The sequence below is a fragment of the Jaculus jaculus genome, chromosome 5 (assembly GCF_020740685.1).
Source record: "Jaculus jaculus isolate mJacJac1 chromosome 5, mJacJac1.mat.Y.cur, whole genome shotgun sequence".
In the NCBI taxonomy this organism is placed as follows: domain Eukaryota; kingdom Metazoa; phylum Chordata; class Mammalia; order Rodentia; family Dipodidae; genus Jaculus; species Jaculus jaculus.
In genome coordinates, this window is record NC_059106.1 from 50262629 (window position 1) to 50404605 (window position 141977).

A 141977-nucleotide genomic window follows, 5' to 3' on the forward strand; every position below is an offset into this window, starting at 1 on the left:
CTAACCAAAAGTGAGAGTAGCATGGATATTAAGAAAAGGGCTTACAGAGCAGTTTGGTGAGCATAGTATATGCATTTAGCCAGACAACAGCAGGTGTTACTCACTTAGGACTAAGAAAATGATTTTTATTTATTTATTTGAGACAGGGAGAGAGAGGAAGGTGCCAACAGAGAGAGGGAGGGAGGGAGAATGGGCATGCCAGGGCCTCTAGCCATTGCAAACTCCAGATGCATGTGCTACAAGGTGCATCTATCTGACTTTATGTGGGCCCTGGGGTATCAAGCCTACGTCCTTAGGCCTCGCAGGCAACCACCTTAACCCCTGAGCCATCTCTCCAGCCCAAGAAAATGATTTTTTTCAAGATATGGTTTCACTCTAGTGCAGGCTGACCTGGAATTCATTATGTAGTCTCAGGGTGGCCTTGAACTCATAGCAATTCTCCTACCTCTGCCTCCCAAATGCTAGGATTAGAGGCATATGCCACCATACCCGGCCAAGAAAATGATTTTAAAAATACCATATTTTATTCAGATATCACAGGGAAGAGTTGAGGAAAGGAAGGTAAAGTAGGCAGAAGGGAAATACACTATGTGGTCCAGGAGCTCATGGAAACTAACATGGATCTTGGATTAAAAACACAACATGGAAAGAAATTAAAAAAAAAAATCAAGTGCTTCTAAAAAGATGAGCGGCTGTAATAAAAATGTGTCCCTTCCCACTCTGGCACTGTTGTCAAGGCGGGAAAGGGAGGTCTTGCCAGTGCAAAGACTCAAGTGTTGCTGCCACAGTTCTGGAGAGTGAGTCTCCCCGTGGGTCAGAGAAGACATCCTTTAGCATTTGCACTAGCACACCTGGACACACCTACACACCTGAAGAGAGGTCTGATTGGGTGAGACTAGCAAACATTAAATCCCACAACTAAAAACAGGTGGGGCGAGCTGGGATAGGTGAGGTGAGGATATTAACACAGGATCATCCTAAGATCCCTCCCTTATGGGCCGTCCAATCCTGCCAGAAGCTACCTGCCTACTCTGGAACCCCCACATTTTCACTCTAGTCCAGACTGACCTGGAACTCATTTTGTAGCACAGGATGGCTTTAAACTCATGGCAATCCTCCAACCTCAGTCTCTCTCTTTCTGTGATTTTCAAGCTGGGTCTCACTCTAGGTCAGGCTGACCTGGAATGTAGTCTCAGGGTGGCCTTGAACCCCCAGCAATCCTCCTACCTTTGCCTCCACAGTGCTGGGATTAAAGGCATGTCCTTAGGTTTAGCAGGCAAGCACTTTAAGCTTGCTGTCTTTCCTGCCCTTTTTTTAGGTTTGCTGCTACAAATGAATCTAGATGCTTGTGTTCTTCTTGTCTGACTTACGTGGATGGTTTGGGAATTGAACCTGGCTAGCAGGTTTTGTAAGCAAGTGCCTTTAACCAATAAGCCATCTTCCCACTCCTTTTTAAAAATTTTTATTTTGGATCAGGGTCTCACAGTGGTGCAGAATTTATGATTCTCTACCTTTGCCTCCCAAGTGTTGATATTACGAGCTCACCTCATGATGCCTCTAATTTAAGAAAATATATTTTAATATTTATTTTTTTATTCAACATTTTTAATTATTTGAGAGAGGGACAGAGAAAGAAGCAGATAGAGAATGGGCACATCAGGGACTCCTGCCACTACAAACGAACTCCAGATGCATGTGCCACCTTCTGTATCTGGCTTATGTGGGTACTGGGGAACCAAGCCTCAAACCAGGGTCCTTAGGCTTCATAGGCAGGTGCTTAACTGCTAAGCCATCTTTCCAGCCCCTAAATTTATTTATTTTTACTTAAAGAGAGAGTGGGGCAGATAAGAGAGACAGAATGGGCGTGGCAGGGCCACTGCCAATGAACTCCAGATGTGTGCGCCACCTTATACATCTGGTTTATGTGGGTCCTGGGGAATAGAATCTGGGTCTTTTGGCTTTGCAGGCAAATGCCTTAACCACTAAGCCATTTCACCATCCCTAAGAAAATATTTTTATTTATGTCAGGGAGGAGTAGGGGGATCCACCAGGGTCTCTTACTGCTGCAACTGAATGCCAGGCTCATGTGCCACTTTACACACGTTTGGTGAATTGAACCTGGGCCTGCAGGCTTTGTGAAAAAGCACCGGTAAGGAGCTCACAGGTGATTAGGGTGGAGCTCTGTGTTCAGAATCTCAATCCCTGCTTGCATGGAGGCTCACTGCTGGGGCCAGCCTGGAGGGCAAAGGGGCACTGCCTGCTCCTGCTAGCTGTCATCCAGGTGTTGTCTTGCCAGCCTGGTGAGGCAGGCAGGTATAACTCTCATTTTACAGATGGGCAAAGGAACTTGTCCAAGTGAGCAGCAGTGCTAGGAACATACTCCGGCCCTGACTTAGCTCAATCTCCTCGCCCAGGCGTCAGGTCTGGGATTCTATCCATCTCTTCAAGGACAAGGAGTCCCAGCACCGTCACAGTCCTCAGCAGCATGGGGTTTTGTTAATAAGGTAGAATAACATTTATTTCTTAAAACTTTTATTATAGATGCTATATTCATGGAAAACCTGGGTGTTTGAAGGAATTCAAATTAGATATAAATTATGTTCAGCTCTGAGCTGGTCACAGCCATGTTCATTCAGCATGAACAGGGTTAAGCTGACACTCTCTTCTCCTTATAGGTCGCCATCATTTTCTTGATTTCGGCAATGGCTTTCCCTGGATTCAGACCCTGGAGAAAAGAGAACACAAGCATCAGATGTGACCAGGGGGGACCGGGACGGCAAAGCTCCTGGCCTGGCAGGTTCCGTGTCAGGGTGGGGATGCAGACGGATCCAACAAGACAAAGAGTGGAAGAGCTGCTCCTGCTGCAGCCTTGACACTGACACATGGCCAGCTCTCTGGCAGGAACCCTGCCACGTGCCACCTTCTCTGACTGCTTAAGACACACAGAATGGTGCTTCCTCTAAGTCCACAGGCCAAAGTCAATATTAGCCAGACACACATCTGTAAAGCTTCCAGGCCACTACCACTGTCTCAGTAAACCAACACTAGGACAGGAACACTGTCTTGCAACAGCATGTGGAAGAATTACCTTGTTAAACCCTTTGTAAACAAGTTCAACTGGTCTTGTATGGAGGCCCACATCCTATGTGTTAATGTGAAATGTTCCCCTAGCCTCATGTGTTTGTGACTAAGCCTCATCCTTCCTTGAACCTCAGCTGGTGGAGTTTTGCTGGAGGAGGCAGGCCTTGGGGTGTTAGAGCCCAGCCTCCTTGCTATACCCAGCTTACTTTCTATTTCCTTTATGCTGACGTGGAGATGAGACATAACTGTCTGCTCCTGCTATGCTTTCTTCACCATAATGTGACTTCCCCTTAAAGCTGTATGTTGGAAATAAACCCTTTCTTTCCATTAGCTGCTTCTGGATGGGTGTTCTGTCCTGGCAGTCAGCAAGTAACTGGCACACACATCTACCACACAGGAGCAATGATCCCAGCGAGTGCCAGCCTTGCAAGATCAGGAGGGAAATGAGCAAGTACATGGCAAGATTAGAATACTATCTGGTTAAGGAATGAGCCTCTCATTTTATTTTATTATTTATTTGTGTGTGTGTGTGGAGGTGAAAGGGTCTTTTGCTACTGCAAACAAATGCCAAAGGCTTGGAGCCACTTAAAAAAATTTTTTTTTCTTTTTCTTTTGGTTTTTCAAGGTAGGGTTTCACTCTAGTCCAGGCTGACTTGAAATTCACTACATAGACTCAGGGTGGCCTTGAACTCACAGTGATCCTCCTACCTCTGCCTTCCAAGTGCTAGGATTAAAGGCATGGACTATTATGTCCAGCTCTAAAGAAAAACTTAAAGAAAATATTTGAGAGGAAGAGAGAGAGAGCGGGGGGGGGGGGGGAGGAGGGAGGGAGAGACTGGGTGCTCCTGGGCCTCTAGTCACTGCAAACAAACTCCAGACACATGTGCCCCTTATGCAGCTGGCTTATGTGGGTCCTGGAGAATTGAACCTGGGTCCTTTGGCTTTGCAGGCAAGTGCCTTAACTGCTCAGCCATCTCTCCAGCCCCTGGAGCCACTTAAAACAAACAAATAAAAAACAACTTTTTTTTTTTTTTTTTTTGCCACTTTTTACATCTGTCTTTACATGGGTACTGGGGAATCAAACCCAGGCTTGCAGACTTTGCAAGAACAGCCTTTAACTGCTAAGCCATCTCTGTAGCCCAAGACCCTCTCATTTTAGAAGAGTAACTCTAACCTAGAAACTAAAGTGTGGTACAAAGAAAAGAAAAAAATCCTGAGAAGCCAGGCATGGTGGTGTATGCCTATAATTCCAGCACTAGGGAGGCTAAGGCAGAGGATCACCGTGAGGACAGCCTGGGCTACACAGTGAGTCCCATACAGTGTAGACTACAGTGTATGTGCTACAGTGAGTCCTGCCTGAAAACAAAACAAATCAAAAGCCTCAACAAATCAAATAATCAAGAGGGGGAAAAAAAAAGAGAGAAAGACCCCTGATAGAGCAGGGCATGGTGGTGTACACCTTTAATCTCAGCACTTGGGAGGCAGAGGTAGGACCGCCATGAGTTCAAGGCCACCTGAGACTACATAGTGAATTTTAGGTCAGCCTGGGCTAGAGTGAGACCCTACCTCAAAAAACAAAACAAAAGACCCCTGATATACCAATATAATTTACAAAATACATGAGGTGAGAAAGGCAGATGAGGGTGGTAACAACAAGGTGGGAAAGCACATCTACGTGCAGCACAGCTGATCTCCAGGGCAGGGTTCAGAGCCTGTGTGGAGACTGGCACGGTGCAACAGACACTCTTTCTGGGCCCAACCCAGTGCCCATAGCTACTAATTCTGCTGGATTTGCCCTCTGATTTCTGCAGTCAGGGTGGCTGCAGGTTCTAGCCTCTGGTGGCATTCTCATCCCCTGCCCTGTGTGTCCCCTACAAGTAAAGCCTGCCTTTGAGGGGGCCTTAGGGAGCCTGTTGCTAAGAACCAAATTAGCCTCCATGCTCCCTCTGAGATGACAAGCGTACTCTGGTCCCTCTCAAATGACCATGCCAGTCTGTACCTTGGGGCAGGTCCGTGTGCAGTTCATGATGGTGTGGCAGCGGTAGAGAGAGAAGGGGTCCTGCAGCTTGGCCAGGCGCTCCTCTGTGAAGTCATCTCTGGAGTCAATCATCCAGCGGTAGGCCTGGAAGAGCAGGCTGGTTAGCACACTCTTTAGCTCTTGCCCATCTTTCAGGAAGGTTCCCAGTTCTTTCATAACCCTGTTTCATGACCCCACCTGCCTTTGATCCACACTGTGCTTGGTACCACAGGGCTTAATGATATACTGGATGCTGCCTCCTCACTGTTCCACGTTGCTCAACAGCCTCCCACCCAGCTTATAATTAGTGAAGGTGGTATTGTAATAAACTTACCTTTTACCTGTCTCTGCTCATCCTTGACCCTCATTTTTGCTGAATAAATGGATGCTCTTTCTGTGTTTGTGTTTTTTTTTTTTTTTGAGGTAGGGTCTTACTCTAGCCCAGGATAACCTGGAATTCACTATGTCGTTTTAAGGTGGCCTCAAACTCACAGTGATTCTACTACCGCTGCCTCCTGAGTGCTGAGATTAAAGGTGTGTGCTACTACACCTGCCTTGTAAGCTTTTTTGATTCATTATTTGTTACAGACAAAGTTTAGCAATGTAGTTCAGGCTGGTCTGGAAACTCATGATCCTTCCGCCTTAGCCTCCCAAGTGCTAGGGATTACAGGTGTGTACTGCCTTGTCCACTTAAATTAATACTTTAACAGACCTACCTAGAGTTTGTCCCACTAACTGATCTTTTTTTCTGTTTTGGTTTTTTGAGGTAGGGTCTCACTCTAGCCCAGGCTGACCTGGAATTCACTATGTAGTCTCAGGGTGACCTCAAACTCATGGCGATCCTCCTATCTCTGCCTCCCAAGTTCTGGGATTAATGCCAGGCTTCTAATTGATCTTTAAATTAATACATATCCTTTGGCAGCCTGAGAACAGCCAGCTCAAAGCTGCTTACCTCCAGGGCTCTGTGCCTGCTCCAGCTCCGTTATTGAGACCCATACAGTTCTTAAAAACTTGGATCCTTGCCAGGTGTGGTAACATACATCTTTAATCCCAGCACTTGAGAGGATGAAGTAGGAGGATCACCGTGAGTTTGAGGCCAGCCTGATACTACATAATGAATTCGAGGTCAGCCTGGGCTACAGTGAGACCCTACCTCAAAAACAAAATATAACAAAACAAACAAACAAACAAACCTCAGATCCCAGGGAATGAACATCAAGTGTGAGTGCACCTGACTATTCTGTGTGCTTGTGGTGAGGGCCAGTACTGTTCTTGTGATCACACAGCCATTGTAAGTTCCTTTTTGTAAGAAAATAAGAAATGTGAAGTTGCCTTCCAAGTTGCTTACTGCCTCTGAAAAGCAATGAGCACAAATCTGCAAAGTGTAGGCTTTCTGGGAACAAAGGCATGCTCAGGGGCCAGGGAGGTGGCTCAGCCACTACAGTGCAAACACAAACATCCTACCTTGCTCCCCATAGCCATGTGCATCCACAATACCAGTGTGGGTCCCTGGGCTCGCTGGCCTGTCAGCCTAGCCACAACAGCGTATCTCACAAAAGGTGGATGGTTGGGCTGGAGAGATGGCTTAGCAGTTAAGACACTTGCCTGTGAAGCCTAAGGACCCAGCTTTGATTCCCCAGTACCCAAGTAAGTCAGACACAGACGGTGGCACATGTGTCTGTGCAGTGGCTAGAGGCCTTGGTGTACCCATTCTCTATCTGCCTCTTTCTTTCAAATAAAATCTTAAAAAATTTATTTACTTATTTATTTATTTATGTGTGTGTGTGTGAGAGAGAGAGAGAGAGAAAGAGAGAGAGAGAATGAGTGAGAATGAATGAGAGAATGGGCACCCCCTTGTGCATCTGGCTAATGTGGGTCCTGGGGAACTGAACCTGGGTCCTTTGGCTTTGCAGGCAAGCTCTTTAACTGTTAAGCCATCCCTCCAGCCCTCTTTCAAATAAATTTTTATTTGGTTTTTCGAGGTAGGGTCTAGCCCAGGCTGACCTGGAATTCACTATGGAGTCTCAGGATGGCCTCAAACTCACGGCAATCCTCCTAACTCTACTTCCTGAGTGCTGGGATTAAAGGAGTATGCCACTACACCAGGTTCAAATAAATTTTTAAAAAGGTTAATAGCGGGCTGGAGAGATGGCTTAGCAGTTAAGCGCTTGCCTGTGAAGCCTAAGGACCCTGGCTCAAGGCTCGACTCCCTAGGACCCATGTTAGCCAGATGCACAAGGGGGCGCACGCATCTGGAATTTGTCTGCAGTGGCTGGAAGCCCTGGAGCACCCATTCTCTCTCTCTCTCTCTGCCTCTTTCTCTGTCTGTCGCTCTCAAATAAATAAATAAAAATAAGCCAAAAAAATAATTTAAAAAAAAGGTTAATAGTACCTGAGGAAGGATACCTGATGCTGGGCTCTGCCCTGCATGTGCACACGTACTTGTATACACACAAAAACAGATACACACATATACACACACAACACGACACAGTTTCTCTGCACTGACTGACCAACCCCCTTCATCCCCCCTTTTTCTTTTTATTTTTTTCTGAGGTAGGGTCTCATTCTAGCCCAAGCTGGCCTGGAACAGCCCCCAAACCCAGACTTTCCTAGGCTTGCAATTAGCTTCTGCCATCCAGCTGGGTAGCTTCCCCTCAGCGTGCTTTCTCCGTGTGCACAGCATTAGTCTCTGACAGGATCCTCTGACGGCCACTGGCAAGGGCCAGGCTCAGCCATCAGGCTACGAATACTGTCCACACCTGCGAGGTACGAAAGGTGCCCCACCCCTGTGGTGGCCCCACACTACCTCTAAGGCAAAGCCCTGTGAACCCTGACTTCCCTGTGTGCCTGAGGAGGGCACCATGACTCAGCAGAGCTGGCCTGCTACAGTTTGTTGCTCTCTGGGACATCTGGCCACTGGAGTTTCCATTTCTTATAGAGCAACTAGGAACTAGGGAGCAGCTCACCTGCATGAGAACCGCAGGCCCCAGGTACTTGTCTCCGTTCCACCAGTAGCTGGGGCAGCTGGTGCTGCAGCAGGCGCAGAGGATGCACTCGTACAGCCCATCCTGTGCAGAGAGAGGAGTCAGGGGCCGGGGACCAGTGCATGGCAAAATGTCACCTGCCTATGAGTTTTCTCAGTGAAATCCCAGGGATGTTCTGTGGAGGTGTGTCAAACTTATAAAAAAGAAATGTAGTGGGCTGGAGAGATGGCTTAGCGGTTAAGGCATTTGCCTGCAAAGCCAAAGGATCCTGGTTCAATTCTCCAGGACCCACGTAAGCCAGATGCACAAGGGGGAGCATACGTCTGGAGTTCGTTTGCAGTGGCTGGATGCCCTCGTGCACCCATTCTCTCTCTTTCCCTACCTCTCTCTCTCAAATAAAAATTAAAAAAAAAAAAAAGAAATGTAAGGGAAAGGGAGAGTTGTGGGAGGAGATAATAATCAAGGTGTATGATTTATATGTATGAAAGGTGTCAATAAAAAGTGAAAAAAGGGGCTGGAGGGATGGCTCAGATATTAAGGCGTTTGTCTGCCTACAAAGCCAAAGGACCCAGGTTCTATTCCCCAGGACCCATGTTAGCCAGATGCACAAGGGGGCGCATGTGCCTAGAGTTCATTTGCAATGGCTGGAAACCCTGGCATGCCCATTCTCTCTCTCTCCCCCTCTTCTCTGTCAAATAAATAAATAAATAAATATAAATTAAAAAAAATTAAAGTAAAAAAAAAAAGGCCAGGTATGGTGGTACACTCCTTTAATCCCAGTACTCAGAAGGCAGAGGTAGGAAGATCGCTGTGAGTTCGAGGCCATCTTGAGACTTCGTAGTGAATTCCAGGTCAGCCTGGGCTACAGTGAGACCCTACCTCACAAACCCCAAAAAACAAAAATGAAATAAAATAAAATAAATAAAAGTATTTATAAAGTTGGACATGGTAGCACACACCTCTAATCCCAGCACTTGGAAGGCTGAGGAAGGAGGATCGCTGTGACTTTGTAGACTATTTAGTGCATTCCATGTCAGCCTGGGCTAGAGCAAGACATGATGACAAAAAAAAAAAAAAAAAGGGGTGGGTGGGTGGGGCTGGAGAAATGGCTTAGCAGCTAAGGGGCTTGTCTGCTAAGTCTAAGGACCCAGGTTCAACTCTCCAGTACCCATGTAAACCAGATGCATATGGCAGCACATGTATCTGGAGTTTGTGTGCAGTGGATGAAGGCTCTGACATGCCCATTCTCTCTCTTGTCTTTTTCTCTCTCTCTCAAATAAATAAAAATCAAGTACATTTACCCCCCAAAAAAGAGAAAGAAATGTAATAAATGGAATGTCAACATCTGCTGAAATGGAGCCCAGGAGCCTGGATCCAAGTATAGCAGATTTACCTTCAATAAACAGTAACTTGTCACTGATCTAAAACAGCAATCCATAGTCATGAAGTGACCTCCCACCCAGCATGCAGGCAGGGTGCAGAGGTTACTGAGGCCCCGTGGCAGTCTGCCCAGCTGGGTAGAGACCTTGCCTTCCCTGGGAACCTCAACAGCATCTTAAGCCACGCTCCACGTTTCATACGCCGGGCTTCACTGGTCAGCACAGAATTCTTGGGAGGTGAACACCAGTGCAGGCAAGGAAGGGAGATCCTGCCCAGGTGTACCCAGAAGAGCCGGGAAGTGACCCCATGTTCTGACACCGACACCCCTGTTCTCACACCTTCCATGTAGACTCAATCTGGCCAACCAGCTCTATCAAGATGGACTTTCTGACTTTGGAAACAACAGAAATGAATTAGAGCAGCAAACTAGACAGAGCCCATTGACACAGGAGGGGAAAGCTGACAGCCGTACCTGAGAGCTGGCTGTACTCAGCGTACAAAGGGCCTGGCTGGCCATGAAGAATTAGACACACTGTCCTTTGCCAGTGGCAGCGGGATGTTCTGATCATGCGTGAGGCTGTGTAGGGGACTTCTGAAGTACATTACAAGCTTCACCCAGCCTTGCCACATCAAACATAGTTGAAAGCACCATCTCAATGAATGCTCATGAAGAGAATTTAAAAGCTCAGTATGAAGCCAGATGTGGTGGCACATGCCTTTAAACCCATCACTTAGGAGGCAAAGGTAGGAGGATTGCCTTGAGGTTAAGGTTACCCTGAGACTATGTAGTGAATTCCATGTCAGCATCGGCTAGAGCGAGACCCTACCTTGAATAAATAACTAAATAAAATAAAAATAAAAACAAGAATATAGAGCAAGATTTCAAAAAAAAAAAAAAAAACAAAAAAATCTTGGGCTAGAGAGATGGCTTAGCAGTTAAGGTGCTTGCCTGCAAAGCCAAGGGACCTCAGTTTGATTCCCCAGGACCCACATTAGCCAAATGCACAAGTTGGCGCATGAATCTGGAGTTTATCTGCAGTGACTGGAAGTCCTGGTGTGCCCATTCTCTCTCTTAGCTTCTTTCCTACTCTCAAATAAATATTAAAAAAAAAAAAAATCTAGGGCTGGAGGGATGGCTTAGTGGTTAAGGTGTTTGCCTGCAAAGCCAAAGGACCCATGTTCGATTCCCCAGGACTCACATTAGCCAGATGCACAAGGTGGCACATGTGTCGAACTCATGGCAATCCTCCTATCTCTGCCTCCCGAGTGCTAGGATTAAAGGCGTGCGCCACCATGCCCGGCTAACGCTAATCTTTTATGGCAAAGAGGAAGTTTTATGTTCTCCAAGACCTAAAAGCAGAATCCAGTTATCCACTCACACAGCTAACATTCACTGGTCAGATGTCAATGCCAGAGTCCAGGGGACCAGAAGGGCACAAGGCATCTGTCCTTGAGGTGTGATTGGCCTATTAAGAGGAGGAAGTTAAGTAACCCTCTTGGGGCAGGTGCATTAAGTGGTGACTGTGAGGCAGCCTTAAGCTCTGGTCTCTGCCTCACTCCTTCCTCGTTAGTGCTGGAAGCGAGAGTGCCAATCACAGAGGGCTTCTCAGAGGAGGAAAAAATAAGAGACTGAAAACTTGAAGCAGATGCCTTCACTTTAAGATGTAGTACTTGAGCTGGGGATGTAGTGCAGTTGGCAGAGTGCCTGCCCTGCATGCCATCCGCCGACTGCTAAACTGGGTGTGGTGGTACACAACTATAATGTCAGCACTCAGAAGGTAGAGGCAAGAGAATCAGAAGTTCAATGTCATTATTGGCTACATAGTGAGTTGAAGGCCAATCTGGGTGCCACAAGACCCTGCCTTAAAAAAAGAAAAAAAAAAAAAGCCAGGTGTGGTGGTGCACGCCTTTAATGCCAGCATTTGGCAGGCAGAGGTAGGAGGATTGCCATGAGTTCAAGGCCACCTTGAGACTACATACATAGTAGGTCAGCTTGGGCTAGAGCAAGACCCTACCTTGAAAAAACTCAAACAAATAAAAACCAAAACAAGGGCTGGAGAGATGGCTTAGCGGTTAAGCGCTTGCCTGTGAAGCCTAAGGACCCCGGTTCGAGGCTCGGTTCCCCAGGTCCCACATTAGGCAGATGCACAAGGGGGCGCACGCGTCTGGAGTTCGTTTGCAGTGGCTGGAAGCCCTGGTGCGCCCATTCTCTCCCTCTCCCTCTATCTGTCTTTCTCTCTGTGTCCGTCGCTCTCAAATAAATAAATAAAAAATGAACAAAAAAATATTAAAAAAAAACCAAGAAAAAGTTCTCTGGGGGGGGGGAGGGAGGGTATTACCATGGGATATTTTTTATAATCATGGAAAATGTTAATAAAAATTGAGAAAAAAAAAGTTCTCTCGTGGCTGGCTGCTGAACTTTGAGGTCTAGCAAGCTTCCCTTGTCTTGGCCCATGGGCTCTCTACCCCTTTTTGCCCTCCACATGACAGGAGCTCTCTGAACTTCCTTCTCTCTCTCTTTTTCGAGGTAGGGTCTGTAGCTCAGGCTAATCTGGATCTCATTCTGTAGTCTCAGAGTGGCCTTGAACTCATGGCGGTCCTCCTACCTCTGCCTCCAGGGTGCTGGGATTAAAGGCGTGCGCCACCATAAACCTTAAAAAGATTCTGTAGCCCGACAGGATGAGCAGCTCCAATTACATTAGAGGTGTGAGGAGCAGCCAGGCTCTGCTTCCAGTCCCATCCCCGCCTTCCACTCCTTATAGAGGCAGCCAGCAGGTGGCTCTAGCTACCGGCTTCTGCAGACAGACATCTTATAGACTCTGTTCTGGCAACATGGAAGGACCCTACCCCTAAGGCAGTGTTCAACCTTACTAGCCAGCTCCTGAGTCAGCTTCAGGCCTTTATGGGCCTTGAGATGAGGGTGTCTAACCCTTTGGTCAGATGCTCTTTTTTTCTCCTTTCTTCAGTGCTGGGGACGGAACCCAGGGCCTGGGTATGCTAGACAGGCACTCTACCACTGAGCTGTATCCCTAGCCTGACAATTCATTTCTGTATCCCTCCCACCCAGGGTTAAATGCTCTTGGAAGTTCCTACCCAGAAACACTCCATGGTGTGCATTATCTCCTACTGTAAACTGTTCCCCTACCTCGCCCCCAGAAGCACCCTCTGCAATGGGCCCTCAACTCAAGTCAAGAAGAAGGAACTAATGACCAGTTTCTCGCGATCCTCTATGGACTGTAGGTACTGCTGCTTGCCTTCCTGGGATTCGTCCTTCTTTTTCAAGTAGGGCTCGATGGATTTGTATTGTGCATAGAAGTTGCTCAAGTCCTGAGGGGAGAGAGAGAAGGATCAGGCTCCATCACAGCACTTTAGCTCCCCTCTAGCTGTTTCAAGGCCATCCCCAATTCCACAATAGACAGAAAGCAGAGGGGAGGGAAGAGACATATGCAAAGGTCTTAAAAGGGGAAATGGCCATGTTAATTAAGCATGGGGGGGGGAGAGAGAGACCCCAGTCCTTTCTCTGTTGCCCTTAAAAACAGGTCAGAGAAGGAGGTCAAGCCACCTCAAGGTAGAGGGGAAATTAGAGCAAACTCAAGCTACTGTCACTTTCCCAGGTGGATTTTCCTTCCTTCCCTCCCACCCTCCCTTTCTCTCTTTCTTTTGAGGCAGGATCTCACTGTAGCTCCAGCTGACCTAGAACTCACTCTGTAGTCCCAGGCTGACCCTGAACTCATGACGATCCTCCTACCTCTGCCTCCTGGGTTCTGGGATCAAAAGCATGCGTCACCATGCGTGGAATGAACTTTTTTTTTTTTTTTGAGGTAGGGTCTCACTCTAGCCCAGGCTGACCTGGAATTCACTATGGAGTCTCAGGGTGGCCTTGAACTCACAGCGGTCCTCCTACCTCTGCCTCCCGATTGCTGGGATTAAAGGCATGAGCCTGGCTCCGTGGAATGAATTCTTTATAGTTATGGCCAAATACTTCATTTCTGGAGCTGTTCCAACTCTGAAATTCTAATGCTGTCATTCCCAAACAAACCTCTCTTACGGAGCTGTGGTAGGATTTTCTACGCATTTCACCTGCTTTTCCAATTCTCCAAACACACATGGGCCATGTAAGGCTATCCCAGACCTGAAGATTTTCCTAATGCTCTTGGTGACACTGTGGTTTCCCTGTTGTCATTAACACAGGGAGACCACCCCACCAAACCATTCTACAATCTGTCTACCAAAGTAGTTGACAACATTTCAAACCAGCCCACCTAAAGAATAGCTTCAAGACACGCATCCATACCACCCTGGCAACAAAGAGAAGAACTCACGGGAACAAGATCCTTGATCACATACATATGTGGGAGAGGGTAGATCTTGGAGACTTTGCTTAGGTCGGTGTCGATCCTCCGGGTGCAGGCTAGAGTGTTCCCCCCATTGATGTTCATCGCACAGGAGCCACAGATACCTGTGAGAGACCCAGGTGACCTCACTGCATGTCCTTTCTTCTGGGCACTGCTGTGTTCCGTGGGGAGCAGCACTGACTCAGAAATAATGCTCACTCCCTTCTCTCCTTTTCCCTAGTATGTGGATCCAACAACTGGAGCTCCAAACACCACTTTGTGCTGAGAATGGCTGTGTGGGTCAGAAGAGGCCTGGAGAGCTGCTGGTCCACTGATATTCTAGGTCCATGCTAGAGGCATTGTTCTGAGAATTTTAAAAGCTGGCTTTCCTTTTTTTTTTGTTTGAGGCAGGCCCAACAAATTTGCCTCTTATTTTATTTTTTATGAGAGAGGGAGAGAATTGGCATGCCAGGGCCTCCAGCCACTGAAATTGAACTCTAGATGCATGTGCCATCTTGTGCACATGTGCAACCTTGCGTGCTTGCCTCACTTTTTATATTTGGCTTACATGGGACATGGAAAGTCAAACATGGGTCCTCAGGCTCCGCAGGCAAACACCTTAAGCCGCTAAGTCATCTCTCCAGCCCAGCTTACTTTTAAAACATACTTATTTATTTAAGGGAGGGAGGGAGAGAGAGAGAGGGAGGGAGGGAGAAAGAGAGAGAGAATGGGCATGCCAGGGCCTGCAAACGAAGTCCAGATACATGCACCCCCTTGTGCATCTGACTTACAAGAGTCCTAGAGAATCGAACCAGGGTCCTTTGGCTTTGTAGGCAAGCACCTTAACCACTAAGCCATCTCTCCAGCCCCCAGGTTTCCTCTTCTTAAATGCAGTGTTACCTAACTAACATTCTGACAGGCTAATGGTACCCACAGCAAGCCAACATTGGGCTGGGCATCTCAAGGCTGAGGCCTGAACACGCTGACTGAGTTGTCTGTACTGCTTGCTCACAAGTAACATGTGGTGCCTGTTTTTAGTGCTCATTTCCAAGGATAAGCATGACTGATGTGAAAGTCAAGCAAAATGAATGAGCATCAGGTACTAGCCCAGAACCCTGACATGAGACATTTCATAGCTCAGACTTAATTCCTGTGACAACTCTGCTGGCTTTTCATTTTTTTAAACATTTTTTTTCAAGGTGGGGGGGGTCTCACTCTAGCACAGGTTGACTTGGAATTCACTATGTAGTCTCAGGGTGACCTCAAACTCATGATGAAATTTCTACCTCTGCCAGGATTAAAGGTGTGTGCTACCACACCAGGCACTTTTCACTTTTTGAATAATGATTTATTTCCTGAGACTGGGTCTCACATAGCCCAGGATGGCCTTGAACTCCCAGCTTGATCCTGCAGCTTCCATTTCCCAAGTGCTGCAATAACAACAGGTGTGCACCATTATACCTGACTTATGCAGAGCTGGGGACGAATCCAGGGCTTTGTGCAAGCTAGTCAAGCACTCTATTAACTGAGCTATATCCCCAGACCTGGAAGGTGACATTAAGGTTAGCCTTGGGAACTAAGCTACCAACCACCTTCTTTTTTTTTTTTTGAGGTAGGGTCTCACTGTAACTCAAGCTGACCTGGAATTCACTATGTAGTCTCAGGGTGGCCTCGAACTCACGGTGATCCTCCTACCTCTGCCTCCTGAGTGCTGGGTTTAAGGCATGCGCCACCACGCTTGGCTCTAAGCTACTTTCTTCCATGTTTGTTTTATTCCAGGATTTTCAAGATCAGAGACAACTTCACACAGGTCTGGTGACAGCCATTTTGGCTGGCTTCTGGATCTCAACTCACTGTGTGTCCTTGAAGAAGTTCCTTAATTCCTCAGGCCTCAGCCTCTTTCCCCATATACGTACCCACCTTATCACCTACCTATCTCACATAAACTGCTCACAGCACACTTGGCTCATAGAGAGGCTCCATGGCCATAATGCTAGTCAGTCAAGGGCACCTTGCATTATTTTTGCCTCTTGATTTTTTTTTTTTTTTTTAATCACTTTTAGGGCTGGAGAGATGGCTTAGTGGTTAAGTGTCTGCCTAGAAACCTAAGGTCCTGGTTCAAGGTTTGATTCCCCAGGACCCACGTTAAACAGATGCACAAGGGGATGCATGCGTCTGGAGTTCATTTGCAGTGGCTGGAGGCCCTGGCGCACCCATTCTCTCTCTGCCTTTTTCTCTCTCTGTCTGTAGCTCTCAAATAAATAAATAAAAATCAACAAAAGTAAATTAAAAACTAAACAAAACAAATTTAAAATCACTTTTATTTTTCCTCAAATTCATATTTCAAAAGTTCTATTCATATTACATCAGTATTAATAAGTACACACTTCTAAAATATAAGTACATTGCTACTAAAGGGGGAAATTTTCTTTTCCCTGTCTCAGCAGATCACATAGCACCAGCAGCTCAAGTCACCACACTACAGGGTGCTGTTCCAACAATCCAAAACATACCATGTACATGCAAAGCTGGGCATCAAGGTGACATGTGCACCACCCTGTGAACGCGCAGGTGTGAGCAGTCCTCAGCTCAAAACTCCCCACGGTTCCCTTTAGCAAGGAACTCAGCATTGTCCTTGGATGTTGTGCACAGCTAACAGGGACCATGTGACAGAAAGCTGACGGAGGGAAATCAGAATTGTTCCCAAGAATGATGGCACATGGCAAGGTCCCCCAGTGAGCAACAGCTATACTCCAGGTTGTCCCAATCCATCTGCATAGCTAAATTTCTCTGGAGAGTCAGCACCTGGGTCGGGGACTAACACAGGAAACTAGGGCTCACCTTCTCGGCATGATCTTCGGAAGGTCAGGGTAGAATCCATTTCATTCTTAATCTTGATTAAAGCGTCCAATACCATTGGGCCACATCTGACAAAGAAAAATCTCAGTGGTATTCACAGCTCAGCCTCCTCTCCTCACGGTAACCTGTCTGGGGTGTGGTGTATGACCTGTTCCTCACATCACATTGTTTTCTACAGTTCTTGTGTTTACATGTCTATAACATTTTTGACTACTACACAGTTCTGTTATTTTTTTAAATTTAATTTATTCATTTTAAATATTAATTTGCAGAAAGAGAGAGGAAGAGGAAGAGGGGGAGGAAGGGGGTAGGGATAATGGATGTACCAGGGCCTCTAGCCACTGCAAACAAACTTCAGATGCATGTGCCACTGTACATCTGGGAAATTGAACTTGGGTTGTTAGGCTTTGTAGGCAAGTGCCTTAACCACTGAGCAATCTTTCCAGCCGTTAAATTTATTTAAAAACAAACAAACAAACATAACATATTTTGGTTTTAGCTAGGTATGGTGGTATACACCTTTAATCCCAGCCTTTGGGAGGCAGAGGTAGGAGGGATCACCCTAAGTTTGAGGCCACACTGAGACTACATAGTGAATTCCAGGTCAGCCTGGGCTAAAGTGAGACTCTACCTCGAAAAACAAAAAGAAATATATATACTTGAAAGAGCAAGCATGGGTGCACCAGGACCTTTAGCCACTGCAAACTAACTCCAGATGCATGGGCCACTTTGTGCATCTGACTTTTTTTTTCCAGGTAGGGTCTCACTCTAGCTCAGGCTGACCTAGAATTGACTATGTAGTCCCAGGCTGGTCTTGAACTCACAGCAATCCTCCTTCCTCTGCCTCCCCAGAGCTGGATTAAAGGCATGCACCACCACGTCCAGCTATCTTTTGAAATCTGTTGAGATTCATTTTGTGGCCCAAAATCTTGGTAAACACACCACACACACTTGAAAAGAATGCATATTCCACTGTTTGGAGTGGGGCCTTAAGGGTACTAATTAGGCCAATGTTTTTGAGATCATCTTTTAAATTTGCTTATCATACATATCAAATGCTTTTGAAGAGGAGTTAAATCAAGTGTCATTCCAAGTGTCTGTGTTCCTTTAAGCCTGTCAAGCTTTGAAGCTCAGGCATTTGGTGCATTTATGACTGAGAGGTTTTCCTGGTAACAGGCCCCTTTATTATTTCTGTTAGTTCCATGATCTATTTTTCTTTGAAGTCAATCTCTTCTGGTATTAACAGGACTAGGATGGTCCTGTTTATTTTTTTTTTTGGCTTCTTCAAGGTAGGGTCTCACTCTAGCCCAGATGACCTGAAATTCACTATGTAATCTTAGGACAGTCTTGAACTCCCAGATCCTCCTACCTCTGACCCCAGAGTGCTGGGATTAAAGGCGTGTGCCACCATATCTGTCTGAGATACTTCTTTTGTTTGATTTTTAAAAAATATTTTATTTTACTTGGTTTTTTGAGGTAGGGTCTCACTGTAGCCCAGGCTGACCTGGAATTCAGTATGTAGTCTCAGGGTGGCCTAGAACTCATGGTGATCCTCCTATTCTGCCTAAGTGCTAGGATTTAAGGCATGTGCCACCACACCTGGCTAAAAATATCTTATTTATTTGAAAGAGAGAGAGAAAAAATTATATATATCTATATCTATCTATCTATCTTTCTTTCTTTCTTTCTTTCTTTCTTTCTTTCTTTCTTTCTTTCTTTCTTTCTTTCTTTCTTTCTTTCTTTAGAGGGGGGGAGAGGAAGAGAGAAGGAGGGAGAGAGAAGGGGGGGAGGGAGAGGGAGGGAAGGAGGGAGAGACAGAGACAGAGAGAATGGGTGTGCCAGGGCCTCTAACCACTGCAAATGAACTTCCGATGCATGGGCCACCTTGTGTATCTGGCTTACAGGGGTACCGGGAAACTGAACGTGGGTCCTTAGGTTTCACCGGCAAGCACCTTAACCACTAAGTCATCTCTCCAGCCCTTGTTTGAATTTTTGAGATAGGGTCTTACTCTGTAGCACATGTTATCCTTGAACTCATTACAATCTGCCTGCCTCAGCCTCTAGAGTACTAGGATTACAGGCATGAGCACCACAACCAGCTGCATACCTTTAGACTTGTTTTTCCTTTTTAAAACAATTTTATTTATTTATTTATTTTTAATTTATTTTTTTAAAATTTTTATTAGCATTTTCCATGATTATAAAAAAAATCCCATGTTAATTCCCTCCCTCCCCCCCACTTTCCCCTTTGAAATTCCATTCTCCATCATATTACCTCTCCATCACAATCACTGTACTTACATATATACAACATCAACCTATTAAGTACCCTCCTCGCTTTAGACTTGTTTTTTCTTTCAGTCTCTCTGTGCAACACATCAAGTATTTTCCTGTTTCTCTCCACCTATTTATTAAGATAGGGTCTTACTTACTATGTGCCTTAAACTGACCTTGAATTTGTGATCCTCCTGTCTTAGCCTCGTGTGTGTGTGTGTGTGTGTGTGTGTGTGTGTGTGTGTGTGTGTGTATTTGGTTTTCGAGGTAGTCGGAATTTCTAGTGCAGAATTTCTGACCTAAAATTCACTATGTAGTCTCAGGCTGGCCTCGAACTCACTGTGATCCTCCTTCCTCTGCCTCCCAAGTGCTGGGATTAAAGGCATGTGTAACCATGCCCGGCTTAAGCCATGTGTTAAGAAATATAATTTGAGGGCTGGAGAGATGGCTTAGCAGTTAAGGCACTTGCCTGCAAAGCCAAAGGACCCAAGTTTGATATCCCAGGACTCATATAAGCCAGATGCATAAGGTGGTACATGCATCTGGAGTTCATTTGCAGTGGCTGGAGGCCCTGGAGCACCCGTTCTCTCTCTCTTTCTTTCTTTCTGCTTTTTTCTCTCAAATAAATAAAACACATAATTTGAGTGGGTGGAGAGATGGCTTAGCACATAAGGCACTTGCATACAAAGCCTAAGGACCCAAGTTCGATTCCCTAGTATCCATGTAAGCCAGATGCACAAAGTAGCACACATATCTGGCATTTGTTTACAGTGGCAGGAGACTGGGAATGGCCCTGAGCACACAGCCAGTAGCTTTTTTTTTTGTTTTTTGTTTTTTGTTTTTGTTTTTTGAGGTAGGGTCTCACTCTGGTCCAGGCTGACCTGGAATTAACTCTGTAGTCTCAGGGTGGCCTTGAACTCCTGGCAATCCTCCTACCTCTGCCTCCCAAGTGCTGGGATTAAAGGCGTGCGCCACCACACCCGGCGCCAGTAGCTTTTGAGCTCAGCACCTGGAAGGCAGAAGTAGATGGATTGCTGAGTTTGAGGCCACTTTGAGACTACACAGTGAATTAGTGGATTCCAGGTCAGTCTGGACTAGAGTGAGATCCTATGTCAGAACACAAACACACCAAAAAAAGAAAAAAGAAAAGAAAATGGGGACCTTAGGTTTGCAATCCCAAAGAACTGAATTCCATCAATAGCATGAATGAGTAGAAAAGATTTCCCCTATTTTCTATAAAGATTGTAGCCTGCTGGCACCTTGATTTTAGTCTGACAAGTGTTGTGCCTTGTAACCAGGCATGGTTACGCATGCCTTTAATCCCAGCACCTGGGAAGCAGAGGCAGGAGTATTGCTGTGAGTTTGAGGCCACCCTGAGACTACACAGTGAATTCCAGGTCAGCCTGGGCTACAGTGAGACCCTACCTCAAAAACAGCAACAACAAAGACTTGTGCCTATCTTCTGCCCCACAGAACTGTAAGATATGTATTTATGTTGTTTAAGCCACTGAGGTTGTGATAATATGCTGAGAGCAACAAAAACCTAACACATAGGGCTGAGAGATGGCTCAATGTTTAAAGTGCTTGCTTGCAAAGTCTGATGGCCCAGGTTCAATTCCCCAGAACCCACATAAAGCCAGATGCACAAAGTGGAGCTGCATCTGGAATTCATTTATAATGAACAGCAAGAGGCCCTGGAACACTTACAGTCACTCTCTGTTTGCCTCTTTCTCTCTTTCTTCATAAATAAATATAATTTTTTTAAACTAACACATAGATTCAAATCATTTAAAATGTTTTAACCATATCCTGTTATCACTCCAGCCAAGTTCCTGGTGTTTCCTAGTATTACAGAATACAAAGGCCTAGGTATATATACTATAACCAAAACATGAGTATTTCAAAATTGGAAATAAGCAAAGTGACTTCAAATACTGTGCATATAGTCATTTTTACCAGCCAGTCATGAAAGTGCACATATGTAATTTCAGCATTTGGCAGATGGTTCTTGAATTCCAGGTCAGCCTGAGCTATAGAAGTGAGACCCTACCCTGAAAAACCAAAAAACAAATAAACAACCAAAAAAAAAAAAAGAAAAGAAAAAAAGAAAGCAAGTTTGAGGCCAACCTGGGCTATATGATTCCCTATGTCAACAATAAACAAAAACAAAATTCCAAAAGTCAATTCTATCGTGTTTCTAGAAATTTGTCACACTGTGATTTTGGAGAGCACAAGAAATTTTACAATGGTTGATTTCCTTGGTATTTTCTTCCTGAATCAGATACCTGATTTAAAAAAAAATTATTTTTTGCCAGGCGTGGTGGCACACGCCTTTAATCCCAGCACTTGGGAGGCAGAGGTAGGAGGATCGCCATGAGTCCAAGGCCACCCTGAGATGACAGAGTTAATTCCAGGTCAGCCTGGACCAGAGTGAGACCCTACCTCGAAAAACAAAACAAAACAAAAAAATATTTTTATTTAGTTATTGAGAGCGAGCCAGTGAGCGAGCAAGCAAGAGAATGAATATGAGCACACCAAGGCCTCCAGCCACTGTAAACGAACTCCAGATGCATGTGCCACCTTATGCATCTGGCTTACGTGGGTCCTGGGGGATCAAGCCTTGAACTAGGGTCCTTAGGCTTCACAGGTAAGCATTTAACAACTAAGCCATCTCTCCAGCACCAGATACCTGACTTTAAAAACAGGAACATCCCAGAACACCAGATGCTATCAGAATTTTATGTCTGCTAAAATGTGAAAAGCACATCTCTGAATCAAATAAAAAGCTCTCTTTTTCTTTCCTCTCTCTCTTTTGTGGTTTTTCAAGGTAGGGTCTTGCTTTAGCCTAGGATGACCTGATCTTCACTATGTAGTCTGAGGGTGGCCTCACACTTTCCTACCTCAGCTTCCTGAGTGTTGGGATCAAAGGCGTGGGTCACCATGCCTGGCTAAGAGCTCTTTTTTCGACCCAGAGCATAGCTCAGTGGCAAAGCTATGCTCGGCATGCTTGAGGCCCATGGTTCACACACACCACCAGCAGCAGCACCACAAGTAGCAGCATCAGGAACCGTAAGCACCAGCCACTCTTTGCCCTAATCAGGGGCTTGTAGTAGTTCACGAGACTTACTTATTCAGATCAATTTCATAAGTCTGCATGCGGGGTTTATCTCCAGCCTTATCTGGGTCCCATCGGTAGATGGCAAATTTTTTGATCCGGGGAGTGGTGGCGGCAGCTGTTTGTGCTCCTCGGCAGGTCTGAAAATTTAAAAAGCCCACGAAAAAGAGAGAAAAAATATATAAGAATGAAGAACAGTTTTTTCCATTTATCTGGCACAATGAAACACAATACTGGCTATAAGCACACAGTACTGACCCACAGCTTTCTTGGGAAAGGCAGTCACCCAACAAACACGAGGTACCTCTGATATACCAGACATGGTGTAAGGGCTGGGAAGATGGACAAATGGCTTAAAGTGCTTGCTGTGCGAACCTGATGACCACTGCTCTGATCCCCAACACCCACACAGGAAGCTGGACACAGAGCTGGGGAGATGGCTCAGTGGTTAAAGGCACCTACTTGCAAACTATGCTGGCCCAGGGTTCAGGTCCCTAGTACCCATGTAAAGCCAGATGCATAAAATGGCTCATGTCATATATGTTTGTGTGTGTATATGTATACATATGTATGCATATGTATGTGTATATAGATATATATATGTATGCATATATATACATACATGTGTGCACACAAACACACATATATAGATATATAAAATTTCAGTTTATTTATTTGAGAGAGTGAGAAAGTAAATCTGGGCACACCAGGGCTTCTTGCTGCTGCAACAAACTCCAGACATATGAGTCTCTGCTTCATTTCAGTCACATATATGAGTATGCTTCAGGTTTGTATGAAAATCTCAAAAACTGGGCTGGAGAGATGGCTTAGCGGTTAAGCAGTTGCCTGTGAAGCCTAAGGATCCCGGTTCGAGGCTCAATTCTCCAGGACCCATGTTAGCCAGATGCACAAGGGGGTGCACGTGTCTGGAGTTCGTTTGCAGTGGCTGGAAGCCCTGACGTGCCCATTCTCTCTCTCTCTCTGCCTATTTCTCTCTCTCTGTTGGTTGCTCTCAAATAAATAAACAGAATAAACAAAAAAAAATTAAAAAAAAAAAGGAGGATTGTCGTGAATTCAAGGCCACCAGGTCAGCCTGGGCTACAGTGAGACCCTACCTCGAAAAACAAAAAACGAAAATCTCAAAAACCCTCCCTCTCAAAGCCGGGCACAGTGGAGCACACCTTTAACCCCAGCACTTGGAAGGCAGAAGTAGGAGGATTGCCATGAGTTTGAGGCCACCCTGAGGCTCCACAGTGAATTCTAGGTCAGCCTGGTCTAGAGTGAGATCCTCCTACCTTGGAGGGGGAAAAAAAAAGAACCAATTAAAATCTATACTAAAACTTTCTAAAATATTTATTTATTTATTTGAAAGAGAAACCGAAAGAGGCAGGCAGAAAGAGAGCGAAAGAGAGTGACCACACTCTAGGACCTCCTGCCACTGCAAACTAACTCCAGATGCATATGCCACTTTGTGCATCTGGCTTTCGTGGGTAGGTTGGGAATTAAACCCAGACCATCAGGCTTTGCAAACAAGCACCTTTAACTGCTAATTTATCTCTCCTGCCCCTAAAACTTCTTAATAAACTCCAATTTTGCTTTAAAAAAAAAAAAGCTGGGTGTGATGGCCCACACCTTTAATGACAGCACTTGGGAAGTCAAGGTAAGAGGGTCACTGTGAGTTCCAGGCCACTCTGGGACTACAAAGTAAATTCCAGGTCAGCCTGAGTCAGAGTGAGACCCTACCTTGAAAAACAAAACAAAACAAACAAATAAAAGAAGGTATAGATAGGGAGGTGGGAGGAGGACATTCTTCTCCCTCTTACCTGTCCCAGCAATACATATTACAAATTCACACCAGAAACCAAGTTTTCCACAGCGTAAGACTAGAGAGTATTCCAGGCAGAGAAAACATTTCTAGGAAGCTTGTTGGAGGAGAGGAACATCAGACTTTATAACTCAAGCAAGGTAATCAGTAGCTGGACTGAAGAGGACTGAGGTCGTGGATTCTGGACCATGTACAAGGCAGCTGGCACTCCTCCAGCAAGCTTTTCAGGGCCAGTCCTGGAGCTACGCAGTTGTGGTGCTTGAATGTGATCTTTCGAGTGTATGGCCCCATAGACTCAGGGACTTTATTAAAACTGATCTTGCAACCTGAGCCTCTAGCAGGCAGATCCCAGCTACAGGGGGTGTGTCACTGGAGGCAGATCCAGTCCAGTCCTAAGATGTATGGAAAGCAGTTGGAACTCTGGCTGTTCATGCTTTTTGGTGTTTGCTGGCTGTGTGATGGTGTGTCTCTGGATCTATGGAAATGAGGCTACTTTTTTTTTTTTTAAAATGAGAAAGAGATTATTTATTTATTTATTTATTTGAGAGCGTCAGACACAGAGAGAAAGGCAGATAGAGGGAGAGAGAGAGAATGGGCGCGCCAGGGCTTCCAGCCTCTGCAAACGAACTCCAGATGCGTGTGCCCCCTTGTGCATCTGGCTAACGTGGGACCTGGGGAACCGAGCCTCGAACCGGGGTCCTTAGGCTTCACAGGCAAGCGCTTACCCGCTAAGCCATCTCTCCAGCCCAAATGAGGCTACTTTTTCCACCACTGATGGTGTTCCCCTGGAATCTGTTAAGTCTGAAACAAACCCTTTCCTTGTATAACTGTTTCTGGCTGGGTGTTTGTCCCAGCACTAAGAAACTGACTGCAACAGGAGCACAGTGGTGTGGAGGCGGGAAAGGCAAGGAGGCCTGAGGGAAGTTAGACCTGCGTAGAACACAAGACACAGCTTGTTTCTCACATGTGTCAGTGGCATTGCTTTAGATCCCAGCTCTGTCACCTACTAGCTGTGCGTTCTTCAGTAAATCACCTATCCTCCTCTCCACTGCAAACGGGAAGGGAGTGCCACTTTCTTCCTTACCAGTTGTGGCTCAAACTCCTGCTATAGCTGGAAACAATCTGCTTTTCAATATTGGCATCACTTTCAGGCTTCCTATTATTACCCCGTCTGGCAGGCAGGTAGCTAACTCCAAGCAATGCTAGGAATGATAAGATACACAGTGGGAAATGATAGCTCTTGCCTTACAAGAGTTCATAGTTGGGGTATGTTGCAGTCCGGTTCACATTGCTGGTAGAAATCACCCAACCAAGAGCAACTTCTGGGAAAAAGAGACTTACCTTGGCTTACAGGCTCGACGGGAAGCTCCACAATGGCAGGGGAAATGATGGCATGAACAGAGGGTGGACATCACCCCCTGGCCAACATAAGGTGGACAATAACAACAGGAGAGTGTGCCAAACACTGGCATGAGGAAGCTGGCTTTAACACCCATAAGCCCACCCCCAAGAATACACTCCCTCCAAGAGGCATTCATTCCCAAATCTCCATCAGTTGGGAACCTAGCATTCAGAACACCTAAGTTTATAGGGGACACCTGAGTCAAACCACCACAGGGTAGATAAGGCAAAACTGGCGACAGGTAACAGATCCCAGTTAAATACTTCTGGGCGGAACTATGGTGCAATGTGCACAGGAGATTCAGACCCCAACGAGCTCAGAGTAACACATCAAGCTCATCACCGGGCTCTTAGGTGGCTTTTGAATACAAATGCATATTTTTCTGTTGCCCTTAGGAGGGTGGGCAAAGGACTCTCCTCAGATAACAACACTGAACTAGCCTTTGCTACAATTCATTCTTGGAAGGGGGCCAGATACTTACAATTGTTCCCATGGGGAGGGCTCCTACAACTTAACTGCTACCTCAGCAACTTGGAAAGGGACTTACCAGTAAACAAGGTCATTACCAGTCACTAACTGAATGCTTAGAGGACATCAGTCTGAAGTTCTGGTAGGCAACCCCTCCCTTTTTTAATGTGTGTGTGATATGTGGTATATACACATGTGTGCAGATACACACATTCATACATATGCATGTGGTGGCCAGAGGAGAATGTCAGGTGTCCTTATTGTTCATCTATGTATTTCTCTTTCAACCAGGAACCCCAGTGATTTTCTAGTATCTGGGGTCCCTCAGGTTAGGGTTAGAGATGTGTAACACTATTCCCAGCTTTTTTTTTTTTTTTTTCCTTTCTTTTTAGTTTTTCAAGGTAGAGTCTTGCTCTAGCCCAGACTGACCTGGAATTCAGTATGTAGTTTCAGGGTACCCTCGAACTCATGAAGATCTTTCCTACCACTGTCTCCCAAGTGCTGGGATTAAAGGCATGCGCCACTATGACTGGCCCCAGCTTTTTTTTTTTTTAATATTTATTTGCAAGGAGAGAGAGAGAGAGAGAGAGAGAGAGAGGGAGGGAGAGGGAGAGAGGGAGGGAGAGGGAGAGGGAGAGGGAGAGGGAGAGGGAGAGGGAGAGGGAGAGGGAGAGGGAGAGGGAGAGGGAGAGGGAGAGAGGGAGGGAGAGGGAGAGAGGGAGGGAGAGAGGGAGGGAGAGAGGGAGGGAGAGGGAGGGAGGGAGGGAGAGGGAGGGAGGGAGGGAGGGAGAGAATGGTCATGCCAGAGCCTCCAGCCACTGCAAATGAACTCCAGATAAATGTACCACTTTGTATATCTGGCTTTATGTGGGTACTGGGGAACTGAACCCAGGTTGTTAGGCTTTGCAGGCAAGTGCCTTGACTGATGAGCCATCTCTCCAGCCCCATTCTCAGCTTTTTATGTGGGTCCTGTGGAGTCAAACTTGGCACCCTCATCCCTAAGCAGCAAGTGCTCTTAACCACTGAGCCATCTTCCTAGTCCCTGTTTTTTTTTGTTGGTTTTTCAAGGTAAAGTCTCGCTGTAGCCCAGGCTGACCTGGAATTCACTCTGTAATCTCAGGGTGGCCTCGAACTCATGGCGATCCTCCTAACTCTGCCTCCTGAGTGCTGGGATTAAAGGTGTGTGCCACCACGCCCAGCTCCCATTTTGTTTCTTTAAGACAGGGTCTCACTCAGGTAGCTCAGGATGACCTTGAGCTCTCTCTCTCTTTTTTTTTTTCCCTTCTTTTCTGTTCTTTCTCAGGCTGTCCTCAAAGTCACAGAGATCCTCCTATCTCAGCCTACCAAATGCTGAGATTAAAGGCGGGCACCATCATACTCAGCTCCCTAAACCCTTGATATGCTGCTTCTCTGCCTCCAGAGAGCAGGAGGCACCACCACATCCGATTCTGCAGCCCTCCTATTCATAAAGAGATCAGAGCGAATTATTTGTCCTGGATCACATCTGGGGAGGGGTATGAATATGAATGAATGAATTTGGGTGTGCCAGGTAGAAGAGAACAAGGTTTACAACACAGGCAACATTTATGTTGTGTTTCGTAGCCGTAGTAGGTACTTCAGATTTGACAGAGCCTCAGGTAAGTGTGGGAGGAGAAAGGAACTACTATTTCTCACATACTGATCATGTGCCAAGGTCACTAAGGAGTTTTCCCTGTATATTGTTAAACACCATGCCTTAAGACCTTCATAAAGTTGGTCCCATCAACATTACATCATGGATAATGGAGGGGGAAAAAAGACATAAAAATAGAAGAGGGGCTAGCTGGAAAGAAGTTCTTCAGTGGCAGGGGGACTAAGGAAGAGAGACAAAAGATGTAATGGGAGGGATCATTATCAAAATACATTCTGTTGCCTCTAATCCCAGCACTCAAGAGGCAGAGGTAGGAGGATTACTGTAAGTTCGAAGCAAGCCTGGAACTACAGAGTGAGTTCCAGATCCGCCTCGGTTAGAGTGAGAGCCTACTTTGAACCCCACCCCATATATATATATATATATATATATTACATGTATGAAAACTATCAATCCAAAATCTAAAAATAGTCAGGCGTGGTTTGTGCATGCCTTTAATCCCAGCACTCAGGAGGCAGTGGTAGGATATCACTGGAAGTTTGAGGCCACCCTATGACTACATAGTGAATTCTAGGTCAGCTTGGACTACAGTGAAACTCTGCCTAGGGGAAAAAAAAAGTTAAATTTAAAAACTGCCAGGGCTGGAGGGATGGTTTAGTAGTTAAGGCACTTGCCTGCAAAGCCAAAGACCAAAGTTTGATTCCCCAGGACCCATATAAGTCAGATGTACAAGGTGGTGCATGTGTCTCGAGTTTGTCTGCAGTGGCTGGAGGTCCTGACACACCTGTTCTGTCTTTAATAAATAAACACAAAATACGGGCTGAAGAGATGGCTTGGCAGTTAAGCGCTTGCCTGTGAAGCCTAAGTACCCTGGTTTGAGGCTCGATTCCCCAGGACCCACATTAGCCAGATGCACAAGGGGGCGCACACATCTGGAGTTCGTTTGCAGTGGCTGAAGGCCCTGGTGTGCCTATTTTCTCTCTCTCTCTGTCACTCTCAAATAAATAAACAAAAACAAACAAACAAACAACAACAACAAAAACCCCCTGCCAGATCTTCCAGTTCTTCGATACTGTATTTTGAACAAGTAAAAAACAACTTCTGGGGCTGGGGAGACGGCTCAGTGGCTAAGGGCACTTGCTTGCAAAACCTGATGGCTTAGATCCAATTCCCCAGTACCTATGTAAAGCCAAGTGCACGTAGTGGTGCACGAGTTTGAAGGTTATTTGCAGTGGCTCTGGCATGTCTATACTCTGTCTCTCTTTCTCTGCCCCTCTCCCCAAATAAAAATAATTTTTTGTTTGTTGTTTTCGAGGTAGGGTCTCACTCTAGCTCAGGCTGACCTGGAATTCACTATGTAGTCTCAAGGTGGCCTCGAACTCATGGCGATCCTCCTACCTCTGCCTCCCAAGTGCTGGGATTCAAGGCATGTGTCACCACACCTGGAAAATTAATTATTTTAAAAAAGAAAAAAATGATGGCTCAGAGGTAACGGTGTTTGCTTGCAAAGTCTGCCAGGGAGGGTTCAATTCCCCAGCTTCCCACGTAAAGCTGGACAGGCACTTGTTTGCAGCAAGAGACCTAGGCATGCCTACATACGTGTGCACAAATGCACACACACACAATATATTTTTTTTCCTTCTGGGGCCCCAGTTTTCAAATCTCTAAAAAGGAAGTCAGAGTTCCTGTTGCCCACCTTAACAAGGTGCTGTCCAGTCCAGAAGAGGAAACAGATTCGAAAAGGATTTGTAAAATCCTTACGTTCCTTATGTAAGCTGAGGGTTTTCCCTCTCCTTTAGAAATGTTCTCACTGAGAACACAGGGCAGCAGTGTGTAGTCCCCTCAGGATACAAGGTGTGGGGAAACTTATTAAATGCGTGACTACAGAGGATAAATAATACCTGCGCCAGGCTGTCATCGCATGCCAACTCCATGCTGTCACCGCTAGCTGCCCTTGGCAGGAGAATGCACGAGAGTAATTGAGGAACACGCCTTGGGGAAGCCAGTCTTTTCTGCAGGCCCCCAAGAACCTGGCCGGGATCATCTCCAGGGGTATTTTCCTCTTACCAACTCCGATCGGGTCCCTCCTCTTACCCTAGAGGCGTGACCTCACCCCCCGGCCCCCACCCCGTTCCAGTCCTTGACAGCTTTCCGTTCTCCCTTTCCCGCGGGGCGTGGAGTCCACACACCTGCCTTTGAATCCCGACTGCAAGAGTCACTCGAACGGTGTGACCTTGAGACATTCAAGTCCCCCCACTCTGAACATCTTTTCCCCGCCGCGCTGATCTTTCAAACCTCGACTCGGGCCTGACTCAGAAGCCTGACCGCTGACCGACGCGCCGAGTCCGCATCAAAGCCGAGACGCCCGACCCTGGCCCGAGGCCCCACGCTGGACCCCTTTCCCCTCTCCGCCCAGCAGCCGCCCGCAGCCTCCGTCACAGGCACGCCTCTCCACCGTCCCCGGCCCCGCGGCTCACCTGCAGGCACACTCCGCCCAGGACCGAAGCCGGAAAGCCGCGCCTCAAGGAGACCCCAACCACCGCCGCCATCTTGGCCGCTGACGTCAGCCCCGCCCCTTAACCCCGCCGGCGCTCGCCGCCCGCATCCCGTCGAACACCGCGGCGGGCTAGCATTCCTGGGGGCGGGGGTGGGGTGGGAGGGAGACCCGCTATCCGCTCAAGGGTCACAGAGTGGGAGGTAACTTCCGGTTTCTTAGAGAAGGCGGAGCCAGCGGCTGCGGGCGTGCGCAGTAGCCGACCATTAGGACGCATGCTCCTTGAGCCTCCCGCGGTTCTGAAATGACCTTCCTAGACGTCCGCGGGCCGGTCTGGAGGGCGGCCTGTAGGGGCGGAGCTAAGACCACGAAGGGGCGGGGCCTTTCCATTTCAATTCTGGCCCCTGCCTAGATAATTTACTTATTTATTTGAGAGAGAGGGGGAGAGAGTGAGAGAGAGAGAGAGAGAGAGAGAGAGAGAGAGAGAGGCAGATAGAGTGTGGTTGTGCCAGGGCTTCCAGCCACTACAAAAGAACTCCAGACACATGCACCAAATTGTGCATGAGGCTTTATGAGGGTCCTGGAATCGAACCTAAGTCCTTTGGCTTTGAAGGCAAGTGCTTTAACCACGAAGCCATTTCTTCAGCCCTCTTCTTCTTCTAATTCTTTTTTAAAAAATAATTTAATTTTATTTTGTTTGAGAGAGAGAATGGACGCACCAGGGCCTTCAGCTAATGTAAACAAACTCCAGATGCGTGCGCCACTAAGCCATTTCGCAGTCCCCCCTGACTTTTCTCTAACCAGGTTTTGGCACCGAGTCTAAAAGACCCTTCAGTCCCCGGTGAATTTGGACAGTTGGAGAGTGGACTGCAGTGATTACAATATGACTGGTAAAGCTGCCCATCGTTCGTTTATTCCTAAATGTCTATGGAGGCTGTGGATGACGGTTTTTGCCTACAGGCAAGTGTAGCACTTGGGAGGTGGAGGCAGAAGGATCGGGAGTTAAAGATCACCTTCAGCTACATAGTGTCAACAGCAGGAAACACAGTTCTCATCTCAAAGGGAATCAGAGAGAATTTATCCTGTAGCCATTATATGAGTGACCATGGCCTGGAACACAGAATTAGGTTACCCCAAGTTCCATGTTACAACACGGTTTCATGTCTGTCCCCAGCCTATCTAGGGTCTTGCTAATTCACTCTCTAGGCCTAGGCTAGCCTTGAATGCACAGAAATCCTCCTACCTACCTCAGCCTCCTGAGTGATGACATTAAGGGCATGTGCTACCAATCTTGGCCCTCATGACGTTTTTATAACAATAGGATAAAGAAAATCAAAAACCTTTCAAAGGCTGGAGAGATGGCTTAGCGGTTAAGACACTTGTCTACAAAGCCTAATGACCCAGGTTCGATTCCCTAGTATCCACCACGTAAAGCCAAATGCACAGATGTGTCTGGAGTTCATTTGCAGTGGCTAGAGGCCCTGGCATGCTCATTCTGTCTCACAAATAAATGAATGAATGAACAAATAAATAAGGATTTTAAAAAGTTTCAAATACATTGGTGGGAACATCAGGAAGGTGGGTTACAGCAAAGGAAGTCACTACTGTAGGCTTCAGATGCTGTCTGATGACATTCTTAGCTTTTGGGTTGGTGAAAGGCATCTGCACATTCCAAAGGGAACTACGTAATAGTCACATGGATGTTAAGTCACAGACAAAAGTGAGCAATAAATGGCCTTTTGTTTTGTTTTGTTTTGTTTTTTGAGATAGAGTCTCAACTCTCACTCTAGCCCAGGTTGACCTGGAATTCACTATGTAGTCTCAGGCTGGCCTCGAACTCACAATGATCTTCCTACTTCTCCCTGAGTGCTAGGATTAAAGGCATGAGCCACCATGTCCAGCTTCTAAATGGCCATTTTTATTTATTTATTTGAGACAGAGAGAGGGAGGAGAGGGGGGGGGGAGGGAGGGAATGGGCATGCCAGGGCCCCTTGCTGCTGCCAATGAATTCAAGACACATGTAATACTTGTGCATCTGACTTTATGTGGGTACTGGGGAGTCAAACTTGGGTTGTTAGGCTTTGCAGGCAAGCATGTTAACTGCTCAGCCATCTCTCCAGCCCAGGTTAGCTGCTGCTGCTTCCTCCTCCTCTTTTTTTTTTTTTTTTTTTAATATTTTAATTTTTTTTTTTATTTATTTATTTGAGAGCAACAGACACAGAGAGAAAGACAGATAGAGGGAGAGAGAGAGAATGGGCGCGCCAGGGCCTCCAGCCTCTGCAAACGAACTCCAGACACGTGCACCCCCTTGTGTATCTGGCTAACGTGGGACCTGGGGAACCGCGCCTCGAACCGGGGTCCTTAGGCTTCACAGGCAAGCGCTTAACCGCTAAGCCATCTCTCCAGCCCTTTTTTTTCTTTTTGAGGTAGGGTTTCACTCTATCACTCTAGCCCAGGCTGATCTGGAATTCACTATGTAGTCTCAGGCTGGCCTTGAACTCATGTAGATCCTCCTACCTCTGCCTCCGGAGTGCTGAGATCATGTGTGTGTGCCACCATTTAAAAACAATATTTTTAGGGCTGTAGAGATGGCTTAGCAGTTAAGGTACTTGCCTGTGAAGCCCAAGGACCCAGTTTGATTCTCGAGTACTCACATAAGTGAGATGCACGTGGTGGTGCATGTGTCTGGAGTTTGAGTGGCTAGAGGCCCTGTTATGCCCATTCTCCCCCCCTCTCTCTATTTCTCTATTTGTCTTTTTCTCTCTCTCAAATAAATAAAAATAAAATATTAAAAAAATTATTTAATGGGCAGGAGAAATGGCTTGGTGGCTAACGAGCTTGTCTGCAAAGCCTAAGGACTTAGGTTCAATTCTCCAGAACCCATGTAAGCCAGATACACGTGGTGGTGCGTGCATCTGTAGTTCGTTTGCAATGGTACAGGCCCTGGTGCACCCATTCTCTCATAAGTAAAAAACAATAATTTATTGTTTGCAGGCACAGAAAGAGTGAGAGGGAGCTGAAGCCTTTTTTTAATTGATTTGAGAAAGAGACAGAGAATGAACGTGGGTACACTAGGGCCTCCTGCCATTGCAAATGAACTTCAGTTGAATGTGCTACTCTGAGCATCTGGCTTTAGGAAGGTCCTGGGGAATTGAATCTGGGCCATCGGATTTTGCAAGCAAGCACCTTAACCACTGAGCCACCTCTCCAGCCCTTTCAGGGTCCTTTCATGTTGAAGGCTAGTGCCACCCTTAGTGGCAACTACCCTTTAACTTTGTCCAGGTCACCTTGAGAAAAGCAGTCTGCAGCTCACAAAAGTGAGATCTTGATTTATGGAACGGCTCACGGTGCCAGCGTGCCCACGTGCTCTGCAGTCACATCGTTCCTGGGCTTCATGGGGATTTGGGAAGCTCAATGATATGGAGCAATGATAAATTCTTGGGCAGTGCTACCTCCGCCCTGAGCTTGGGATTCCAGAAAGGCACAGCTGCTGAAGGATTTAGAGGTTCTAACTGTCTGCTCCTGACTTATCATCCCAAGGTGTCCTTGCCTGTGGTTTTTGATTAATTTGTTTGTTTCCATTCCTATAGAGTGATACACTGCCGTTCATCAGACATTTTAATGCTGGATGTTCTGTCTTTATAGCAAACCTCTCACCTCATCGCTTGCAAATGCGTTTACATAAACTCTCTTGTTTCGTCTTCCTGACAGCCCTGTTGAGTTAGGATAACTGCTCCCATTTTAGAGATGCTCCGTGTCCTTGATACCTAGGAAAGCCGGGCAACCTTGGATAGAAATTTTGCTTTAGGATCTTTTTTCCCTCAGGGCTAGAAATCAGATCTAGAAGCAAAACAAGTACCAGGCTGGGTGTGGTGGCATACACCTAGAATCCCAGCACCCAGGAGGCTGAGGCAGGAACATTGTGAGTTCTAGGCTAGCCTGGGCAGCACAGTGAAAATCAGTGTCAAAATACTTTTAAGTTATTTTTTGGGCACATGTGTGTACATGTTCATTTTTTGTGCTGGTGCACCTGTGTGTGCATGTGGAGGCCAGAGGTCAACATTGGGTGTCTTCCTCAGACTCCACCTCCATGCTTGGCTTTATTTTACCTTTTTTTTTTTTTTTTTTTAAGGTTTAGAAAAGAGACTTTATTAGACTAAGAGAAGGAAATGAGAAGAACATATAGAGAGCTCCTGCCATGGGGAGGACAGGTGGGGTAAAGAGCCCATGTGGGAGTAAGGGTCAGGGGGTTCTCAGGGGAGCTGAGACAAGGGGGAGACTCACCAGAACCTGGAGGTTCATGAGGGTGATTAGGACTCCAAGAGCTATTTTAACTCTCTCTCTCTCTCTCTCTCTTTTTTTTTTTTTTTTTTTTTTTTGGTTTTTCAAGGTAGGTCTCACTCTAGTCCAGGCTGACCTGGAATTCACTATGTAGTCTCAGGGTGGCCTCCAACTCACAGCAACCATTGTACCTCTGCCTCCTAAGTGCTGGGATTAAAGGCATATGCCACCACACCTGGCATTATTTTAACCTTTAAAAATTTTATTTATTTGCAAGAAGAGAGAGAGGGGGGCGGGGGAGAGGGAGAGAGGGAAGGAGGGAGGGAAGCTGGGTGTGGTGGCATATGTTTCCTTCAGGTGTAGTGTCTGGTTTTGAAGTTTGCCTTATTTATTTATTTATTTATTTGTGCATCTGGCCTTATGTGGGTACTGGGGAATCAAACCTGGCCTGACAGTATTTGCAAGCAAGCATGTTCAACTGCTGAGTCATCTCTTCAGCTACTAGCAATAGCTTGGGGGCTAGAGAGATGGCTTAGTGGTTATGGCATTTGCCTGCAAAGCCTAAGGACCCAGGTTCAACTCCCCAGGACCCATGAAAGTCAGATGCATAAGGTGGAACATGCACCTGGAATTCATTTGCAGTGGCTAGAGGCCCTGCCATGACCATTCTCTCTCTCTTCCTTTTTCTCTCAGATAAATAAAAATAAAATATAGTTTGATGCAACAATTTTCATAAATGCAAAATGTTCATGATGAGTAAAACGTCAAAGTCTGAAGTAATGGCAGCATTTTCCAAGAATTCTGGGAATCGCACCCAGGACCCTGTGCATGCTAGGTCAGTGCTCTCCCACTGGGCCACATCCTTAGTGCCTTTTGTAACACCTCACTTCTATCTTAGTCTTACTTCCCTCTCCGCTGGCTTCCCTACAGCACCGGAGAACTGTTAGGTTACACTGAGGGGTTGGATGCATTTTCAGTGCAGAAGGAAGTTAGAGAACCTAGGTGGACAGGGATGGAGAGGAAGGTCAAGGGGTGATCAGCAGCCCACCACCCAGGCCTGCACATGACCCAGTACCCTTGCCCACACAGCAGCCGATCTGGGAGAGGCTGAGACTGGTACTTATTTTTACTTCTGGCTCAATCTCCATCCCTGCGAGAAGAAAGAACTCCTAAGGCAAAATTCCTGCCCAAGCTTTATCTAGCTTTCCTAGTATCAAAGACTAGGAGTTTAAGATGAAAGTAGTTGTTCCAGTCCAGAAGGATGAGGGGAGACTTCCTTTTACAAGTGATGAGGCGAGGTTCCTCTTCCTGACTGCAGAGCGGTCCCTTCCATGGTTGGATCATCCCAGTAGGCCCATGGCTTCTGGGAGTGAAGACTGCTAGAGCTTCCAGGAACAACCCAGCTCTCTGGCTGGGTGGTTTTTCTTTTAGGACATAGTGTCACTAGGCACCGTGGGACTCCACAGAAAAGCTTAAATGCAAGCCACCAAATACAGGAGGCGGAGACGTGACTGTCAGAGTCAATGTTAGCCCATTTTGGTCCAGATGCTCAACCCTGCCTTGCCTCGTTTTCAGAGAAGTCCTGTAACCTCTGCTAGATTGCAGGGTGGCACATTTGTCCCTGGTTTGTTATGCTGACAACTGTGATGGTAGGGCTGCTGCTGATGGCAGCCAACATTTGGGGGACTTACTGGGTAGCATGCCCTATGCAGATCCTTGGGGCACATTTGCTTTGTAATCATTCCAACAAACCCACAAGGTGTGGTTCTTTTTTTTTTTTTTTTTAAATTATTTATTTATTTATTTGAGAGCGACAGACACAGAGAGAAAGACAGATAGAGGGAGAGAGTGAATGGGCGCGCCAGGGCTTCCAGCCTCTGCAAACGAACTCCAGATGCGTGCGCCCCCCTGTGCATCTGGCTAACGTGGGACCTGGGGAACCGAGCCTCGAACCGGGGTCCTTAGGCATCACAGGCAAGCGCTCAACCGCTAAGCCATCTCTCCAGCCCGAAGGTGTGGTTCTTTATGACTGAAGCTACGGAGCCTCAGAGAGGGTCAACAACTCACCCCAAGCTACACAGCTAGTTGGGTGACCATGTGGGGAGATGAAGACTGTGGGCTTGCATCCATCAAGGACACGCAATGGCTGCAGGCACTCTGGTCAGCCTGCAGGGGGTGCCCCTGCCTCAGCAGCGTGGCTCAGGGCTCCCTTGCAACCCTTTGCCAACCTGCCCTTCTGAAGGGTTTACCCAAACCCTCTTCCTTCATCCCTTGAAAACCCCACCATATAATTAGACTGCTGAAAATATTCTCTTTGAGTGGGATGGAGGCCATCCTAGCTACAGGCTTCTCCAGTTTCATGAGCAGTCTCCATGGAGCTCGGGACCAAAAAGTCACGGCCTCCTGGTTCTATTTGGGATGTGTCTCACACCACTGAGGTCAGCTCAGCTGCTAGGACTTAGCAAATGGCTCAGGGCCTCCTGGGGACTGTCACCCTGTTGGGGTCAATAGCACCAAGCACACATGAAAGTTTAGAGCCCCCACCCTGTTAACCTCCTTCACACTCCCACCTGCCTGACATAGCTCCAACCTTCTCTCAGATTAGTAGCTGATGTGACTGGGATGTGTGTGGCTGCGCACTTTGTAAACACAGTATATGGTACAAACACACACAAAAACTCCCTTTCCACTTGAATCTGAGTGTTGGCCATGTTTAAAAAAAATTTTTTTTTCAAGGTAGGGTTCCACTCTAGTCCAGGCTGAGCTGGAATTCACTATGTGGTCTCAGAATGGCCTCCAACTCATGGTGATCCTCCTACCTATGCCTCCCCAGTACTGGGATTAAAGGTGTGCACCACAATGCCCGACTTTTTAAAAAAAATATTTTACTTTAAAGGCCATGGCTGCACGTGGCTCCTTGACTGACTTGGTCCTCAATGAAAGTGAACAGTGGTGAGTTGGAGCAGGAGAAATGGAAGCTCTGCTGCACCCACACCGAATTTCCCACGCCTGTTTTATTTTTAAAAATTTGATTGGGGGGCTAGAGAGATGGCTCAGCAGTTAAAGGCACTTGCTTGCAAAGCCTGATGGCCTGGGTTTGACATAAAACTGGATGCATAAAGTGACATATGTGTCTGGAGTTGGTTTGCAGTGGCAAGAGGCCCTGGTACACCCATTCACTTTCTCTGTCTGCTTGTAAGTAAATAAAAAATATTTAATATTTTGGTGTGTGGTATGTGTGTGGTGGGGCATGTGTATGTACAGTGTACGCACGTATGTACAGGTGTGTGCACCATGCACACACATGCTGAGGACAAAGGAGAATGTAGGATGTCCTCTTCTATTGCTTTTCCACATTGTTTCCTTGAGACATAGTCTCTCATAGAACATGGAGCTGCTGGTTGTTTTTTTTTTTTTTTTTTTTGTTGTTTTGTTTTTTTCAAGGTAGGGTCTCACTCTAGCCCAGACTGACCTGGAATTCACTATGGAGTCTCAGGGTGGCCTCGAATTTACGGCAATCCTCCTACCTCTGCCTCCCGAGTGCTGGGATTAAAGGCATGCACCACCACACTTGGCGGAGCTGCTGTTTTTGATCAGACTGGCTGATCATTGAGTACCAACTATTCTCTTATCTTCACCCACCCTCCCAGCACTGGGGTTATAGGTATGCTTGGCTTTTTTTGTTTGTTTGTTTGAGGTAGGGTCTCACTCTAGCTCAGGCTGACCTGGATTTCACTATATAGTCTCAGGGTGGCCTCGAATTTACGGCAATCCTCCTACCTCCGCCTCCCAAGCGCTGGGATTAAAGGCATGCACCCAGCTATGCTTGGCTTTTTACATAGGATTTGGGGTTTGAACTTATGCCCTCTCAAGCCCTCATACTTGCATGGCAAGTGCTGTTACCTACTGAACCATCCTTTTTTTAAAAATATTTTTATTGGGCTGGAGAAATGGCTCAGTGGTTAAGGCACTTGCCTGCAAAGCCTAAGGACCCAGGTTCGGTTCCCCAAGTACCCACTTAAAGCTAGATGCACAATGTGACACATGCGTCTGATGTTCATTTGCAGTGACAAGAGACCCTGGTGTCCTCATCCTTCCTCCTTTCTCCCCACTTCTTCCTCTCTCTTTGCTTGCAAGTAAATTATAAATAAAATATTAAAAATGAGCTTCCACCAATTCTCTCTCTCTCTCTCTGCCTCCTTTTCTCTCCTTGTCTCTCTGAAATAAAAATAAATAAACAAACAAACAAATAAATAAAGGCTGGAGAGATGGCTTAGCAGTTAAGGCATTTGCCTGTGAAGCCAAAGGACCCAGGTTCAGTTCCCCAGGACCTATGTAAGCCAGATGCACAAGGTGACACATGTGTCTGGAGTTCATTTGCAGCAGCTGAAGACTCTCTCTCCTTGTAGTAGTTTGAATAGATGGCCCCTAATATGTTCAGTGTTTTATTACTATCTGTAGCCACCTGACAGGAGGCAGTGTCACTGGGATCTTAAGGTGTGGTGGTGGGTTTCAGGTTTCAATCTAAAGATATGCAAAGTGTGCCTAGCTGGAGTTCCTGAAGTGTGCTGTGCGGTGTGGCTTCTGGCTTGTGCTTCTCTCCCTCTGCTTGGACCTGTGAAGGCAGGCCAGCTTCTTCCGCCATTGTGGAACTTCCCCTGGATCTATAAGCTTTAAAAAATATCCCTTCCTCCATAACCATGCCTGGTCTAGAAGTTCATCTCAGCGAACCTAAGACTGACTGCTACACTCCCTGAAATAAAAATAAATTTAGCTGGGTGCGGTGGTGCACGCCTTTATTTCCACCACTTGGGAGGCAGAGGTAGGTGGATCACCATGAATTTGAGGGCACCCTGAGACTATATAGTGAATTCCAGGACAGCCTGGGCTAAAATGAAACCCCACCTCGAAAAGCCAAAATATAAAAATTAAAAAAAAAAAATGAGATTCGTAGGGAGCTGAAGAGGTGGCTCAGTGATTAAAGGTACTTGCTTGAAATGCCTGTCAATCTGAGTCTGATCCTCCCCAGCACCCACATAAAGTCGGGCACAAAGTGCACATGCACCTGTCATCCTAGAGCACCCACAATGTTGGGAAGTGGAACCAGGAGAATTTAGAGCCTGTGGGCCAGCTAGACTTGCATTGGTTGGCAACGGCAAGAGACTCTGTCTTAGGAAGCTGGAGTGGAAGAAGAACCCCGATACCTCGAGGCTGTCCTCTGACTTCCACGTGGTGCAAATAAGTAAATTATAAAAGCTTCAAGAGGTATATTTATTTTTTAAAAAATGAGGGGCTGGGCTGGAGAGATGGCTTAACAGTTAAGGCACTTGCCTGAAAAGCCTAAGGACCCAGGTTCAATTCTCCTGGTCCCACGTAAGCCAGATGCAGATGGTGGTGCATGCATCTGGAGTTCGTTTGCAGTGGCTAGAGGCCCCGATACGCCCATTCTCTCTTTCTCTCTCTCTCTAAATAAATTTAAAAAAAATGAGGGGTTGAAGAGATAGCTTAGCAATTAAAAGTACTTGCTTGCAAAGCCTGACATATTGGGTTTGATTCCCCAATAAGAATAAAGCCAGATGAACAAAGTGGTGCATGCATATGGAGTTTGTTGCAGTGGTAGGAGGCCCTGGTGTTACAGTCAGGTTCACATTGCTGGTAGAAATCACCCAACTAAGAGCAGCTTCTGGGGAAAAGAGGTTTATTTTGGCTTATAGGCATGAGGGGAAGCTCCATGATGACAGGGGAAAACGATGCATAACAGAGGGTGGACATCAGCCCCTGGCCAACATAAGGTGGACAAGAGCAACAGGAGAGTGTGCCAAACCCTGGCAAGGGGAAACTGGCTATAACACCCATAAGCCCACCCCCAACAATTCTCTGCCTCCAGGAAGTGTTAATTTCTAATTGCCATCAGGTGGGGAACCTAGCATTCAGAACACCTAAGGTTATGGAGGCACCTGAATCAAGCCATCACAGCAGGCATACCCATATACACTCTTTCTCTCTCTCTTACCTGCCTCTTTCTGTCTCTCTCTTTAAAATAAATAAAAACAATGAAGCTGGGCGTGGTGGCGCACGCCTTTAATCCTAGCACTCGGGAGGCAGAGGCAAAAGGATTGCTGTGAGTTTGAGAGTACCCTGAAACTACATAGTGAATTTCAGGCCAGCCTGGGCTAAAGCGAGAGCCTACCTTGAAAAACAAAACAAAAAAATGAGTATTCTGGTATGGTGGCTCATGTTTTTAATCTCAGCACTAGGGAGGCAGAAGTAGGAGGATCACCATGAGTCCCAGGCCAGCCTGGGCCACAGAAGGGTGAGTTCCAGGTCATCCTGGTCTAGAGTGAGCCCTTGCCTAAAAAATAAATGAGTTATCCATTTTTAGCAGCAACAATGAAATTGATATTTCTTCAGGCTTTCTAAAACACATCACTGATCATGTGATTACAGCTACCCTAAGCTTTTGGGATTCCCTGTGCTCAGACCTTGGGGTTGCCTGCTAGAACAAAGGGAGATGTACCCTCACTTTCTGAAAGTTCACTGAAATAAGCCAAAAAAGACAGATTAGTTGGAGGAAGGGCAGACAAACACACAGAGATTACAGCCTGGCCAATCAAATGTGCAAGTGTGTGTGTATGATTCCACAGCTTCCCCCCCTCCCCGCAAATATTTTTATTTGTGAGCAAAGAGAGACAGAGGAAGAGAGAGGGAGAGAAATTGTGTGCCAGAGCCTGTTGCCACTACACACAAATTCCAGATACATGTGCCACTTTGAGTATCTGGATTTACAAGGGTATTAGGGAATCAAACCTGGGCCAGCAAGCTTTGCAAACCAGTGCCTTTAACCACTGAGCCATCTCTTCAGTCCAAGATTCTATGGCTTTTTTGTGCCACATTAATTCTTCCATTCAGCAAAACCTTGCCAGGTGCTCCCCTGGCAGTCATCTAGTTTTCTGCTTCCCATCTGTCTGACTGACTTGGCAGTGGGCTCCTTGAAAAATGAGGTCAGTTCTAATGAATGGGGGTTTCTTGAGAGAACAGACATCCTACTTATGATCTCCACTGTGGTCCCAGTAGGATTATTATTATTAGTTTTGGTTTTTCGAAGTAGGGTCTTACCAGCTCAGGCTGACCTGGAATTCACTATGTAGTCTCAGGTTGGCCTCGAACTCATGGTGATCCTCTTACCTCTGCCTCCCAAGTACTGGATCAAAGGTGTGTGCCACCATGCCCGGTGGGATTATTATTTTATATGGTCTCTTTCACAAATGTCTTGGTTTAGATGAAAAATTACAGAATCATTCTAGTTGTCTCCAAGTATTAATAGAAAAGGGAACGATTGGATGGGTGAATGAATCATTCCTGGCCAAGAGGGGTTACTTGCCTCTGAGTACATGCTGAGCCATGCAGAGGTCATTTGGCTTGGAAGGCTTTGGAAGAATCCTATAACCTCCAGGCATCTTTCCTACAGGGTTTTTCTTATTGGTAAGATTCAAATGAGAAACCTGACATGCTAAAACTGTGCAAGCCAGGTGTGGTGGTACCAGCAGTTGGGAGGCTGAGGCAGGAGGATTGAGAATTTGAGGCCGGCTTCAAACTACATAATGAGACCTTGCCCCAAGAAAGGAAAAAAATAAGGTGGGGGAGATAGCTCAGTTGGTGAATCACTTGCCTTGAAAGCATGAGGACCTGAGTGCGGTCTCCACTACCCATGTAAGAATGCTGGATGGGATGGAGAGACAGCTTAGCAGTTAAGGTGCTTGCCTGTGAAGCCTAAGAACCTAGATTTGACTCCCCAGAACCCATATAAGCCAGACGCACAAGGTGACGCAAATGGACAAGGTCATGCATGCGTACAAGGTGGCACATGCGTCTGGAGTTCAATTGTAGTGTCTAGAGGCCCTCGCATGCCAGTTCTTTCTGATAAAAAGAATGCTGGGCATGGTGGCATACATCTATAACTCCAGGGCTGGGGAAGCAAAAGGAGGATCTGTAGGGTTCTCTGGCCAGCCTCTCTACCCTAACTGACAAGTTCCAGGTCAGTGAGACACCCTGACTCAGAAGAGGTGACAGCAAATCTGAGGAATGGCACCTGAGAGTCTTCTCTGTCCTCCACACGCAACATGTGCAGACGCACCTCACATGCAACCATGTGTGCATAAAAAAGGGCTGTACAGGGCTGGGGAGATGGCTCAGTGGTAAAAGTGCTTTCTCGGAAAACCTGCTGGCCCAGGTTCGATCCCCCAGCACACTTGTAATGCAAGATGCACAAAGTGTGCTTGTATCTGGAGTTCATTTGCAGCAGGAATAGGCCCTGGTGGCCATTCTCTCTCTGTCGTTGCTTGCAAATAATCATCAATCAATTAATCAATAAATCAATCAGGGCAGGGAGAGATTGCTCAGTGGTAAAAGGCACTTAGGACAGTAGAGGCCAGAGGATCAGATGTTCAAAGTCTTTCTCAACTGTGTAGGGAGCTTGAGGCCAGCTGACAAAAGAAAGAAAGAAAAAAAGGAAGGAAGGAAGAGAGAAAGGAAAACGGATGGTTGTAGTTGGGTGTGTGTACTTGCCTAGTGTGGGTGACACCCCTGCTTCAACCCCCAGGACCACAGACACATGGATTTTGCTTTCTTTTATTGCCAAGCTGAACAGGTGCTTCATTCTTTCTTTTGAACACGTTTGCTTAGCAGTGGCCACGTGACAAGAACTGCCATCAGGAGAAAACAAAACCTTCCCTATCTATCCTTTGGGAACAGAGCCTCGTGGAAAGAGCCTGGGCAGGCCGGCCCGAGGCTACTGAGGAGCACGGGGCGTGACCAGGGCAGTGCTCAAGCAGTCCTTAGCTCGCTGAAGGGAGACCTATGCAGAAGCAGGCGGTTTGTTTGGAACCTGTTCAGAGAAGACCCTTGTGTGCGCAGACCATGGTTGAGCCCAGCGTGCCGGTGGGACATGTTGTCAGGCTGCTCGGGAGGTGGAGGCAGGAGTCCTTCAACCCAAGAATTGTTTAAAAGCTTCCCCTCCCTCCTTCTTTCCCTTCCTCCCTCCTTCCCTTCCTCCCTCCCTCCTTCACTTCCTCTCTCCCTCCTTCCCTTCCTCCCTCCCTCCTTTCCTCTCTCTCTTCTTTTCTTCTTTCTTGTTCTCTCTCTCTTTTTTTGATGTAGGCTCTTGCTCTAGCCCAGGCTGACTTGGAATTCACTATGTAGTCTCAAGGTGATCCTCCTACCTCTGCCTCCTGAGTGCTGGGATTAAAGGTGTGTACCATCATGCCTGCCTTTTTTTTTTTTTTGTATTTTATTTATTTATTTATTTATTTATTTATTTATTTATTTATTTATTTATTTATGAGAGAGAGAGAGTATGTATGGGCCTGCTAGGGCCTCTTGCCACTGCAAATGAACTCCAGATGCATGCACTACTTTGTGCATCTGGTTTTACATGGGCACTGGGGAAGTGAACCCTGGCCAATAGCCTTTGAAAGCAAGCACCTTTTAACCTTTGAACCATTTCCCTAGCCCAACCTAAGAATCTGAGCTAGCTAGCCTGTACACGCATGTGCGTGCGCGCGCACACACGCGCGCACCCCCCCCCCCACACACACGAAGTAACTGGGCAAAAGAGGAGCTCCTGAGGCTGGGAATGTGGCTCAGTGGGAAAAGTGTTTGCTGTGCAAGCATGAGAGCCTGAGTTCAGATCCTCAGAGCCCAGGTAAAAGCCAGATGTGGCAATGCATGCCTGTAAGCCCAGCTCTGGGGAGGTGGCAACAGGAGGATCCCCAGGGCTTACCGGCTTGTCAGTCTAGCTGTCTCAGGGATAAGGTGGACAGTGGTTGAGGAAGATACCTGACTTTGACATCTGACTTGCACATGCATGAGCACACATGTATCCACACATACGAACATGCATATACGTATGTTTGCACATGACACACACATACACAGGTTAATAAAAAAGATAACACTCCTTGGCCACAGGAGAAGGAGAATGAGTCGTGGCACAGGTATCAGGTTGTCTAACTGGAGGCTGGTTTTCCGTGTCACTTGCTGTTAGGTCTAGTGACTGCTGCTGAAGGGACAGCCATCTGTGTTCTGCTGGGGAGGCAGAGCTCATCCCTGGTGCTGTATGTGGGGAGGGCCCATGGCAGGGCGTGAGTGCCATCTGGAAGGAAGAAGCTGAGGAGGATTTTGGCTCTTGTTACCCAGGACTGCAAGACAACTTTGATGTCAAAGCACAGACTCAGGGCTGGAGAGATGGCTTAGTGGTTAAGGTGCTTGCCTGTGAAGCCTAGGGACCTAGGTTCAATTCCTCAGAACCCACATAAGCCAGATGCACAAGATGGCGCATGTGTCTGGACTTTATTTGTAGTGGCCAAAAGCCCTAGAACGCCCATTCTCTCTCTGCCTCCTTCTCTTTTCCTCTCTCAAATAAAATAAAATAGTTATCCCAAGGACTGGGGTGATGGCCTAGTGGTTAAAGGCACTTGCTTGCAAAGCCTGCTGGCCCAGGTTTGATTCCCAGAACCCAAGTAAAGTCAGATGCATCTGTAATTTGCTTATAGAGGCCTTAGCATGATCATTTCCTCTCTTTCTCTCTGTTTAATAAAAAAATGTACTTAAAAAATTGTTAAATCAACACATTGGTCCCAATGCCTAAGAGGGGGCTAAATTGTGGGAAGGGCCCCAGGGGTAGGCCAAGCCTCAGCAGCCAACCAGCAGGCTTCATGTTAGGGCTTTAAAAATTTGCTCCAGGGCTGGAGAGATGGCTTAGCGGTTAAGCGCTTGCCTGTGAAGCCTAAGGACCCCGGTTCGAGGCTCACTTCCCCAGGTCCTACGTTAGCCAGATGCACAAGGGGGCGCATGCGTCTGGAGTTCGTTTGCAGAGGCTGGAAGCCCTGGCGCGCCCATTCTCTCTCTCTCCCTCTATCTGTCTTTCTCTCTGTGTCTGTCGCTCTCAAATAAATAAAAAAAAAAAAAACATTAAAAAAAAATTTGCTCCAGAGCTGGAGAGATGGCTTAGTGGTTAAGGTGTTTGCCTGCAAAGCCAAAGGATCCCAGTTCGACTCTCTAGTACCCACGTAAGTCAGATGCACAAGGGGGGTGCGCACATCTGGAGTTCGTTTGCAGTGGCTGGAGACCCTGGCATGCCCATTCTCTCTTTCTCTCTGGCAAATAAATAAATAAAAATAAAATATTTCTAAAAAAGTGATGCATGTGTCTGGCATTCATTGGCAGCAGAGATCCTGGTGCCCCACCTCAACTATCACGTGCACATTTTTCTTTTTAAAAGCCACTCTAAGGCCACTTGTGGTGGTGCACGCTTTAAGCCCAGCACTTGGGAGGCAGAGGTAGGAAGATCGCCCTAAGTTCAAGGCCAGCCTGAGACTACATAGTGAATTCCAGCTCAGCCTGGTCTAAAGCAAGACCCTACCTCGAAAAACCGTTAAAAAAAAAAAAAAAAAAGCCTTGGGCTGGGGAAGATGGCTTAGTGGTTAAGAAATTTGCCTGCAAAGCCAAAGGACCTCGGTTCGATTCCCCAGGACCCACGTAAGCCAGATGCACAAAGTGGTGCATGTGTCTGGAGTTCGTCTGCAGTAGCTGGAGGCCCTGGCGCATCCATTCTCTTTCTTTCTCTCTCAAGTAAAATAAATATAAATAAATAAAATATATTTTTTTAAAAAGCCATTCTAGAGCTGGGTGTGGTGTTGCACACCTTTAATCCCAGCACCGAGGAGGCAGAGGTAAGAGGATCGCTGTGAGTTTGAGGCCAGCCTGGGACTACATGAATTCCAGGTCAGCCTGGGCTACAGTGAAACCCTACCTTGAAAAACCAAAAAAAAAAAAAAAAAAAAAAGTCACTCTGCTGTGAGTATTGATCACGACCTCGGGTGGTGGCCATGTGACACAGCCCCAAGTGTGTGGGATTCTAGATCCTTGAGATGCCCTTGCTGGTGACACTTCAGAGACTGTGCCCAGAACAGTGGGAGCTTCAGGACGAGGGTGGGTCTGCGTGTGACCTGCGTCATTTGGGACCATGTCTAGGAAGTCGCAAAGAACATCACACCAGAAGCCACACACCGTCCCCTTGGACAGTTCGTTTTATTGTTTAGTCAGGCTCTTCCTGACACACCTTATGATCGCCATCGCGTCTTTTCCAGAAACATGAAACTGCCCAGCCAGCTCCTTGCATCTTCCTTGCGCCCCTGCCCCTCACTGACTATTTCAAAATCGAGACTGAAACAGGAACCTGGCTGGCTTTTGCAACCCAGCAGCCTATCTCGATCCACACTTATAGAAAGTGGAGGTGCGATGAGTGCCGAGCCCGCAGGGTGCATCCGCGCTGAGTGCGCTAGTGAGATGGGACAGATGGTGCCTGAGTCCTGGGGCCTCCAGAGACTTTAGAAATGACTGCCTCATGGCGGGGAGAGTTTTGGGACCATCTGCAAAGACACACTGTCTCCACGTGGGAGGCACTTACTTCCTCTTATGTAGATTAGATAAAAATAAAAAACAAACCCACATTAAACAAACTCACACAGGACAAAGTCCCTATCTAAACACCCTCAGAGAGGTACTTGTGTTTTTAGCAAATGGGCTGGAGAGAGATGGGGACGTGGGATCTCAGGGGTGGGAGTCACTGTACCCAGATGGGGGACAGTAGCTTCTGAGGTTCTGGGCCCTGATCTGATCAGTGGTGTTGCCCAGGTGAATGGAAAGGGAGAGGTCTGTTGACATGAGTCCCCCCAACCCATTTCATCAAGACTGGCTTACGCCTTGAGCATTTCTAAGGAGCATATCACAAAAATGACAAAAGTTGGCCTTTTAAATATAGGCTCTGCTAGTTGGGGACAACTGAATCCATGGCCAGTTAGTATGTTCTCAGAGCCCAATACTGCGGCTGAATAAAACAATCCAAAATGACAGTCCTGTTCCCCTAAGATGCAAATGTGCAACCCTTTTATTGGTTATAAAATGGGATTTTTCAAACCTTCAAAGTGGAATCATCATTCCCTAAAGCGGTTTTTCCTAATTGAGTCGCTTCCGCTGGAGGCAGGGGATGGGTCTGGTTATGGACGGGAGAGGTTTTGGAAATGCACCAGGGAATTCCACTTCCAAGGCAGTAGCTGGATGGGAACTGGCAGCCAGGCCAGCATCCTTGGGCACAGGGTCATTGTCCTGGAGGAAGGACAGGTCTTCTCATGCCCTGGGGTGGTATGAATGTGGCAGGTGGCAGTGAAGCTCCCATCTGGCTGCCTGGAAGGGTGGCGCAGGAAAGGAAGGGAGTGGGGGTGGTGGGAAGGAGGGGCTGACCAGAGAAATGAGGGCCAGGAAAGAGAAGACAGGTGCGTTGAAAGGGGCATCTTTACATACTGAACTGTGGTCAGTGATGTTGTGTAGGGAGAGAGCTGTGTACGTGGAAACAGCCTGTGCCCACATCTCCATATCGAGTAGAGACTTCCACTCTGATAAGATCTGTTCCGGGGAAGGTTGCGAGCTGAATGATTGGACCCTTGGGATGTGGGGAGTCGGGATGCAGGGAGTTGGGGTATGCACTGCAGAAAGCAGCCACAAGGTAGGGGAAGGAAGGAATGATTGGAGGCTGCCATGTGGAGGCCTCAGGTGGGTGAGTTTGACATGATGAATATACCATCAAAGTGTACCAGAGCCTAAGGGTCCCCTGATCACACGTTCTACTTTGACCTTCAGAGCACAGCTTTTGGAAGAGCCAGCAAGCTCAGAACCTCCTTCCCTTTCGACCTCATTCTGATCTGGAGTATGGACTAAGAATTCTTGGGGAACAGTTTGACTACATGACTTCTGCGGATGGTTTGGTTTCTCATGTCAGGGCTCTGCAGACACTGGCCATGTGCCCAGCTGTTTTCAGGGGGAATAGCTGGGCTCACTGGGGATGGCTTCAGTGGACCCCCCCCACCAGGCCCTTCCCAGGGAGGACAAGGTACAGGTACTCCAAATCCCACCCACTTCCTGAAGGTCTCCTGGTGAGACCACCAGTCTGGGTCAGGCAGGGGAAAGATTTGGGGGCACCAGAGGCCTGGAGACCCCAAGGAAGGAGAGAACGCCAGGGTCTCTGCTGGTCAGGGCACCATGTGCCACCACTTGAAGGGGAAGGGCTTCCTGCGGACGTTGGTGCCACAGTGCACCTCCCCCAGAAACTTGTGGTAGGCAGAGATGTCATCGATGAAGGTGCAGGCGAGACCCAGGGGCTCCAGCAGGCCTCGCACGTGTGTTTCCAGAAAGCACTCCTCCTCCACCTGTGGCCCGAAGGGCTTGGGGATGCCGAGGTCCTTGTTGAGCACAATCATGTTCACCTGGGAGGCGGGCGGCCATTCAGGGAGCAGCTCCTGTGCCTGCCAGCGCCCAGCCCTTCAGATCTGCGCTAACATGCTCTGATGGAAGTGCTATCGGGAACCCCCTTTATAGGTGGGGAAACTGAGGCAGAGTGAGAGAGATGGCACAGCTGAAGTGGAAAACCAGGTGATCAGCCTCTGTGTACAAGTCACATACCTGCATGTATGCATGGCTATGAACGCACGTTATCAGCAATACTGGTGCATGTTATTTGAATGTGTACACACGTGTGGGTGATGCATGTGTGCATCTCAGTGTTCACATGTATGTGTATATGTTGATGTAACTTCTTTCTGTCTGTTGAAAGACTCCATTGTATGATGACAAGATCCCTCCTGTACAGAAAGGTTTACCATCTTTTTGCATGTGTATGTATTTATGCATGTGCATATGTATGTGAACGGGTGCACATGTGTGTGGGCATGTATGCATGCACATGTGTGTGCATAGGTGCACATACATGTGTGGACTTATGCATGTTCGTATGCACGTGTGTATGGGTGCACATGTATGTGGAGGCGGAGGCCCATGTCATTGCTCTCCGCCTTGGTTTCTGAGACAATCTCATGTTGAACTTGGAGCTCACAGGTGCGGCTAGACTAGCTGGTCAGTGAGCCTTCGTCCAAGGCTGGCTCCACCTGGCTCCACTTCCACAGTGCGAGGACTGAGCCGCCGTGTTCAGGTTCTCGGGCTTGCAGAGCACGCACTTTACCCTGAGCCACCTCCCCCGCTCCGGGACTGACCTCTTGTGAAGCACGTTCCTATCTGCTAAGGCAAAGGGTTCTGAGGACCCCAGTGAGGCAGCTGCTAGGATAAGCATCGCCCCTAGGAGGGAATGCAGGACCTCAGAGAGGGCAAGCGCCGGGACTGAGCTCACACAGCAACTCAGCTGGGCTTCCTGATCAATCTGCCTCAGCCAGGGGGTCCCTTTCGACTTGGCTGCTCCTTGCTTGGTGTGGGACGAGGGTTAGGATACAGAGGGTCTTACCATGTTGGGGAAGAAGGCCCTGGCCTGGCGGTCCTCATCCATCTTAAACAGGGCAGGCAGGTCAATGATGTCCCTCTCCGTCAGTCCCAGCTCCTTCTTGAGGATGTCCCGGTTCCAGTCCAGGCAGCGCTGGAGGGAGGGAAGGAGGGCCCCACGCACATGAGGGAACACACACTGGCCATCTTGCCTGTGACCTCAGGTTAAGGGCCCTGGTACTCAGAGAGACTCCCAATATTCAACTGCAACCCCTGTCACCTCTCCAGTGTCCCTCCAACAGAGCCCAGGGACAGTAGCAATAATGGCAACAATTTAGAGGAAGGCCTAGAAATAACCCAGCAACTTCCACTTGCTGAGAGCACCTCATGGGCCCAAGCCTGGGCCACATGCTTGCCACCGGGCGCCTTGCCAGCTCCTCAGGCCACCCACAAGGTAAGTACAACATTGGTGACGGTTTGTGGATAATGGTAGGCTCACGGAAGTAGACAGGTAAGAGTGAGTGTCTGTCCCTGAACTGAGCATTCTGCATGGATTACTTAGCTCAACTCGATTCAACCTTTTGCTTTTGCTATTCCTTTTTTTTTTTTAAATGTGAGGGACAATCACAAAGATAATCAGTACTTAAGGGAGTTGCCAAATCCTTTTGTTAAAAGCCAGTCAGAGCTGGCAAGATGGCTTACTGGTTAAGGTGCTTGTCTGTGAAGCCTAAGGGCCCAGGTTGGACTCCCCAGAACCCACGTAAGCCAGGAGCACATGGTGGCACATGTGTCTGGAGTTTGTTTGCACAAGCTGGAGGTCCTGGTGAACCCATTCTTTCTCTTTTTCTCTCTCAATTAAAAAAAAAAAAAAGCGCCAGCATTAGGGAGCTCTTTCTGATGCCCAGTCAAGGTCAGAGAGGGAGAGTCATGAGGTAGCCAGCTGAGGTTCATTAACTGAGGTTCAGTGGGTCCAGTGTTGTTCTACCTTCCCTCCGGGCCATGCAGGGATCCCTGGGTTGGGTCAGGTGAGAGCTTCAGCGATTGGCTCAGGGGTTAAGCAGTGACCCAGGACTAGGCAAGCCTATCTACAGAAACCCCAGAGCCACACAGAAATTTGTTCAGGTCACTTCAAGTCAGACTGGCATGCAAGCTCCTGGTCAAGAGTGCGGGGCATCTAAGAGCTCTCTCTTTGTGGATGGTGTACTGGGGTTATGTGAGGCCTAGAGCTACAGGAGCCACGTTCCTAGAGGGATGTAGAGCTGGGCTAGATCAGCTTGTGCCTGAAACCCACACCACTGCGGAACCTTGCATTCTTTTTTTTTTTTTTAATTTATTTTTATTTTTTATTTATTTTTATTTGGGAGCGACAGACACAGAGAGAAAGACAGATAGAGGGAGAGAGAGAATGGGCGCGCCAGGGCTTCCAGCCTCTGCAAACGAACTCCAGATGCTTGTGCCCCCTTGTGCATCTGGCTAACGTGGGACCTGGGGAACTGAGCCTTGAACCGGGGTCCTTAGGCTTCACAGGCAAGCGCTTAATCGCTAAGCCATCTCTCCAGCCCAAGAACCTTGCATTCTTATGAGCCAGTCAGGCCTTTTCTTTTCTTTTCTTTTTTTAAAGGTTTTTTTTTTTTTTTTTTTTTTTTGAGGTAGGTGCTCACTCTAGCCCAGGCTGACCTGGAATTCACTATGTAGTCTTAGGGTGGCCTTGAACTCACAGCAATCCTCCTACCTCTCCCTCCTGAGCACTGGGATTAAAGGTGTGGGCCACCACACCTGGATTCCTGCTTTTTAATTTTTAAAACTTAGACCTTTAAAATAGGCTTATATAAATAGACAGACTTAATCCAATACATACAATTAATTTCTTTTTCTCCTTTCTCTTCCTTTGTCTTGCCTTCCCTTCTGATCCTTCCTCCCTTCTCCTCCTTTCCCCTTCCTTTTTTTTTTTTTTTTTTTTTTTTTTTGGTTTTTCAAGGTAGGGTCTCACTCTAGCTCAGGCTGACCTGGAATTCACTATGTAGTTTCAGTGTGTGGCCTTGAACTCAAGGTGATCCTCCTACCTCTGCCTCCCAAGTGCTGGGATTAAAGGCATGTGCAACCATGCCTGGCTCTTTTTAAAAGTAATTTTCTTTCATTATTTATTTGAGAGAGAGAGAGTGAGAAAGGGGCAGAGAGAGAATGGGTGCTCCAGGGCCTTCAGCCAATGTGAACAAACTTCAGATGCATGTGCCCCCTTGTGGCACATTGTGACATTGCATGCTTGTGTCATTGCGTCTGGTTACATGGGACATAGAGATTTGAACGTGAGTCCTTAGGCTTCACAAGCACCTTAAGCACTAGGGCATCTCTCCAGCAATGTAGTTTTCTTTATTTTAATTTTTAAATTAAATTAAACTTATTTTTACATATGTATTTGGGGAGGATACACCAGGGTCTCACTGTGGCAATGAATGTCTGTCCCACTATATGCAGGTGGCTAGGGAATTGAACCTGGGCCATTAGGCTTTACAAGCAAGTGTTGTTTTCCCAACCTCCTTTCCCTTCTTCTTCTTTTTTTTTTTTTGAGGTAGGGTTTCACTCTAGTCCAGGCTCACCTAGAATTCACTATGTAATCTCAGGGTAGCCTCGATCTCACAGCGATCCTCCTAACTCTGCCTCCCAAGAGCTGGGATTAAAGGCATGCATCACCACTCCCTGCTCCTTTCTTTTCTTTTTGAGACAGGATCCCAGGCTGGCCTCAAACTTGTATGAAGCTGAGGATTACTTTGAACCTTTGATCCTCCTGCCTCCACCTTCAGAGTCCTGGGATTGCAGCCATGTGCGAGCACACCTGGTTTGTGTGGTGCTGGGAATGGAATCTGGGACTTCATGCATGCTAGGCCAAGCTCTCTACAAATCGAACTACGTCCCCAGCTCTGGCTTCTATTTCTGATTCAACCTGTGAGATGCAGAAAGTCAGAGGTGGGATCCATGCATAGACACAAAGCTTCAGGTGAGCTCCTCAAACACAAAGGTCCTGTGAGTTATTTTCCTGGCAAGCAGGCCTGCAGCTTTAGCTGTTTTCAAGGAGTGTGCCTCTCTGAGTACACAGGCTCTAATCTCTCAGCTCTTTATACTGCGAGCGCCAATGCCCTCCCAGGTCTCCTGCCGGCTGCTTGGCCCTTCCACAAGACACTTTGCAGCCCTGTTACCTTCCCTATGAAGGTACAGCAAGGAGACCAATCAAATGCTTATGGGGCCCCCTCTGCTGATGTCCTCTGGTCCAGAAGCCCCCAAGCCCCTGGCTATTCTCTATAAAATCATCCCCCCCCCCCAAGACAAGGGTCATGTCCCTGGTCCCTCCCAGCCCCAGGCCCTGCCCACACCTGGAAGTACAGGTTCTCTTGCACGAGGCTCTCGTTGGACAAGATCTTGTTGACTGTGATCCGCTTGCTGCTCATGCCTCCCAAGCCTGTGGGGTCAGAGGGTGAAGGTTAAGCTTCAGATGCCAGGCTGTGTGCTCCGTCTGAGTTCACTGCTGGACTGGGATGAGGCCAGGGCTAGGTTGGGACCCCTCTGCCCAGGGAGGGCAAAGCACACTCTTTCTCCAGGTCTCCAGGGCTAGCTGTGTCCCTGAAGGAAGGAGGCAAGGACATCTTGCTCTCTCTTTCTGGCCAGTGGGGAGGGGGTGACAGAAGCAGACACCTAGGCCTCCCATTTCAAGCCTCCTAAGGACTGCCAGTTAGCCAGGATCAATCACCTTTCCCATGGTGCTCAGTGCCTTCTCTGGAGAAAATCACTTCTGCCCCATGATGGGCTTCCGGCCAGATTAGTGCCACCCAATACTCAATGAACACCTGCCATCTATTATCCCTCTTTCCTTCTCTCCTTCTCTTCCTCTTTACATCTCTCCCTTCCTCCTTTCTGTAAGGGATAGAACCCAAGACCTCACACATCTTGGACCAGTGCTTTGCTAATGAGCTATGTTCCCAGCCCAGGCAGGTAGTCTTCTAAGTGCTTAATGTGGATGAAGTTGGTAGTCCTTAGATTTCACCGAGGAAGCTGTTACTGTTGAAGGCGAGGAAACTGAGGCACAGACGTTCCATGCCTGGTCTAAGATCCTACACATAGCAAGTGGCCAAGCTGGAAGTACACCTGGAAGCCTGGCCCCAGGCCTGAGCTCTTCATCTATTTGATTGCCTTTTCAAAGCTTTCCTTTTGAGGGCTGGAGAGATGGCTTAGCAGTTAAGGCACTTGCCTGCCAAGCCCAAGGACCCAGGCCTGATTCCACAGGACCCACGTCAGCTAGATGCACAAGGCAGTGCATGCGTCTGGAGTTTGCAGCAGCTGAAGGCTCTGCTGCACCCATTCTCTCTTTTTCAAATAAGTTAAAGATTTATTTATTTATTTGAGAGAGTCAAAAGGAGAAGAGGGAGAGGGGGAGAGAGAGAGAGAGAGTGAGAGAATGGGCACCAGGGCCTGTAGCCATTGCAAATGAACTCCAGTTGCATGTACCATGTTGTGCATCTGGCTTATGTGGGTCCTGGGGAATCGAACCTGGGTGCTTTGGTTTGGCAAGCAAACATCTTAACTGCTAAGCCATCCCTCCAGCCCTAAAATAATTATTTAAAAAAAAAATCCTTTTAAGCTGGAGAGATGGCTCAGTGGCTAAGGTGTTTGTTTACAAAGCTTAACAACTAGAGTTTGAGTCCCACGCAAAGCCAGATATACAATGGCACATGCATTGGAATTTGTTTGCAGTGGCTGGAGGCCCTGGCATGCTCATTTTCTCTTTCTCTCTGTCTCTCTTATCTCCATCTCTCTGTGCTTGCAAATAAATAAATACTATTTTTTAAATTTCCTTTTAATTGTTTTAGACAGGATCTTTAAAAAATATTTCATTTATTTATTTGCAAGGGAAGAGAGAGTAAGGAGAATATGAATATGGGTGCACCAGGGCCTCTAGCCACTGCAAATGAACTCCAGATGCATGTGCCACTTTGTGCATCTGGCTTTACGTGGGTACTGGGTTGGTAGGCATTATAGCCTTAACTGCTGAGCCATCTCTCTATCCTGGTCTATTATTATTATTTTTCTTGAGGCAGGGTCTCACTCTAGCCCAGGATGACTTGGAACTTACTCTGTAGTTTAGGCTGGTCTCCAGCGCATGGCAATTGATCCTCCTACCTCAGCCTCCTGAGTGCTAGGATTAAAGGCCTGCAACACCGTGCCCAACTTAGACAGGGTTGGCTCCATAGCCAGGATGGCTTGAAACCTGCAACCTTCCTGCTGCCACCCCCGAGTGCTGAGATCACAGGTGTGCACAGGTCATATTTTATGGAATCTGCGCGCTCCTTGCACTTCCCAGGCTGGTAGCTTGAAGCAGCAAAGGGACCGGAGGCTCTGTCTCTGAGCTTCCACTGCATACCACTCAACTTTATCAGCACGGATAAGAACGGTTCCTGAATCATGTGCGTAGCTTTTGGAGTAAATTTAATCTGGAAAGGAAATCTCATGGTTGGATGTGGTGGCCCACACTTTAAAACCCAGCACTTGGGAGGCTAAAGTAAGAGGATCACTTTTAAGTTCAAGGCCAGCTGAATTAGAGTGAGTTCCAGGTTAGCCTGGGCTATAGTGAGACCCTGCTTCAAAAAAAAAAAAAAAAGTATATATGGCTGGGGAGATTGCTTAGTGGTTAAGGCACTTGCCTGCAAAGGCAAAGGACCCAGGTTTAATTCCCCAGGACTCATGTAAGCCACATGCACATGGTGGTGCATGTGCCTGGAGTTCATTTGCAGCGGCTGGAGGCCCTGGCATGCCATTTTCTCTCTCTATTTGCCTCTTTCTCTCTCCAAAATAAATAAAAATTATTAAGAATATGTATAGAAAGGAAGTATCCTGAAAAGCAAGAATCATACCTGTCAATCCAGGAAGAAACTTCCCACCAGCCCATTGGTGGGAAAGCACAAAAGGATGGTGGTCTTTTTTTTTTTATTTGAGACAAAGTCTCATGTAGCCCAGACTGATGTCAAACTCACTACATAGCTGAGAATGAACGTAAATGTCTAGCTCTACTGCCTCTGCCTTCCTAGTGCTGGCTTTATAGGCATGCATCACCACATTCAGTTTATGTAGTGCTGGAAATTTCAGGGGCTTGAACCCAGGGCTTCAGGTATGCAAAGTGAGTACTCTACCAGCTGAGCTACATCCCCGCCCAGGACAGTGGTCTTAAATTGGCCCTTGACACAAGCACTCTTTGGGTATGGAGGGCAGTAACCTAAGTCTCAACCAGTTCTGAGGCACACCCCCTGCAACCTGTAACTTAAGAGAAAAGAGAAGCACCATGGAACAGAAATGGTGGTGATGGCTGATTAGCTGCCCTGATGTGCCTCTGCAAACACTGGAAACAACAGGCAGGTTTTGTGGAGTTTATAAGAAAGAGCGGCAGAAACTTGCCGACCCTGCTGATGGCTCCCCTGGTCAGCTTTCTCTTCCTCATGATTAATTTAAGTGGGAACCGCACTCTGTCCCCGTGTGCCCCAGTTATGAAGCAGATCATGTGTCTCATTTGGGGACTAGTCACGTGGTGACTGACTGTGCTTCCTGTGTGTTGAAGCCATTTCCCTTCCTGAGCCTATACCACATCAATTCTCTCTCTGTCTCTTTCTCTCTCTCTATGGTTTGGTGGTAGAACAACACATGACCAATGGGAGGCCCCGGGTTCCTTTTCCAGCACCACAAAACCAAAACAACCACTGTGGAGAAATATGAGGTCCTACATGCAGCTCACATGCCCTTTACTTCTTTGGGTCTGGTGCTTTCTTTTCTTTTTAGGTTTTTTTTTTTTTTTAAATTTTTGTTTATTTATTTATTTGAGAGTGACAGACACAGAGAGAAGGACAGATAGAGGGAGAGAGAGAGAATGGGCGTGCCAGGGCTTCCAGCCTCTGCAAACGAACTCCAGACGCGTGCGCCCCCTTGTGCATCTGGCTAACGTGGGACCTGGGGAACTGAGCCTCGAACCGGGGTCCTTAGGCTTCACAGGCAAGCGTTTAACCGCTAAGCCATCTCTCCAGCCCAGGTTTTTTTTTTGTTTGTTTGTTTGTTTGCTTGTTTTGGTTTGGTTTTGGTTTTTGGTTTTCGAGGTAGGGTCTCACTCTAGCCCAGGCTGACCTGAATTCACTATATAATCTCAGGGTGGCCTCAAACTCACGGTGATCCTCCTACCTCTGCCTCCTGAGTGCTGGGACTAAACTTTTTAGTATTAAAAATTATTTATTTATTTGAGAGAGATATACAGAAATAGGTAGAGGGAGAGAAAAAGAGAGAGAGAGAGAGAGGGAAGGAGGGGAGGGAGAGAGAATGGGCATGCCAGGGCCTCTAGCCACTGCAAATGAACTTCACATGCATGTGCCCCCTTGTGCATCTGGCTTACATGGGTCCTGAGGAGTCAAACTGGGATTCTTTGCCTTTGCAGGCAAACGCCTTAATGGCTAAGCCATCTTGCCAGACCCTTTTCTTTTTAAACATTTTATTTTTTACAGTTTTATTTATTTGAGAGAGATAGAGAGAAAGGTCGATAGAGAGAATGGGTGCACCAGGGCTTCTAGCCACTGCAAACAAACTCCAGATGCATGCACCACCTTGTGCATCTGGCTTTACACAGGTACTGGGGAGTTGAACCTGGGTCCTTAGGTTTTGCAGTCAAGTGCTTTAACCACTAAACCATCTCTGCAGCCCAGGGACTGGCACTTTTTATGTAAAGGAACTCTCTATGTACCCTGAACTTTTGGTCTTCTTGCCTCTACCTCCTGGGTGCTGGGATGACAGGCCATTCGCCACCATACCTGGTTTATGTGGCCCTGGGGGTCAAACCCAGAGCTATGTGCATGCCAGTCCAGCACTCTACCAGCTGAGCCATGTCCCCAGCCTATGCGTGAGTGATAAAAAGGAAAGCAGGTGGGTCAGTGGTCCACCTGGCTGCAGCAAGGGGTGTATGCTGAGGCTGCCTCCCACCACCATGGCCTCGCAGACCCTGGGGATGGACCCGATGCTGAGGCTGGTGGAACTGTATTCCCAGGGGTGAGGTGCTCATGTGCTCATCCTCTTGAGGGTCCCACTCACCTTTGAACATGATGGCCTCCCCGTGGCCTTCCCTCTGCTTCTCTCGGAAGAGCTTGTAGCAGGCTGAGGTGCTGGCCATGAGCAAGCGGAATTCCTGTGAGAGACCGTCCGGGGGTGCAGTCAGCCGGGGAAGGTGGCCAGGGAGCCAGAGGGGCAAGGGCTCTGGCTGCAGGACACCTCTTGCCTCCCACACTGGATGACACTGGTCGCCTGGGAGGGTTTGTCTGTCTCACGAGACTCTCACTCTCTACCTCGGTAACATCATGAGTCAGAGCTCAGAGTAAAAAGGTGACTTAGGCCGGGCGTGGTGGCGCACGCCTTTAATCCCAGCACTTGGAAGCAGAGGTGGGAGGATCACTGTGAGCTCGAGGCCACCCTGAGACTCCACAGTGAATTCCAAGTCAGCTTAGGATACAACGAGATCCTACCTTGAAAAACCAGGAAAAAAAAAGTGGCTTTACACAGAGCAGAAGTACTTCTCCAAGAGGCCAGGCTATTTCCATTGGATCTCTCCAGCCCAAATGAGTACAATTATTTTCTTTTTATAGCCTTAGTCCCAGACACTAGTACGCCCTAGAGCGTTATGGTCAATATGGTAGTCGATAGTGTTGTGCGGCTGTGGAACACTCTGAACTGTGTCCGGTTCAAATCAAGAGGTGAGGACTGGAGAGATGGCTTAGTGGTTAAGGTACTTGCCTGCAAAGCCAAAGGGCCCAGGTTGGATTAAATGGTGGAAAGCTAACATCAGTTTCTGCTAGATCTCTCCATCTGCTGGGAAAGGCTGGTGATACACAGGCTCTTCACTCCTATTCACCCCCATCTTGGGGACTTGCTCACCTGGGTGCCTGGGATGGGGACGAAGGTCATGAACTCGTCCACATGGCCTACGGTCAGCCAGTCTGAGTAGAGTTCCACAGGGGCCTGCACCTGCTGGGCCCTCAGGAAGTCAAGGACCACCTTGGTCATCCTCCGACCGCCAGACCTGGGGCAGGGTTGGAGAGGGTAGGGACCCTTCAGCAGGTTGCTTCTGTGCAGCTAGCTGCAACAAAGGGTCTGTGGGTAGAGGGGTTCAGCCTCCGGAACCCAGGCCAGGCCCAGGGGCAGGGGTGAGGTCACAGGCAGGAGCCTGAGTTGCAGGGCTGGGCCCCTGGTGTGAAGAGGAACGCATTGGAACCCAAGGGGTGAGAGGGGTGTGTGGGATGCAGTCACCGCTTCCGTGCTCAGCTGTCAGGAGGGGACAGGGAAAGGACGACTGCAGAATGTGTCTTAGCCCACTGCCGCTGTGGCGCTAACTCTGGCTCACTTAAAAAAAAAATTTTTTTTTGTTTATTTATTTGACAGAGAGAGGGGGAGGGGATGGGTGCACCAAGGCCTCCAGCCACTGCAAATGAACTCCAGATACATGTGCCCCCCCCTTGTGCATCTGGCTAACGTGGGTCCTGAGGAATCGAACCTGGGTCTTTTGGCTTTGCAGGCAAATGCCTTAACCACTAAGCCATCCCTCCAGTCCTTGGCTCACTTTTGTCGGCTCAAGGGACACCTCCTCCAGGAGCTCTTCCTGACTTCTAGACTTCCTGAGGCCTTCATCTCTAGGCTTCTGCCCTGGCTGTTTGGATGCCTTAGCCTCTCTCTTCCCCTGGTTGTCTCCTCCACTTCCGAGTCTCTGCTCCAAGCCCACAGACACTAGAGCAGCGCCGGCCATGGCGCTTTCCTGTTCAGGAGCATCCAGGGTACTGTTCACTCACTCTCCTGACCAGCTGAGAACTTCCGGAGACCGGGACGCTGCGTTCCCATCTCTGCCATTTCCCCAGAGCTCAGAACAGCATCTGGCCTAGACTACATCCTCAATATGTCTCTACAGAACCCCCCTAAAGTCCCCAAAGGGGGCCAGGCGGTCCTTCCCCGCCCTCCCAAGCCCCTATGATTCTTCCTACTGCTGACATGCCTTGGGGTAATGAAGGCCTGTTTACTTGTCTGTGACTGCCACTGTCTCCCTGAAGGCAACAGCAGGGCTTGGAATCCGACTGAGGCTCAGGAACTAGTTACTGAGTGGCCACTAAGTGGATGGAGGAGAGGAGAAGGGTGGACAAATACTCACTGTCCATGTCCCCCGAGGGTAGATCACCTCACATCCCATGAAGACCAGAGGGACGTGGTACCCAAATCCAGGTTCCTGGTAGCTCTTTTGTGAAGTGACCACCAATGCTAATCATTCTTTCCCATGCAACTTCTAGGACCAAGCTAGAATCTTCCCCTTTCACTGGCTGGTGGTTAACTGGGCAGGGAGTAAGGCACTATGGACCACTAAGGGAGCCAGGGGCTCATGCCCCCTCTGAGCAGGACTATGTCTCCGCATTCCTCTTTCATGTACGGACAGCCTGAAGAACTCACTGGTGTGTTCCCTCGATGTCATTCTCTAGACGCCTCCACCCCTCCCCCATCTAGTTCAGAATCTCATGCTCTGCCCTTCCATTTGGCGATTTACTGGTTTGTACATTAGATACTAATTTATACTGAGATAGGGGCTGAGATAGTTGGCTTAGCAGTTAAGTGCTTGCTTGTAAAGCCTAAGGACCCCGGTTCAAGGCTCAATTCCCCAGGACCCATGTAAGCCAGATACACAAGATGACACATGCATCTGGAGGTCATTTGCAGTGGCTGGAGGCCCTGGAGTGCCCATTCTCTCTCTGCTGCTTTCTCTTTCTGTAGGTCTGTCACTCTCAAATAAATAAAAAATAATAACTTATACTGAGACTGAGATGGAAAGGCTATTGTGTTTTCCATTTCAAAAGTGCATATATTTAAATATTTTACTTAATTATTTTTGTAAGCAGAGATGAGAGAGAGAAAGTTTTTTTTTTTTTTCCAAGGTAGGGTTTCACTCTAGCCCAGGCTGACCTGGAATTCACTATGTATTCTCAGGGTGGCCTCGAACTCACGGCGATCCTCCTACCTCTACCTCCCGAGTGCTGGTATCAAAGGCGTGTACCACCATGCCCGGCAGTTGTATATTTACAGAGCAGAATGTCAGGGAATAATTCTCCCAGCCACTCCAGGCATGAGCCTCCCACAGTCACCCTCCCACGCCTGCTTCCCCCCAGCCCCACGCTGGCTTCTCTTACAGAGGGAAACTGCTCCCAACAAGGATCCGGCCAAGGGGATAAGTCTTGCCGTTCACGGTCACGGGGGGACTGACTTCCAGGTTCCCGAAGGAATCAAGGCTGGTGACAGTCTCGAAGAGGGGCTCCCGGGTCACGTAGCCAAAATCTGGACCCTGAGTGAAGGAGTACAGCTGCTCTTAGCCTCCTGCGGCCAGGAACCTTCTGCCTCAGCAGCCGCCCTCGGCTGTCTCGTCTCCACTGGGGCTGACAGAGGGAAGCTAATGCGGAAGCCAGACTGACCCCAGCGAGGGTGAGCGTGCATGCATGTGTGAGTGTGCGTGCATGTGTGTATCTGGACTGCTGCATGTGTGCCTTTTTCCCAAACACAGATGCATAATGTGATCTTAAGATTGGGAAATGGGAGTGGTGGCTCACCCATAGAATCCTAGCATGAGGCTGAGGTAGGAGTTGGAGGTCAGCCTGGGGTGGAGTGAGGCCTTGCCTCAAAAACCAAAAACAAGCAAATTTCAGATCTCATGCATTCTATGATATTCTTGCTTATCTCTAAAGTTCCCCTGACCCTCAGTTTTCCCTCTGTGACAGAGGTATCTAATTAGGAGGCTGGAAGCAGCATGCTCAATTGGATCATTATTCCAGAGGATTTACTACCCATACCCGGTAAGGACATTTAGCATCCTGACCCCTCTGCATGTGGCTAGGGGCACCTCCCTGCAAAGGAACGTCTTCCTGGGCTAATGACTTGCTCTGGCCAAGGAAACACTAGAAAGGGTGCCCCAGAGCCCCAGAGTCTGCCCACTTGCTTTCTTTTCTCCCCCAACTAGAAGGGCATCATTTCCCAGCCAGGTTGCGGCCCTAGACGGAGGCTCCAGAATGAGGAAGCAGAAACCCAGTGGTTCTGCCAGCGGCCACCCCAGGCCGTGAGCTGCCATCAGTCTTCGAGTTTGAGGCTGGCTCGTCACCACAGCCTTAGTGAGGCTGACAGGGAACGCGCGGGACCAGCACATATGCAACGTGCACCCGCCCCGGCCCGTCCCTACAGCCGCATCTGCCACCGAGTCCAGAGGCAAACGGCCTCCTATTTGGTCCAGTGTGTCAGCAAACTGGACTTGATACCCAAGAAGGGGAGACCTATGAGCTCCCTGAATTTCAATGTTTCTTTCATGATTTGGTGGGTAACAATGTAGGGTTTGTGTTTGTGAGTTTGCACTGGGGTGGGAACTAAGTTGCCTGACAAAAATTCCTGTTTGAGAGCCGGGTGTGGTGGTGCACACCTTTGACGCCAGCACTCGGGAGGCAGAGGCAGGAGGATCACCATGAGTTTGAGGTCACCCTGAGACTACACAGTGAATTCCAGGTCAGCTTGGGCTAGAGGGAAACCTACCTTGAAAAACCAACAAAACACAACAAAAAATCTGTTTAAAAGCCCTGTGCTATGGAAGGAAGGGCAGGAAGAATGTAGGAGCTAGAGGAAGGGAGGAATGCTTTGAATACTGTCTTTCAGACACAAAGTGCTGAGCACTCATGACCTCACAGCTGTGTGGTGCTCCACATAAAACCCAAACAAGAACGAGCCCACCAGCGTTTCATTGTGTGTGATGGAGGGCAAAACAGATGAAAAACTCAGGCATCCAAAAGGAAGAGGGGCCAGCTGGAAAGGATGGGTTCAGTGGAAGGAGAATGGAAGGGGGACAAAGGTAATGGGGCCACAGAGGGGATTACGATCAAAACAGATTAATACATGTATGAACAGTGTCAATAGAAAATTTCAAATTTAGGGGTTGAGCCCGAAGTGGTAGTGCATGCCTTTAATCCCAGCACTTGAGAGGCAGAGGTAGAAGGATCACCATGAGTTCAAGGCTACCCTGAGACTACATAGTGGATTCCAGGGCAGCCTGGGCTAGAGTGAGACACCACCTTGAAAAACAAAAAACAACAACAAAAATTAGGGGTTGGAGAGCGGTTAAGGTGCTTGCTTGTGAAGCCCAAGGACCCAGGCTTGATTCCCCAGAACCCACTTAAGCCAGATGTACATGGTGGCATATGCATTTGGAGTTTATTTGCAATGGCTAGAGACCTTGGTGCACCCATTCTCTCCCCCTCCTCCCCTTTCTCTCTCTAATAAATACAGTAAAAAAGTTAAAAAATTAAACAAAACAACAGAGGTCTGGGGATATACCTCAGTGGTAGGATACTTGTCCAGCACGTGTCAAAGTCCAATCCCTTGTAGTGCAAAAAAACCCCCAAAAAACAACAACAAATGATGCTAAAATAAAACTTGTTTAGTTTTAGAATAACATATATAATAACTCCCAATTATGACTCTAAAAGCTGACTGGGAACATCTCAGTGATAGGATGCTTTCCTGGCATGCAGGAGGCCCTGAGTTCAATCCCCAGTTCAAACTTATTAAAAAAAAAAAAGCGTATCATAGATGTATGTGCATAGGTGTTTAAAATATATTTCATTTATTGTTTATTTATTTATTTTCTTTCAAGGCAGCCCAGGCTGACCTGAAACTCACTCTGTGGCCTCAGGCTGGTCTCAAACTCACGGTGATCCTCCTACCTCTACCTCTTGAGTGCTGGGACTAAAGGAATGTGCCACTGCATGGCTCTTATATATTTTAATTGAAAAATCCTTGAAATTATTATAGAGATTGTCCTCAGAATGGGGCTGAGACTCTGGAGTGGACAAAAGACTTGGGGGCATGCATTATTAAATGAAAACTTTCACTGTGGGAAAATAACACACCCAAATCGTGTGCAGTGGCAGACATGGCTTATTCTGTCCCCGCCTAGAGGCTTAAGGGCTAGGCGTGCTGGGGGGGGGGTGGCAGCAGCTTAGCGCTTTCTCGCCTGGGGGCCCCCGTTGGCCACGTGTGCGCTTGGCGGAGGTGGCTGGAGGCTGGCAGCTGGGGCTTTGCAGCATCACCCAGGCGGGCAGGCACGCAGCACAAAGCCAGGCCTGGCCTGGCCTCCAGGAACAATGCAGGCTGGGCTTTGGAACCAGGCCAGCCTGGAACACTGAAGACAGGTGGAGGCCTGAGGCCGAGGCTGGGCACGGCCGGAGGCTCAGCTCTCATGCCTTCAGCAGCAGCCCTTGGAGGGGGGGCAACTGTTCGACTCTCCCTTCTCTGGGGTCAGGGGAAAAGGCCAGTGTGTGAAGCTGTGCGATGAACTAGAACAAACAAGGTCATGGGTCACATAGCCCATGCCTTCTATGTGTCACTGATCATCTCAACAATCCTATGAGACAGTATGTCTCTCCCCATTTTACAGAGGAGCAAACTGAGGCTCGAGGAGATAAGTGGCTTGCTCAAGGCCCATCTTTTTGCTATGGAAATGTTACCCTCTGTCATTCCAGAGCTGGACCAATGCTCTGTCATCTCTCCAGAGGGAACTTAGGTGAGTTAGCAAGTATGAACCCAATAGCCTGTGTCATTGTCTTGAGTGTGACCGACGCTGGGAAACCCCTGACCCGCCCAACTCTGTGTCCCGCTCAGTGCAGACCTCTGCCCGCCCACTCAGGGTGAAGGGTGAGGGCAAGGGCCAATGTGGGTGGCAACGTGCTCTGGGATGGGAGGAGTTGGACTGCTTTAACCGAAGCCTCAGAGTCCCAGTGAACTCTGAAGTCAGACGAGTGCCTAACTATGCCTTTCCTCTTTGAAACTTATTTGGCTGCAAGTCGGAGGGACTGGGCAATGACAGGGCCCGGGGCCCTGGATCTTGACCTACCTCCCATGGTTCCCATTTCCCTCGAGGCACTGCTCCTTATTTTGGGAACAACACATGGTTACCAGAGCGGGAAAGTACCTCAAAGGCCACTGCAGATGAGAAAACAGTGGCCTTGGCCAAGTTCACTATCCCGTAAGAGTGCCCCATGTCACCCTCAGGTGGCCCTCAGCATCTCACCAGGAGCTGCTTAATGGGGAAGTCTTTCAGGTTCCCGTCACGCGGGGAGTCCAACACCACCGGGAAGCCTTTGTGCGGGGCCTCGATGTAGCCAAACTCGATTTCATCCTGTGGGACACCAACAAGAGCTGTCAGCCACTCCCAGGAGGGCAGGAGAATGAGCAAGTCATTTGTGCACTTAGGCCAATGACTGAAAAAGCACAGATGAGCTGTGGGTGGTGGCTCATCCCAAACCCAGCCCTTGGGAGGCTGAGGTAGGAAGATTGGTGCAAGTTCAAGGCCAGCCTGAGTTATATGGCCAGCCAGGGAGACGTAGCAAGAGCCTGTCTCAAAAACAAAAGTAGGGCTGGCTGTGGTGGCACACGCCTTTAATCCAAGCACTTGGGAGGCTGAGATAGGAGGATGGCTGTGAGTTTGAGGGCACCCTGAGACTACATAGTGAATTCCAGGTCAGCCTAGGCTAGAGTGAAACCCTACCTCAAAAAACAAAGCAAAACAAAACAAAACAAAAATCCCCACCAACACTGAAACCAAACCAAACCAGGACTGTGGAGATGGTTCCGAGGTTAAAGGTGCTTGCTTGCAAAGCCAGCAGGCTCAGGTTCAATTCCCCAGCACCTATGTAAACCTGCATGCCAGGGTAACCTCAGACTTGGGCCAGCTAGTGTGAGCTTAGCCATCACACAGCACTCCTTGAGAAGCTTGTTCCAGTCTCTAGATTACATTAGCAGTCACTGCCTTGTCCCCTCGCACCTTTATGCACACGGGTAGGTGCGAGCAGGGTGTTCATGGCAGGCCAGCTCTCCCAGCCTGCGCCTCTGCCACAGCCTTCCCCTGGGCCCCGGGCCGCACCTGGATCCAGCGGTCGCCGCGGTTCATATACTGGAAGCAGACCTTCAGTTCGCAGTTGGTTTTCTCCACCAGGTTCTTCACTTCTTTCAGGAATAGGTAGTTGTCTTTCATGCTGAGGAGAGCAGGGCCAGGAGGAAGAGTGAGGAGGGACCAGCGCTGGCCCCTCTGGTGGTAGCAGCAGCTGGCATCTCTGGGCTGAGCTGCATGGGTGACGCCACGCCTGGATTCACAGTCATTTCTGTCAAGGCCACTGAGGTTGCCCTCATAACCCCATCCAGTTATGCAGTTTTTGTCAAGGTCATGAACAAATTATATGGGGATGGGACCACTCACCCTCACATGCCCAAAGGCCTGCATCAGTGACTCTCCAGTTAGTTTTTTGTCTGTGTGAGTGGAATGTACGCATGTTCACAGGGGTGTGCGCATGTGTGTGTGTGGAGACCAGAGGCTGATGTCAGAGATCTTTCTCAGTTGTCTCTGCTCCATGTGTTTGAATTTCTCACTGAACCCAGAGCTCAGTGACTCAGCTGAACCAGCTGGGCTAACTCCAGGAATTTGTTATTTCTGCCTCCCCAGTGCTGGGATTACAGGTGCATGGCACCATGCCCCACATTTTGCATGGGTATTGGGGTTTAAATTCAATAGCTCATACTTGTGTGGCAAGCACTTCACTCACTGAGCCGTCTCCTTTGCTCTCCTCAGAATTTTTTTTTTCGAGGTAAGGTCTTGCTCTAGCCCAGGCTGACCTGGAATTCACTATGTAGTTTTAAGGTGGCCTTGAACTCATGGAGATCCTTCTACCTCAGCGTCCTGAGTGTTGGGATTAAAGGTGTGTGTCACCATGCCCTCACCTTTCCCTCATATTTTCAGATGTTTTTCTTTTACATATATATATATGATTTTTTTTTAAGAGACAGAGAGAATTGGCATGCCAGGGCCTTAGCCACTGCAGACAAACTCCAGACACTTGTGCCATCTAGTGGGCATGTATGACCTTGCACTTGCATCACCTTTGTGTGTCTGGCTTATGTGGGATCCGGAGAATCAAACATGGGTACTTAGGCTTTGCAGGCAAGCACCTTAATCACTAAGCCATATTTCCATCTTGGGTTTTTTTTTTTTTAATGAGAGAGAGAGAGAGAGACAGAGAGACAGAGAGACAGAGAGAGAGAGAACTGGCATGCCGGGGCCTCCAGCCACTGCAATCGAACTCCAGATGTGTGCACCATTTTGTGTGCATGTGTGACCTTGTGTGCTTGTGTCACCTTGTGCATCTGGCTTACATGGGATCTGGAGAGTAGAACATGGGTCCTTAGACTCTGCAGGCAAGCGCCTTAACTGCTAAGCCATCTCTCCAGCCCCTCAGATTAAAAAAAATATTTATTTATTTGAAATATTTATTTATTGAAAGCAGAGAGAGAGAGAGAGAGAGAGAGAGAGAGAGAGAGAGAGAGAGAGAGAGAGAGAGAGAGAGAGAGAATGACAGGCCAGGGCCTCTAGCCACTGTAAATGAGCTCCTGACGCATGTGTCACTTTGTGTATCTGGCTTTACGTGGGTACTAGGGAATTGGACCTGGGTCATTAGTCTTTGCAGGAAAGTGTCAACTGCTAAGCCATTTCTCCAGCTCCTCTCCTCAGATTTCTTTTCTTTTTATATAAAAATATTTGAATGTACTCTTTTAAATAAAACCAAGAAATGCAGCATTATAAAAAAATATTTGAGGGGCTGAAGAGATGGCTGAGCAGTTAAGCTCTTGCCCGTGAAACCTAAGGACTCTGGTTCAAGGCTAGATTCCCCAGGACCCACATAAGCCAGATGCACAAGGTGGCCAACATGCATCTGAGTTTGTTTGCAGTGGCTGGAGACCCTGGCACACACATTCTCTATCTGCCTCTTTCTCTATCACTCTCAAATAAATAAATAAACAAAAAAATATTTGAGAGAGGGAGGGAGAGCTAAAAAGACAGGAGAGAGACATAATATGTATGCTAGGGCCTCTGGCCACTGCAAATGAATTCCAGACGCATGTGCCACCTTGAACATCTGGCTTATGCAGGTACTGGAGAATCAAATCTGGGTCTTTAGACTTCACAGGTAAGCGCCTTAACTGCTAAGCCATCTCTCTACCCATCCCCTCAGGTTTAAATTTTTTTAAAATTAATTAATTTATTTTAGAGAGAAAGAGGCAGGTAGAGAGAAAGAGAGGGAGACTGGGTGTGCCCATTGGGCTGCAACCAAAGTCCAGAAGCATGTACTACCATGTGCATCTGGTTTATGTGGGTACTGGGGAATCGAACCTGCCTCCCCAGGCTTCCCAGGCATGTGCCTTTACCACCAAGCCATCTCTCCAGCCCTCCCCTCAGGTTTTAGAAGGAGCTATGCCTGGCATGAAAGCTAGCCCATTCTGGGGTTGCCAGGCACGAACAGGCAGGAACTCCTTTCCCTTGCTTCTCATCTGGCTGTGGCTCGCACATAGCAGACACCAAATCACACCTCACACGATGGGTGAGCAGCATGAACTGAGAGCCGCTGGCTAGAGGGGCACAGAAGCGGGCAAGCGAGAGAAGAGAGAAGAGAGGTGCCGCTTTTGTTTCGGGACAGACGCCTGGGCAGGCCTCTTCCTGCTTCATCTCAACCCTCACAGGGACCTGTTTGGTGTCTGCAAATGGCCGCACAGACAGGCCAAGTGACTTCCTCCAGGTCATACAACTGCTCACCAGGAACTGAGTTCAGGCCAGTCTGCCCTTGCAGCCCTGCTCTTAGGCACCATGCTGTGCTGCCTGTCTGGGCCACTGCCACCCCTTACCAGCACACAAACACCGACACGGGGGGCAGGATGTTGGGGGTCATGATCCAAGGTGCAATCCGGAATATCACGGTGTCCGTGAAGATGGGTGTCAGAGGAATCCCCTAGGTGTGGGAGAGAAGGCGAGCATTAAAAAACTACATGGGGGTGGGGGTGGGGGGGCTGGAGAGATGGCTTAGAGGTTAAGGCATTTGCCTGTGAAGCCCAAGGACCCAGGTTTGATTCCCCGGCACCCACATAAGCCAGATATACAAGGTGATGCATGAGAGTGGCGTTTGTTTGCAGTGGCTGAAGGCCCTGGTGTGCCCATTCTCTCTCTCTGCCTCTATCTCCCTCTATCTCTTTCTCAAATAAATCAAATCAAATTAAAGTAAAATTAAATAAGAAAAGCAAACTACACAGGGGTGGTGTATTGGGAAGATGGCTTAGCAGCTAAGGTGCTTGCTTGCAAAGCCTGTCAGCTCACGTTCAAGTCTTCAGCCACCTATGTAAGCTGGAGGCAAAAAGTAGAACATTTAGTGTTCGTTTGCAGTAGCAAGAGGCCCTGGTGTGCTCACACACACACGCAAATAGATAAGCAAGCAAAATTACAAAAAGAAAAATGTTTCCAGGTGCTTTCTACTTCTGCCTCCCAAGGTGGGTGAGAATTGGCGATGAACGTATATTTATTGAGCACTTCCTATACACTAGGTACTGTGCCACAGATCTGTCAAGGTTAGAGGGCATGCCAAGTATTTTATACACAGCAAATGCTTTACAACAGCCCCAGGGGATAGATGCTGCCATAACCCTCACTTTTCAGATGGGGAAACTGAGTCACAGAGCTACGAAGTCACATGGTTAGGAAACAGTGGAGTCAGGCTTTCAACTGGGCCACTCCCTTAACCCTCAACCACACTTGCTCCGTCCAAGTTCCCAGGCCTGGAATAGGGGTGTGGGGTGGGGCAGGGGGGTCTGCAGCCCTCACCTCAGCCATGTACTCCAGCAGGCTCACATGGATGGAGACCAGGCCCGAGAAGCTCTCGTCGGGGAAACAGAGGCCCTCCACAAAGAACAGCAGCTCGGCGGAGCCGCCTGTGTACTTGACCACGTGGTAGAGCTTCTGCCGGCCCAGGATATGGATGTAACGCTGCCCGAAGAATGGATCTGCCAGAGAGAGGAGCAGACCCACCCGGAGGAAGTCAGTCACGTGTTGGTTGGAGACCGAGGGGTGTGTCCTAGAGAGGAAGGAAGGCCTGAGCAGAAGGTGCCACTAGGATGGCTGTGACCTGGTCAGTGTCACCGTCTCAGCACTGCCTGTGCTGGCTTCCAGCTCCTCGTCTGTAAAATGAGCTCTCTTAGGAATGAGGGCAGGTGGGAATGGCACAGTTAGCAGAATGACAGAAAGATGTTACTGTTCCATTTTACAGAGGAGGAAACTGAGTCTTAGGAGAAATGGCTTGTCCAGGGGCTGGAGGGATGGCTTAGCAGTTAAGGTACTTGCCTGCAAAGCCTAAAAAGACCCAAGTTCGATTCCCCAGCACCCATATAAGCCAAATGCATAATAAGGTGGTGGTTCATGCATCTGGAGTTCATTCATAGTGGCTACAGGCCCTGGCATGACCATTCTAAAAAAAAAAAAGAAATGGCTTGTTCAATGTCATATAGCCAATAGAGGCTGAGCTGGACCTCAAACTTATGTGTAATTCTGAACCCCAAGTTCCCATCCTCCTGGTATAATAAAACATCAGCATGCCATTTGTCCCAGAACTTTCTTTCTGTATCATGGAAGCCATGTTGGCCGGAAGACCACTGCATAGGTCTCCACTGGGGAAAAAGGCAGGTTTCTCTGGCATGCTTGTCTCCTGAGACCCGCAGTTCATCATGGTGCTTCTCCCCTGCCTGGAACAGCTATATCCCTCCTCTCTCCAGGCAGCCCTATGCAGATCCCCAGAGAACAGCCAGCCGTGCTGTGTTGAGCTGCCAAAGTCCCTTCCTGATCACAGCTCCGTGCAAATGCACACAGCCACTGTGAGGGCAGAGACAGGCCCCCCCCCCCCATGTTCCATGCTCACCAGGCACAAGGTCATGTTTAAGAAGTGTCCATTGAATGAAACAATGGCTCCTAGAGGACACGACCATGAACAAGTTCAGGGCTGGCTCAGAACCCCGTAAATTGAGTTCCTCTGAGGCCAGCTTGGACAAAGACCCTGGGGGAGCCGATGGCCATGGTGCAGCCTCCGTGTCTGAGAGCAGAGCTCAGTCGATGACAAGACAGAGCAGGCGTGGGAAGCATCTAACAGCAGTGACATGGGTTATTTGGTTGGGGGTAGGGGTGTAAAGGAGGGCAGGGACGCATCTGAGTAGAGGGAAGCGGCGTTTGAGATACCCTTGCTGGGCAGCAGGGTGGGTACAGAGCATAGGGCAGGGAGATACTTGCATCGGCAAAGGCACTGTGGTAGGACCCTACGCACTTCCAGAAGGAGTTTCTTTATTCCCTGTGGAGCTGGGAAGGGCAGATTAGACTCAGCTTAGAGTTTCGTAAACAGTAAGAGTTAACGACTAATGCCCAAGAACTACAACATGGGACAGGTGTATTCCTGGCATACATAGGGTGCTTGGTTAAAACCTGTGATGTGGGGCTGGAGAGATGGCTTAGTGGTTAAGGCACTTGCCTGCAAAGCCTAAGGACTCATGTTTGATTCTCCAGGTCCCACAAAAGCCAGATGCACGGTGACACATGGACACAATGTCACACATGTGCACAAGGGGGCACATACATCTGGAGTTCAACTGCAGTGGCTGGAGGCCCTGGCACAACAATTCTCTTTCTCATGAAGAAGAAAAGGTAGAGCCGGGCGTGGTGGTGCACGCCTTTAATCCCAGCACTCGGGAGGCAGAGGTAGGAGGATCGCCAAGAGTTCGAGGCCACCCTGAGATTACATAGTAAATTCCAGGTCAGCCTGAGCCAGAGTGAGACCCTACCTCGAAAAACCAAAAAAAAAAAAAAAAAAAAAAGAAGAAGAAAAGGTGCTGGCATGGTGGCTCATGTCTTTAATCCCAGCGCTTGGGAGGTAGAGGGAGGTGGATTGCTTTGAGTTTGAGGCCAGCCTGAGAATAGATAGTGAATGCCAGGGCAGTCTGGGCTAGAATGAGACCTTACCTCAAAAAACCCAAACAAAAAACAAAAACAAAAGCAAAAAAACCCTGTGATGTGAGTGAGTGCATGTACCCCGAAAGCCTGGGCTTGGGACACCTCTTTCTTCAGGACAATGAGCTCAACTAGACCCTATGTGGTGCTCTGAATGTAACGTGTCTCGTGTGCTGTGTGCTGTGATGAAGCTTCATACTTCATCCTCAGCGGGCGGGGCCTTGCTGGGGGAGGTGTGTCACTGGCGACAGAACTTGGGGTTTATTAGTTCAGCCCTACTGTGTGTTGAGACTACTTTCTTTTCTTTCTTCCCCCCCCCTTTTTTATTTTCGAGATAGGGTCTCGCTCTAGCCCAGGCCGACCTCAAATTCAATATGCAGTCTGAGGCTGGCCTCAAACTCATAGTGATCCTCCTACCTCTGCCTCCTGAGTATTGGGATTAAAGCCATGCACCACCACGCCCAGCCTACTTTCTTTTTTTTTAATATTTAGTTTATTTATTTGACAGAGGGTGAGAGAAAGAGAGAGAGAGAGAGAAAGAAAGAGAGAGAGAGAGAGAGAGAGAGAGAATGGGTGCGCCAGGGCCACTAGCCACTTCAAGTGAACTCCAGATGCATGCGCCACCTTGTGGATCTGGCTTTATGTGGGTCCTGGGGGATCGAACTTGGGTCCTTAGGCTTTGCAGGCAAGCGCCTTTACTGCTGAGCCATCTCTGCAGCCCTAGACTTCCACTCAGACACATGATGTGACATGCTGTGAGCCAGATTCCTGCTCCCGCTATGCTTTCCCTGCCATGATGAAACTTCCCCTTAGAACTGTGAACCTGAAATAAGCCCTTTCGTCCCGGGAATTGCTTCTGCTTGGGTGTTTTGTCCCACTAGTGGGACGGTAGCAGCAACACCCGGTAAGGAATGACACTGTGACCTTAGCGGTATGACTTCCAAAGTCAGAGGGATGTCCCTGCAGACACCACCCGGCCTTTACAAGCTGTGAAAGCTCTGGGAATTCAAGTTCACCTCCAGAGCAATTTACTCAACTGCTAAGAGGTGGTAGTGGGGGGCGGGTTAAGAACCAACTCTATGTCGCAGAGTCACTGCAAATGACACAACGCTGGTGACTTTGGTAACCTTGGGAAACAGGAGTAGCCATGAGTCACACACTGGGACCTATGGGTACTAGGACTAGGAGGACTGAGAGCAGGTGAACGTGCCCCTTCTTGTGGCATTCACGACTTTGCCATCGAAGAGCTTCCAAACAGAAGACACAGAAGCAATAGCTTTCTCAGACTTCCTTAAGTGGGCTTGGACAATGAGGAGGGAAGACTGACTCAATGTCCCAAGCACCTTGTCACAGCCCAACATGGAAGGTGATACCCAGTGTGTGTGTCCTAGGGTCCAGTCTCTGCTCAGGCCCAGCTGTATCTGTACTCAGTGACTAGCTCCTTCCCTCACTCCCAGCACCTACGTGCCCCTGGCTGCACTGGAGCTGTGCCCATCAGAGTGATTGCAGCTCTGTCTGGAAAACGTTGTGGAAGTGATAGGGACAAAGTGCTCCAAGGATCAGGGCAGTGGGGATTGCAGCTGGGCCTGGGGTGTGTGTGAGCATCTAGTTAGGGGAGGAGGCAGGGCCCATCTGCCTGCAGCTCTCTCCCCCCCCTTGTGGCTGGAGCCCTGACAGTCAGTGCGTCTCTCTCTATTTGGAACCTCCATCTTCAGTCTGGGCCAGCACAGGCAGATTGCTTTCTGGGTGGGAACAATCAGCCATTGTTCTGAGGAGCCTTTATTCCTGTCCCGAGCTTGATGCAGATCCTGTCACCCCCCAGCATGGCTGGCTCTCCCTGAAGACACAAACAATGCCCTTCTATTGACTGATCCCTATGTCTTGGGCTGGACCTGCCAGCTACCACCCTGGTCTCTCCTGAGCCTCAGTCATAGGTCCCAGCTGGCTAGCACATGATATGGATTGGCATAACCCTCTCAGTCACTTTGGAACCATTCCACCTCCCAAGGGGACTGGTTGATCAACCAACTGTCATGGTTTTGGGTGGGGGGGGGCAGTTTCCTGGCATGACGGACCTTCAGTGCTAAAGCCAGGGAAGCCTTGAGTCAATGGGGATGGGTGGGTCACTGTGTGCTTGTAGGAATAAGTAAGGTTCCAATTCTTTTTTTTTTGGTGGTGTTGGGGGGATGGTCCTGGGAAAACTTGAGACCAGAGCAAGTCACCAGGTCTTCCCAGTTCTAAGGATTCTGTCTACTCTGATCGCTGTAACCTCCATAATCACCACAGTTGGGTGAGCTCCGTGGCACAGCCTTTGACTGCATAATCACCATAGCATATCCTGTTAGAACCTAGATGCCAGTCACTTTAAGAGGCCTGATGCCCGAGGCAGCCTTGAATTATAACTTTACTCTCATCTATGTGTCTCCCTGCCTCCCCCAACCCTCCCCACTGCAGCCGGCAGGAGCAGAATAGTCCCTCCCCTTTAGAGACCTTGAGGGACCCGAGGTTTTATCTCCCACTGTTTCCTCCATTGCCTTTGTGTGGCTTCTCTCCTTCACTTTGTGCCGACACACCCCTTCCCATAAAAACTCAGAAAAAGAACTGCCTCTAAAAAAGGGGGAGCGCTAGAGAGATGGCTTAGTGGTTAAGGCGCTTGCCTATGAAGTCTAAGGACCCAGGTTTGATTCCTGAGAACATATGTAAGCCAGATGCACAAGCATGCATCTGGAGTTCATTTGCAGTGGCTAGAGATGGAAGCTATCTCTGCCTCTCTTTCTTTCTCTCTCTTCTTCTTCTTTTTTTTTTTTCAAGGTAGGGTCTTGCGCTAGTCCAGGCTGACCTGGAATTCATATGTATCTCAGGGTGGCTTCGAACTTGTGGTGATCCTCCTACCTCTGCCTTCGGAGTGCTGGGATTAAAGGCGTGCACCACCATGCCTGACTTCTCTTTCTCTTTCTTAAGTAAGTTAATAAATAAGTAAGTAAGTAAATAAATAAGGACTGTCCTGCTTTGTTCTTGCATTTCTGGATCTTTCCCTCTCTGGCTTCAGGACCCCACCATGTCACTTTGGCATGGTGTAATAACACTCCTAATGAAATTTCTTTCTTAAAAAAAAAAAATTAAGGGCTGGAGAGATGGCTTAGTGATTAAGCGCTTGCCTGTGAAGCCTAAGGACCCCGGTTCGAGGCTCGGTTCCCCAGGTCCCAAGTTAGCCAGACGCACAAGGGGGCGCACGCGTCTGGAGTTCGTTTGCAGAGGCTGGAAGCCCTGGTGCGCCCATTCTCTCTCTCTCTCCCTCTATCTGTCTTTCTATCTGTGTCTGTCCCTCTCAAATAAATAAATAAAAAAGAAACCAACTGCTCTCTTATTAAAAAAAAAAAAATTCTTGGTTTTCAAGGTAGGGTTTCACTCTAGTCCAGGCTGACCTGAAATTCACTCTGTATTCTCAGGGTGGCCTCCAAGTCACAGTGATCCTCCTACCTCTGCTGGGATTAAAAGTGTGTGCTACCATGCCCAGCTTAATTTATTTTTTACTTGAGACAGGGAGTGAATGGGTGCCCCAGGGCTTTTAGCTCTAGACACATGTGCCGCCTTGTGCATTTGGCCTACGAGGGTCCTGAGGAATCCAACCTGGGTTCTTTGGCTTTGCAGGCAAAAGTGCCTTAGCCCCTAAGCCACCCCTTCAGCCCTATTTCTAAGAGGCTAGTTGGCATCAGCGGCTCTCATCAAAGCAGCCTGTTCTCTCCCACTGCGTAACCCTTTCCTTCCATCCATTTCCAGCCATTGCCGCTGCCCCAGAGGATCCAACTCATTCCCCTGCTCTAGAGCTTCCTGCTGTGGCCCTGTGAACCTGGGCCCTGGCCTTGGTGAGAGCCAGACTATCTCTGCTAGGAGGACATAGGTTGACCTCATACAGGGAGAGAGGGACCATCTGCCAGGACACAGGTGACGTCTTAATATTCATGTAACATGACACATCGTCATCCACAAGCATATTTAAACTTCACGAAAAATCCCAGACATGCTTACACAAGAGAAAAGGAAACAGCCACAGAATCCCACGTGTCTTCCCTTTTGTCCGTGTGACTCACAGTGTTCACCTGGAGTTCACATTTAGGTGAAAGGGACTTGGCCGCGTCCTGGCAGCAGCCCTCCCTGAAGGATGGGACCTGGCTAAGTCAGTCTCCGGGAACATTCTCCAAGCACTCACCGCGGGGGTTCTTTTTGGCCCGCTGAGGAGCCATCTTGGATGGCAAATGAGGGAGGGATGCGAATGGAGCCAGACCCAAGTGCACTCCAATTAGGAAAGTACGAAGCATCTGGAGAAGGCCCAGACTGAGTCATTCTGAGCCACAGGCTTTGCTCAATGCCAAGACTGAGCTCGAGTCCAGGCCGGGTTCTCCTGCACCCCTCCTGTACCGTGGCAACTCTGGCCTGTATTTTGTAAACATCTCTGGCCCCCTGGGGTAGCAGGGCTGGCCTGACTCTTGGTACATTCCAACCTGCCATTCTTCAGGGCCCTGGGTGGATCAGGAGACCATATGGCCGCTGTCCACTGGGGCTCTGGCTAAGTCACTCCTTAAAGTTAGCCCCTCCCCCATGTCAGTGGCCCTGTCTCTGTCCAGAAAGGGGCCCTGGCCACCCAGATAGCTCCTCTCAACACCACGGCCAATCGCAGAGCTGTTTTTCAGAGAATTATCAGCTACAGAAATCAGATCTTGATAGTTCCTTGCCTTAAAGACTTCAGGTGACTCTCTAGTACCCTTAGAGTAAAAACCAAACCCTGTGCTGTGGCTCTGCCTAGCTCTCTGACCTTGACTTTGAAAGCATTCCCGGCCTTGGTCTTTCTGCTCCTCAGAGCTCCGTTCTAGTCACCCTCTTTCATGATTGGTGTGGGCTGTGCCCTTTGCCTAGCGTGCTCTCCCCCAGCTCCTCATTGTTCCTTTCAGTCTCCTTCCCCAGAGGCCCCTCTGGACCCCCAGCCAGCGCAGCCCCTGAGCTGTCATTCCCTGGGACCCGGTCTAGTTCATTTCTTCCAACACTGCTATTGACCAAGTCTCCCTCACTCAGAGGCAACTCCTCCAGGGTAGAGAGGAATTGTCGTGTTTACTGCAGCAGCACTGAGCTGGCACAAAAGTGCAGCTTTAGGCTGGGAAAGATGGCTTAGTGTCTAAAGCATTTGCCTGAGAAGCCAAAGGACCGAGGTTCGAGTCCCTAGGACCCACATAAGCACAAGATGGAACACGGGTCTGGAGTTTGCATACAGTGGCTGAAGGCCCTGGCACGCCCATTCTCTCCCTCCCTCTGCTCCCTGCTATCTCTGTATCTGCCTCTCTCTATCAAATAAATAAAATAAATTAAAAAAATTAACTACATTAAAAAAAAAGTGCAGCTCTGAGGACTAGCTGTAATGGGAGAGTGTATTTCCTACCCAATGGGACCTTACTCCCAATCCTCTGTCACCATCAGGAGGAAGAGGGGAGTCACGCTATCTCCAGGGGGCCTTGGAAAGTCAGAGATGCCTGACACTCCTTGGAGGAAGCACCCGCCTTGCTTTAGGTATCATGAAGGGCCCTGACCCCAAAGGCCCTTTCTCCCCTGACCACCGGGAAGAAGGACACAGACCCAAGCCACTGCAGCTCTTTTGGGTAGGAGAGATGTGTGTCTGTGAGTCACTCCAGGGACTCCCCTGCCTCCTGACCTACTCAGGGAGGAAAGGTGGTGTCCATAAGGGCAGAGTGGGGCTCACTCACTCTCCACGTAGAACACGCCCACTTTGTCTGAGTCCGACATGGAAATATAGAGGACCATCTCATAGCCGGCGGGCAGGCGGTCTGGGCCCTTGGTCCGCAGGATCATCTGAGACATGTCCTTGAGGTCTGGGGACAGATGGAGGAGGAGGTTAGCATGAGGGCCCTGCCGCAGGAGCCCGTCTCAGCCCTGCTTTGTGCTCTCCCCACCCTAACCCCATGCATTATTGGAATAATAGAAAAGCATAAAAGGGGGCTGGAGAGATGGCTCAGCTGTTAAGGTGCTTGCCTGCCAAGCTGATTAACTCAGGTTTGATTCCCCAATACCCATATAAAGCCAGATGCAAAAAGGGGCACATGCATCTGGAGTGGCCAGAGGCCCTGGCACACTCATTCTCTCTGTCTGTCTCTCTTTTCTGTCTCTCTCTGCTTGCAAATAAACAAGCAAAATAAATAAATAAAGCTCAAAAAAAAAAAAAACCAACAAAAACCCAATCAGAAAAGTAAAGACAAAAGAAAAGAAAAACTAAAAAAGGAAAACTCTGGCTGTCATCTCAACACAAGAGAGGACCCTAGTTTCCTTCCAGTCTTTTTTCTATTTGTTCATGTAACTTTAAAAAATACAGAATATGGGGCTGGAGTGATGGCTTAGCGGTTAAATGCTTGCCTGTGAAGCCTGAGGACCCTAGTTTGAGGCTTGATTCCCCAGGATCCACGTTAGCCAGATGCACAAGGGGGCGCATACGTCTGGAGTTTGTTCGCAGTGGCTGGAGGCCCTGGTGCGCCCATTCTCTCTCTCTCTATCTGCTTCTTTCTCTCTCTCTGTCACTCTCAAATAAATAAATGAAAATAAACAAAAAAAATTAAGAAAAATATACAATATGGCTTCATTTGAACTGCATTGGATGTTTTGAGTCTGGCATTCCTTAATAGGCCCAAGTCTACTGTTGCTTCCTATTTGGCCTGTCCAGGATAGGACACCCATGTCCCCACTGCCCTCCAGTTCAGCTCTGCTGGCACCTTGCTTGCTGTAGACCTTCTCATCACTGCAGTCCTCCTTGGGCAGCCAGGGTGTGTCTCGGTCACAGTTCACCAGCAAGATGGCCCCTTGGCCCTCAGGACCCCAGGTCCAGGATGCCTACAGTGGCAAGGTGACAGGTGGGTGCCTCTCCCCAACCCTCCCGTGGTTCCTTCTACTGGCTGGCAGATGAGACTCCAACTTCGATGCCCAGAAAGGATCTCCGTTGAGTGAGTGTCCCAGTTCAAGAGACTCAGCAAGACAGGATGGCTGAGCAGGACACGTGGGCCTCAGCTCTGGTGTGAAGTGGCCGTGCCTGGCAGGGGTGGTGGCACGGAGAGACATTCTGTGAAAGGCCTTAGGTCTCTAGGGACTGTGTGCAGATATGCTCTGAGCATTCCCAGTGGGGCCAGCACCATGATCCTCTTTCTAACCCCACAGCCTGAGCGGCAGGAGAACAAACTCCAGTCGGATCACATCTCTTCCCTGTCTTCAGCCCTCCTTGGATGAAGCCCAGATTCCGTATATCTTCCTGTGGCCTTTGAGACCCAGAGAGATCTGCTGCCTGTGCGTCCTACCTCCTCCACCTTGCCCTTGCCCACTCTGTTCCACCCACTCTGATGCCCTTCAGTCCCCCAAATGCCTCAAGCCTTTGCCAGGCTGCTCCTCCCAGACCAGACGAGCTACCTTCTTCGGATTGTTCTTCTCCACCACGCCGTCCCGGTCTGCATCCACGTCCAGGGAGATCTCTGGGGGCAAGAAGAGATGGGTGAGTTTGCTGAGTCTTCCAGACAGTGAGGCCTTGACAGGAGGGGTCCTAGGGGCCATGGTGTAGCTCCCCGTTTGCTCACTCATCTGAGACTATCATCTCCCAGCCCTGCCTGATATGCCCTGACCTGTAGGGAACATCAGCAGGTACCTATGGCTTCAGAGGCGTGGGTGGGCAGGTCACAGCAATCTCACTTTTTGCTGTTCTGCATGGGGACTGGAGGCAAGTCCTCACTGTACGGACATGGGAGCCCCAGGTCAAGTGCCCAAGGTGACCCAACGTGAGGAGGTGGCAGAACTGGGGTTCACACTGCAGCTGGCCTATGACATTTTCTTTCTCCCTTCCTCCTCCCCCCCATCCTTCCCTTTCTCCTTCCTTTTTTTCTTCCCTCCCTCCTGCCTTTCTTTTTTTTTGAGTCAGGGTCTCATGTAGCCCAGGCTGGCCTCAAACTTGCTATGTAACCAAGGATGACCCTGGCTTTCTGCTCTTTCTGCCTCTACCTCCTTAATGCTGGGATGACAAGCATACACCACCATACAGTGCTAGGAACTGAACTCAGGACTTTGTGTATGCTAGGCAAGTGCTCTACCCATTAACCTATAGCCCCAGTCTCTTGCTGATATTCTCAAATGGCCTCTTCCAGTGTGGCTTGAGTGTCTGTACACACACACACACACACACACACACACACACCTGTGTGAATTCACCTCTCTTTCTTTTTAAACATATTTTTATTTATTTGTAAGCACAGAGAGAAGAGGGAGAGAGAGGGCACATGCTAAGGCCTCCAGCTGCTGTAAATGAACACCAGATGCATGTGCCACCATGGATCTGGCTTTGCATGGGTACCAGACAATTGAACCTGGGTCACTAGGCTTTGCAGGCAAGAGCCTTAATCACTGAGCCATCTCTCCAGCCCCCCTTTTTGTTAAGATAGTGTCTCACAATATAGCTCTGGCAGGCTTAAAACTCACTATGTGGCACATAGTCTTAAACCCCTAATCCTCCTGCCTCAGCTTCCTAAGTGCTGGGATGACGGGCCTGCACCACTATGATGCAGTTCCCTTTTTCCTTGAGCAATCCCTTGTGTTGGGATTACCGGAGGTCTAGATCCTACTTTCCAGGACCAGGTTTTTCCTCAGGATAAGAAACCATGTTTCTGGCCCCTCTCAGTCTAGTGGAGCCCTGCTGATCTGCACCCCTGAGCCTGTCACGGAGACAAGCTATGAAGAGATTAGGGGCCCAAGAACGGTTTTAGCATCAGTCAGTGTTGGGCTGGAGCCCTGGCTCTCTGCTTATGATCTGTGTGACTTTGGACAGGTTATACAGTGCCTCTGAGCCTGTGTCCTTACCTGTAACAATGGGCCCTTTCTGGTTATAGCAGCAGCATCCACTGTGATAGCAGGCACTGCTGCCAAGTGTGGTGACCTTAATCCCAGCACTTGGATAAGGCTGGAAGACTGCTGTGAGTTCGAGGCCAGCCTGGGCTACTGTGAGACCCTGCCTGAAAACAACAACAACAAAAACCCTGAAAACCAGGCAGCAGGCACTACTGACTTTCTGAACCAGGTAACTCTGTGTTGTGGGGCATGCACTGTGGGGTGTTCAACCACGTCCCCGGCTTCTACACTTGCTAGACACAGTGATACATCTCATGCCTTCAGATGCTGCCAAATAGCCCAAGGAGGCAAGTTTACCCCCTCCCCCATGTGGCAAACAGGTGGGTGTTGCTGGGGGAGGTACCTGGAAGGCGCCCAGCATGAGCCCCTCCGAGGGAATGCCCTCTACTTGGGGCTGGGAGGAGGGTCCTGGCACAGGAACGGCTCTGATGTCACCCTCCCTCTGTTGGCTTAGCCTACCAAGGTCCACAGGTCACTTTCAGGTCCTGCCTATACCCAAAGTCCTATTCCTTTCTGACCCTGACTATGGCTTTGCTGGCTGCAAAAGGAAAACAGGGGACCACGAAGTCCCACGAAGTGGCACCTACTCGTGGTCCACCCTCCTGAGCCTGCTGTGAGCGCCATGCTACGAGGCATGATGGCATCCGCTCGTCACTGACGGTGTTTGTGTATGACACAGATGTGGAGCAGCTGCTGTGCCCTGGCACCGGGCAAGGGACACACAGCAGGTGTCTCCAGTAGCCTGTGGTCCTGGGAGGGAAATAGTCACACCCATTTTAGAGACTAGCAAACCCAGGCTCCGAGGAGCCACTTGCAAATCTACGTGGCTCACGCGAAAGGCTGGGGCTGGAGGAGGATCCAGGGAGGCCTTCCAACTGCTGTGAAAGAGGCCGAGGTGCGAATGTAGGAACAATGTTGACTTTGGCTCTTAGACCTTCATGAACTCTCCAGACTGCCACACGCCTCCCTTCCCCTCTCCTCGAGAGCAGCTCTGGCTCCGGGCTGCAGAGCACTTTCCACCCATAGCTCTTCTCCCACGGGCTTCCAGGAAGGAGACTCAACACCCACTCAGAGGGTCTTCCATGGGGGCCTCGGACTCCTGGTCTGTTTTGTGCTGTTCCCCCTCACTGGTCCAGGTTGACTTCTGGCTGACCTCCTACCTGGGTTCTTTCTGAAGCCAAGTCTGCCTTTCAAACGAGTGAAGGTCATTGCCCGAGGAGATGGCCACATCCTCACCTTGACAGCCCTGTGGTTTTTGCTTCTAAGCCACAAGAAAACCGTGAAGTTCCTTATGGGCTGTTTACGGAATGAAGCTGCCACTTTATTTCATGATGAATTTATTTTCCCTTCTCTTCCTTCCTTTTCCCTCTTTCTCCTCCCTTCTGTCCCTTCTCTTTGTTTGCTTCCTTTTTTTTTCTTTTCCTTTCCCTTCTTTTCTTTTCTTCCCCTTCCTTTTTGACAGGATCTCACTATGTAGCCAAGGTTGTCCTTGAACTGAAAGCTTCTCACTTCTCACCCTGGTCTCCTCAGTGTTTGGATTACAGGTGTGCACGCCATGCCTGGATGAATCTCTTAACTTAAATTTTTTTTTTTGTACTGAGCCTTGCACATGCTTGGCAAGCACTTTACCACTGAGCTATATCCCCAGCCTTAATTAAAAATTTTTATCAGGAGCCAGGCATGGTGGCACACACCTTTAATCCCAGCACTTGGGAGGTCAAGGTAGAAGGATTGCTGTGAATTCAAGGTCACCCTGGGTTAGAGCGAGACCCTACCTCAAAACCAAGACCAAAAACAACAATTTTTTTTTTTTTTTATTAGAGATGGAGAGATGGCTTAGTGATTAAGGTGCTTGCCTATGAAGTCTAAGGACCCAGGTTCCATTCCCTAGTACCCACGTAAGACAGATGCACAGGGTGATGCATATGTCTGGAGTTTGTTTGCAGTGGCTAGAGGCCCTGGTGTGCTCACTCTCTCTCAAATAAATAAATACTTATAAAATTTAATCAATGTAACATTTATACATAGTTCAAAGAAATCCACTGAAACAGTGCCTGACTGATCCTACAGAAGCAGAGATTCTTTGTCCTGCCTTTCTCACTACAATGTGCTTCTTGCTATTTCCTGGATTATTAATTTTTTTGTTTTGTTTTGAGCTAGGGTCTCATTCTAGCCCCAAGCTGGCATGAATTCACTATAATTCACTTGAATTTACAGCGATCCTCCTACCTCTGCCTCCGAAGTGCTGGGATTAAAGGTGTGCGCCCCCACACCTGGCTCTGAATTGTTCAATTCTGACAGCCCAGCTGCCTTTCCATTATGAATTTGAGTATTTCATAGTCACATTGTTTGCCACATCCCCATCTTTCTTGGTGCTTCTCAACCCTCTCTTTGGACCTGTGGCCATCCCCTAAGCCAGCGATCCTTTGTCCTCTCTGGTCGCCTCGCCTCTGGGCCGTCTCGTGGCCAACTGCTTCTAGGCTGCTTTGACAAGATGCTGATGGCTGGATGCCTACGAGGCCTCAGTTTGGCTGGTGTGCCCTGCCAGAGCTCTGCCCTCCCCAGGGCTCTCTGTCCCCAGAGGGTGAGGGGAGGGACAGCTGTTTCAGGGCCTCTGGGCTCTAGACATTTCCCAGAGGCTTTGGGTCCTGCCTCAGCTCCCCGGAATAGTCCCGAGGTGTCAGGTGGCGCCAGGCTGTGGGATAGATTAACGGGAAATGTCACTGAGATTGGGTTTGAGGCCGATGCCCTGAGAACCTAGCTGTAAAGGCTGCGGCTGCACTTTGTCTGGCCACCACCCCTGCGGACAGCGGCAGGGGGATGAACTGGCCTTACCGAGCAGCTTGGGGAGGAAAGACTCCTTCACCCCCAGGCAGCAGGGTGAAGAGTGTGGTTTTGGGGATCAACACGGGGATGAGCAGTGGAGGCCAAGTACCTGAGGCTAGGGCTGGGAGGTGTTCAGGGCTACAGAGCACACACCACGCATAAATGACCCACTAAGGGTCCATCTTCAGCACCACAAAGTGGAAAAAGGAAAAAAGCCCCCGGGACCCAGTTTGCCTACTGCTCCCACAGCAAACAGCAGGAAGTGGTTCCTCTCTCCACAACCCTCTCTTCCCACTTTCTCCCTGAAGAGCCTTCACTGGAGTCTCGAAGGTCCTCAGATTAACTAACTCAAAATCTCTCATTCTGCAGCAAGGGATGAGCGAGGCCAGAGAGGGCGGGACACTTGTCAGGGTTATGCAGCAAGTCCGTGCAGGACCGGGATAGAGACTCAGGGCCTGATTCGGCCAAGGGTTCCAGAAGTTTGTTTCTGTGTCTAAGGAGGAAGTCTGCCAACTGTGGCTTCTTGGGAGGACAGGCGAAGGGCGGAGCCCCCGGGTACCTGCTCTGCCCTTGGCAAAAGCCCCCCTGGACATTCAGAGGACCATGTGTGAATGCTCTGTGAAGTCCCCTTTTTCAGGAGAGGACATTGAGGCTGGCTGTATAAAACTTGCCCAAGATCACCATGAGGCTGGAGGAGGAAGAGGTGACTTCACATCTGCCTGTCCTGAGGTCAGAGTTCTTTCTGTTCAGTTTGGATGAGGGGCAGTCTGGTGAAATGGAGTCAGAGGTACTTTAACAGGGCAGCAGATCCACCATCTAAGGACACTGGAGGTGTCCCTGCCTCCGAGGTGCTGACCCTGGTAGATCACTGGGTGGGGTGGGGGCTCAAAGGCTCCCGAGGAGATGCCCAAGGGAAGGAAAATCTGGAGGGGAGGCATGTGGACCACAGGTACACCTGTGGTTCCCTAGGGTAGCTGGGAAAGCTGCAACTGCGAATTCAGTCAGGTAAACAGCTTGATTTTTACAATGTTTTTTTTTTATCCTGAGAGGATGCCTGAGTGAAACACTCTACCCCGGAGCCACTACCTAGCCCGGCCCTCCCTTTCGTCTCACATTTTATTTATCTCTTAGAGACAAGGCCTCATGTAGCCCAGGCTGGCCTTGAACTCACTGTGTAGCTGAGGATGACCCTGAATTCCTGATCCTCCTGCCTCTACCTCCTGGGTTACCGATGTGTACCACCACGCCTCACTGTTTCACTTTTTATTTTGAGACAGGTTGGTCTTGAACTTGTGGTGTATTCCAGGCATATCTTAACTTTTCTATCCTCCAACTGCACTTTCCTGAATAGCTGGGATGACAGGTGTGTGTCACTGGACCCTGCCGTTCTGCCTGGTTTTTAGACGTTAAAATGATGGGGTCACTGATGGGAAATTGTTTAATTAATGTCTTTGCTTGTTTGAGACAGGGTCTCATTCTATAGCCTAAACTGGGTTGGAATTCTCTATGTAGCCCAGGCTGGTCTTGAACTTGTGAAAACTTCCTGGTTCTGCCTGCAGAGTGCTTGGATTATAAGCAGGAGCCACCACACCTGGCTTTAATAATGTCATTATTTTTTTTTTTTCTCCTGTGCACCTAAATGATCACCTAGTTCATTGTTTTTAGGAGGGCAAGGGAGGCATTTTATTGTCCTGTGAGTGTAAATATCTGTACCTCCTAGCAGTTAAATAGTTAATAGAAAGTGAAGTAACTCATAAGAGTGGGGTATGGGCAGGCCCTTGACCCTGGGCATTTGGTGTCCTTGGGACAGGGCCCTGAGTATCCACTGCTCCACCGTACAAGTGTCCTCTGAGCTCAGCTTTGGGTTTTCCAGGTGGAGGCAGGAGCCCAACCTGCCTCCCTCAAGTGTTTGCCATCTTGTTTAAGTCTGCCTAGCTCTGGTGCAGGTCCTGAGGGCAAAGCCAGGCCCTGGGTCACCTTCCATGATAGGTCTCTGGCCCCTGTTCTTCCTGCCTTCGTCCTCAGGTGTCCCTGGTTCTGTGGGATTAAATTTCCCAGGGACAGTCATCTGAGACTGACGGGGCCTGTGTGTCTATGTGCAGGGCTCAGTTACGTGCCAGGGCTTGGCAGAGTCGAAGAGTTAAGCTCCTATCTCCCAAGGCCCCTCGAGGCCACCCCTAGACTGTGCATCTCCTGTCCAGAAGAAGGGCGGGTAACCAGCACCCAGGCCCCTGGGCAATTACTTGAGAAATGGGAGAGCGCTGCTATGGCCCAAAGAGCTTGTGAAGGAGACCCTGACATGGGGGTGAGATCCCGCAGACCAGGGCATGCCTTCTCCTCCCGCAGGCAGCGACCCCACCCAGAACAGAAGTACCAGGATATGCGTGCACCCTTCCAAGACTGGTTTTAGAAGCCAGGTCTGCAATGCTGAAAGCTACCCAGCAGGGTGGCAGTGCCAGGCCCGGGGCAAAGGCACCTGGGACATGGCCATGCAACTCACCAATGGCTGTGAGGAAGAGGCCAGCCTGGTCAATGGGAGCAGTCCCCTCCTCTTCATAGTAGTTGACAGTGACCTTGGTGGGGAGGGGCACAAGAGGACAGAGAAAAGGGCAGAGATCAAAGTCACAGTGGGAATATGGGGAGTAGCCCCTTGCCTCACAGCCTAGCATCCCTTCTTTTGGGGTGTGAGGCTGTTTCTACAGTGAGATCTGGGTTCTAGGATTAAAACCACCTATCACTCTATGGTTCTGAGCAGCTAAATTTCCTCCATCCCTCTGTCTTTTTTTTTTTTTGCATGTGTGATGTATATGTGTGCATGTGCACAGGTGTACACGCTGCACATGGTTGTGTGGCAGCCAGAGGAGAGCTCTGGGTGTCCTTCACTACCACTCAACCAGGTAACTTGTTTTGTTTTTTGAGGTAGGGTCTCACTCTGGTGGTCCAGGCTGACCTGGAATTCACTATGGAGTCTCAGGGTGGCCTTGAACTCACGGTGATCCTCCTACCTCTGCCTCCCAGTGCTGGGATTAAAGGTCTGTGTCACAATGCCTGGCTGTTTTTTTTCTTTTAATAGTCTCATTTTGTAGCCCTGGCTGGCCTTAAACTTGCGATGCTCCTGTCTCAGCCTCATGAGTGCTAGAGTGACAGGCTTGTACTGACATGCCCAGCTCTGAGCATGTGAACTTTCCTTCCCTCAGCAGTCTATGCTCTCAAACCTCCACGAACCCATCTCTCCAGGGCTCCATACAGCAGCCACTAACTAGTGTGGTCTTGAAATGTGGTTGGTCCAGAGACATGTTGTAATGTGAATCAGGATTTGGAATACAAAAGAACATCAACTATTTTGTTAATTTCTTACCCTGATGGCCTGTCAGATATTTTGATACACAGGATTAAGTAAAATATATTATCAAAATTTATTCTTGGGGCAGGAGAGATAGCTCAGTGGATAGGTGCCTGCCTTATCCCAAAACCCAACAGCCAGGGTTTGATTCCCCAGTACCCACATACAACCAGATGCACAAAGTGGCGTATGCATCTGGAGTTCATTCACAGTGGTTAGAGTCCTTGGTGCTCCCATTATTTTTTTTCTCTCTGTCTCTCGACTTGAAAATAAATAAATAAATAAATAATATTTTAAAAATTAATTCTCTTTTTTTCTTCTTCTTGAGTCAGGGTCTCATGTAGCTTGGGCTGGCCTTGAACTCACTATGTAGCCAAGGGTGATCTTGAACTCCTGATCTTCCTGCCTCCAGCTCTTGCACGCAATGACTATGTCGGCGGTATGATCATGTCTGGTAATTTTCTTCCTCTTTCTTTTGCTTCTTTATGTGGCCACTAGAGGACTACAGGACACCCGTGCCTCCTGTTGTTTCTGTAGGGCAGACTGGTGTGGCCTGCCCAGATTCCTCATAGTCCAGGGGTCCCACTGCCCTGGAGACTGACGTTCCCCACTGTGGTACCTTGTCGCTGCTGGCCTCGGTGCTTGCTTGACTCATGGTGAGCCGCAGCGTGGTGCTGGGTGAGAGGGACCAGCGCTGCTTGCCGTTGGTGACAACCTCCTCAGCCTCCCCATCGCGGACCACCTCTACCTGCACGCCCTCCGAGTGCTTCAGGCTGAAGGTGCTTGCTCCAGCCGGGGCTGCGCTGTACGGAGAGAGGACAGGGGGTGAGGGCAAGTGGGATAAGGGGCTTCAGCAGGAGGCTTCTGGAGAGGAAGGGATCCTAGGCCATGTGGTCTGGGGCACCCCAAAGGGCCCAGCTGCGTTGCAATCATGTGCTGGTGTATAGAGCACTGGAGAATCAAAGATTTGGGGCCAACTGGACCTGCCGAGCTCAAAAGTTCTTGGGACTCTGTCTCTTATTTTCTTCCTTTTCTGCTAGGGGTTGAAAATACTCTACTACTAAACATCTTTTGACCCTAGGACATGAATTTTCCTTTTTCTTTTTGGTTTTTTCGAGGTAGGGGGTCTCACTCTGGCCCAGGCTGACCTGGAATGAATTTTTTTTAAGATTTATTTTTATTTATTTATTTATGACAGAGAGGGGAAAGAGAGAGAGGTAGAGGGAGAATGGGCGCACCAGGGCCTCTAGCCACTGCAAATGAACTCCAGACGCATGCGCCACCTTGTGCATCTGGCTGTCGTAGGACCTGGAGAATCGAACATGGGTCCTTAGGCTTCGCAGGTATGTGCCTTAACCGCTAAGCCATCTCTCCAGCCCCAATTTTTTTTTAATTTAACCATTTGCACATGTGTGTGTATGGGTACTACAGGGCCTCTTGCCACTGCAAAAGAACAGCAGACACTTGTGCCACTTTTGCTGTCCTGTTTACGTGGGTGGCTTAAGAATTAAACACAGGGATGGCAGGCTTTGCAAGCAAGTACTTTTAATTGCTAAGTCATCTTCCCATACCCTCCTGTTTTTAATTAATTAACTAATTTTTTTTGAGGAAAGGTCTCATATAGTCCAGGCTGGCCTCAAACTTGTTATATGTAGCCAAGGACAACCGGGAACTTCTGGTCTTCCTGTCTTCGTTTCCCAAGTGCTAGGGCACTGCGCTAATCTGAGGCTGACACTTGATGGCCATGGCCAGCTGTCCTTTACCCATCAGTGAAGAGACAGAGTCCAGCCAAGCCCTGCATCAATATGTGCAGGAGACCTGGGTCTGAGTCTACCAAGGACTTGCTGAGGGGGCTCCAGTATGTCCCTTCTGAGGGTCCATTGGCCAGTACATAAGACAGAATGACTCGCAGTCCTCCTGCTCCGGGTATCCCCCCGCCCCACCATTCCTCCCAAGGTGGGCCAGGCGCCTGCCTTCCTCTGGGTTACAGTCTCCCAGGGCAGATACCAACTCCTTTATCCTCATCCTGCAGAGTCCAGTGCAGGCTGGGCACATCACATGCACCTAAGAAAGTGGGTTGAGCTGACTAGGGGACCCTACCCTGGGGGAGGTGTGACACACACTTAAGAGGTTTTACAGGAGTATTAGGGAGCAGTGTAAGAGAATGGATGTGTTTATTAAACATACTCCTCCTTTTTTCCTTTTGGTTATTTAAGGGAGAGTCTCACTTTATACCCCAGGCTGATCTGGAACTCATTCTGTAGCTGAGGATGGCCTTTAACCCACAATGCCCCTCCTACTTCAGCCTCCCAATTGCTGGGATTATGGGCGTGAACCACCTCACCTGGTTAAACAAACCCTGTATGGCAGCTGATAAAATGCTGTCACTTACTGTAATGTTATAAATCTCTCTGCGACACAGTGCTGCAGGTGGAATGAGGTTTTGGCAAAAGTCATGAGTCTGGGAACATGGACACAGGTTTGGGGAACATTCCTTTAGTGAGAGTCTCAAGTTTGCCCATCAACTCGCTGGCTGGCCTTGGGCAAGCTGCTTTTCCTTTCTGTGAAATGGGAGGATGGAATCTGGCCAGCAGAGGAGGGTCAGTGGGACGGGCCCTGGGCAGCGGGAGGGGTGGGGGCTCTGGCTGGGTCCCTGACTCCTTTTAACTGGGGCCACTTAATCTGGATTAATCAAGTTCCTGTTGCAATTCTATTGAGGGAAAAAAAATGCTTTACAGATTCACATGAGGGCATAATCTCTTAGGACTGGAGGGATACTTCCTGCCTGCCTTCATCCCTACCAGTGGGAGAGCATGCAGAGGGTTACTTCCCAGCCCACAGCAGAGCTCCACAGTCCCAGGCCCTGAGAGCCCAGCACCAGCCTTGCTCAGAGCTGAGCAAACAACTATTCTTGGAGCAGCCTGGCAGAGGCCACAAAGGCGCCATTGTCCCCTGCAGATCCTGTTGGCTGCCTTCCTCTGTGGGAAGATCCTGTTAGAATCCCTGAAGAAACCCTAGAGCAGGGGTATGGGCAGCCTGGGGTCCCTGGAGGCTGTGGGGACAGCATCCAGTATCCAGGGAGAGAAAGAAGTGCGGCGAGGGTGTCCCCGGCCTCCCAGCTTGCTGGAATGAGGCTGAGCTGCATGCACAAGACAGGCGGTCAGTCCCTGGAACCACGTCTACATTGTGTCCTGGCACCTGGGATGGGGACAGTAAATGCATGAGTGACTGTTTCGTTCTGGTCTTTCCAAACTGCGTTACCAGAGCAATACTTTAAGGACAGAAATTAGGTCATTTGCTTGCTCAAAGAATATTCCATGGCTCCCTGGTACCTTCCCACGCTGAAAGTCCAGACATTTCAGTTTGTGGTGCTCAACGGGGGCATTTGGTCACTGTGTCTTAACTGGGTGCCCCAGCTGATGTCTATGTGTTCCCGAACACCCAGTTCACTGGGTCTGCGTTCATGTTTCTTCTCCCTTTGTGAAAGCAGGGGACCATGTCATGTCTCTTTCCTTGTTTTGCTTCACATAGGCACACAGTTAGTAAAAATGCCTGCTGGCCCTGGTCTGTCCACCTCACTCACTATAAGAATCACTTGAAGCCTTGAACAGGGAAGGTTTTTTTTTTTTTCCCCCTCTTATTATTATTATTTTTTTCCAGGTAGGGTCTCACTTTAGCTCAGACTGATCTGGATCAAACTCTGTAGTCTCAGGCTGTGATCCTCCTACCTGTTCCTCCCAAGTGCTGGCATTAAAGACGTGTGCCACCACACCCGGCCAGAAGTTTCTTTATGCAAAGGGAAGAAGTGATGACAGAAAATCACAGAAGACAAAGTTACCAAGAATAAATGACCAATGCGTGCTCAGCCCTAGCTAGACACAACATCTAAGCCACACCCTCCAAGGCCCAGAAAATCCTGTGGAAGAGGGGATGAAAAGAATGTAGGAGCAGGGGGATGAGAAAAGGGGCCATGGAATGCCATCTTCTGCATATGAGAAATCCGCTGCACCCATGGGCTCAGAGCAGTGGAGTTTCCTGTACATGACTGAGGCTGCCAGTATCTGATCACAGATGAGGGAGGGACCCATGAGACCCCACACCTCCCAGAGTACATAATGGAAACAGATGATTACAGAGAAAGGGGAAGTTATGTTCTCTAGGGGGTAGTCACTGGAGGAATGCCGGTTCTCCAGTAAATAACCCACACCTGCGATTGTACAAATGCTCCTAATTTAAATCAATGGGTCAAAAAATAAATCGAAGAGCTGGGCGTGGTGGCGCACGCCTTTAATCCCAGCACTTGGGAGGCAGAGGTAGGAGGATTGCCATGAGTTCAAGGCCACCCTGAGACTACAGAGTTAATTCCAGGTCAGCCTGGACCAGAGTGAGACCCTACCTCAAAAAACAAACAAACAAAAAAAATAAAATAAATCGAGGCTGGAGAGATGGCTCAGTGATTAAGGCACTAGCCTGCAAAGCCTAACCACCTGGATTCAATTTCCCAGTACCCATGTAAAGCCAGATGCACAAGGTGGTGCATGTATCTGGAGTTCATTTGCACTGGCACACTATGCCCTGGTGGTGTGCCCATCCTCTCTCTTGCCTCTCTTTGTCTGTCTATTTCTCTCTCTGCTTGCAAATAAATAAATAAAAACATTAAAAAAATAAATCGACAAGGTATGCAAGTAGGATGGGATCTGAAAGGGGGAGAAGAAAGGCTTTGGTATGGGGGAGGAGAGGGTTAGCACAGGGATAATGCACGGTCTACATATAGGAAATTCTAAAAAAAAATTTTTTTTTTCTTTTTGAAGTAGGATCTCATACTAGCTCAGTCTGACCTGGAATTCATTATGTAGTCTCAGGGTGGCCTCAAACTCACAGAGATCCTCCTACCTCTGCCTCCCGTGTGCTGAGATTAAAGGCGTGCACCACCATGCCCGGCTTATTTTTATTTTTTATTTTTTGGTTTTTCAAGGTAGGGTCTCACTCTAGCCCAGGCTTACTTGGAATCCACTCAGTAGTCTCAGGGTGGCCTTGAATTCCTGGTGATCCTCCTACCTCAGCCTCCCAAGTGCTTGGATTAAAGGTATGCACCACCACGCCCAGCTAATTACTTGACTTTTTAAAAATATTTTTTATTTTGTTTTACTTATGTGCTAGCAGAGAGAGATAGAAGAGAGACAGAAAGAGAAAATGGGCATGCCAGGGCCTCTAGCCACTGCAGATGAACTTCAGATGCATGCACAACTTTGTGCATCTGGCTTTACATGGGTACTGGGGAAATTGAACTCAGGTCATTAGCCTTTGTAGGGAAGCACCTTAATTGCTAAGTCATCTCTCCAGCCCCTTTTTAAACTTTTTTAAAAAAATATTTTATTTTTCTAGGTCAGCTTGGACCAGAGTGAGACCCTACCTTGAAAAACCAATATATATAATTTATTTATTTATGTATTTATTTATTTATTTATTTGAGAGAGAGAGAGAGAGAGAGAATATGGGCATGCTAGGGCCTTCTAGCCACTGCAAACAAACTCCAGACACAAGCGTCACCATGTGCATCTGACTTATGTGGGTCCTGGGGAATCGAGCCTGGGTCTTCAGGCTTTGCAGGCAAATGCCTTAACCACTAAGCCATCTCTCCAGCCCTCTTTTTTCTTTTTTTCTTTTTGAGGTTGGGTCTCCTCTTAAACAATTCTTTTTAGATGTCTGCTGGAGGCAGGACAGAAAGCGAAGGGCTCACTCACAGCCGTTCATTCACTTAACATGTGTTTCTTGAGCTTTGACTCTGCCAGGCCCAGTTCTGGTTTGGCGACCAAGATTAATGCATCTCTGTGCCCTCGGAGCTCACGGGCCAGTGAAAGACACTTTTTGTGGATGACACACGTGTGTGATCACAGCTGCGATCAGAGAGCACTGGGAGCTGCCAGGGCTGGGATGCAGCTTCTTGGGAGTGCGCTTGTCTAGCACAGGCAAGTCTCTGGATTTGATCGCCAGCACCGAAAGAAAAAAAAAGTATGGGGTGCATGAGGTCTGGGATTCACAGAGAGATTCTCTGAGGAAGTGGCACTTGAGCAAGAGTCTAAACTTTATGTTCCAAAGAATGAATTAAACCAGTGGACTTTGAACTTGAGCAGTGGCTCCCAGCATCGCCTGCAATGTCTATTGAAAGACAAGGCTTTGGGTGCCCAGGTGGGTCTGAGAAATGGGGTTTTTACCAAGCTTGGGTAATTTTGAAGCTGTGGGGCCAAGGCTCACCGTGTGAGGAGTGCTGAGAAGAGGAAGATGAGCAGAAGAAGGTCGAAGTCTGAGGTGGACATTGTCCTAGCATGTTGGAAGGAGTAAGTGTGGCCGGGTCTGTGGGCAAAGGGAGGGCACAGGGGGAGAAGGCGTAGATCATGGCAGAGCCAGCCCTTCTTCTGAGGCTGGGGGCGGGGGGAGTCATACCAGGCCTCCAAGCAGGGAGGCTTGTCACTTCACACTGCAGACAGCTCACTCAGGGGCATGGTGGGAGGGCTTTCAGAAGAGCAGCAGAGGACTCAGAAGGACAAGGGAGCCCATAGCTGAAGCAGCCCAGGTGAGTGGTGATGGTGGCCTGGAAGAGGATGGTGGCCATGGGCATGGAAAGAAGTGGCCAGATGGACGCCTGCCCAAAGCCCTCAAATGCTGTGTGGCTTCAAGGGAGCCACTCAGCCTCTCTGGTCTTTGGCTGAGCTGGGGAGACTCAGGAAGGCCCAGACTAGAGGGCGTGATGTGTTTGCTCCTTGTTGGCCTCTGGCCCTGGTCTTGTCCATCTGGCTGGAGCCTCGTTAACACCAGCCGGGGCTTACCCCTGGAGTGACCCCAGCTCCTGGCAGCCGGGGTGTGACATCCTGCCCTTGGGTTTCTGGAGGAGTCAGAAGGGGGAGTTGTGGGTGCCAGCCCAAAGAGCAGCTTCAAGGACAGAGAGGAAGGGAGGGAAGGAGATGTTGGTCTAGGCTTTGCACAGGAGCTCTGTATGGTGGAGGCTAAAGCTCTGAGGGCAGGCCAGTGGGGGCAAACCTTGGTATCATCTCATCGGATCACCTTCTCCAGATGGTGGCCCTGCCAGCCTTACTCACTTGGTGCTGGTTCAAGTTGTTTAGGGCCTCTCCATAGAGATGAAATAATTTAATCCATGGTTGCTCTCTTCCTAAGAAACTTTCCATGACTTCCTGCTACCTATCGAGCAAAGTCTACCACTGAATGAATGATGTCTTCAAGCTTGTGCCTTTGACCACTGAGTCATCTCCCTAGTCCACGAGCAATGCCTGCAAAGCCAAGTTCCCTGACCATTGGCCTTATACTCCAGGCTACCACAGGGACACCCTTCCTGCCTCTGTAGGTTCCTACTTTCCTGCCAGGTGGAGCTGCTCCCATGGGGCATATCCTCTGTCTTGTTTTGAGCCTGTCTTTCCGGACAGTGGCCATCTCTTCCCTGGAAATCTTCCCTGATCCCATACACTGGACCATATCTCTCCCTCCCTTGGCCAGAGTCTCAAACACTAACCAGTATTCAACATTTCTCTCCCACAGCAAATGAACACTTTGCTAGTGGGAACTGTGGCTCATTATGGTTTTATTTTCTTTTTGAGGTGGGGTCTTGCTCTAGCCCAGCTGACCTGGAATTCACTATGTAGTCCCAGGCTGGCCATGAACTCATGGTGATCCTTCTACCTCTGCCGCCCGAGTGCAGGGATTAAAGGTGTGCGCCACCCGTGGGTACGGGAATTGGACTCATGCTTGTGACTGGTCTTCATGCTTGTAAGACAAGCACTTTACTAACTGAACTATTGCCTCAGCTCTTATGATTTTTAAAAATAATATTATAGGGCTGGAGTGATGGCTTAGCAGTTAAGGAGCTTGCCTGCAAAGTCTAAGGACCCAGGTGTGATTCCACAGTACCCATGTAGGCCAGATGCACAAGGTAGCACATGCATCTGGAGTTTGTTTGCAGTGGCTGGAGGCCCTGGAGCACCCATTCTCTCTCTTTATCTGCTTCTCTCTCTCTTAAATAAGTAAATAAAATATTTAAAAAAATAAAATATTCTGGGTGTGGTGGCACATGCATTTAATCCCAGCACTTGGGAGGCAGAGGTATGAGGATCACCATGAGTTCGAGGCCACCCTGAGATGACATAGTGAATTCCAGGTCAGCCTGGGCTAGAGCAAGACCCTATCTCATAAAACCCAAAATAAGTAGAATAAAATAAAATATTATAATAAACCAGTATCAATTTTCAATAACACCTTACGGAGTACTTATCAAGCATCAAGCCTACGGCCCACATATTCTCAGTCCATCCTTTCCCTGACTCTTTGAGGTCTGTTCAATACATCCCATTTTACAGGTGAGCACAGTGGGTCCCACAGAGGAGGAGCCCTTGCTCCAAGAAGTCTCAGGTACCATCAGAGCAGAGAGTGCACTAATCTCCCTGAGACCTGGGCTTGGCTGATCCCTCCCTGGGAGAATTCACAGACTTCAGTCCTCCCTACAGTCCTTTAGGTAGGGACCCTGGAGGAGAGGATCACATGACAGGCCCTAAGGGACTTCAAGAGCACCTCTCCCTCCCCCACACGCTTATTTGCAGGTAGGAGTCAGAGGCCCACAGAAGGGATCCCCAGGGCTGGTTTCTTTCCCTGGTTCTTGGATGAACGTGGGCTCATCAAAACTTCTGGTCATAGGGTCTGGCAAGGCTGGGCAGCAGAGGGCTACCTCCCAACACTGGCGTCCCCACAATTCAACAGGTGTGTCTGTCTAGCTGGGCTGAGCCCCTGTGGCATATTCTTATTCTGACTCGAGGCCCTGGGTTCTGCAAGGGAAGAGGCCTTAGGGACCCCAGATATGTAGGGCAGGGGACTGTGGGCTTGGCACACTGGGTGCCAGGTCTTCCTTTGAGCCCTCCCACCCTGGGCACAAGCCTGAAACTGGATCCCTGGGTTGCTCCTGGCAGGATCTCCAGTTTAGAGCTGAGCGCTCTGGGTGTTGTTGTAATTTATGGGGCCATGGGACCTGGACTGAACTCCTCTCTCCCGGGGGCAAGTACTGTCACATGCCCTTGACCTTTCACGGGCCCATCCAACAGGGCTTGTGCATTGAGGCTGGAGGTGGGGAGCTTGGATCCACGATAGCTGATCTGCAAGCATCAGTGGCCACATTCATTCATTAAGTCATCCATTCACTCCACCCACACCTTTCAATGACTGGGGCGGACAGTGAGCGGGGAACACAAGTCCCAGGAAGACAGCCTGGCAGAAGGGGTCAGGTTCCTGGGCTTTGCCCTCCCAGTACATGCCAGCTAGGCTGACTTTAGTTTCTCCAAGGGTGAACGGGACAATGACAACATCTATTTCATTACATAGGTGTGAGGTCTAAATGCGTGCAAATTATTTAATGCATGTGAGATGAGTGTGCAAATGTAAGAAGCCTGCGGGGCGCATAAGTGTTCACTAAATGTTGGCTAGCAAAATTAAGATCTTCAGGTTCTTTTTTAAAAAATTTAATTTAATTTTTCCAGGTAGGGTCTCCCTCTAGTCCAGGCTGACCTGGAATGGACTCTATAAGTACCAGACTGGCCTTGACCTCACAGGGATCCTCCTACCTCTGCCTCCCAAGATCTTCAAAGGAAAAAACAATAACCCTGACTCTTACCACCCCCGCCAAGAAGTAATCACTCTATGCTACTTGCCCCACAAAGGAAGATGGTGAAAGGTGGGGTGTTAGTGATGCCTGACCATGTACTCTACTTTTAAGTGCTCAGAGCTCCCCAACATCACCCAACCCCGGTTCCTGTTGGCCTCCAGAAAAGCCTTGTCATTGCAGATATTGGGGTGACAGTAGTGGAGTCACCAGGTCTCCGTGGTTCTGGGGGAAGTTCTTTCTGCCACACTAATGATCTCTGCTGCTGGTGACATTGCTGCCCTGACATTGTCTGAGGATGGTTTTGGTTGTCACCTGTGGGAGAAGTCGGATGCTGGCACTGGGTGAGGAGACCAGGCAGGTCACGCACAATCTTCTATTCCACAAGAAAGTCCCCTCAGTGACGACTCACCCAGCCCCAGGTGCAAGGGGGCCATGGTTGAGGAATCCTGCTCTGGATATGTGCTATCAAGGACAGTGGCCACTGGCATTGGTGACTATGGAGCCTTTGAGGAGTGGCCAGTACCCTGAAGTGCCCAGTGTAACCCACACATTGTATTTCAGACGTGACATGAAAAATAATAGAAGCCATCTCATGAGTGATCTGTAAATTGATTTCATATTAAATGACAGTTTGCATATGTTGGGTTAAATGAGATATGAAAATTAATGGCACCTAACTTCTGAAAAACTTTTTCATGTGTGTGGTATGCATGTGTATGCACATGTGTGGGGATACACACGTATGCATATGGTACATGCATGTGGACAAGCTTGGGTGTGGTCCTCACAAATGCTGTCCATCCCTTTTGAGATAAGTGTTTCTCACTGGCCTGGAACACATCACTTAGGCTACAATGGCTGGCCAGTGAGCCTCAGGAATCCTCTCATCTCCATCTCCTCAGCATTGAGACTATAGGTGTGTGCCACCACACCTGACATTTACGTGACTTCTGGGGGTCACATTCAGGTCCTCATGCTTGTGAGACAAGCACATTAATGACTGAGCCAATTCTCCAGCTCTAAAACTACTTTAAAAAAATATATATTTTTTTGGTTTTCCGAGGTAGGGTTTCACTCTAGCTCAGGCTGACCTGGAATTCACTCTATAGTCTCAGGGTAAAATTGAACTCACTGTGATCCTCTTACATCTGCCTCCCAAGTGCTGGAATTAAAGGTGTGCACCACCATGCCTGGCCCCAAAACTACTTTTTGTTAGTGTTTTTATTTATTTATTTTAGTGGATAAGCAAGTTTGAGATAGGGTCTTAGTATGTAGCCCAAGCTGACCTGGAACTCCTTATGTTGTCGAAGGTGAATTTGAACTCACAGTCCTCCTGCCTTGGCTTATATTATTGGCATGTGCCACCATACCCAGCTCTGTTTAACTTAAAAAAAAAAAAAACGTAGACTAGCTGGGTGTGGTGGTGCATGCCTTTAATCCCAGCACTCGGGAGGCAGAGGCAGGAGGATTGCCATGAGTTCGAGGCCACCCTGAGACTACATAGTGAATTCCAGGTCAGCCTGGGCTAGAGTGAGAACCTACCTCGAAAAACCTAACCAAACCAAACCAAGCCAAACCAAACCAAAACAAAATGTAGACTGCTAGAACATTTAAAATGACAACCCTAACCAGCATCTGGTTTCTTTCGGACAGTGCCGAGTGCTGGTCTTTTATGTACTGACTGTCTTGGGGTTGGGGGATCCTGGCGTGCAGGTGGGGTGTGGGTCTTTGTAGCGATGACTGGGGCTTTGAGGATGGGCAAAGGGGACTGGCGTACCCCTGCCCTCCCCCTGCCAGAGGGAGGATGAGTTGGCACCTGCCCCACTCTTGTCCCTCACTGTTCTGGTCTCTCTCAACCAGGATGGGATTAAAGGCAGGGGATCGAGTGTGGATCCCTCTCCCCCCACCCCCACTGGAGGTTCTACGCCAGCTTCTTAGGCAGCATCCAAAGTGCCCTGGCAAGCAGACAAGCCTGCTGACAGCTGTGGCTTAGAGACCTGAGCCCCTGGCTGCCAGCCTCCCCTCTGGCGGTGCCCAGTCCATAGCTGGGGGTGCAAAAGGGTAGGGCACTCTTTCAGGCCACTGGTATCTAGACCACACTCCACCTCTGTGTGATGGTCCTCACAGACTAGCCAGACCTCCTCTGGGGTTTGTATGCAAGACCATGGAGATTCGGGCTCAGGCAAAAGCTGAGGCTATGGACAGGAGCAGAGAAGCTCAGAGGGGCCCTGGCCTGGGGCTCACTGGGGTCAGCATGGCCAGTTCCTGCCAGCAGAGGGGACCGGACAGGTGGGCAGGTCTGCCAGGGCCATAGGAACTGAAGGAGAGAGCGGGCTGAGAGGGTGTAAGGGGAGACATGGATGGGCTTAGGAGGGCCCTGGGACAGTAGAGGCCTCCAGTGTTCGAGTGATTGGGCAGCAATAAGGCACAGAGAGGGCAGGATACCCACACAGATCACCAGCATGGGGTCTTACTTCAGAGTCCTGTGTGCACTGTGCTGTCCTATCGTAGTGATTTATAAAGCTACGAGTAGGGACCTTATAGCTAGCTCACCCTATCTCTCTCCTCCCCAGCCACATTACCCCCAGATCCCAACCCAGTGGCAGCCCCCCTTCTCTGTAAGCTGCTGTCTCAGATATCTGTACTACCTCAAGTTTGTGGACAGAGAAGAGGAGGGAACAGATTAAAGGCCCCCCACCTCTGATCGCAAACTCCCAGCCCCTCAGTGGGAGGAAAGTGGTTCCTCTCTGATCTCAAGACAAGTTTGGGAAGGCCTCTGGGGACATGGAGCCCATGGCCACTGCCTGAGGACGAGCAATAACAGCAGGCACCTTAGGGTGAAAATGGATCCTCAGTACCCCGCTGCCCGCCACCTACCCAGGCCAGATTCCAGACGGGGGCAGCTCCCTTCTGGGCCTGCCTGCCGCCAGCACATCTGGGGAAGTGGGAGGCTGGGTGGAAGGTGGGCTGGGATGAAAAAGGTGACTCAAAAGGGACCGAGGGGAAGTGAAGGGGAAGTGGGTGGTGGACAAGCCCACGGGTGTTGCGGTCTCCCTGGGAGAGGGGCTGCAGTGGCCAGGCATGGAAAGACTGGGGTAAAGGTAGTTTCAGACAGGGGTAGAGGGGGGTCCCTGGTGCTCAGGCTGGCTGTTGGGGTTTCTGGGAGAGCCTCAAGGCTTTAGGGAAGTGGCCACAAGTTTGAGAGTTCTGAGGTTTCTGAGGGAGTTCTTAGGATTTCTGGGGGTCTCGAGTTGAGACAGAGGTCGCATCCCCCACTCGGAGGAGGGTCTCAGAGTTTTGGGGGGTCTCACCTGTAGACATCCGTCCAGAGTGGCGTGCCCAGCACATACACCGCCTCCACGCGGCTCCCGTACTGCAGCCGCACGGTCCTCTCGCGTGGCATCTTGCCCGTGCGCAGTGCCAGCCCGGTGCCAGCGCTGGTCCGCGGCCGCCCGGAGCACCTGCCGCAGGTGAGCCCGCCGCAGCGCCTGCGCTCGCCGCGCCGCCCGCCCGCAGCCGCCTTATGCCGCCGCCCGAGGGAGGGCGGGGCGGGGCCGGGCGGGGGTGGGGCGGCGGCGTGGCCCCGCCTCCCCAGCTCATCACCTCTGCTCTCCGCCCGGGTGTTTTCCTTGTTTGGTTTGTTCATTCTTTCATTCAACTCACTCCCCAGCCAGGAGGGACAGAAAATACCACCGTGAAGCTGCTAGGGGGCGGGGTGGGAGCACAAGGGGTCCCCAAACCCAGTCTAGAAGGACTCTTCTTCTTTATTTATTTATTTATTTAAGAGCGACAGAGAGAAAGACAGATAGAGGGAGAGAGAGAGAATGGGCGCGCCAGGGCTTCCAGCCTCTGCAAACGAACTCCAGACGCGTGCGCCCCTTGTGCATCTGGCTAACGTGGGACCTGGGGAACCGAGCCTCGACCCGGGGTCCTTAGGCTTCACAGGCAAGCGCTTAACCGCTAAGCCGTCTCTCCAGCCCAGGAGAAGGATTCTTAAAGGAGCTTCAAAGATAGCTAGGTACAGCCAGTCACAACCACATGAGATAGATGTTGCCATTGGAAATGGGGAGTTGGGGACCCAACAGCTGGCAAGTTGGCAGGGACTAGAATTCCAAGCTAAGGTGCTAAGGTTTTGAGGGTGGGGACATGACGGGAGCTTGGACTGGCCTCCTCCTCTGTGTGTGTGTGTGTGTGTGTGTGTGTGTGTGTGTGTGTGTGTGTGTGTGTGTGTGTTACTAGGAGTGCATTCTGTCTGTCCTGGAATCCTGGCAAGCGGGCTGAGCTTGAGTAGGCACGGAAGACCCTGGCTGGGTGAGCGTGAGGGTGCTGAAGGGGAGAGGATTGGTCTGCATGGTGTTTATGGGCTGAGATTTTGGTGGCACCTGCTGGCTGAGAGGATGTGCCAGTGGGAGGACAGGGAGGGTGCAAAGGATTAAGGGCTCCAGCCTGCGCCATCAAAGGGAATGCCAGCGTAGAGATCAGCATGCGTCTCGAGAAGGCAGAGGTGCAGGGTGACATTTAGGGAGGCCTACACCATCCTAGGCTTTTCTCTCTGACTCAAGCCAGGGGCTATGCAGAAAGTCAGTCAAACATGTTTTCTTTTTCCTTGGGTTGGGGGAAGTGGGGGGAGTGAGGTAGTCTCTTCTTGGGCAGAAACTGAAAGGCGTGTGTGTGGAGGGGAGAAGCTGAGAGCAGATCATGTAGGGTGGAGGAGATGGATGAATGCTGGGGAGGGAGGTGGTGTGATGGGGTGCTGGGAGCCACAGGAAGGGGTGTGCCAGAATAAGAGGAAGAAGGCTCAGAAATACGCGGTCCAGAGGCGCACCCAGCCCCTTGACCCCAGCCTTCTCCCCTAGGGGCCCAGATTAGGAGATAGTGAGGAGCCCAGCTGCTCTTGGGGGACAAGGATCTGGGAGGAATGTGGGTGGGGAACAGGAAGGGCCTCAGTCCCAGCCAAGAGGGTCACTGGCCCCCAAAGGCTTAGCATACAGATCCAGGGAGAGGCTGGTAACTTCTGTTTGGTCCCTGGTGACTTTGTTAAGTGCTGCCTCCAATCAGGAGGCAGCCTGTGGATGGCCACCTGCCCAAGTGGGGAAGGAGCGCGGATGGCTGGTAGCTGACTGGGAGGCCCCTTAGAGGTGGGCTGGAGTCTGGGCACCTCTGTAGGTAAGCCAGTGTTCCCACCTTCACGGAGACAGAACAACACTCCTCTATCTCTCCAGGTAACTGGAGCCCATCTTGGGGTGACGACACCTCTCCCCCGCAGCCAAGGTCCAGATAGATCATAACAGGGTCAGGGGCATGATATCACCAGGCAGAGCCTTGCTTATCCGGCAGGGCAGAAATCACAGTGCAAGCTTACTGCTCACAAACCTGGTGCTGCTCCAAGCGGCTTTTTTCATGTATTTGGAATTATATCATTATACCTTTCCAAGAACCCTGCCATTTGAAGATGGAGAGAGAGAGGACTGGAGAAATGGTTTAGCAGTTTAGGCGCCTGTCTGCAAAGCCCAAGAATGCACGTTCAAATCTCCAGGTCTGGCATAGCCAGGTGCAGTGACACAAGTGTGCAATGTTGCACAAGGGGGCACACGTGTCTGGAGTTTGTACACAACTGCTGAAAGGCCCTGGTGTGCCCATTCTCTCTCTCTCTCTATGCCTCTTTCTCTCCTTCTCTCTCTCAAAAAAACAATAAAAAATAAAACTGGAAGGTCGAGGTTTTGTGCGTAGCAGAGCAGCTCCCTTGCTGTGATATATTGAAAGTCAGCCCTCGACACAAGCGTTTGTTTAAAAGATGGAGAGAGAGAGAAAAAACAGAGAGGGTGAAGATGTACCTTGTTTCTGGTGGTGGTAGAGCAGGAGCTTGTGGGGGGTGGGCTTAAGGGTTGGGACAGGGACATGGCAGATAAGAGTAGCTTCTGTATCAGGAACCTCATCTTCTTCTGAAATAGGTGATTTCTAAGCAAGATGCAAGGATGATATGAAATGAGACAATACACAGAAAACACTGGCAGAGTTTGACCCAAGACGAGTGCTCAGGAAATGAAGCCCCCATCCCTGTGTAATCCACTCTTGTCCGGCCACCTACACCCAGTGCTGTGGTTCACCCCATTGTGCCCAGCGCCTGACTTCATGGGACAGGAGTTTCCTGGTACCCAAGGGTTTAAAATAGTTGAAGTGGTCACAGCTGTTGGCGGATTCAGGGCCGGAGGTCTCATGCGTCCCGGCTGCTCCAGCTACTCCCCGGGGGCTTGGAAAAGCTGTGAGGCATCTCATAGTGCCTTTTGGGGAATGTCAGCAAAGGACAGGCTTAGCTCGGGCCAGTTCCCGGCACTGACAGACCCAAGTCTCCCTCCCCCAATTCCCACTTCTGCCAAGCATGAAGCCACAGGGCCTGGGCTGGGAGGGGTTTTCTGTAGGTCTCCTGCTATGTGCCAGGGCTTGTGGGATCCTGGCTGAGAGGTGGCTCAAATGTCTGTGAGCCTGCCTTGAGATGGAGAGCTCACCAAGGGTACCCATACAAATAAGAACTTAGAAGAAAAATCATGGAAAGGTTTAAAAATGATCATTGCTAGGGCTGAGGAGATGGCTCAGTTGGTAAAGTACTTGTCTTGCAAACATGAGGACCTGAGTTCAATCCCAGGAACCTAAACAACAATGCCAGGCATGGTGGCTCATGTGTGTAAACCTGTAATCCCAGCACCAGAGCCAGAGACCAGCGAATCCTTGGGTCTTGCTGACCAGCCAGAGTAGCCAATCAGTGAGCTCCAGGCCAATGAGAGACCCTGTCTCCAAAAGAGGTGGACGGCTGAAGATGACATCTGAGGTGTCCTCTGACCTCCACATGACCATGTGCATGATCACCTCCCCCCCCCCAAACATAGCACATACATATGCACAATGGAACTCAGGCTGGCCTTGAACTCACTGAGGGAGCCCAGGATGGCCTGGAACTCACAATTCTGCTTACTTGGCTTCCCACGGGCTAGGATTCCAGGTGTGCACCACCTGACCCACACAGTGCCCATTGAAAATGATTTTTTATTTATTTGCAAACGGTTGGGTGGGGGGAGAAGAGAGACAGAGAGAATGGGTATACCAGGTCCTCCAGTCACTACAAATGGAGTCTAGATGCATGCATCACTGGGTACTGGTGAATTGAACTTGGGCCATTAGGCTTTGCAGACAAATGCCTTAATGGCGGAGCCACCTCTCCAGGCCCAACACAGTGCCTCTCCTTTTTTTCTTTTTCTTTTTGTTTGGTTTTTCAAGGCAGAGTCTCACTCTAAGCCAGGCTGACCTGGAATTCACTATGTGGTCTCAGGCTGGCCTTGAACTCACAGCAGTCCTCCTACCTCTGCCTCCCAAGTGCTGGGATTAAAGACATGTGCCACTCACCTGACCACACAGTGTCCATTTTTGAGCCTGATTTTGTGGGGCCTGCCTAGAGGCAGTGCACAATGCCACGGAGGGTGTTTGCTGAATCCTGAGGCCATGCCAGGAGCTGATCTCCTGTTTTCCCACATCTGAGCTCATTTTGTTCCCATGACAGCCCTGAGTTGGGTGCTCTTATTATCTTTGACTTGCAGAGGCCCGGGCCTGTCCAGCAGAAAAGGACTGAGGCCTTTGGCCTTGGCAGAGTCGGGGTCAGATCTGGTTCTGGCCTTCACTAGCTGGAGTCCTTTCTGGGCCTCTCTTCCTTCCTCTGTAAAAGAGACATTGGCATCATCTGAGTGCATCGTGGCTTGGCGCAGAACCATTTTCCACCAGTCAGTTATTTTCTCTGCAGACGGACAGCTAGGCAAAGGGTGGTTTTTGTTTGTTTGTTTATTTTGCTTTTGGTTTTTTGAGGCAGGGTCTCTCTCTAGCCCAGAGTAAATTGGAATTCACTATGGAGTCTCAGAGTGGTCTTGAACACATGGCAATCCTCCTACCTCTGCCTCCTGAGTGCTGGGATCAAAGGCGTGCACCACCATGCCAAGCAGGTTATTTATTGATTTTTTTTTTTTAAGTCAGGGTCTCACTTTAGCCCAGGCTGAATGGGAACTTTGTACCTCAGGCTGACCTGGGATTCACTAGGTAGTCTTCATCCTGCCTCAAACTCATAATGATCCTCCTACCTCAGCCTCCCGAATGCTGGGACTGAAGGCACGCTCCACCACGTCTGCTTATCTACGGTGTTTTATTACACACTCCAAGGTCTCTATAATGTGAGCGATGCAGCCTCATGGGAGGATTCGGATTCCGGGCTTTATCTCAAGGCCATGGGAAAACCACAGAACGGCTCTGGGATGTGGCACAAGGAGCAATGTAGGAGCATCTCTGCGGCCGCTGCAGGAGGCGAATGTGACAGGCCAGGGTCCTGCCCCCGTGACTGGCCCATGGGACCCTCGAAAGCAACTCTGTGAACTCCAGCCTCGCCTTTCTCCCCCGCGTCCTCCTTTCCTCCAGAAGTGTCTGCCCTCTACTCCCCACAGAGTCGGCTGTGGCTGTGGCAGCCAGGCGGCTCACTTGTGGGAAGGGAAGCGTTCCGTGCTCAGGGAGGCCCCGTGTGCTCCCCGCTCTGCCTGGGCCAATCTTCGCCTGCGGTCCACAGCTATCTATCTGCCTTGTCTTTTTCTCTCTTTTTAAAAATATTTATTTTTATTTATTTCTTTGAGAGGGTGGGGGAGGGAGAGAATGGGCGTGTCAGGGCCTCCAGTCTTGCTGCAAACAAACTCCAGATGCATGCTCCACCTTGTGCATCTGGCTTACATGGGCCCTAGAGAATCGAACCTGGCTCCTTTGGCTTTGCAGGCAAGTGCCTTAATTGCTAAGACATCTCCCCAGCCCTGTCTTTTTCTTTTTTCCTTTTTTTTTTTGAGGTAGGGTCTCACTGTAGCCCAGGCTGATCTGGAATTCACTCTGTAGTCTCAGGGTGGCTTTGAACTCATGGCGATCCTCCTACCTATGTCTTCCAAGTGCCACACCCAACAATAACCATTCTTTTTTTGTTCATTTACTTTGTTTGAGACAAGGCCTGAAACTCACTATGTAGTCGAGGCTAGCCTAGAACTCCTGATCTTTTTGCATCCAACTTCCAAGTTCTGGGATTATAGGCATGAGCCACCAAGCCTGCCTCATCCTCATGAAATCTTATTGCTCAATATTTTAATTACCCCCACTTTATCCTTCATAGGGTAAAATGACTTGCCTGTCCAAGACTTCTATCTCCAGTCAGTGAAGCAGGCTAGAAGGATGAATCCTGAGCTAGATGGAAGGACTCAGATCCTTAAAGGCTACCAGTGAACATGGTAAGCTCCCAGGCTGGCTAGACCTGCAATGTCTAACATTGGGACCTTGGGGACCATTGTCACATGAGCTATGGGGCACTTGAAATGTGGCTAGTGGGAACTGGGATGAGTTGTAGATAGAAAGATACAGATTTCACAGAGTTAACAGGAGAAAAGGTAAGTTTATTTTATTTGGTTTTTAAACTTTTTTTCCCCTCCCAGTGATGAGAACCAAACCCAGGGACTTCTGCATGCTGGGTAAGTACTCTACCAGAGACCACCCCTCAGTCCAGGAAAGAAAATTTAAAACTATTGACTACTCATTGAAATGATAATATGTGAGGCATTTCTGGTGTTCCTGGCATGTCTCCTGGAGATCCCCCATAACTCCTGTGAGCGTTGGGCAGGACTAACCCAAGCTGCCTTGCTTGTGATCGTCTCTCCTGGTCGAATCTGGTGCCTTGTATGGAAGATCAATACTTGGAAAGCGCAGAATTCTGCAGTTCTCCTGCATCCAAGAAGACACCCAAGGAACAGAAAAATGCTGCAAAGGATGGAAAAGATGGTGGCCACAAGGTGGAGCCACAGGATGCAGGTTTTCCCACGAAGATCGTCCTAGCTGGTTTGCTCCTGGGAGATGGAGGTGCCACGCGCTGCTCTCCAGCCTCCTCAGCGCTTTCCCTTAGCATCTGGGATCCTCTTTCTCCCAGTGCTTGGGGGTCAGGATTCAGGGACTCCATCTGTGTGAGATTCGTGGCAGGTCTCTGAGAGAAGGACCTTCTGCCTGGACTGAGGTTGTGGTGGTTTGATTCAGGTGTCCCCCATAAACTTAGGTGTTCTGAATGCTAGGTTCCCAGCTGATGGAGATTTGGGAATTAATGCCTCCTGGAGGGAGTGTATTATTGGGGGCGGGCTTATGGGTATTAAAGCCAGTTTCCCCTTGCCAGTGTTCGGCATACCCTCCTGTTGCTGTGGACCACCTTATGTTGGCCAGGGGGTGATGTCCACCCTCTGCTCATGCCATCGTTTTTCCCTGCCATCGTGAAGCTTCCCCTCGAGCCTGTAAGCCAAAATAAATCTTTTTCCCAGAAGCTCCTCTTGGTTGGGTGATTTCTACCAGCAATGCGAACCCGGACTGCAACAGAGGGCAACCGAGAACATAAGAAAGCACTCAGTGACCCGGCCAAGGTCACTTTTGGTAGCAGAGTTAGGTCCTTTCAGCCGTTAGACCTGACCTACTACCATCATGCCTTTGTCACATGAACCTGGAGTGTTAATTCCTTTAAAAGTATTATAATTTTTGGCCAGGCATAGTGGTGCATGAGTTTAATCCTAGCACTTGGGAGGCAGAGGTAGGAGGATTGTCATGAGTTTGAGGCCACCCTGAGACTCCATAGTGAATTCCAGGTCAGCCATCAGAGGTAGGGTTTCTCTCTGTCTTGCTTTGCTATCAGTTTTTTTAAATTTTTTTGTTTATTTTTATTTATTTATTTATTTGAGAGCAGCAGACACAGAGAGAGAGAGAGAGAGAGAGAGAGAGAGAGAGAGAGAGAGAGAGAGAGAGAGAGAGAGAGAATGGGTACGCCAGGGCCTCCAGCCACTGCAAACAGATGTGTGCGCCCCCTTGTGCATCTGGCTAATGTGGGTCCTGAGGAGTTGAGCCTCAAACCAGGGTTCTTAGGCTTCACAGGCAAGCGCTTAACCACTAAGCCATCTCTCCAGCCCTGCTGTCAGTTTTTAAAAAATATTTTTTATTTTTATTTATGAGAGAGAGAGAGAATGGGCTCATCAGGGCCTCTTGCTACTGCAAATGAACTTCAGATGCATGTGCCACCATGTGCATCTGGCTTACGTGGTATCGAACCTTGGCTCTTAGGCTTCACAGGCACGTACAAAGTATTTGATGACTCTTGCCTGTGGGTTTAAAAGTCATTTACTACTCATGGGCTGGAGGGATGGCTTAGCAGTTAAGGCTTGCCTGCAAAGCCAAAGGATCCAGGTTCAATCTCCAGGACCCATGTAAGCCAGATGCACAACATGACGCATGTGTCTGGAGTTCATTTGCAGCAGTTGGAGGCTCTGGCATGCCAATTCTCTCTCTATATATATCTCTTTCTTTCTTTTTTTCTCTCTCTCTCAAATAAATAAAAATAACATATATATATATTTAATAGTCATTCATTACCTAAGACCTCTGGAGGCCAGTGCTCCAACAAAGGCATCAGCTAGGAAAGGCAGCAGTGGAGAAAACCGCCCAGGAGCTCCGGGATGAGCCGGGTACCCTGGAAGCAGATGCTGAGGTTTGAGGTCAGCAGGAGCTAGCTCCTTAAGAGGCAATCCAATATCCAAAATCTAATAAAAGCATAAGGAGGAGAGGAGCTGAGACATAGAGACTGGGGGTGGAGGGTAAGTCAATGCGGTGTGCAGCTGTGGGTAACTGGAACTTAATCCCTTTGCTGGGGGGAGTCTCTTGTGAGCATGACCCTCAGAGCTCTCCCGCCAGGTGGTGCAGGAGTGGGTGAGATAATTCCCCACACTACTTACTGGTAGATCACACCTCAAAGAGTCATGGGTGCTGTGGGTATTGCTGATGTGCACAACCTGTTTGCTCACAAGAGGGCAGGTGGCCTTTGGCGTACCTTGAAGGCCGGGAGGGGTTTGGCAGGAAGGGGCCAGAAAGGACTTTCCTGGCAGGAGATGGGAGAGGGGTGGCAAACTCACAAAAACATCAGGCAAATGGCGGGTGATAGTTTGAGAGCAAGGAGTTTGGGACTGAGTGGTGGAGACCTTGGTGCTGGGTTAGAGAGCTCTGGGGCTGTTCCCATGGGCAGGAGGGAACCATGGAATGGGGGATGTCACTGAGGGTGTGGGGAGGGATTGTTGGAGCAGGTGGGAAGCCTGTGACAAGGAACCAAGGGCCAGGTGGGTCAATGCGACTGAGTTCAGAGAGGCAGCGTAAAGACTAAGGCAGTTTCTGGAATGGGTCATGGAGTTTTTCTTTCTTTCTTTCTTTCTTTTTTTCAAATCAGGGTTTTACTCTAGCCCAGGTTGACCTGGACTCACTCTGTAGCCCCAGGCTTGCCAATGGCTAGAGAGGCCCTTGGAGCTCAGAGTCCTGTCTGTCTAGTCCCTGGACAGAAGCATAGGGGGAGAGTGCTGCGGGCCCTACTTCCAGCAGAGGGCGCAAGCGAGCCAAAGAACCCTGTCCAAGCCCTTACTGTTCAAAGAAGGAAGAGGGTGTCCTTGGGAACAAGTTAATTACACAGATTTTTGTTTGTAGGTGGAGGCAGGAGAGGAGCTTAAGATTCAACATGAGGAGGTGAGACAGGGTTGAGAACCCCAGACCTGGGTTTGAATCACTGTGCCGTCAGTATTTTTCTATGCCTCAGTTTTCTTTTCTGTAAAAGATGGATGGCGATTTTTGTAAGAACGAAGGGAGTGAGCAAGGGAGTTAAGGCACACGTAGGAGTTACTCACGGGGCTGAATGTAGTCTGGAGTCTCTGGAGAAGAAGGTGGTCTGCTCTATCCTGGCCACATGACACCTTTCTCCTCCTGAAGGTAGTGGGAAATTGGGGTGAGTGGTTCATAAATGTCCATGTGCTTTTTTTTGGTTTTTATTTATTTATTTGGGAGAGAGAGAGAGAGACAGAAAGGAAGAAAGAAAGAAAGAAAAAAAGAAAGAAAGAGAGAAAGAAAGTGAGCACACCGGCGCCTCCAGCCACTGCAAACGAATTTCAGATGCATGTACTACCTTGTGCATGTGTTCTGGGGAGTCGAACCTAGGTCCTTAGGCTTTACAGGCAAGCACCTTAACTGCTAAGCCATCTCTCCAACCCTTTAAATTGCTTTTAAAGTATATTTTTGATTTTTGTTTATTTTTTGGTAGAGAAAATGGACCATGTGCATTTTTTTGGTGTTCTTGAAGGGCAGAGGTAAGGAAGGGCGTTCCCAGCAGGGACAGAACACAGCCAGAGAAAGGCATGGAATAGACGGTAGGGTCCCTTTGGCCCTCAAAAATGAACACTCAGGGGCCAGGGAGATGACTCAGCACTTAAAGGTGCTTGTGCAAGCTTTGTTGACCTGTGTTTCACTCCCCAGCATACATGTAAAGCCAGATACAAAGTGACATACGCCTCTGTGATTCCAAGGAGCTTACAGCAATGGGCGATGGAGACAGGAGAGTCCAGGAGCTCTTGAGCCAGCTAGACTGGCGCACATGAGGTGCAGCTAGTGGCAAAAACAAAACAAGGGAGACTGTCTCACACAGGGCAGAGGGAGAGGACAACCCTGAGGTTGTCCTCAGACCTTCACACATGCACCATGGCATTCACATACTCATGTATACACACGTGCACCATGCACATCCACACGTACGTTACACACACACACAAACACACACAACTTAATGCTTTGCTTACCATGGTTACACAATGAGCAATTTCCCTTAAACTGTGCACTTAGGTTAAGAATCTTTTTTTTTTTTTTTTTTGAGGTAGGGTCTTGCTCTAGCCCAGCTGACCTGGAATTCACTATGTAGTCTCAGGGTAGCCCAAAACTCATGGTGATCCTCCTACCTCAGCCTCCTGAGTGCTGGGACTAAAGGCATACACTATTTCTCATAAATAGAAAATATAAATTTAACATTCCATAATTATTGTAATGCTTTTTTATTGTTTTACTTTCCTCATTTGTGTATGTGTGTGTGAGCCATGGTGCTATGTGGGGGCCAGAGGACAACCTCAGGGTCCGTCCTTGCCAGGGCACCCCACTTGAGGCAGGTTTCTCATGTGTATTCTCACTCTGCTAGTCCTTGCTGGGCTGTCTGGAAATTCTTTTGTCTCTGCCTCCCATCTCATCAGCATGTTGAGACTATAGAAGCCCACCACAGTTTCCAAATTAAAATTTTTTAAAAAAATTTTGTTTATTTATTTGACAGAGAAAGAGAGAGAGAGAGAGAGAGAATGGGCACACCAGGACCTCCAGCCACTGCAAACAAACTCCAGATGCATGCGCCCCCTTGTGCATCTGGCTAATGTGGGTCCTGGGGAATCAAACCTGGGTCCTTTGGCTTTGCAGGGCAAGGCCTCAACCGCTAAGCCATCCCTCCAGCCCAGTTTCCAGCTTTTTACGTGGGTTATGGGGCTTGAACTTGGATACTCCAGTTTGAACAGCAAGTGCTTTACCCACTGAGCCATCTTCAAGCTGGTATTTCAATGTTTTTGACAAACTGAAGATGTTGTAAAAAGTGTCTGTTTCAAAATGGAGTCACTTATGTCAAATCCTAACAAAATGGAGTCCAGAGGCCATGAAAAGGGAGCCCTCACACTCACATGCCAGCAACAGACGGCCTCACAAGCAACTCCTGCGTGTTCTGCATGCTTTGCCTCACTTCACTCCATGGTGGCCCTCAGGAAGACACGCGCTCTTTCCCCTCTGCAGATGCCGAGGCCACAGCTCTGAGGTGCGAACTGAGGTGTAGGTTTGAGATGGACTTGTGTTAGAGGGGGCTGTGACCATTCCTCAAGGGGACGAAGGGCACATCCTGGAGGGCGGGTGGGGGCTTTGTGGGAGATCCATAACAATTGGCTCGTGTGCTGAGGAGAGAGACAGGAGGGACTGGGTGGGAAGAGGAGACCTTGGGAGTGATTTTGGGGGCAGGATGGACCCTAGGTGGGCGAAAGAAGAGCCAGGCACGAGGCAGGGCCAGGCTGCAAGGAGCCTGAGTACCAGCCAGGATCAGAGGACATGGTCTCTCTGCCAGGAAGCTGGTGGCATGGGAGACTGGCAGAATAAGATGAAGATCAGGGCTGGGGAGATGTCTCAGTGGTTAATGGCACTTGTTTGCAAAGCCTAATGACCTGGGTTCAACTCCCTAGCACCTATATAAAGCCAGACACAAAAGGTGGAGAATGCATCTGGTGTTCTTTTGAAGGGGCAAGAGTACCTAGTGTGCCCATCCACACACGCACACACATATGTATGTGAAAATCAATCAATTTTTTTTTTTTCAGGTAGGGTTTCATTCTAGCCCAGGCTGACCTGGAATTCACTCTGTATTTTCAAGGTGGCCTCGAACTCACGGTGATCCTCCTACCTCTGCCTCCCGAGTGCTGGGATTAAAGGCGTGCACCACTATGCCTGGCTAAATTAAAAAAAAAAATAGCTTATTTATTTATTTGAGAGAGAGAAAGACAGAGATAAAGAGAGAAAGCAGGGAGTAGAGAAGGGAGAATGGGTGCACCAGGGCCTCTAACCCCTGCAAACAAACTCCAGACACATGAGCTATCTTGTACATCTGGCTTACTTGTGTTCTGGGGAATTGAACCTGGGTCGTTAGGCTTTTCAGGTAAGCGCCTTAACTGCTAAACCATCTTTTCAGCCCCTCAGTCAATAAATTTTTTAAAAATCCTATTTGTATCTCCAATTAGAAAATGAAATTTAAAATAACATAGTTCTAAAAAAGGAAGAGGGAGAGGAGGCTGTGGGATGGAGAAGGGCTTCCGTCTGCAGGCAGGAAGTGTGTTCCTGACATGCAGATGCCCCTTCCTCCCAGGCTTTGGATGGCCCTTCATCCTAAGGATCAGAGACTCTCAATGGCAGATTGAACAACCCAGCATTTTAATGTTTTTATTTTATTTTTTTTTCAAGGTAGGGTCTTACTACAGCCCAGGCTAACCTGGAATTCACTATGTAGTCCCAAGGCTGGCCTTGGCCTTGAACTCACACAATCCTCCTACCTCTGCCTCTGGAGTATTCAGATTAAAGGCGTGCATCACCATGCCCAGCCAATTTAAAGTTCTAATGACTTTTAACTTGAACTACTTGGCACCCTAAGATCCCGTCATCATAACAGTATAAGGATCTAAGTGTCTGTATTTCTTTCATTCTAAGTTTCTTCCAAAACCTGACTGGTTTAAAAGCTCACAATTTCTGTAATTTACACATGCCAAACCTTGCCTGTGATGCTATAATTTGGAGATTCTATGATTAATCTCAGGAAGGCAGCAAGTGTGTGGGTGGGGTAGGCAGTGCCAGGTGCATAAGCCCAGACCTGCACCTCTCCCCTCCTTTCTTTTTCTCTCCTCTGCTCTCCTCTGCTCTCCTCTGCTCTCCTCTGCTCTCCTCTGCTCTCCTCTCCTCTCCTCTCCTCTCCTCTCCTCTCCTCTCCTCTCCTCTCCTCTCCTCTCCTCTCCTCTCCGAGGACTGGGTACAGGACCGGTATCAGGAAATGCTTACAGGATGACAACGGTTGGACCATCTGGCCAGAAAGGACAGGCTGGGCTGAGCTGGGCTGGGGGCTGAGTGTTCTGGGTTGGGGCCAAGATTGCCGGAGGTAAGAGGCATCAGGTGTGTGTATGCTGACACAAAGCTGTAGACGAGTGAGTCTGTGTTTGACATGGGATTGTGTGGAGGCAGCTGGGTGGGGGGTGAGATGCAGCCCCATGGCGCCTGTGAGGCCATGTTTGAACAAGAGTGGGGGTTGGCCATCTTCTCCTATAAATAGCATCATGAACCAAGATGGACTGTGGGCTTTAGAGCAGACAGAGAGCCATCGTATCATTGGCACAGTGCTTTGCCATTTAACTTGAGAGTGAAGTAATGCAACTTTTCCAGTGTTTTAAAACGATGGCATTCGACCCTCAGTGGGTGAGTAGGTAAAGAATATGGTACATGCATGGAAGATGATTCGGCCTTTAAAATTTGTTTAGAGGGCTGGAGAGATGGCTTAGCAGTTAAGCGCTTGCCTGTGAAGCCTAAGGACCCCAGTTCGAGGCTTGATTCCCCAGGTCCCACGTTAGCCAGATGCACGTGAGGGCGCACGCATCTGGAGTTCATTTGCAGTGGCTGGAGGCCCTGGCGCGCCCATTCTCTCTCTCTCTTCTCTCCCTATCTGCCTCTTTCTCTGTCTGTCACTATCAAATAAATAAAAACAAAACAAAACAAAATAAAAAAAAATTTGTTTAGAAAGGCCAGGCGTGGTGGCGCAAGCCCTTAATCCCAGCACTCAGGCGGCAGAGGTAGGAGACCGCTGTGAGTTCCAGGCCACCCTGAGAGTACATAGTGAATTCTAGGTCAGTCTGGGTGAGAGTAAGACTCTACCTCGAAGAACATATTAATGATTTTTTAAAAAGGAAGAAAAAAGTGTTTAGAAACAGTGTGTGTGTGTGTGTGTGTGTGTGTGTGTCCCAGGTAACTCCTACTTAGTCATTGTGGCCCTGAGATTCCATCAGCGATTCTGTATGAAGAAAAAGATTCTGCTGCCCCTTCATGAAGCCCAAGGTAGAATGATGGGAAAGTGAGTTAGTCAGTGGCCAAAGAAAGAATAGAGAAACAGGAACCTGGTTCAAAAATCAGCTTCTCGCGACTAGGGAGAGGGCTCCGAGGCTAAGAGAACTTGCGGTGCAGGCATGAAGACTGGGTAAGGCCGTGCATGCTTGTAACCCCGTCGCTGAGTGGGGACGGAGATAGGAGGATCCCTGGTCAACCAAATTGAAAAACAGAGAGCTCTAGGTTCAGTGAGACACCCTATCTCAGGGAAATAAGGTGAAAGAGAGAGAGAGAGAACACCCGGTGACCTGCTCTGCCTCTGCATGCATGTGCATGTGTGTGCATATCTGCGTACAACACACTCATGCACACACGAATTAGGTTCTCAACCTCAGGGAGTAGAAACAGGGTAGGACTCTGTGTGTGTGTGTGTGTGTGTGTGTGTGTGTGTGTGTGTGTGTGTGTTCAGGGGAAGGGATAGTCACGTCTTTTCTGGGAGTAGGCTGACCTCTACCTCTTCCAGGGACTCAAGTGCCATCTCTTTTCCCTTCCTTCATGGTCTGGTACTTCTGGTCATGGTGTCTTCTGTTCTGAAGAGAGGCGACCAGTCAGCCTGGTACTCACTTCTTGGTGATCCACATGTCCGCACCGCAAGCTGAGTAGTGGATCTGACCCAAAGCTCAAGTTCACAACGGGGACAGACGCAGTGGAAGACAGCTGCCAAGCCTTTCACCCCATTCTAAGTCACCCTCGGATTTCTGCCTTCAGGTCCCTGAGAAGCAACCTAGCAAGCCATGCCAGCCCACACCGGAATTGTCATAGCAAAGCTGAGGGACATGAATAACGTAGCACGGAGCTGGACGGGCCCCCGTCAGTGATTTCAAGTTCACTCAGAGCAAGTGAAGTTAGAGGGCTTATTTACCTTCCTCTCTGGCAGTTGCTAAGCTGTGACACATTTCCCAATTCCAACTTTGGCCATGTCCAAGTGCTACTTGAGCAATTGCTTCAGGTTTTGTCATTGCATTAACTCACTTAAAAATTATTTATTTATTTAAGGGGGGATGGACTCATCAGGGCTTCCAGCCACTGCAAATGAACTCCAGATGCATATGCCACCATGTACATCTGACTTATGTGGGTACTGGGGAATTGAACCTTGGTCCTTTGGCTTTGCAGGCAAGTGACTTAACTGCCAAGCCATCTCTCCAGCCCCCAAAACTCACCTTTTTTTTTTTTTTTTCGAGGTAGGGTTTTGCTTTAGCCCAGACTGACCTGGAATTCACTATGTAGTTTCAGGCTGGCTCAAACTCACAGTGATCCTCTGCCTTAGCCTCCCAAGTGCTGGGATTAAAGGCGTGTACCACCACGCCTGACTCTCAAAAACTCACTTTTTAAAGAGTTTTTTTTTTTTTTTTTTTTTTTGCTTTTTCGAGGTGGGGTCTCACTCTAGCTCAGGCTGACCTGGAAATCACTCTGTAGTCTCAGGGTGGCCTTGAACTCATGGCAGTCCTCCTATCTCTGCCTCCCAAGTGCTGGGATTAAAGGCGTGAACCATGATGCCTGGCTTGTCTTCTTTTTTGAAACGAATGTATTCATTTTCAAGCAGGGGGTGGGGGGAGAGAATGGGTGTACCAGGGCCTCTTGCCACTGCAAACAAACTCCAGACACATGTGCTGCTCTGTGCATCTGGCTTTATCTGAGTAGTGGGTAATCAAACCCAGGCCACCAGGCTTTGCAAACAAACATCTTAACTACTGACCCATCCCTATAGTTTAATTTTTTTTGGTGGGGGGTTATTTTTGAGGTAGAGTTTAACTCTAGCCCAGGCTGACCTGGAATTCACTGTGTAGTGTCAGGGTGGCCTTGAACTCATGGTGATCCTCCTATCTCTGCTTCCCAAGTGCTGGGATTAAAGGCGTGCACCACCATGCCCAGCTCTGTATAGTTTAATTTTTCTTGATAATTTTTATATGTTTACATAATGTATTTTAATCCTAATCCCCTCCTATTATCTTTTCTGCTTCCCCTATGCTGTTTCCATATAACCTCTTCTTTTCCAAGTAGTGCATTTAGCTTGATTTATTTTTATTTTAGAGAGACACAGAGAGAGGTGGGGAGGGAAGGAGAGAGACAGAGAGAATTGGTATACCAGGGCCCCAGCCACTGAAATCAAACTCCGGATGCTTGTGCCACCTAGTGGGCATGTACGACCTTGCACTTGCCTCACCTTTGTGTGTCTGGCTTAAGCGGGATCTGGAGAGTAGAACGTGGGTCTTTAGGCTTCTCAGGCAAGCACCTTAACTGCTAAGCTATTTCCCCAGTCCTAGTTTTATGTCCTTTTTGCCTTCTTCCATTAAAAACTTTTTTTAAAGAAATTTTTAATTTATATTTTTATTTATTTGGGAGAGGGACAGAGAGAAAGAGGCAGGGCTGGAGAGATGGCTTAGCAGTTAAGCACTTGCCTGTGAAGCCTAAGGACCCTGGTTCGAGGCTCGATTCCTCAGGACTCACGTTAGCCAGATGCACAAGGGGGTGCACGTGTCTGGAGTTCGTTTGCAGTGGCTAGAGGCCCTGGCGCGCCCATTCTCTCTCTCTCTCTGTCTGTTGCTCTCAAATAAATAAATACATAAATAAAACAAAGAAAAAAAGAAAGAGGCAGACAGAGAGTGTGAGTATGGACACACCAGGGCCTCTTGCTACTTCAAATGAGGGAGGAACACTGCTGTAGGAAGACTGGAGTATGGGGAAGTGCAGTACTGTGGGCAGAGGGAGTGAGGAAATTATTTTCTTGTAGCTTTTCTGTACATCTGAAGTTAATAAAATAAGACAACAAAGTACAAGATTGATCCTTCTTTTTAAATTTTTATTATTACTACTACTATTTTTTGTTTTTGTTTTTTTCAAGGTAAAGTCTTACTCTAGTTCAGGCTGATCTAGAATTCACTATGTAGTCTCAGGGTGGCTTTGAACTCACAGTGATCCTCCTACCTCTGCCTCCCGAGTGCTGGGATCAAAGGAGTGCACCCATAGCTGGCACTCTTTTTTTTTTTTTTAATTTTGTATGTGTGTGTGTGTGCATATATATGTATGTGTAAATGTGGGTGCATATGTGCCACAGTATAGCTGTGGAGGTGTCTGTTCTCAACTTCCTCCTTGTTTTTTTTTTAAATTTATTTTTATTTATTTGAGAGAAAGAGAGAGATACAGAAATAGCCAGGTATATATAGAGAGAATGGGTGCACTAGGGCCTCCAGCCACTGCAAACCAACTCCAGATGCATACGCCCCCTTGTGCATCTGGCTTACGTGGGCCCTGAGGAGTTGAACCTGGGCCCCTTGGCTTTGCAGGCAAGCACCTTAACCTCTAAGCCATCCCCCCCCTTTTTTTTGAGGTAAGTTCTCACTCTAGCTCAGGCTGACCTGGAATTCATTACGTAGTCTCAGGGTGACCTCGAACTCATGGTGATCCTCCTACCTCTGCCTCCCGAGTGCTGAGATTAAAGGTGTGCGCCACCACGTCCGGCCAGCTTCCTTCTTTCTTGGTTAAGCCAGAGTCCTTGACTGTTGTTGCTGCTAGTCTGAGGTAGCTGGCCTGAAGGCTTCTGGGGATTCTCCTGTCTCAGCCTCCTGTGTCAGCACAGCAGCACTCCTATGTCACCATGGGAGTGCTTCTGTGTGTGTCTTTCGGTGGGTTCTGGGGATCTGAGCTCAGGTGCTCGAGCCTGCATGGCAAACACTTTATCCACAGACTCAGGTGCGATTCCATCCCTCCTGCCAGCTGTCTGTCATTTTGCCCCAGCTGCATGTGATCTGGAAAAGGGCTAGCGTAGGCAGTGTGTGGCAGGTTAACTGAAGAGGGCTCCGTCTGTGCAGCTGGGGGAATTGCCAACCATGTGGGAGTAGGACTTCTTGGTGAGGTAGTTTAGGGTGACTGTGCTCCGACACTAACAAGCAGGAATGTCTTTGGGCCTATCTTTGCAGTCTCCACTTTACTAGAGATCAGAGAAGAATGAGAGAGAGAGAGAGAGAGGGAGGGAGAGAATGGGCATACCAGGGCCTCTAGCCAGTGCATATGAACTCTGGACACATGTGCCACCTTGTGCATCTGGCTTATTTGGGTACTGAGGAATTGAACCTGGGTCCTTAGGCTTCGCCAGCTCCTGTTTTCCTTTTAAAAGAATATTTAGGGCTGGAGAAATGCCTTAGCGGTTAGGGCGCTTGCCTGCAAAGCCTAAGGATCCATGTTCTACTCTCCAGATCCCATGTACTCCAGATGCCCAAGGGGATATAACTGCATAAGGTTGCACATGTGCACAAGGTGGCACATGCATCTGGAGTTCAATTGCAGTGGCTGGGGGTCCTAGAATACCCATTCTCTCTCTCTCTCTTTCCTCTCTCTTGTTCTCTCTCTCATAAAGGTGTGTACCACCATGCCTAGCCAAGAGAGAGAGAGAGAGAGAGCGGGAGGGAATATTTATTATTTATTTGCCAGAGAGAGAGAATGGGCACACCAGAGCCTCCTGCTGTTACAAACGAACTTCAGATGCATGCATCAGTTTGCACATCTGGCTTTACGTGGATGCTGGGGGATTGAACCCAGTCACCAGGCTTACAGGCAAGTGCCTTTAACCACTGAGCCATTTCCTCAGCCCCATGCCTGACTTTTTATGTGGGTGCCAAAGACTGAACTCAGGTTCTCATTCTTGTACAGCGAGTGCTCTTACCCAGCGAGCCATCTTCCTCTTCCCCTTTCTTTCTCTCTCCTTCCTTCCTCCCCCCCCATCTCTTTCTTCCTACCTTCTTCTTTTCTTCTTCTTCTTCTTCTTCTTTTTTTGAAGATGGGGTCTGCTACGTAGCCCTGGAGTGTCTGGAATTCACTAGGGAGGCCAGGATGGCTTCCAATTTGCAGAAATCCTTCTGCCTCCACCTCCCAAGTTCCTGGAATGTTACATGCGTACCACCATGCCTTGCCAATCTTGTTACTTCTTTCTTTCCCAACTGTGGCCTGAGCTAGAGGGATCCTGGGTGATGGGGGCAGTGACCTCATTGCTGGGACAAAATGCTGAATCAGAAGTAGCTTATGGAAGGAAAGGGGAAGCCTCACCGTGGTGGGGGAAGCATAACAGGAGCAGGAAGCTGGCTCACATCCTCACATATCAAGAAGGAGGAAGAGCTGAGGTAGCACTGTCAAGTGGAACTGGCTATAAAATCTCAAGGCTTGCCCCCAGGAACTCTCCTCCAGCAAGGCCCCACCGCCCAAGCCTTCACCAGCCGCGGGATCAAATACGAGGCTTCATCACACACACATGAGGCTCTGGGGACATTTCACATTCAAGCCACCACCAGTGGGAACCTGGCTGATGTGTGATTGCAGGAGGGCTGTGCCTCCTTGGAAGGGCAGGGAGACAGCCCAGTTAGTGAGCACTGCCTGGGGGAGCAGGTCTTGGGGAGGCTTTGTAAGTCTCTCTCCTCTGTCCCACGGAAGAGGGGTCAGAAGTTTCTCCCTGACACTCTCTGCTTTGGCTCCACAGTCTAACCCACTATGAGGTGGTGGCGGTGGGTGGCATTTTTTCCAGGGACAGAGGAACAATAAGGTCCAGGATCCTGGGGTGGGAGGGGGAGGGACTCAGAGACACTGTGCTGATGGCAGAGTTAGCAGAACGGGAGCCAAGGAGGGTAAGTTATTTCATCATTCCTGATACCCCTACCCTTGGTGCTTGGTGGCTGCTGGGAGCTCTGTATTTGAGGCTGAGCTATGTTTCAGCAGGAAAATGTGCAGTGATCAGTTAGCATTGTCTGTCATGAGTGCTAGCGGGACAGAAGGGGTCTCATGCTGGCTCCGACCAAAGGGTCTGAGTTTGCAGATGGGGAGCCAGAGAGGCTGAGGGGAAGGGTCCTCCTACTTACCGTTCTATCTCCATCCCAGCACAGTACCACTGGAAAACATTTGTGCTACTGAGATGCCTGAGATAAATTCCTTTCCCCCAAACACCAGCTTTCTGCTTTCTCTATTCAGACTGAACAAGGAGCTGTTTGGTGCATGAACTCATACTTTTCTTGAGAGGTTTTCTGCAGAGCCCAGAGGATGCAGTCAGTTCAGGCTGGCAGCTTTGGCATGACCTGGGCTTAAAGAAGTGAAGAGTCTAGCCTAGAGCATGGAAAAGATCAGCAATATTCAGTGTACCAGGACAGCCACAGAACCGGAAGTCCTCCACAGAAAGCTCAATTCAGTGGGACAAAGTGCAGACCTGGATTCAAGTATCAGCACTACCTGTTTCCAATGGGCGGCCCTTGGACAAGTGAAATGATAGAAAGCAGGCTGGTTCAATGAGGCAGCCGAGGCAATTGTCCTTTTAGAATTAATGCCTTTTAGGAGACTTATAGCTCCAGGCCACAGGTTGGGCATGGTGGGATTTCAAGAGTGAGAGCATAAGAGAGAGAAAGAGAGAGAGACAGAGAAGCTTCTGCAATCTAAAGAATAAAGGAAGTGTCTTGCCTTTTGATTTATTTATTCATTTTTAGGAGTGGCAGGTGGATAGAGAGAGAATGAGCATGCCAGGACCTCTAGTCACTGCAAACGAACTCCAGATGCATGTGCCACCTTGTGCATCTGGCTTATGTGGGTACTGGGGAATTGAACCTGGGTCCTTAGGCTTCACTGGCAAGCACTTAATTCAGCCTGTGTCTTGCTTTTTTGTAAGTTTTTGAGAGAAGGGGAACGTTCTACCCCATGTGATTCAGCCATGGAGGCAGTAGAGGGTGGGGGATAAAAGTGAAGCCTAAGGACCCAGGTTCAATTCCCCAGTACCCATGTAAAGCCAAATGCACAAGGTGGTGCATGTGTCTTGAGTTCGTTTGCAGTGGCAGAAGCCATGGAATGACTGCCCATATTCTCTCTTGCCAAATAAATAAATAAGTAAATTTGAAATAAAAGAAGGCGTCTGGTCCTTTAACGTCTCTAAGGACTCTTGTTCCCGCAAGCTACTCCGGCCACAGAGAGCCATTATAGATAGAGTCAAGGTCAAGTTAGCAGCCAGGCCTCTTCATGAAGCATATCTAATACAAAAGGGTCCCTGATTCCACAAGGACAGTGTCATCTGTAGCTACTGGGAGTAAAAGCAGTGTGCAAAGCATTGAAATCCCAGGGCTTGCATGGAAAATAGAGTTCATCTCCTAAAGTGAAGGCAAAAGAGAAGAAACAAAGCCGGGTGTGGTGGCACACACCTTTAATCCCAGCACTCTGGAGACAGGGGTAGGAGTTTGAGGCCAGCTTGAGACTACATAGTGAATTCCAGATCAGCCGGGACTTGAGTGAGACCTTACCTTGAAAAACAAACAAACAACAACAACAATAAAAAACAAACAAAAGAAAGAAAGAAAAACAGTTCCAAAGACACAGAGCACAGTATTGCCATCTACTCCTTCCAGAACATTCCATCTCTCCCATATGTGTGCACATGTGTGCAGATGCATACACCCCTTGCCTGCAGAGGCCAGAAGAGAACATCAGGTGTCCCTCCTTCATCTGTTCATTTCCTGGAGAAGGAGTTGATTACTGGCTCCAGAGCTTGCTGTTTTCTGGAGCCCCAGTGATGCTCGAGTCTCTGCTCCCCACGGGAGTGAGGTTACAGGCGTGTGTGGCCACGCCCAGTTGTTCCATTGTTGCTGGAGAATCAAGCTCAGGTGGTCTCAGGACCCCCTCAGGTGCTCATGCTTGTGTAGGAAGCACCCAACCTCCGAGCCATCTCTTCAGGTCCTCATCTCTCACTTTTTTTTTAAAAAAATTATTTTTATTTATTTATTTATTTGACAGAGAAAGAGAGGGTGGGGGGGATGGGCGCACCGGGGCCTCCAGCCACTGCAAACGAACTCCAGACTCGTGCGCCCCCTTGTGCATCTGGCTAAAGTGGGTCCTGGGGAATCAAACCTGGGTCCTTTGACTTTGCAGCCAAATGCCTTAACTGCTAAGCCATCCCTCCAGCCCTCATCTCTCACTTTTTATTTTTAGTTTTTTACATGGGTATGTGTGTGTTCACATGTACGTGGGCATGCATGTTAAAGCCAGAGGTTAAAGTCAGGTGTCTTCCTCAATCATTCTCCACGTCACTTACTGGAGGCAGGGGGTCTCTAACTTGAATCCAGAGCTCACCAATTTGGTTAGTCTAGCTAGCCCACTTGCCCTGGTGAACCCCTATCTCCACCTTCCAAGAACTGGGGTGCTGGGATCCAAACTCAGGTCCTCATGCTTGCCAGGCAAGTGCTGAGCAATCTCCCCATCCCCACATCTCCAACCATCCATCCGTCCCCAGTCCTGCACCGACACCAAAAAGCCAGATTCATTTACTTCACAACCAACCCCTACTATGTGAAGTCACTACTTTAAACTGTGGGTCACCAGAAGAGGGAGGACAGTTGGTCAGCTGTCCAGGGCTTCCTCAGGAACATCTAACTCTGCTGGCCCTGGGCAAGCTTGTTTCTTCTGGGCCTCAGTTTCCCCCTTCTGTGACATTGGAACGTTGGTCCTGCAGCTCTGGTGTGAGCTGAGCTTCTGGGATGGGAGGAGAGGAGCCACGTGACTGGAACAGGACAAGCCAGCCATCCCTGGTCCAGTGAGGACCAGTGACAGCAGGGGAATGAGGTGGTGGTGGTGGTGGGGGGGCTTTAGCATGGGTTAGGCCAATCACAAGCTGTCTCTCTGGCCTTACCCGGGCACCAAAGAAAGGCTAGAGTCTATTGCCTGGTGACACCAGGGCCCGAGCCTGGACCATCTGGTGCGTGCCCCTTGGCAATGCCCTGCTGATACCCACTCTCACATCCCACACAGGCACGGCGAGGCTCTGGGTTCCAATCCCTCCAGTACCACTTGCTTTCCCTGCACAAGACCCCCCACATATCAAGCCCCCCTTACCGTTATCAATAACCTGGGTTGGGGGGTGGGGCGGATGGCAGCAAGCTTGCTGAGCATGCGCAGGGCGTGCCAATTCCGCTTGGACCCGCATCCTGCGTTCCCACCAAGCCACCAGGCTGGAGCTGCAGAGACCTGCGGAGCCTGACTGTGGTTTAGCAAGATCCTGGGGTGGGGGTTCGGTACCCTTCCTGGAGGCCGAGGAGATCCCAGACTGCCTTCCAACTCCTGCAAGTCCTACTGGCAGTCAATCACCAGGGGGTCACTTTGGGGCTCGGCTTCCTCCCCTGGCAGGTGAGGACATACATGTTTGAGGGGCTCATAGGTTGGTGCAACCCCAAATGGAAACCCGAACAGTGCCCAGAATGGAGTAGGGACTCCATAAGTGACAACCAAGCTGGGGCGCCCTGAGGCCCATGTCCTCCAGGCTGGGCAGTAACCCTGTTCCCAGAAATCAGCTCCTGAGCCTATCCCACCCCCGGGGCCGTGGCTCCCTCCCTCTCCTCGCTCCCTGGTGGCCATGCCTGCAGCAGGGAGGACTGGGGTCTGCTGAAATCTCCCGGATTGCTGGCAGGTCATCGGTAACCATTACTCCATCCCATCTGGCAACCCCTCCCCAGTCATGGGTATGTCAGTGAGTGGGTGGGGCTCAAAGGGACGTTAATAACAACCTTCTGTATGCACTTACCGTTTCTAATCCCGCCTAGATATTTGATGTGATTATTCACTTAGAGTCAATAAACAGCTCTGAGAGGGAGGGAAGGCCTCTCATTAGCCCCAGGTTTTCAGAGGAGGTGATGGGGCCATGGAGACATGACGTCAAGGGTCTAAGTTCCATAAGCAGGTAGGTGGCCTCCTGGGATGTGCCTTTATCCTTCCTGCTCAATTTTAAATATTTTTACTATATATATATTTATTTTAAAAAATTTACATTATACACACACACACACACACACACACACACACACACACACACACACATACATACATATGTCAGGGCCTCCAGCCACTGCAAACAAACTCCAGAGGCATGTGCCACCATGTGTATCTGGCTTACAGGGTACTGGGGAATCAACCCTGGGTCCTTAGACTTCCCAGTCAAGTGCCTTAACCTCTAAGACACCTCTTCAACCCAATATTAAGTCTAGCAACCTATAAATGTTGTGAAATTCTTTTTTTTCCCCCTGTAAGGTTAGGATCTCACTCTAGCCCAGGCTGACCTGGAATTCACTGTATAGTGTCAGGGTGGTTTTGAACTCACAGCAATTCTCCTACTTCTGCCTCCCAAGTGCTGGGATTAAAGGTGTGCGTCACCACACCTGACTAAATATTTTATTTATTTATTTGAGAGACACAGAGAGAGAATGAGAGGGAGGGAAAGGGAGAGAATAGGCATTCCAGGGCCTCTAGCCACTGCCAACTAACTCCAGATGCATGTGCCACCTTGTGCATCTGACTTATGTGGGTACTGGGGGATCGAACCTGGGCCCTTAAGCTTTACAGGCAAGCGCCTTAACTGCTAAGCCATCTCTCCAGCTGCGATTTTATTAGGTCCCTGAGGATAAAGGAGAAAAAGGAGTAGAACTAGGAAGCAGATTGAGGTTTTTTTTTTGGGGGGTGGGTAGGAACAGAGGGTTGCCTTTGCTCCAGAAAGAATCAAGAGGAAGCAGGGGAGGGAAGAGAGAGAAGGCAAGGAGGGAGAGAGACAGAAACAAGGGTGGAAGGCTTTTCCAGCACTTGGGAAGCTAAGGTAGGAGTGATACAGGAATATTAGGGTTCCTGGCCAATATGCCAATATAAGTCAGCGTACTGATAAATTTGGGGTATACTTGGATTCTTGTCTTATGAAGCTAAAGAACTGAAATCCAAAGACTTAAAGGTAAGGTTTAGAGAGACTTTATTAGCTTACGGAAAGGAAAGAGGAGAAGGCACAGGGATCTCTGGGTAGGAGAGGGTGGAGCCCGTCTGTTGACCCAGATTGGGGTCATTTATAGGTTTGGAATGGGGGCTGAGCTAACCAGCATGACGCCAAATTTTGGGGTTGAGCTAACCAACCAGTTCAGGTTTAAGCCTTCCAAGAATTTTAATTCTAGGAAAGGGGAGCTCCTTCCCAGGGAGGGTTGTTTATGGAAAAGATAGATCTAGGGAACTCCTTTAGGCAAGAGTTGAGGAGAAGCCAGATTCTACCCTAATTTCTAGCAAAGTGGAGATTTTAAGTGCAGACCCAAGGATATTCTTGTGTTTTTACTTTTGGGGCCCAGTCACCCTAAACAGCTTGAGGAGGATTGAGGATCGCTGTGATTTTGAGACCATCTTGGACTATAGAGTGAGTTTCAGCTCAGTCTGGGTTAGAATGAGGCTCTGCTTTGAAAAAACAGAGATAGGGGTGTGGAGGAATGAGTTGAGAATGAACGTGGTTGCCATCTAACATGTGGGACATCTAGGACACTTCCGATTTTCCAGGTTGAGTAACCAAGGCTCAGAGAGAGATTCACTGCTCTGTCTCTCTGGGAATCTCACAGACAGAAACAGATGGTGCCCCCTGAGCTGCACTTGCCCCCCATTCTACCCTTCCTGGCAGAAGTGAAGAAATGAAGAGGCACTTACGTCTCTTCCTTTGGCTGTCAGTCTATTGAGACAATGGACTCCAATGACTTGGAATGTTCCCAGGAGTCTTATGCTGGGGAAAGCAAAGATTGAAGCCTGGTGCCAGCCAAAAATTTCATCTGCAGAAGATGTCACCCAGTTCTGACAGCCTCTCAGAGCACCTTGTAGAAGAGACTGGAACCCAGACAATGGTGGTGATGGGCGGGACCACACCTTGACCAGGACTGGAGAGTTACGTATCCCACTTGGCTTCTGTTTAAACCTGGACCTTATATCAGTGTCCCTGAAGACGGTCTTGCGGGGGGGGGGGATGTCACTGGATCTCTTCCTTTGCTTCTCTCTCCAATGGGGCCACATTAAATAAACCTCCATTCTCTGTTTTGCACCTATACTTGTCTCTCTGATTGGTCTGTCGGGAACAGGTGGCCCAGCCTAGCTTGTCAGGATTGCCAAGTCTCAAGCTCTGACCCTGACAGAGGCTGGTGTCTGGGCCAGCCCTACTTCCATCCAATTCTTCCCAAGGCGCTCCCTTAATCCAAACTGCTTTGGCCTGGTTCTACATCAAGGTCCAAAGGAAGCCGCGAGGTGGTGCTGGCCCCAGCCTCGGGCTGTGTCACTGAGGTGGGGCAGCTGGTCCGGGAGCTGGCAGAGGCAGAGTCCTTGGGCAGCTTGGTGGAAGAGTAGTGAGTCCCCGTTGTGAGCTTATATTTGAACGAGGGCTTGGTGGCTTGCTTCTTGAGGACTGAACTCATCTTCGACCTCCAGGGTTCCACAGAGGTGGTACAAGCCACTCTTTCTCAGAGAAGGAAGATGAGGCTGGCGGCTGCATCAGTTTCTATGGCTGCTCTAACAAGTGACCACCGATTTGTTGGCTTCACAAACTATTATCTTGTACTTAGGTCAGAATTGCAACCTGGAGGCTGGAGAGATGGCTCAGTGGTTAAGGTGCTTTCCTGTAAAGCCTGACTACTCAGGTTCGATTCCCCAGTACCCACATAAAGCCAGATACACAAGATGGCACATGTGTCTGGAGTTTGTTTGCAGTGGCTAGAGGACCTGGTGCACCCATTCTCTCTCTTTTTTGGGTGTGGTGGCACACTCCTTTCAACCCAATACTCAGGAGTTTGAGGTAGGAGGATCACTGTGAGTTAGAGGCCAGCCTGGGACTACAGAATGAATGCTCAGCCTGGGCTAGAGTGAGATCCTACCTGGGGGGGGGGAGGGGAGATCATTTTGTGTCTGGAAGATTGCCTTGTAAGCAGTCCTACCGTTCCTTTGGCTCTTATATTCTTTCTGCCACCCCTTCCATAATGGACCCTGGAGGATGGGATAGAGTTGTTTCAGTGCTGAACACTCCACTGTCACTTCTCAGTACTATAGTGACTTTGGAGTCACTCCAGTGATCACCGCCATCTGAAAAGAGAAGCTTCCCTAACCAAAAGAGAGAGTAGAATTAATATATGGATATAAGGGCTGGAGAGGTGGCTAAGTGGTTAAAGCACTTGCCTGTAAAGCCTAACTTCCCAGGTTCGATTCCCCAGGGCCCACATAAGCCAGATGCCCAAGGTGGCACATGCATCTGGAGTTTGTTTGCAGTGGCAAGAGGCCCATTCTCTCTCTCTCTCTGTATCTCTCTGGTTGCAGATAAATAACTAAAACAAAAGAAAGAAAGTATGGGTATAAACATAAAAAGTGCTTAGAGGGCACTTTGGTGGCATAGTAAATGCATTTAACCAGGCATTAGCAGGTGCTCCTCCCCTAGGGCTCATGACCTCCACAGCCTTAGGCTTTTGACTAGGTTTTCAGTACCAGGCAGGTATTCCCTCCTGTGGAGCGGGCCTCCAGTCCAATTAGAGAGCAGCTGGTTTCCCCCATAACAGACATGCTGCTCTTGTACCAGTTGGCACATTTAGTCTGGCTGGCCAATCTTGAGTCCTCTGCTGTTTAACACCATGGATGACTCCTGTCTCCCAAAGGGCTGCATGTAGCATAGCTGTTTATAGCTATCTGACAGCTAGTCAACAGGGAGGAAGTTTCCAGCTCAGCTTCAACTTGATTTCTCAGTGATCTGCACTCCAGGCATGTAGAGTCTTCAGCAATAGGGTCTTGCCATCTGATTCTGAGGGACAACCAAGAGCCTCGGCAATGTCCTGTATTAGGGAATCAGTGACCTCCTTGGCCAACAACTTCCTGGAAGGTATCCCACCCTGAGGCAGGGTCTTTTACTAAACCTGGAGCTAACTGACTGGGCTAGACTGGTTAGTTTGCAATCCCCAGAGATCCTCCTGTTTCTACCTCCTCAGTACTATGTTACGGGCATGTGCCACCACCCCCAGCCTTTACATGAGTGCTTGGGATCTGAACTCAGGTCCTTATGCTTGCACAGCAGGCACGTTACTGACTGAGCCATCTCCTCAGTCCCACAGCACCATTTATTTATTTGCAAGCAGAGAGAGAGACAGAGACAGAGAGAGGAAGAGGAGAGACAGACAGAGAATGCATGCGTCAGTGGCCTCTAGCTACTGCAAATGAACTCCAGATGCATCCACCCCCTTGTGCATCTGGCTTATGTGGGTACTGGAGAATCGAACCTGGGTCCTTTGGCTTTGAAGGCAAATGCCTTAACTGTTAAGCCATCTCTCCAGCCCTAAAACACCATTTATTAAGTGCCTCCTGTGTACCAGGCTCTATCCTGGGGACTCAGTGAGGGGCAAGGCGGATATGCAGCCTCATTCATCAGGACCAGGGGTTTCCCAGTATAAGAAATGATTGTCCAGCCTCTTTAGCAAATGGTGCTGGGGAACCTGGATATCTATATGTAGAAGGATGAAACTAAGTCCTTATTTCTCTCCATGCACAAGAATCAACTCCAAATGGATCAAAGACCTTCATGTCAGACCTGAAACTTCTAGAGGAAAAAGTAGGGAAAACGCTTCAGGATGTAGTGATAGGGAAAGACTTACTGACCAGAACTCCATTCACTCGGGAAATAAGGCCACTACTCAACCAGTGAGACCTCATGAAATTAAAAAAGATTTTGTACAGCAAAGGACACTGTTAGCCAAGTGAAGAGGCAGTCTACAGAATGGGAGAAAAATCTTTGCCAACTATATATCTGACAGAGGATTAATATCCAGGATATACAAAGAACTCAAAAAAACTAAATAATAAGAACTTCAACAACCCAATAAAAAATGGGCTATAGAGGAAAAAACTCAGTAGCAGAGGCCAGTAAGTTAAAAAGGAGATATAAAGGGAAGAGAAAGGAAGGGAGGAGGGTACTTAATAGGTTGGTATTGTACACATGTAAATAGAAGAATAGATTAACGGAGGGTGAAAAGGCCCAAAGTGAGGTCAGGGGAAGAGATTGAGTAAAGGAAAGGTGGAGGGAGGGCTAATCCAAATCTAAGAGGATATAAATAAATCATATGGAATCCTCCTATTTTGGACAATGAAACACTCAGGAGCCATAGATCATTGTTAGAAAATTTTCAGTGCCAGGGATGAGATACCTCTAGTGAGTTGTTGGCCAGGGAAGTCCCTGATGCCCCCAAAACATTATAGGCCATTGCTGAGGCCCTTGGTTTCCCACCAGGAATAGATGGTAAGACCCTATTGCTGAAGACTCCACATACTTGGGCTGCAAGGCCACTGAGAAATTCTGCTGGAACTGAGCTGATAACCTCCTCCATGTAGACCAGCTGACAGAAAGCTGGAAGAATGGGAGAAAGAGATGCCACCAGTGAATATACTCAACAGTGGACACTGCAAGCCTTATAATTGGCCAGCCAGCCCAAATGAGCCAACAGGTACAATAGTGGCACGTCTGTCATGGTGGAAACCAACTGCCCTCCATTTGGACTGCAGGTCTGCTCTAAGGGAGGGAATACATCCCTGATACTGAAAACTTAAAACAGGGGTAGTCATAAGCCCTAGGGGTGTAACATCTGCTGATATCTGGATAAATGTATATACTATGTTTATCAAACTGCCCAGTAAGCACTTCTCTTAATGTTCATACCCTTATATTAATGCTACTCTCACTTTGGGTAGAGAATCTTCTCTTTTCAGATGGCAGGGACCTTGGGACGACTCAGAAGGTATCATAGTTCTGGAAAGAAGTGACTGGAGTACTGAGTAACATCTCGATCACATCTTCCAAGGCTCAGGGTCTAATGTGGAAGAGGTGGCGGAAAGAATGTAAGAGCCAAAGGAGGGGTAGGACTCCTTACAACGTGCTCCTTCCAGACATAAAATGGCCTGGATATCCATGACCTCACAGTGCCTGACACTACCTACCTAAGACCATCATAAGAGGAGGAAAGACCATGACATCAAAGTAAAAGAGAGACTGATTGAGACGGGGAGGGGATATGATGGAAAATGGAATTTCAAAGGGCAAAGTGGGGGGAGGGAGGGTATTACCATGGGATATTTTTTATAATCATGGAAAATGTTAATAAAAGTTAAGAAAAAAAAGGGCTATAGGACTGAATAGAAATTTCTCAAAAGAAGAAATACAAATAGGCAATAAATATATTTTAAAATGTTCAGGGAGCTGGGTGTGGTGGCGCATGCCTTTCATCCCAGCACTTGAGAAGCAGAGGTAGGAGGAGCGCCATGAGTTCGAGGCCACCCTGAGATTACATAGTGAATTCCAGGTCAGCCTGGGCTAGAGTGAAACCCTACCTCGAAAAACAAACAAACAAAAAATGTTCAAGGAAATGCAAATTAAAACCACTTTAAGATTCCATTTCCCTCTGGTCAGAATGGCTTTTATCAAGAAAATGAATGACGAGGAACGCTGTCAAAGGTGTGGAGAAAGAGAATCTCTTATCCACTGTCGGTGAGAATGTAAACTGGTCCAGCCACTATGGAAAAATCAGTGTGGAGGTTACTGAGGCAGCTAAAAATAGATTTACCATGTGACCCAGCTATATATCACTCCTGGCCATATACCCTAAGGACTCTGTGCTTTACTACAGAGATATCTGCTCATCCGGGTTTGTTGCTGCTCTCTAGTCACAATAGCTAGGGAGTGGAACTAGCCTAGATTCTCACCAATTGATAAGTGGATAATGGAGATGTGGTATGTTGACACAATGGAGTTTTCTTCAGCTTTTAAGAAAAAAACAAAATTATGAAATTTGCAGGAAAAATGGGTGGATCTGGATGATTATAGCCCCAGGCTCAGAAAGTCAAATGCACACATATTCTCTCATGGAGATCTGAGCTTTCAATGTTCAGACTTCTATGTGAGTTGGAATAGGAGTCAAAAAAAAAAAGAATAAAAGAAAAAAAGAAAAGAAAGAAAGAAAGAAAAAATAAAAAAAGAAATGATATTGTTACTATGACTAAAAGTCACAAGGATCACTGGAGCATCTCTAGCTGTCACAGCTGGCTGGTGGCGACATTCTGAAGGTCCTGTAGTAACGGCAGAGCTGGCACTTGAACCCAGAATCCCCTGAGCCCTTGGCTGGGCCCCACAGCCTCTCCTTCCCCACACAGTAGCTGGGTAGCTGTCTCCTGGTTTCCTGGTTGGAGTCAACTTCCCTGTGGTTTGCTCCCTCCCAAGAGTTGTTTGAAGTTGGTCTTCCTGGCTCTGGAGCTGCCAGGCCCTTCCCAAATTGCGAGGGGTAATTGGGGCGGAGAGTGAGTCACCTCTGCTTTCCTTGCCAGCAGCCAGGGGTTCCGTTGAGGGAGGCAGGCAGAGCACAAGCGTCACGTAATGATTTTTGCCTCTGGGATGAAGTCACAGGGAGAGGCGAGGTCAGCTAGCTGTGGCCTTGAGTCCTTGTGGGCATGTGTGGTGTGTGTGGTCATTTGCAAGTGTGGACTGAGTGGCCTGACACCTGGGCCTAGACTTTCTTTCCCCTGCTCCCTACCTAAGGGGTCACTCCTGTCCTCCCCAGTAGACTAGGAAATCCTTGCCACATTCCATGTCTTTCTTAAGATTTAGATGTTTGGGGCTGGAGAGATGGCTTAGCGGTTAAGCGCTTGCCTGTGAAGCCTAAGGACCCCGGTTCGAGGCTCGATTCCCCAGGACCCATGTTAGCCACATGCACAAGGGGGCGCACACGTCTGGAGTTCATTTGTAGTGGCTGGAGACTCTGGTGAGCCCATTCTCTCTCTCTCTCTCTCCCTCTTTCTCTCTCTGTTGCTCTCAAATAAATAAATAAGAAGAAACAAAAAATAATTAAACAAAGATTTAGATGTCTGTGAGCATGATGGGGAAGCTGGGTAGGGCAAGACACCTATCAAGTGGTATGGCTTTGTGGTTAGGGTGCAGACAATTTCTATTCAGGTTCTAGCCCCTCTTCCCTGCTTAACTAGGCACATGACCTTGATTTTACCTCTGTGGGTTTTCTTGTTGGCAATATGCAAAGAATATGAGAGTCAGAAAACTACCTAGTCTAAAGTCTCATTGGCTGTGAGATGTCAGTGTTAATGGACTGTGGGCAAAGAGGAGGGCAGGGATGTAGCTCAGTTGGCACTACTTGCCTAGCATGCGCAGAGCCTTAGTTTGAGTCCTCGCATGGGGAAAAACTGGGCATGGTGACAGACGCTTGTAATCCCAGCACTCATGAGGTAGAGACAGGAGTATCAGAAATTCAAGATCATCCTGAGCTACGCATAGTGAATTTGAGGCCAGCCTGGCCTACATGAGACTTTGTATCCAACAAACAAACAAACAAAAGTAAAACAAAAACAAAAACAAAAACAAGACTAGGGCTGGAGAGATGATGGTTTAGCAGTTAAGGTGCTTGCTGGCAAAGCTAAAAGATCCAGGTTTGCTTCCCAAGGACACATGGAAAGCCCGATGCACAAGGTGGTGCATGCATCTGGAGTCTGTTCACAGTGGCAAGAGGCCGTGGCATGCTCATTCTCTCCCTGTCTGTTATCTCCTCTCTCAACTAAATTACTAACTAAATAAAAGTATTAAAAATAAAACAGGGCTGGAGAGATGGCTTAGCGGTTAAGCGCTTGCCTGTGAAGCCTAAGAACCCCGGTTCGAGGCTCGGTTCCCCAGGACCCACGTTAGCCAGATGCACAAGGGGGCGCATGCATCTGGAGTTTGTTTGCAGAGGCGGGAAGCCCTGGCGCGCCCATTCTCTCTCTCTCCCTCTATCTGTCTTTCTCTCTGTGTCTGTCCCTCTCAAATGAATAAAATAAAATAAAATAAAAAAATAAACAAACAAGTCTAGCATCCCCTGAGTTCTCTGAGCCAAGCCTTTGAAGAAAGGCAAGCAGTAGCACCTCTGAGGTTTGACAAGGGGGACACTGGGCCGTGGTGGCTGAGACCCATCAGCTGGGGACTAGGCACAGACATCATTCCTTAAAGAATGGGTCGTAAGCCGCATACATGCCCAGTGCTTCTGATTCTACCTGGATGCCCAAGGTCCCTGGTTCCAGACAGTGACATTATAACATGACATTCAAGCCCTTCACTGCTGGTTGGAAGCTCCTGGGAAGGGTGGAAGGAGCGGATGGCAGGAGCCCCCTCCTCTGCCAGCCCACCCCTTGATCTTTTCCAAGGTAAACAAATCTTGGTTGGCTGAAATCGATCTGAAATGAAGCAGGCAGCCCACTGCTGTCTAGGGTTCCTTCCTCCAGTTTGAAAGAAGTTGAGACATGCGTGACATTTGCAGAAAACTATACTGAGTTTCTGACAGTCTTGAGATCGTGCCCTGGGAAAGCCCTAAGCCACTGCAATCCCTGTATAGCCATGAACTGAATTAATGATACTTTGGTCAATGACAGTCTGTGTATATGGCAGTGATCCCCTGAAATTACATCTCAGTTTTGTGTTAATTCCCATAGTGATAAGATTGCCTAACCTCATATTTTTCTGAGCATATGTCTGGCATCGAGGCACCATGTACATGTATCCTCATAAGTAGATAAGCATTCATGTGGACACATGGATAGTATTGTGCCTCAGTATCTGTGGGAGATTAGTTCCAGAATGTCCTCTAAATACCAAAATGTGAGCTAGGCATGGTGGTGCGGGAGGCAGAGGTAGGAGGATCACCATGAGTTTGAACATGGTGAATTCCAGGTCAGCCTGGGCTAAAGTGAGGCCCTACCTCAAAAGCCAGTAAAATAAAAAATAAAATAAAATAAGAACCAAAATGTGAGGACCCAAATCCTTTATTCAAAACTGTAGCATTGGCACGAAGCTCCCCAATATCTCCCCCATGATGTCTCTAGATGGCTTATGCCACTAAATACACCCTACATGCTAAGTGAACAGCTGTGACCTTGTATTGTTTAGGGAATGAAGGCAAAGGGGAAAATTTGTACTTGTCCAATGCAGACACAATGTTTCTGTTTAAATCTATGTTTAGCCAAATCTATGATGTGGCACCCACAGGCATAAAGGGCTGACTGCATATTGATAAATAATACATTATATTCCCAGAAAAAAAGAACCAAATTAAAAAAAGTCAAATATTAGCAGGGGCCCTTCAGTTGTGTCAGTTGGCACATAGGCTGCCGTCACAAAGACCAGAAGGGCATTGGCTTTGACAAGAGGAGAGGACAGAGCCAGATGCGTGCTCTCTAGGACTGCTGAAGGAGCTGGCTCACATGCCAGGGACCAAGGCTCCTCTGTGTTGTTACTCCTGGCTCCCACCTCGTGACCTACAGTGGCTGCCCAGGCCCCTTTATCACATCTATGCTGTGGGTGCTAGTGAGGAGGGAGAAAGGAGAAGCTGGGGTGGGGGGGGGCGGAGAGGGAGAGAAGACTTCCTTCCTCCCTCCCTCCCTCCCTCCCTCCCTCCCTCCCTCCCTCCCTCCCTCCCTCCCTCCCTCCCTCCCTTCCTTCCTCCCTCCCTCCTTCTCTCTCCTTTCTTTCCTTCCTCCCTCCCTCTCTCCCACCTCTTCCCTTCTTGGGCACAATGAAAATGCTGTACTCATCACTTCTTCTTAGATGACTTGGGCATCCCTGGCCACACCAGCTGTAGAGATGCCGGGAAATAGAGCCCCCAGCTGGACAGCCGCATGCATTTGCGCAGGCCACCCCTGTGCCCTGGAGCCTCCTTGTGCGTGACTGAGGCCTCTGGAGTCCCCAATGTGGCTTCCTCCTCCACCCACCCACCCACAGGAGCACACCTACTAATTAGCCACTTCTTAGAGCCGCTGCCTAGGGAACCCAGGCTAACACATGGGCTGCCTGCATCTGCGACAATATTATTATAGGGAAACGTGACGTTTTCAGGAACGCACCCAGCAGGGAGCAGCCGCTCAGTAAATAGTGATCCCAGGAGTGCTCATGTGGATGACCCTGGCCTATGTGGTAGCTGCTATCCTCCCGGCTCATAGATGACTGAGGCTCAGAGAGGTTGAGTAATGGGCTCCAGGCACCCAGCTTGTAAGTACCTGGTACAACACGGACCCATCACCTGCTGGGTTGGGAGTATGAGGACAGTGATGCCAGGCACGGAGCTGGCATTTTTGGAGTCTGCAGAGAGCCTCCATCCTTGTCATTTCACAGGCCCCCTCCCCCTACCTCAAGGCTCCCACGGTCTAGGGAGGGCTGTGCTTTGTAAACTCGAGTGCCAGACACCAATGCGATGTTGTCATCTCTCGTGATTCCTTTTATAACGATGTTAATAGCTGCCATTTGTGAGCCACTCACCAGAGGCTGGCCTGCATTAAATACCAGACAAACATTATGTCACTTGCTTCTTGCCAGCCCCACGAGGCAGGTGGCTATTACTTTATAGATGAGAAAATGCAGGCTGGAGGGGCAGGGGTGGTGGTCATAAGTTGCCTGGGGTCTCATGACTGAGAGACAGCAATGTGGCCACACATTCAGTCTTCATGGATCTGAGAATGTCTCTCTTTGCACCCACAGTGACCCTTTTCTCAGGTTTCCTGTGACTCAGTCCAGAGGGTTTCCAGGGTGGGAGGGGGAAGTGAGGGTGAGGGCCACTCTGCAGGAGTCCCAGTTGGAGAAGGCTTCTCTAAGGGGTAGCTCAGCTTCTGGCCAGGTAGTCACCAGCGTGAGGGTGTGCAAGGCATGGCAGGTGAGGCTGTATGTGTGTACGTGTGTGTGTGTAGGCCAGAAATCAACTTTGGGAATCTTCCTCAGTCACTCTGCACCTGATTCTCTGATATAGGGCCACCTAGGGCTCGCTGATTCTGCTAGACTGGCTAGCCAGCAAGTCCTAGGACCCTCCAGTCTCTGCCTTCTCAGTGCTGGAACCACAGGGGAGCACCACCACACCTGGCATTTTCCATGCATGCTGGGATCTGAACTCAGGCCCTCACACTTCCAAGGCAAGCACTTTACCCACTGAGCCATGTCTCCAGCCCCTAAAAGGTCTCGCCTTGACTACACAGCAGCCTTGCCTCATGACCTGCACCCTGTCTGTGTTAGTAGCATGGTGGTTTCCCTCAGTCCCCTCATGGGTGGCCAGAGCCCCTATCAGATCAGACCTGGGGTAAGACTGCCCCCTAGAGGCCAGTGTCTGAATTTCTACCCAGCACCTGTGGGGCACAGCCTGGGCAGGAGAGCTGTGAGAGGCCCCTGCTTGCGAGGACTGTGGAGTTGGGCAGGTTTGAAGTCAGATCCCGGCCAGGTGACTGTGGAGACGTCCTTTCATCTGTAGAGCCTCAGTCCCCTCATGCGGCAAGGTGTCGGTGAGGATGAGGTGAGGGGCCGCCATTGGAGCACAGTAGGGCGACAAGTGGACGCAACACAAGTCTTTGGGAAGCAGCGTCCATCTTCTGCACTTGGTATGGTTAAGTCTTGGCCTGGAAGGTGTTACAGGGCACTTGAAGATTTGACCCATGGCAATGAAGCGGGTCTGTAACTCCCATTTCCATGTGGAGCCTGAGTGGCAGCATCAGGGAGGACCTAGCAGCTTGTCTGCATGATGGGAGGCTTTCTGGAGGAGAGAGTCTCCAATCAAAGCCTCGGGGGGGTGGGGGGACGCGCCATGGCCAAGGGCCCGAGGGTAGAAGAACGAGGGATAGCAATGTGTCCATGCGCTGACTGTATGGCGTGGAGGGGTGGCTGCGTGGGCGCCTGGGGGTGTGACCAGAGCCGGGTGGGAGGAAGGACCCACAGTTTCTGGGGGACAGGTGAGGTTGCTGAGTGGCCTGGCTTCAGGAAGGCTGATCTCTCTTGTCCCCTCAGCCGCTCAGTGGAGAACTGAGAGGTTCTAGCTTCCCTCAAGGCCCATTGATATCTGGCCCCTTCCCACTCTTTCTTTTAAACTTTTTTTTTCTGTTTTATTTATTTATTTGAGAGGGACAGACAGAGAGAGAATGAGCACGAGAGAGAGAGAGACAGAGAGAGAGACAGAGAGAGAATGGATGCACCAGGGCCTCCAGCCACTGCAAACGAACTCCAGATGCGTGCGCCCCCTTGTGCATCTGGCTAACGTGGGTCCTGGGGAATCGAGCCTCGAACCGGGATTCTTAGGCTTCACAGGCAAGCGCTTAACCGCTGTGCCATCTCTCCAGCTCCCCTTCCCACTCTTTAAAAAATACTTTTTAGGGGGCTGGAGAGATGGCACAGCAGTTAAGGTGCTTGCCTGAAAAGCCTAAAGACCCAGTATCCATGTAAAGCCAGATATAGATGGTGGCACATGCACACCAAATAAATAAAAACTACAAATAAATAAAAATTAAATATTTATTTATTTGAGAGAGAGTGTGGCAGATAGATAGAGAGTGAGAGAGAATGGATACACCAGGGTCTCTAGCCACTGCAAACGAATTCCAGATGCATGTGCCACCTTGTGCATCTGGCTTTTGTGGGTACTGGGGATTCAAACCTGGGAAGGCTTTGTATGCAAGTGCCCTTAACCTGCTGAGTTTTCCCAGGAGCTCCCACTTTTTTGGTGGGGGGTATTTGGATACATGGTCTCACTGTAGTCCACGCTGATTAGGAACTCACTCTGCACCTCCAGGCTGGCCTTGAACATGGCAATCTGTCTATGATTCTTCTACCTAGGTCTCCTGAGTGCTGGGATTAAAGGAATGTGCTACCACACACGGCTCCCACCCACTCATTAAACTGAGTGTTCCCCCGCCCAACCCCTCAGCCTCCAGGACCCCTCACATACCTTTGGGCTCTCATTGGTTCTGCCTGGACGCCTTTGCCTTGTGACACGTGGCAAACCCCTGCGGTTCCCTAAGACTGGGCTGGAAGCGGCCTCCACCTGTCCAGAAGGCTAGACTCTCTGCTTCTCCAGGTCTGAGCACCAACTGCATACAACCATCAGAGTACATACATAAGCATTTGCAGGACTGGCCAGGAGAGCTTGGATGAGCTGTTAAGATTCCCCACACCTTAGTGTCCATGTCTGTAAAATATGGGCCATAATGGTACCTGCCTCCAATGGGTCGACACTTGTAAGACATTTATAAGAATGCCTGGCATGCAGTAAGTGGTATTACACATTATTAAAATAATTGCTCTTGTTTCATGGGGCAGGTATGGGGATAGATGCCAGGGGCTTAGCACTCTGCCGGTAATATGGTGAGTCCTCACGGAGGGAGTGTGGTCCTCCCCCATCGCTAGTGTCATCTCCATGGTGAGTCCTCACGGAGGGAGTGTGGTCCTCCCCCATCGCTAATGTCATCTCCATGGTGAGTCCTCACGGAGGGAGTGTGGTCCTCCCCCATCACTAGTTTCATCTCCATGGTGAGTCCTCACGGTGGGAGTGTGGTCCTTCCCCATCGCTAGCGTCATCTCCATGGTGAGTCCTCACGGAGGGAGTGTGGTTCTCCCCCATCGCTAGCGTCATCTCCATGGTGAGTCCTCACGGAGGGAGTGTGGTCCTCCCCCATCGCTAGCGTCATCTCCATGGTGAGTCCTCACGGAGGGAGTGTGGTCCTCCCCCATCGCTAATGTCATCTCCATGGTGAGTCCTCACGGAGGGAGTGTGGTCCTCCCCCATCACTAGTTTCATCTCCATGGTGAGTCCTCACAGTGGGAGTGTGGTCCTCCCCCATCGCTAGTGTCATCTCCATGATGAGTCCTCACGGAGGGAGTGTGGTCCTCCCCCATCGCTAGCGTCATCTCCATGGTGAGTCCTCACGGAGGGAGTGTGGTCCTCCCCCATCGCTAGCGTCATCTCCATGGTGAGTCCTCACGGAGGGAGTGTGGTCCTCCCCCATCGCTAGCGTCATCTCCATGGTGAGTCCTCACGGAGGGAGTGTGGTCCTCCCCCATCGCTAGCGTCATCTCCATGGTGAGTCCTCACGGTGGGAGTGTGGTCCTCCCCCATCGCTAGCGTCATCTCCATGGTGAGTCCTCACGGAGGGAGTGTGGTCCTCCCCCATCGCTAGTGTCATCTCCATGGTGAGTCCTCACGGTGGAGTGTGGTCCTCCCCCATCGCTAGTGTCATCTCCATGGTGAGTCCTCACGGAGGGAGTGTGGTCCTCCCCCATCACTAGTGTCATCTCCATGGTAAGTCCTCACGGTGGGAGTGTGGTCCTCCCCCATCGCTAATGTCATCTCCATGGTGAGTCCTCACGGAGGGAGTGTGGTCCTCCCCCATCGCTAGCGTCATCTCCATGGTGAGTCCTCACGGAGGGAGTGTGGTCCTCCCCCATCACTAGTTTCATCTCCATGGTGAGTCCTCACGGTGGGAGTGTGGTCCTCCCCCATCGCTAATGTCATCTCCATGGTGAGTCCTCACGGAGGGAGTGTGGTCCTCCCCCATCACTAATGTCATCTCCATGGTGAGTCCTCACGGAGGGAGTGTGGTCCTCCCCATCACCAGCGTCATCTCCATCACTACTCACCCCCACTTGATCTCACCATCCTCAACCTCCATTCCCACTCATCACCGTCCTCACCTCCTCTACTACCTTCATCACCTCCATTCCCACCAATTCCACCATTGTCTCCAGCACCCATCTGCCTCCTTAGATTGGAGCCCTAAGGTCCTGAGGTGGGCCTTGTCTTTGTCTCACAGGCAAGCTTGGGACCAGGCCTGTAGTAGGTATTAATAACTGTTTCTTGAGAGAATGAAGGAGGCCTGGCTCTGGTCTGAGTGGTCAGGGACGAGGATGATTTAATGACGGTTAGAGTTGGCTCTGGTGGCTGGAAACCCCAGCTGGCCTGAACCTGGGACAGGGAGGACCAGGAGCTCCATCCTCCAGAGACTCCAGAGCCCTTGGGTTCAGAGCAGCAAGCTGGGCTGATGGCTCTAAGGGGGACTTCTCTCAGTCTTTCCCTTGCTCTTCCGCTCTCTACTCTTTTCCCCTCCCTCCTCAGGCCACACGTATCCCAGGATGCTCTTGAACTGGCTATGCAGTGGAGGATGACCTTGAACTTCTGGTCCTCCGGAGTGCTGAGACTGTGGGCATGTGCCAATACACCCTGTTTAAGAAGTGCTGGGGATGGAGCCCAGGGCTTCGTGAATGCCAGACAAGCCCTTTACCAAGAGGTTCGAGAAGAGCAGGGCCCCTTCATGGTCAGCTCCTCAGCCTCTGCTCTCAGCCGTTGTCCCCAGCCTCAGACTTTATCCTCAGGAGCTGTGAATCTATAGTTGTGAGGATGGCACCAGGGGACCAGGGCGTGTGCAGCTCCAGGAGTCTCCTGATGGTAGAAGATGGGAGGATTAGGGAAGGCTTCCTGGAAGAGGCGTTTGACATCAATATAGAGGACAGACAGTAGAAGTCGAGGAAGAGCCCTGAACCCTTAGCAGCCTGATACCAGTGTCTTTCCCTGACCCAATGTAGGCTTCCATCAGGCCCGCTGAGACCCTTCATCTCCCTTCTTCCTGACCTTTCCTTACTGTTCTCTTCCTTGGGGAGCGGCACGCTGTCCTCTGCAGAGCACTTTGCACTGATCACCCCCCCACCTCCTAGTTAAAGCTATAGAGATGAGAGATTCTGTGTGACCTGCCCCCTGCCTGGTGATCTGCCCTCTGCCTGTCGCTTCACCTTCTTCCCCACTCCCTCTTTCCCCTTTTCTTTGCCTCAGAGGGTCTCCTTGCCACCCTTAAGCCCCAAGATGGTTTCCACCCCAAGACCTTTGCACACGCTCTTCTCACCTGGACGCTTTATTTCTGACAACATCAGGGTGTCTCATCCCTGAGATTTCATCTTAAATGTTATCATTGTCTTTGAGGTATTCCTCTTGCTTCCTTCATAGACCTCATTACCATTTGTAGTCAATTTTCCTGTATTTTTTAAAAAAAATATATATTTTTATTTGCAAAGGGAAAGAGAGAGAGAGAGAAAGAGAGAGGGAGGGAGGGAGAGAGAGAGAGAGAGGAGAGAATATGAATGGGCACACCAGGGCCTCTATCCACTGCAGAACTCCAGACACATGCACCACCTGGTATGTCTGGCTTTACATGCATGGATACTGGGGAACAGAACCTGTGCCCTTAGGCTTTGCAGGCAAGCACCCTGGTTTCCCTATTTTAAAATTTATCATCCCTCCTCTGCACTAGACTGCCAGCTCTGTGAGGGCAGTACCTACTTGGTTTCTTGCTGCTCCCCTCCCCTGAGCATGTGATGGCACTTGGCAGACCCTCCATACATGAAATGGACTCCAGTTTTTTTTTGAGTATCTCAATTTTTAAAAAAATATTTATTTATTTCTTTGTAAGCAGAGAGAGAGATGGTGAGGAAAGAGACACAGAGAGAATGGGTGTGCCCGGGCCTCTAGCCACTGCAAATGAACTCCAAATGCATGTGCCCCCTTGTGCCTCTGGCTTACATGGGTCCTGGGGAATTGAACCTGGATCCTTTGGCTTTGCAAGCAAGCACCTTAACAGCTAAGCCATCTCTCCATCCTCCCCCTTCTTTTCGGTATTTTTGAGGTAGGGTCTCACTCTAGCCCAGGCTGACCTGGAACGCACACTATAGTTCCAGGCTGACCTCAAACTCACAGTGATTCTCCTACCTCTGCCTCCTGAGTGCTGGGATTAAAGTTGTGCGCCACCATGCCCAGCAAGCCCAGTGTTTTGAGATAAGGAAGGTGACAGGAATCAAGGAAGTCTCCTTGGAGGAGGTATTCAGAGTGGGAAAGAAATACAGAGAAGGGAAAGGTGGGTAACAGTGAGGACAAGTCAGGAGTGTTCAGTGGAAGGGGCACAGGGGAGCCCATGGCTATCCTTGGAATATTTATAGTCCCACCTGAGGCCTGGAGACCTCTGTCTAGGTGTAGCTTTGCTCCAGGTGGACCATCATGTGAGGTTTTGGAGCCAGACATACCCAGTTTTGCAACTCACTAGCTGTGTGACTTAGACAAGTCTCTTAATGGCATTGGGCCTCAGTTAAATGGGACCTGTTAAATGGGACAGTGATGAGAATGACAAGCAGACACTAAGTGCCTTACACACAGAGGCTAATGGATCTCCTGCTGCCTTGGGAGACCGGTGAGGCTGGGAGGAATTGTATGATCAGCCTTGTTGATGAAAGGTTTGGTTCCACACACGGACCCCAAGACTCCCTGCCCTGCCGGCTGCCAGTGACATTGGTGCTGTGGGAATTTCTTCCTTGGCAGCAGGAATCCAGGCCTGAGTCCTTCTGTGTACTGACTAGGCCTGAGTCAGGTCCTTTCTCACCGGTCTCATCTTGATGTTGCCCACGCCAGGGATATCTGCAGATCGGCTGGGCTTGCTCTCAGTCACCTGGCCAGCGACAGGTCCCTCTGGGCCCAGGCTGCTGCTCCTCAGCAGTTCGGTGAGTCACAGGACACCACCTCCCTGGCCCTGAGCCTGGCTGCCTCCCATGCATCACACTTTTACACCAGCTAATTATGGCCATTAGTGTCACCTTAAA

At 49.1% G+C, this 141977-nt stretch overlaps 2 protein-coding genes across 3 annotated transcripts; both read right to left on the reverse strand.

The window, feature by feature from the left end:
- Positions 1-2515: 2515 nt before the first annotated feature.
- Positions 2516-30006, reverse strand: Sdhb (succinate dehydrogenase complex iron sulfur subunit B). The gene is made up of 8 exons (XM_004657602.2): positions 29850-30006; positions 22060-22187; positions 16641-16726; positions 13788-13924; positions 12676-12792; positions 8068-8169; positions 5081-5203; positions 2516-2725 (listed from the first exon to the last, which is right to left on the reverse strand). Exons 1-8 carry the CDS (start codon positions 29919-29921, stop codon positions 2648-2650), a joined length of 843 nt encoding a protein of 280 aa, XP_004657659.1. The 5' UTR covers positions 29922-30006; the 3' UTR covers positions 2516-2647.
- Positions 30007-46215: 16209 nt separating this feature from the next.
- Positions 46216-99568, reverse strand: Padi2 (peptidyl arginine deiminase 2). 2 transcript variants are annotated; one of them, XM_045151182.1, is made up of 16 exons: positions 99472-99568; positions 87122-87305; positions 85660-85732; positions 78852-78913; positions 78167-78284; positions 77150-77275; positions 69234-69412; positions 68267-68370; positions 65460-65571; positions 64608-64715; positions 60697-60848; positions 58412-58556; positions 57575-57668; positions 52837-52922; positions 49494-49622; positions 46216-48423 (listed from the first exon to the last, which is right to left on the reverse strand). In XM_045151182.1, the coding sequence occupies exons 1-16, from the start codon at positions 99561-99563 to the stop codon at positions 48232-48234; spliced, it is 1956 nt and encodes a 651-aa protein (XP_045007117.1). In that variant the 5' UTR covers positions 99564-99568; the 3' UTR covers positions 46216-48231. The 2 variants fall into 2 exon arrangements, with proteins under 2 accessions (XP_045007117.1, XP_004657658.1); XM_004657601.2 differs by having other exon boundaries at positions 46216-48465.
- Between the last annotated feature and the right edge of the window lie 42409 nt (positions 99569-141977).

What these genes read in the sequence shown, in the direction of transcription:
- Sdhb (XM_004657602.2), bottom strand. Translation starts at nt 29,921, where the DNA reads ATGGCGGCGGTGGTTGGGGTCTCCTTGAGGCGCGGCTTTCCGGCTTCG. An exon ending in TATGAAATTGATCTGAATAA is followed by an intron (nt 16,727 to 22,059) that starts GTAAGTCTCGTG and finishes TTTCTTTGTCAG; the next exon opens with ATGTGGCCCAATGGTATTGG. An exon ending in CCGAAGATCATGCCGAGAAG is followed by an intron (nt 13,925 to 16,640) that starts GTGAGCCCTAGT and finishes GGTCTCTCACAG; the next exon opens with GTATCTGTGGCTCCTGTGCG.
- Padi2 (XM_004657601.2), bottom strand. Translation starts at nt 99,563, where the DNA reads ATGCCACGCGAGAGGACCGTGCGGCTGCAGTACGGGAGCCGCGTGGAG. An exon ending in GGGCGTGTTCTACGTGGAGA is followed by an intron (nt 69,413 to 77,149) that starts GTGAGTGAGCCC and finishes TCTCTCTGGCAG; the next exon opens with ATCCATTCTTCGGGCAGCGT. An exon ending in AAGAGAACCTGTACTTCCAG is followed by an intron (nt 49,623 to 52,836) that starts GTGTGGGCAGGG and finishes CCCTCCCTCCAG; the next exon opens with CGCTGCCTGGACTGGAACCG.